The sequence below is a fragment of the Argentina silus genome, assembly GCF_951799395.1.
Source record: "Argentina silus genome assembly, chromosome: 6".
NCBI classification, from domain to species: domain Eukaryota; kingdom Metazoa; phylum Chordata; class Actinopteri; order Argentiniformes; family Argentinidae; genus Argentina; species Argentina silus.
The window spans coordinates 15,645,889-15,790,067 of record NC_139660.1 but is presented as its reverse complement, the minus strand read 5'-3'; the positions used below and the strand labels follow the sequence as shown (position 1 = coordinate 15,790,067).

Genomic DNA, 144,179 nt, shown 5'->3' with positions numbered 1-144,179 from the left:
TGTTTGTCTTTGAGTTTTATAGAGAAAATAAAACAAATAATTATTAGATAAAAGTTAGCATACTGTATGACTCATTGGAAACATCAATCGAGAACTTAAAGTTAGATGAGAGTTGAGTTTGGTTTGAAAGCATAACATTTCAGACACATTTAACCAGCTTATACATAACTTTGCTGCAGCAGTTTCCTACATAAACCACCCAAATATTTGTTTGCCTGTGGAATATTTGCATGTGTTGCCTGAGAGGGTATACTGTATGTCTCAATAGCCTCAGTATTATAGGTCAATATAGAACAACATTTTAAACAAGATTATGTGTAATGGCTTTCATTTGGAAAATAGATGATAACAAGAAAATAACATTTCAAATCCACACACTCAAGTACTATATATTAAATATACTGTAAATTCCTGTTTCAGTGCTGTTCTTTGACTACTTTGTACAATATACAGTATAATGCTATACTGTACTTGTTGTGAGCCATTTAATTTTATACCACTGTAACTTTGGGGCTTGAAAATTAATTGCAGCTTCTTTCGCCTCTTTAGTATCTGGTACGTTATGATGCATTGCAACTTTTGTTTCCATGGAGACTTAAAATTCCATGCTGAATGAAATGTTCAGCTTTGGTTTTGTGTTTTTCGAAAAATTTGAAAATACAAGGCAGTAACAATTTATTAACCAAAAACGACTGTTTCCCTCTAATCATCTCTAGAGTAAGTAACACTAATACATCCAGATGGGTGAACAGCTTAATTTAGACAGGCTTTTTTGGGAGCCCATCCCCAGATACATCATTGAGTTGTCAGTTACTGCAATCACAGTTTATGTGGTGAGTTTACTTTACAGAGGCAGCTGATGAGTAAATCAGTCTCGAGGGACAGAGTCCTCTGATAATGTAAAGGAGTGTTAATTCACTCCCGACTTCTCATTGGGCCTTCTGTATTTGTCCAGGAAGAGGCCCCATCCTGGAGTAATTTGACCTGGGCACCAGGGTCAGCACCTTGTCACAATTATCGTTGAGGTCCTTTAACTTCCTCTGTGCATAAGGACCTGATGTTTCCAGCTCTCCCTTCGTTCTGGGGCCTAAGACAAGTGTAAGGGGATGGGAAGCGTCCAGTTGGCAGTACCTTTATCACTCTATCACCACTGCCGCACCGTGTGGGAAGCCGGCCAGACATGCCTCTCGTAGGAGAGCGGATCCTGGGTCTCTGGCAGGGTCTAAGTAGGTCCTCACTACTCAGTCTAGCTCATTTGGCATCCGGACATGACCTGTCTGCCCGGCGGAGGGCTGAGGTAGAGGCCACAGACACAGGCTTAGCCGTAGCCATTAAACAATGCTAATTTCTGGGCGTCCATACTAAGATAGCAGGGCTAAACTGGCCTGTAACACCACAGACAGAGGTCCTGATGTGCCCTTAAAATAATCCTGCCATTGAAGCTATGTACCATTCTCATTATGTTTAGATGTGTTTTAAGACTCAAAACATCTGTCGATACTGGATATATTGTGTGGCCTTTTATGTGCTCAATAGAACTATTGTCATCCTGCCATTCTCACTTTTTCAACACTTTTCAACAACTATATGAACGGTGAGTGATTACAGGATTCAGTTACATGGGGAATCAAACGAGCTAATCTTTTTAAAGGTAAAAAATATCCAGAATATTCTGTATTAATTCACAATTAAAGCATAATTGAGCGATAACAAGAACAGAAAGGAGAGAGAATATTTACCTCTCTCTCTGTAATTCAGGACACAATCCATTCATTTCTGTCTCTATGGAACCGAAGCTGCATAAGACTTGGCTACTCTTATGACAAGTTTAGAACCTGTGCTGCTACATCTTAAACCAATATCTAGCTTATTAATAGAATTTATAGGCCACATAACCCCTTCTCAGAGATAGGCTCTCTAATTATGCTACATGGTGAATGATATTGCTCTATGTTATTAATGTCCCACAGTATTGCCAGGGACAACCAATAAATAATCCACTGTGGGTCCTGGCAAATGAAATGGGAATATTTCAAGCCTCTAAATGTACTGTCAGCATGTAAATACCCCTCTACACACGTGTCTGTGTTCTGTCACTTATCATTTGTTACAATTACAACAGATGGGTGTGATAGTGCACTACCTCCTTAGTCTGTTTCACCAAGACTAGATCAACAGCTGTTTTGCACTGCCTTGGGACACTGAATTGAAAAACACTGCATACTGTTAAGACTTGCAGCATATAAACAGTGTTATTATTCACACACTGTTTCTAATAAGCTCCTGGGGTCCTAGGCGTATCCTGTTTATTTACCTTGTGACACGTACTCTTGAATTGAGAGTAATGGACGAAGTGGTGGACAGAGTCATTTACAGCAGTGGTTGGAAATCTAGATGGTAGTTCAGTCCTATTTTCTCGCCATTGAATGGTTTGTAATGGAAAATCAAACATCATTATCAGTACATTGAACCATAAAAGACAAATATGTGTTACTGTTCACTCTCTGTTTTTCTCAGTATTGTATGCAGTCCCTGAGGAGGTGTTCAGTCTGGTTTCAGAGCAGCCATAAATCCCAAACTTGGCCCTTTATCATGGAGGCTGCTGCTGCCTCTGTCTGGAGAAGATTGACCATGGCTTAGGGGGAGGATAGAGTCCTATGACAGGCCCAGTGTGTGTAGAATAGACACCGAACTCTGATAAATTACCTGTTCCCATCTTCATCTCAAAGCACTTGCACTAACATACACCAACATAGGCAGGTAGGCTTCTGTTGCTCAACAGTGACCCATGTTTCAATATACTGCATTGAGAAGGCAGAGAGATCAAACGTCCACAGACTAATTTACACCTTTTGTGTGCCTATATTTGCTTGTTAAGATGAATGGCAGAAAATGTTTAAATGTATTTTTGATTACTTATCTTTTGATTAATTTCCCTGTTTTTACCCCTAGCAGTCAACACACGTAATAATGTACAAAGAAACATTTTGACAGTTTGATGTAAATATTATGTGTACCTCTAATTCCCATTTGACATTGGAAAAACACAATGTCATTTAAAATCATGTCAGAAAAAGGTTGTGTCAGTGGAAAAAGGTGACCCTAACCGTGCACTTCAATGGTTGCACATTGACAAATAAAGGGAAGCAAAATTGTCCTTCAAAGCCTGTTATTATTTGAGACAGCAATTGCAATGCATGGTATACAGTGCACAGAGCATGGGTTACATTTGCTGTACACTCCACTGCAAAATGAGACTAGTCAGGCCTTAATGTAACCAGCAAAAGCTGGATAAAAATCCATACAAACTCAATTATGAATCAATTTGAGTTTGTGTCAGACAGTCTGGTGCCAACAGAGTGGATTTTTTATTAACTTATGGTCTAGGAAGAATGAAACACTTTTCATTTATGTATTTTAGTGTGTTGCCTTGCCTTATGATTCTGGGGAAGGGTGTTCACACTTTATCTTGCAGGCTCTCAACTCATAGTAAAACAGTCAAGCTGAGTCAACTGAATGAGACATGCATTGGCAATGTGAAAGTCAGTTTTGTTATTTCTATTTCAATATTGTTGTTCTGTTTGTTCTCACATTCTCACTTTATCAAGCACAACTCAATCATTATGCGAGATAACTTGAAATGCAGAAAGGAGAGGGGAGAACACTCATTGGAATTATGTATTACAACAAATAGAGAAATTATCAAAAGAGTTATATATATACATATACATATAAGTAATCCGGTATTGCAGTAGCTGTGGTACATTCTTGCAAATGGAATTTTACCCTCCTGCCCGTCTGTGTGCTATTCTTCTAGTATATCAAACTAGGTCATAGACTTGAATATTCATGATCCTCTATGACAACTCCCTGCTATTCTATGTCAAGACCTATGTTAATTCTAAGATTCACAACTAAGTTTGAGTTCACTTGAAACCCTTAAACATCAGTGATAGCCTACCTTAGAGGCAGTTAACTTGGAGAGAGGAGAGACAGCTTGAAAAATGTAGCCACTAAAGATAAATCTTGTGGGGATAAATTGTTTATTTGAGTATTGAGAAATAGCTACTAGAATTCAAAACACATTACCTTAAGAATAGAGATCTGACCATCTTCTATCCAACTTTTATCCATGTTTTGACATACGGATAATCTGTTGGAGGCTTGCAATTCAAGAACTACTCTGATGGCTATTATAGATTTTTTTAAAGAGCCAGGTGGCCAGTAGGGAGTCCATAGTTTTCTGTTGTTTGTTGATTGATTGATCATGCCCTCATGTCTAAAGTCTTGATATTGTGTGAGTATCACTGAAAGCTACTGATGACAGGGGAGACAGATCAGCTGGTCTGTTGGACACAGGGCCCATCACCATTACAATATGCAACTCTATTGTCCATCAGAGCGCTATTATCTGTCAGTGGGCATTGTCATCTATGGACACACAAACAAAAAATACACACACATGCACACAGAGAGAGAGAGAGAGAGATTCATCTGCACACTGCAGCTTGCCACAAATCACAAACCTCTCAGTTTTGTATGAGGCATATATTACTAATAAATTGCCAATCAGAAATGACAACATTTTTTATAGGATCTCCTCTCACTGACTGAAGACCTATTATTTAACTGGGTCATAGGATACAGTAGTTATCAATTCTGTTTGGAGCAAGAAATGAAGACTACAGAACCCTCATCTTGAGAAATGCAACAGCACCCCTGATAGTAATTTACTACATTGCTGCCAAGAGAAGCTTCATTAATTGGAAATGGTGTGGAATACTTGGCATAGTCGCTTTCCAACGTGTTGACTGAAAGTGGGGCTTTTTGCAGCGAATCTGAGGGTGTGTTTAGTACAAAAACAGTGGGGAATAAAGCAAACTGAGCGAACACAGTGTGACACTGTCAGGTGTTCTGTTAGAACACCTTTAGAGAGAAAAAAGATCCTAGTTAGACATAGCTAGCTGTCATGAAATCTGCTGTCCTCTATCTTTTTTCACCCCTCATGTTTTGAGCTCCCTCTTGTTTCCGGTTTTCTTTTTTTCCTTTTTTTTTCTCTCAAAATTGCATCTGCAGTGTTGATGCATCGAAGATGCGTTGAAGATGATTATCCAGTGAGATTGGGCCTCTCCAGCAGTACATGCCCAGGGGAGCCTCATCACACCCGCTGTAATAGACTAGAACAAAAGGAGGAGAGCAGAAGAGAGGGAAGAATTCCACTGAGTTACAAGAAAGTACACAGTAAATACCACCAGCCCTCTCTCACACTGCAACAGCCCTCGACCTGTTTGACGCGATGATTCTGCCAAAATAGCTCGATCCAAATACTGCTCTGCCAGGGAGAGAGCTACGGCAACATATTGATCATAGTCTGCTCAAAGCTATCATTAATTCACACGGCTAGGCTTAATGAGAAGTTTTCCCTCACTTTTTTTTCTTCGTTTCTTTTCATTAGAGCTGCTGTTCTCCACAAAGTGTGACATGACAGGCTTTTCGATGCTGACCGACCCTGCCAGTTCCACCATTAAAAGATTTATCTCTCAAATGAGACCTGTGGTAAACATGCTAATCTGTTTGGCAGCACTCAAGGCGGAGGATGAATAAAACATTTGACAACACTAAGCTCCAAATCTTACTATCTCTTACTGGAGAAAGCTCTCCCCTCTCCCTCCAGGCTCTCCCTCATTGTTAATCCCACTGATCGTATTCTTCCAGCTCCTTACCAAGCTGCAGGGGTGTGGCCAGACTTTTGTCTCGGCTGACAGAGAGTTCATTATGTGATTGGCGAGAGGCTAATGCAATAACGCTCATCACGTGCTCCTGCAGCCGCCGGGGGCATTCACTTCTCTTCATCCTTGGTCTCCCATCTTATTTTCTAAAGAAGCCACCTCTCCACAGTGACAGGTCCCCTCTGAGGTATTCATCCACTTGTCTTGCAAAACCCCTTTTAATTGAAATTATCTAACGTCTGATAAAGACAGAGGAGCTTTGGAGTTGGAGTTGGAGTTGAAGAGGACGGTTTTTTTCATTCTCTCTCTCACTCTCTCTCTCTCTCTCCAGCAGCACATAACGTGGGTTTACAGTTGTCCAACAGAGCTCTTGTCTATTTGGTAATATACATACAGTAGGTGTTGTTATACATTGTGTGTGCATGCGTGCGTGCGTGTGTGCGCGTGTGTGCGTGTGTGTGCGCGTGTGTGTGTGTGTGTGTGTGTGTGTGTGTGTGTATGTGATACAGTAAGCTGTTTTATTTGTCATACACATCTCCGTGTGCCGATATGACATGTCCCCCATTGTGAGCTGTCAGGAGCCACCAGTTAACATGGCTAATGCAGCTTTTCTGTTTGACCAGCCAGCGTCACCAGCCTTGTGTATTTTCTAATCAAATAGCTTTGCAGGTATTCGTCCCCCCCTCAGGCGCTCTCTTCCCTAGCCGACTACTAATTCATCATTCAGCTCATTCAGCGCATGCCATGCTGAGGCAGACACATCGTAATTAGGTCAACCGAATCTGTTATTTAATTCTGTCGCAGTCACAACTTGAGGAGTCATTTCCCTCTCCTGCACCAGTGTCTTTTTCTTTCTGCAAAATGACAAGTTTTTCATGATTACCACACACACACAAGCCATCTCATGCAGAGGTTTGAATGGATTTGATAAAGTATTGAAGGCGCGGGACTCTCTTCATCAAATGTATCTATGTTTCATGCCATAATTCAAGTATTTTCTTTTCCTTGGCTCTTGCTGAAAGCAAGCATCTTTTTTGTTTTAGGCTTGTAACCCTTTGTAAACTACTATAATAGAGTGATGTTATCAAACCAAGGAGTTTGACAGTGCAGTGTATTCACCAATATACAAGCACACTAGGTTGGTTCAATATCTTCTCATTATACTTGCTGGATTTTTGAACGGGTTCCAAGTCAATGGGCCAAATTCAATATGAAAATGCAATCAGTATAAAACAATGTAAACAACCTCAACATGTCCTTTATTCTCAGGATGACATGAATACATACATTATAAAAATGTCTGTACATAGTGTACATGGAGTACAAAGGCCTAAGCGTCACAGTGCAGTACTTTAAACAAGGCACGTTTTGTACCTTGCAGTTACCTTAGTGACAAGGTGAGCTTTTGTTCCAAATTCAATAGGTGTGGAAATTCTGCAAATAAGCTGCAGACAATCCTTAGTTGTTAGAATATATCTGATGAACATTTAACATGCTGAAATGTACATCACTCATTTAGTCTCTTTGGGTCATGACACAAATGAATAATATTGTGGTTCGCTAATAATGAAGAGGCTGTTTTATCTCAACTTGAGGTATGAGCAAATTAAGCTGACACCAGCGTTGTGACTGAATAATTCATTTTTTGTTATTAGTATCTTCCATTTACATTAATTGGAGTGACTGTACCAGAAGTGTCTGTATAATAATCGTTACACTTAAAGCTATCAACTGGGAATAATTATAAAATATTTCCATTTTCATAGTTTTGATCTACTGTGTGTGTCTGTCCATCAATCTTTATTAATATCACAATGTGTTAAAAATTAAGGTTATGGCAGGTCATTATCAGATTAGTGAGTCAATGCATGGTTTGTGCAAACAGAAGTTACAGAGTGGTCACAACAAGAACCATTATGGTTGCTGCAACTGCTAGGAGAAACATTTGGGTTGGGAGAATGGGACCAAAAACAAGAACGGTGAGTAAAAAGTAAAAAGTAAAAAGTAGAAAGTAGAAAGTAAGAAGAGAATGGCATGCTGAGAAACTGTGTGGGCTCTGAAGGCTCAGCAGTACTGCAGCCCGTCTGAAGGTATAGGGCCCATAGCAGTCACCTGAGCCTGGGCTCTGTCTGAAACAGGAGTGGCTCGCTGACAACCCATCACTCAGAGGCTCTACTGGGCCTTTCAGCAGACGTCCCCCCCCACCCCACGCCAGCCCCTGACACACAGAGTAACCCCACAAAATGGGGGCAGCACACTGCATGTCAGCACTGTCATTAGGGTAATTGCTGATTATACACACAATCGCCAAACCACCGTCTATGCGACTTTTTCCACCGGTTTGAGAGATTTCCTTACACTTGTGATGGGAAGTTTGAATGAAAAGTAGTGTTCCAGTTATACTGTAGAATAACAGAATTTTTGCTTTCTTATGTTGTATAATGTTTCAAGGAATGCATAACTGATGTTGCTATATAGACACATTTTGCATTTTCTGAAGAGTGACATTTCAAAGATTTCTTAGTAGCAGATTGTTGTTTTTGTTCAATTCTTTTTCTGTTTTGTGATGTTTGAACCCTTCCCCCTTGCATGGATACACGCAGACACTGAAACATGCCAGCCCAGATGTCACAAGCATGGATGAAACTCAGAGCAAATGCTTTGGTTTTGAGGCCCGCTGATGGATAAGTGGACAATGTGTCACGGACAGGTAGTTGTGAAAAATCGCCCTTGTTATGCCTTTAGACAGTTGAGGTATCTGTGGAATTCAAAAGTGATTGAAGCTCCAGGGAGGCTGCCCACCATTTTGAGTGAAAGAACCCCCTCTGTGTTTTTTTTACAAGATGACCACATTCAAGCCACACTTTTACATTTGACATGTATCCTCAAAGAAGCAGATGTGCATATGCCTATTGTTACTAACATATTGCTAGTCTAGTCTAATCTAATGCAACACCTACATGAATAATCTTTGGACAAACAGGTAAATAATTATAATTAAATCATTAACAGTCATTAACCATTCTGTAATTAAAATGTAACATTTAAGATTCAAAATGTTACCTGCAAATTTGACAAAATTGTTTTCCTTCATCTAGCATAGGCTAATCACAGTCATGACTTGGACAGGATTTTGTCACTTAATGGTTTTGAATGAAGAGGTTCTATGGCTTATATTTCTTAAAAACACTGGTTTAATTACATAATTCAGATGCCAACTCTGTGACACTGATGAATATTTCAATTATTGTTGGGGACTAGAATCAGTTCTCCTTGTTAAAAATGCATGATTTTTCAACAGCCCTGTGATTGCCCTGTTAACCCATTCAAACAATGCCTCACCTTTGCAATTACACCCATCAGCAACATCATCATAAGAAACATTTTGATCTGATCATCTTCATTCCTGCAACGTTTCCATTTCTTTATCATCTTGATTTCAATTACAGTGTTGCCTTCAAATTAGTTATTTATGGCTGTTTGTGGACCTTGCCCGAGTGGGTCATGTCTGAATGGTTATATTGCCTACTGATTACTAAAAGCATAGACTACATACTAACCATACAACATCCTTTTTAGGCCATACTGTTTATCACAAATATATGTAGTAAGCGACAAATTTCAACATACTACATCTCATTTATACTGTCATCTGTCACTCAACCTTGTTGTTCATGGTAATTGGTTCAATTTCCCTACTGCCCACCTCTTTTACCTGCTCCATTGAATTGTGGGACCAAAATCGGCAAATCTAGTATGACATCCTGGCATTTTATACATACTCAGTTTCTGTACATTTTGCATACTGGAAAACTTTCTCATCTTGCATATTGAAAACGCCTACTAAAGGTTGCAGTATGAGCAGCATTCAGACACGGCCCTGGTCTTCTCTTTCTTCCTGTAGTGTCTGGAATGGTGCTGGTTGATTGTGGTTATAGTGATGGTGTCGGAGGTGTGATCTCTTCTCACAGGACCAGGTGATGATTTTATGCTTCCACACTCCCCAGGGAGACACGGGGCATGACCTCCAATCCATCCATATACGGCCTCATTCATTTCACTTTCATAATCGTCTGTAATGACCTCGCTCAAATAAAGGGAATGAGAGAGGTTTAAAACACTTGTTTGGCAAAGTGGAATCTTCTCTTCTGTACCAATTGGAGTCTCCAGTAGCACTGCAAGGGGAGATAAAGCAATTACAAGGGTCACAGAGGGAAGGGGTAACAATTATTTCCATATCCTCACATACACACTGGCACACACACAGTGACACACACACACACACACACACACACACACACACACACACACACACACACACACACACACACACACACACGCCTGGTGGCTGATGGACTGATGGCCTATGTATTGTAATATGTTTGGGGGCCTGTACTGGGATTAACAGCTCATTTCAGTGGCTGCATGCTTGGCCTTCACAGCCTCCCTGAGGAAGGAGGAGGGGGCAGCTGTGTGGTGGTGCTGTTTTGAGAAGGGGGGATTGCTTATCTTGAACAGAGGGGCAAATTTGAGATGGCCAACACCAGCTTAACCACAGAACTTAATTGAGACAGGGAAGCAGCTGACTCCCATCGTGTACAAAACGCCTGATCATATTCCTGTTAACTATGAAAGATTAAACACCCAATAACCATTAAAGCTGGAGACATTTGATTTATATACTCAATGATTTAGGTACAAGTTTCTGTTGTAGTATTTTCTGCCCCGTTATTCAATTTGACTCAACTCAAATCAAATCCTTTAGCTATCATCCATAACTATAGGGGACTCTGGAGTCTGGACTTTATTATGATGTGCTCCTAGCCACCCTACTTTTAATTACATGTTAGCTTGAGAAACCACTCGAGTCTGGCCCTGGTGATGAAATCCAGGTGGGCCTCATTATGAAAATGTGAGAAAGGTCTTGAATGACACAGGGCTATATGAAGACAGTGATAAGCAGTCATGACCTCACACTCCTTAGGAAAGAAATATACCCCACCACCGCTGACACCGATACGTAAATAAATATTTAAATGGCGGTTGGTTTTTCTGTCATCTGGAAACCAGGCTTCTCTGCTCTGGATATCCGAAGTGACAATGTGCGAAGGCTTTTGCCTCTGATATGATGACCTGCATATGTCACTCTTCTTCTTTTTTTAGTGTGTCTATTAAGAGAGTCTTAAACACATATTTGATTTGGATAATTGTTTCCCTCTACACATACATTTCAAACATCAAAGTCAAACTCTTAGAAAGAGTTCAGTGTAATTTCTCTGATGACCAATGTTGAGGTGCATCTAACTGACTAGACAGTGAAAAACAACTCCACCACATTATGGATGTGGAGCTCACATGTTTTGAGCCTTCGAGGTAATACGGTCATTGTTGCCAATGCACAGATGCCAGGTCCTCTGACTTTGTTATTCCAGGTTAATGTTTCAGTCCTGCTGGTGGGCCTGCTTCCGGAATCCTTAAACGTCAGCCATCAGCTCCAAAGCAAACAGACCCACTCCAGGAAGGAAAAGAAAAGGGAAACAGTGAACAAATCCAGGGTCCATTCCTCCAAGAAAACCTCTGACAGAGTAATACAGTATGACAAGGGAGGGGACTCACCCCGCAGTTATTTCCCAGGCGCACCCTGAGAGTTTAGCAAAAAAAAATGTAAAAGATCCTCACAATTGATGTTGCCGTTTGTAATTTTGCTGACAAGAAAACCTTTTACTGTGTTTTATTCATTATATTATGTTGGGCACCATGAACTGTAGTGGCATTTACATGAGAATTAGACTGGTGAGTCTGGGCTCCATCGCACAGTCAGCTGTCCCTATAATCCAATCTACTCCAATGGAGTTGGCATGGCAGTACCGAGGCCTCAGCAGCAGGGAACCCCTTTGTGGAGAGAGGAAGGGCTGTATGATTTTGAGCTCCAAACCATGCAGAGGTCACCAGCTTTACTTTCTTGGCTTCCTCTTGCTGTGACGACATGAGGTGTGTGGTAGGTGGCATTATCAAACAATGACACATGCAGCTGTGACACCCAATCACCCCTCTTCTGTGTGGAAATGGAGTCTAAACTGTGAATGACAATCTTTTTATTTTTTTTATTTTAAGTATATGACAAACAATTATTCATCTTTATTTCTCTCTCTCTCTCTCTCTTTTTCATAGATGACATCAAGATTATCAAGATACATTAAGACCGTTGCTTAAAATGTTTTCTTATAGCTTCTAAAATCTTCTAATAGCTACTGGTACATTTCAAATTATCACAATACACCTACATCACAATACACAAACAAAGAATAGACAAGATCCCATAAATATTTACAGAGCTCTTGCACACAAAGTTTAGATACAAATGCTTGTTCTCAGATACTCCACTGTGGTCCTCCCCCACTCCACAACAATATCTTCCGTTGGGGTTTTAGTGTTTGAATCCTGAAGAGAGCTGAGAAGAGTGTAGCTCTCATTGTCCCCGACACAACAGCTGTGACTTAATGAGTCCATTCCAGAGTGCTCACCCTTTGCCCATGTCTAAGCTGCCCACTGTTGTCTCCTCATTGACCACATGACCATTGTCGCCAAGATATTCACTAGGTCTTAATGGTAAGACACACAAGAATGCAAGCATCTCTGAGCCTTTGCCACCTCAGAGCAATGGTGGGAAAGCTCCAAATTGCAATTCCAACCAGCTTATGTTCAGTGCAACAAACTGGTGACCCTAGGGTTACTGGTTTCAGGAGTGTGTGTGTGTGTGTGTGTGTGTATGTATGTGTGTGCGTGCGTGCGTGCGCGCGCGTGTTCGCGTGTTCGCGTGTGCGTGCATGCGTGTGTGTGTGTTCGCGTGTGCGTGCGTGCGTGCGTGCGTGGGTGTCCAATTTTCTCCTTTTTTAATAATTAAATCAACAATATAAGGACAGTTGGGAATTCAAGTTGTTTTCTAAGAAATGATCAACATATAAAGATTTAATTGGATACGGGGGACAGCACTGTCAACAGTGTGTCCTGGCTTGTGCTGTATGTGGAGAAAAAGAAGGCACTTCAACTCACTAGTTATCACAAGGCATGCCTGTTACTTAGTAGCACTGCATGTATGGAGCTGAAAGGGAGGTAATATCTGATGAAGCACAAACTGGGGCCAGGCAAGCTAAATGTTGCCATAGCAATTGAGATGAAATGCTCAAGAAGTTGCTTAATTAAATTTGGCCCCTTAGTAGTTTTGACAGTCAGTAGGCTTGACAACAAAAGCAAGCCGTGATATTAAAAGTACATTATTAAAGGTTCCTTGTGGAAAAATCTTTGTGCATTCATTTTTTGCTCCTTTCCCTAAACAAAAGGTCTTTAGGGAGGCAATTTGAATGTGACATTTGAAAATAAGCTATGCATCTTTGAATAAATGATTCAGAAATGATGCAATGACCTCGGATTAGAGCGAAGCTGTACAATGGTGTTCCACTCAATTCTCAATCTGTTTTATTTTCTTTGTACTACACAGTTTAACCATGGGAGCTGCTGTCTGCATGAAGGATACAAGGCTGATCATCTTGAGCATTAAGTATGCAAGTTGATCCTTGGAGAGAAAAAGTGGTTTGAAGCTGCTATTATCTATAGAAAGGGGTGCCCTCTTCAGGAACAACTACACACACAAGAATCTAAATGCGAAAATAGAGTTATGTCAAGAGCTGAGGGATGACGCTTCAGAGTCTGGAATACGACGGAATATGCAACATCAATCTAAGCCCTTTAAGCCAGATTGTTTTATTTTGTTTGAAGGTATTTTATGGTGATATTCAATTATATCACAACCGGTTCAATTCAGTAGTTTGATTTATTTCTATGACCAGAATTGACTCTTCATCATTGATCTAAAGGCATGATATTTAGTAGACAAGTAGAGCAATAGTAGTAGCCCATTGTAAAACAATGATGCCTTTTGGCCATTACAAAACATATGATGTTAGTCAGCTTTATGTGACTTATAGTCCTGTACTGACTGGTGCGTAATATGGTGCATTTTACTGGACTTGTTATTTTCGCTTGCAGTTATACAGTATTCTGTTCCTGAATTGCTTCTTTCTGAAATGACAAAAAAGCAAACAATAGGGAAACACAAGCCTCAGAAGGCCATCGTTTAATCACTGTCACCGGTACAATTAAATGTATCTACAGTGGCATTTGGAAAAAAAGAAATCTGATGGTCAAAGGTCTGCAACTGAGACCTTTAATGTAAGTCAACTTTATGTACATTGTCCGTAGATTACATCAAGGCAAAATATTATGTTAAGTCAGTCAATCATATGTACTGTATACTGATTTCCATTTAATAGAATAGGCCTACAGCTGATACAATATATTAATACTTTATATGATCAATGATACTCTTTAAAGAGTGATTTGCACCTCAGTAACTCTCATGCATGTCCAAAATGACAGCGTAATTGTATGAATATAAAAGAGGATATTGAGAATTGAATTCCAGTCATGTGTCCAGCTCTATGCACGATCCGTACCTCAGGATGCATACCAGAGTAGGACACATGTCACTGTGTTTGACCGGGGCTATTAACCCAGTGTGATAAGGCCTGTTGAAAACCAGATGTGCTAATTTTCATGATAACCTCTACCCTCAGAGGTCAGGCCATGGATGTATTTCTCCTACTGATGCTGGTTGATGTGCCATGCAAAGTGAATGACATGATATTAGAGCACTTCCTTATCAGATTGAAAAGCTTACATTTTTCTGCCTGCGAGCAGTCAATTATTCTTCAGGTACACATAATGAGCAATGCAAGACTAGACACAATTTAATCAAAGCCTAGGCAGGACCATGTGCAAATGATTGTCAAAGTTAATCAAACATCCAAGTCTTAGTTTTACTATGACAAGCCTATCCTGTCATCTGAAATATGCATGGAATCCATCAGACATTGCAATTACTCCATTTGCTTTGGTCTGTAAAAAATGTTTTTCCATGTACTATTAATTTGACCTCTGCTTATTCAGCTTCTTCTATATATCACATTTATTGATTACATTACAAAGTAATATCCCTTGTTTTTGGTTAACATAACCTTAGAGCAGATTGTCTAGGTTAAACCATTCAACAACTAGTAAAATGTAACATTCATAGCATCACTTGCTTATTCCATTGACACTACTTTATTTTAGTGTTATAAATTGAGTTATTGTTTAACTATTGTTTGAGGGAGACCCGCATGCAGCTTGTACTGGTGTGAGAGCAGAGCTTGAGACAAGTTTTCTAAAGACAACAATATCAAATTTGCAATAGAATAGACAAAGCCAAGCAGAATGCTACAGTAGGTTAGCTACCATGCTGAAACCTAGAGGTCCTGCTCCCACAAAGCGAACTAGCTGTTATCAGAACCTCCTATATACCAGAAATCAACACATTTTTCCAGCCCACATTTATTTGACCAGTTAGACCTAACACCACTATACAATGTTGTTTATCGTAGCATGGGCGGACTACCAATGTTCTGCTTATACCAAATGGCATCTTCTATATCCAACACATGTGTTGTGAGTGATTTGCAGGCTAAAACCTGGTGGGTTGAATGAGTGGAACAAGATCTTAGAACAGTGTCACTGGGAATTAGAATAGATTACAGGGTTGTACAGTATAAGGTTGAATGAAGTGGCTCCCCGGGTATTGCACTCTGGGTATTGCAATATAAGACCATGGAATATTTTATAAATAAATATTCCCCTCTTTGAAACTCTATGTAAAGACTTGAATATACCAGAGGCAGGCATTATTGTTATCCACATTTGCATACTACAATAATTACGGATAATTACAAAGTATCACTTGAGAAACTGGGACAGAACAATCTAATTCATTGTCCTTAGAAATTAGAGTTACCCTTTCTTACTCATATTTTTTTCCCTCACATTCATCTGCTCCTCACCATGTCAAGAGGAACATAGAATAATCAACCGAACCATTTGATTGGATTGGAATGATTTAATTTAGGCTAATTTGGGTTGATAAACAGTTGAGTGTAACGATTGGGATGTGTGACATTCTGGTGTTCCAAAAATGTGAGTTATATATTGACAATATTTACATTATCTACTTGTGAATACAACTTGCTGAGCCACTGATTCCAGAGACCTAGTGTTCAGAACGCTCACCTCTAACAAGGTAATCAAAATCTTAGAAACACTGAGTTCAGGCACAAGAACACGTTCAGAGAAACCAACCGAGGAGCCCTGAGGGAGGCTATGAATTGTTGTCGAGTTAGAATAAGTTCAAGCAAGTAATACCAAGCATTCATTTTGTCGACTTTTTATGCATTGCTGAGCAGTCCCTGAATGTATTTAGAACAATAATGTTTTATGGAAATAAGCTATATGTATTTAAAACTTTTATAATTGCAGTCCTTTATAGCAGCACAAAGAAGTTATTTTTAAATTAGTAGAATTAATAGGAATACACAATTGGAGGGAGGAATGTGCGTTTACAATGATGAATGCTTAAGAAAGAATTATAGTTTTCTTCAATTAAAATGTCAGGCAATTATTCTAAAAGATTATTGACCTCTAAAGGGACTTGTGATGTCACATATTTTCTTCTCTCTCTCCTTGGTATAGTATTCATCTTAATTAGCAAGAACAATTGAAGGAGTTTTCCTCTCATACAAGAGTGTATTAACTTGGGCAGATTATCCTCTGTAGAGTGCACAAATACATTTGAATTTTATTATTGTCTGTTCAGGTAGGGGAGATTTAAACCGTTGTCTTCTTTATAGTGGCCTATTCTATTCTTCATCATTGTCAAATACAGTAGGCTTTTGAGTTTCTTGGGATTTTGCCACATTCTGGATAACATTTGATTGTTATTCTTTTCAGGTCAGTCATTCAAGGTTCAAGTATGCAAATGATGCTCTTATCTGTGGTGACATCTGACAATATTTCAGAAGAGGCTCTCTATGACTGACAGGGTCATGGTCTCCTCTATACTGTAGATGGTTTTACTGTACAGTATGTACTAAGGAAATAAAAATAATGAAAAATTGATCCTCGTACTATGTACAGTATTAACTCTAATCTCTAGTGAAAAAACGTGCAAGCAAACATGACTATTTTGAGCTTATTAAACATGCCTGGCTGCATTATGATGCATGACCAGTTCAAACTTGTTAATTCTGTGCAAAGCAGGAGCCAAATTGATATCTTGCATAAAACAATATTTCATATTAACCATTGAGTAAACCCATTGACATACTTTCCCAACAATGTTTACTTCTGTGGGCTAGGTATGCTGTTTGTGTCAGTCGCTGAAGCCTGCAAAATTTCTGAGGCCAATCATCCATCTTGAGAGAAATTGTGAGTAGATGTTTGGTCCTGTAGCTCTCCACCATGTCTATTGACTTTCAAGATGGCCTTGATAGCCTCCATGGTCTCACAAGACTGACTTTTTTTTTCTTCTTGCTGAACAACTACTGTAGGTATTTGATGGATAGGGTAGGGACATAACCAGTAATGTCTGGAATGATATGCCATCATTGTCGTTAGTCGGAAATATAATTATTTTGAGGCTCTTGAAATGTGAATTGGTGAAATTGCTTTGACAGAATGTACATTGTGCTTAACAAACGGCTTTGGTTAGAAATGCATATTCATAAAGCACACACATCTTGATGTTATCTGAAGCATTTCAAGGCAAAGTGGGACTTCAGTGGGTATAGGTATGCCACCTCTTTTGTTTATGAAACGTGTCCACATTTACACAAACCAGAGCACGGTGCTCCAAAGTGAAGCAAATTAGAACTGTTGGCCTCTGCTGAACCATATTACTGGCCACCATATATCATTTTTGATGGGTCACAAGTGAAGCACATCTGTTTCCACTTGGCAAAGTTTCCATACAAAACATTTTAATAGAGATTCTACACCTATGTCTATTGTTTTCAAATGTACCCCTCATCTGACACATCTGACTCCGTTTGAATGGTTGGGGTTGTTTTCTGATTGAGAGAAAGAGTTAAGTGGTTATTGGGTTTGTACAACAAAGTAGATGTGAAAAACAGTTTCAGAAACTCAGATTCTGTGTTTATGCCATGAAACATTTTGCTGGAATGATTTGTTTATGTAGCCAGGTCTTTTTGCAGTCAACTTATTTGACAGTTGTGCAAGCCAGAGCCCAATGTGTCCATGCTGGACCTTGGTTTTTAAAATTTGATCTCAAAGCACCTCTTGTGTTTGACTACTTTTTAATTGCTTCCTGTCTGCCGACTCAATTATAAGTACAGGGTTGTTGGGGAAAACTGGCAAAAGTAACATTTTGAAATGGCAGAATGATTAAATAACTGAAATATGAACCAAATGATGAGATCATTCATTGGGGCCTGATTTGATAATATTTTACTTGGTTTGTCAGCTCAGAGCATACACACGTCGATTCACATTTAGACGCTGGTCGGGTGTCTGAGCTGCTATTGTTTGGTCGGTATAATGAAAGGAGAAAGAAAAAACTCTGTATTGATTGAGAAAGGCTTAAGACAGTCTTTTTCTATTATCTGTTATTGATTTTGGATCAGGTGAATTGTGTGTGATATGTTGGTTTAAAAAACCCATCAGCATTCTGTTAGTGGTCATTTGCTTAGGATTATGTACAGTGCAGGGAGTTATTTAAAATCTAATTTATATCATGAAATTACTCATAACCAATAGATGATGGGGACAATACAATTAGATTAGTTTGAAACATAGGATTGTTTTTTGTGATATTTTTCATTACAGGGTTAGTAATGTAGATTCATAGGGAAGAACTCTTGCTGGCAACAGGGCATTGTGGCCCACCTGCTTCACTTACCAATGGACTGGAACACATGTTTAATGAAGACTATGACAGACACACTCAGTTGAACATATGGGCAAATATAGCGATCACCGCTGCCATGATGGGGGAGGATTTACCAGGGGAGTCAACACTGCACTCTACTCCACTCTAAATGAGTGCTGCGCATAGTTCACTAGCTGCAGTGTGAGGGCAGCTCCTCAAGGTGCACAAGAAGTGAGGTCAAAGCTCTAAGCTGCTGGGTTGCCCATGGCTACATAAATATTAACCAAGCCTCCACTGTGTTGAGAGGCCTTCTTTGATTGTGGATCTCCTCAGAGAGTTTGATATCCGTGGAGACTACAGCAGGCAGCTGACCGAATTGTGTTTGATGCAAATGAATGAATATATAGAGGGAGAGGATCTGTGTTGCGTTTGGTCAAGATGGATTACCAAAAGCTGGTGGTTTTTATGCAAACTTATGTTGAGGTGAGAAAAAACAAACCTGAAGCAAGTTTGTTAACTGTCCATAGCATAACACTTTGATCCTTTTTTGTTCCGAAGGTTGCCTTGGGTTTTTTTCTTTGTAGAAGTATGCACAGATGTGAAGAGAACATCCTTGGTGAAATTTTTGCTTCAAAGGATCATACATTACATACATTAATCTGGATGTATTAAGTTATTAAGTTGACTTCAGTTAAAATTACATCTTTATTGAATGTAGTGAATAATCAGGTAATGTGTATGTTAATGATGCTGTGAGGCACACAATCTCCATACAACCTCCACACAATCATTAGGCAACATCTAGTAGTCCATGACGAGACATTGACTTTTTGGGTTCAGCAGTCTTGTGACAGGTCATGTGTGCCTGAGATGTCAATCATGTGCAAATATTTTGGGAAAAAACCCGTAAGCATTGTTCCCAGAACAATTGAGGTTAAGAACAAGTCATTGAGGCACATGGAAAAATGGTGAGAAATCTTTGCTCCACGGTTGACTAAAGTTAATTTTTTAACTCCCTACCAACATCCATAAGCAATATGAAAAATAACACTTTACCAACATCATCACTAACAAACATTTAATTGTAACAGCCTTAGACAGGGCTTGGGTCCACATTTGGTACCTTTGGTTCTTTCACTCTGAAAATAAAATAAAAAGATCTTGCACTCTGATTTATTTTCCCTGTGCAAGCTGAGTCAAGAAACAAGAGCTGGGAAAAAGCTCTGCAACAATCTTAGGCTAGCGCTCCAAGCATGCACCATTTAAAACATTTCCGTCGAGGGAGTGATTATGTGCAACCAGAATGCCACTTGCAAGATATCATCAACTGTTTATCATAAACACAAATACCATGTCTGTATAACCTCAGTCACACAAGAGGCAATGAACAATAACCTTGCTACCACATACTCAAGGTAGGTGGTCCCACTCATAGAAATAGGATTCTATTTCTGTAGTCTCACTTTGATTAGTAGGCCTAACTAGTTTCATCTTGATAACATTGTAATTCACAAGGTTCAACCATGTCAATTATATAGTCCATTTGATAACATGTATGGTTTTCAATTAGTGTACAGTATATTCCGTGTCTTCTGAGGACAGAAAAGTGCATACAAAATGGTTGTTTTAGCCATTTTAGGTTGTCTTAATACAGAAACCACATGTGTTTTTACTTTCTTCAGTGCTTATACATCAACATATTCTCTCCGAAAATGAATGTCTGCTATTGGATGACCTTTATTACATCTGTTTTCTCTTTTTGTCCCTTAAAGATTGCTGTTTTATTATGTAAAATTATGCTTATGAAAACACAAGAATGCCCCTCTCATCCGTTCACCTTCACCTGGTGAATATGATTCAAATTCACATTTCCCCACAGCAGTTGAAAGGCAGATTTTATTGAAGCCAGGTGTCTACCAGCCTCGTGCCTGATAATGCTCCTAGACAGAATTCCTCAACCAGAACATTTTCCACAGCATCACTGAACGATGAGGTAAATTATAAAACGTTCACACTGAAGAGTATTGTATGGTTGTCAGTTTTTGTGTTGGTGTCCCACTGATCTTTGCCAAATTAAATTTATACAATTTACAATGAATAAATCAATTTGAGATAATAGTTTACAAAATCAAAAAAAAGCTAATTATATTATGTTATCATTGTGTTGACGATTACGACAAAGCAAATATTTCATGATTACCTTTTATTCCCTGATAGTTGAAATGTATAAATGTTTTTTTATAATGATTTTCATAAGCAAGATGTAATAAATCAAGCTCCTGTTATAATGCAATTCTCAGTATGACTGGGTTAAATTCTTTAGCCTTTGGGCAACTTTGCCCACTGCTTTACAGTAGTGGTTCAGCTTTCCCTCATCCACTAGTGCAAGGGCAATTCTGTTTTTTATTGAGGCCAGTTGGAGAAAAAAAGTCTGCCTTCACTTTTTTGCCCCTTCCTTTTTTATGCTTGGTAGTGTTACAGTAAGAATAAGTCCTCAGTCATTGGTTGGATAGGCTGGACTGCCTACTGTGAGAAGGATTGAGCCTCCCCTACCCCAAAAAGAAGGGAATGTCTCCTTTCAAATGGAGTGGAAAATGGCCAATACTGGCATATATTTATAGATAATCTACTTCACATTTGTGCTCTGTTCACTGTAATCTTCTTTGCGACAGCCCGGGCTAAAAAGCAGAGCTTTAGTCTTGCTGGACATGATAAAATGTTTATATGAATAGTTCATTTTGGACCTGGATCAGTGCAGACTCCAAATCCGTGTGCATGGTGATTCCATGTCAGGTTTTGACGGGAGCCCATTCACAGACAGCTCATTGCAGAAGGCAACCTTCTTCGACTCACTGCACTAGCTCTGCTATCTGGAAGCCCGCTCCGATGTTTCAGGCAAGTGTCTCAATACTGTGAGCGGGATCTTCTCCAAGCTCAAGCCGCTGAAACTTCGCACTCGCTTTGAACGTCATACTCCCATTCAGCGGAACTCAGTGAGGATTGACATCGAATGCGGAGAAGGGGTCTCCTTTTTTCTGCCCGGCACAGGTCATTGCCTGCTCTCTTTCCTCGCTGACTGACTCTCATCGGTCTCTCTACTCTGCTTATTGTTGCTCGGACTCCAGGCGAATAGAGTACCAGAGATTAAATGCTCAAGCAGAACTGTTGATGAGTTAAGACTGAGCAGCACCTTGCCATGGAAGAGTGTGCCCGGTCTAGGGGAATGTATGGGTTGAAAGAGGGACCTACCGCCTGATAAAAAACCCTATCTGTCCCAGATAAGTGGAGCATGCATCAGAACTGCAGAGCCTGTCTCTACGCTGCCTGCTGTGCTCTGAGCTGCAGAGGAGTTCCTATTACAAGACTGCCTACTTTCTACACTCTGCCATTGTCCAACTGATTTTTTCCCTGCCACTGAATTCATCTTATTTAACGTGACTGTTTTTTTTCCGAAAGGTAAGAACTGAATTAATACATTTGCATTTCTTAGTTTCATTTTCGCCCTTAGTTGTATTACTCCATACAAAATAGCCAAGGGTTTAATCTCTTGACAAGTTAAAGGGAGTGAACTTTATTTCCATGTTATTACAGAAGTAGTTTTGCCAAGTTCATAGATGTTTGTTTCATTCTCGCATATGGGGAAATATCAAGTCATTAATCATACATTACAGTTGTATATTTTACTTTCCCCAACCACAAACAAACCATCTGCAGGCTGTTTAAAATCACATTTTTATGAGAAACCAAAGAACAGTATTTTACCATGAATGACTTTAAAAGAACAGAACTAGTCTTGTTTGGAGTAATTAAAATGATTCAAGGGGTACCATGGTTAATTGAAAAATGGTTAATCAAAACACAACCAGATGTGGATTCATTTGGTCGGCTGCCGTCCCTCTCAGAGTTTCAGTACATGGAAACTATTAAAATGAGGGGGGCACATTTATATGAACCAAAACACGTAAAGGATAATTTAATTGGAATTGATTCCTTTGAAGTTGTAGGTGTGTGTTGGTTGCTGCTGTTTTAATGTATGGGTGCGTTGGTTGAATAGGACTGTTGCTGTGACTTAAGAATTAACTGTAGCTGTGATTCTTGAGATCAATGTCTTTTCTAACTGGGGCCATGGCTGTATTTCGTGAAGAGTAAAAATAGGCTTATAACGTAAAAGTAGGCTAGTAGTAGGCCTAGGCTATTTTGTATAAAACCGCAATACTTTAAAGAGACATGCACTTGGGCTATAAGACTTGCCGCGAAACTTAATTTTGAAATGTGAAATCATTTCACACAAAAAAAGCAAAACCACAATGTCTTTGTCAGTCTATTCTATCTTTCTAAACACAGTTGGGCACCGTGACAGTAAAATTAGATAATTTTACTGCACATACATTATTTACTAATACCAAAGCCGTCTTGTCAACCATGTGTTAAAGACCGGGTAAAAAGCTCATATGCGGAGCGGGACTCATACCCTGGCCAACCCGACGTCCTATCCTAACGGCCGGTGTGTGATGCAGTGGAACCGAAGAGGAATCTCAAATGATCGATCATTGTATAGGATAAATTTAGCCCAAGTCGTCCTCTTCCTCCACGAAACTACTAGCACATGATTCGCAATTCTCTCCTCTTTTGTGAGGCTCTGCGCCTGATGTGAAAGGCTGATGGAAATTCCTGACTGGATTAGGCTATCCTATCCATGAATGCGGGCAATCAGCATTTGTTTCTGTGTTCGGTCATCCACTCTTTGATATAAGGCTACTATGAGAAAATGAAGGCAACATAGGCCTACCAATTTGCATACAAATAAAGTTAATGCAGTCGTAATGATGATTAACATAAATTTGATAAACAAAAACTAAGAAGAGCAAAGCTTGCTTGCAAATGACCCAAGTGTAGCCTCTCCCATGATTCCCGTATAGGGTTAATACTAAACTTGCTTTTTTGATGCAATTAGATTACAGTAGGTCTAATAATACAAATACAATATCAGAACTCTGAGTTGTGAGCAGAGGGAGTGTGTGGGAACAAATGCAGTCTTGTTAGATTTTCTGAGCCACATGCTACTCTTCTTCTCCGGGCCCTTACATAAAGGGATTCCATTTCACATCTTTCTGCACAAAATATTTGAATTAATGCAAGTTCGAATTCCTACTGTTTGATGGAATAGATTAGCATATCAAAGTGGTCACAGCTCTTGCTCAATGGAGAGAACTCCAGCCTTGTGGGGGTGGGGGGAAGTGGGGGGTGGACTTCTACTTCTACCCCCTTCTTTGTATTTCTGTATGAAAACACTATCTCACTGCTCTTTGTTTGCATCTAAATTAGATTCTATTATATGTAGAGGAACATGTAAAAGTGTATTTCCTTGTTTCTCACTATAATTCAAACCTATACTGACTCAATGTAAGAATGTATGTACTCAATGTAAGAAATGTTATTTTGACATGATATTCTATCTTAGAGCATCTTATGCCACTTTTTGAGAATATTTTACTTCCATAGAATGGTTGTAGTGGAAAAAAGATTTTATGGATAAAGAAGGTATCTGCTCAAACCTTCAAAGCTTGCTGAAAACTAGTATAAAAAGCCCATTGGATACGTTTCAAGCCATTGCGAATCATAAAACCCATTGCTCTGGCCATTTCACTAGGTTTGTCAGTGACTGTTTTCTCATTTGTTGGTCTTTGACATCCTTTGAGCGCTATACACTCACGTTTCTTGAAGCCATCATGCCTTTATAAGCATGTTATTGTTTAATTCAAACCAACAGTAGCTTCTTTCAATACAGTCTTGTGTCAGAGGGAGTGCGTCCGGTTTCAAAGAACTGCAGCTGTTGTTGATCTGCTAGAGCCCGGATTGCCCCTCTGCTTCTGTGTTCATTTCCACTGTCAGATCAATAGCTCAGTGTAGTCCTATAGGGACGTAAAGGACACAACTGGTATAAATTATCAATGACACTAGATTCTACATTCTCACCAGTTTTCATTTTATGCAGTCATAGTATGTAGATCATATGATATAAATACAATTAATCATAAGCAGCTGTATTATTCATTGTACTACTTTGTTAAATATGTGTGATTGGTTTGATAAAGATTTTAGCAATTTATTCTGATGTGCTATAGCATCTCAATGAGATCATACCGATGCTTTTGTGTCTTCTCCTGTTGAAGCTACACAACCAAACCTGGTATACACACTGTGACTCTATTGAGGCAATAGGCTATTGATTTGTCTGATTGTATTGTTCTATGACTCCTGTGTACACACAGGCTACAATTTTAGATGTTTTTTGGAACTTACACTCAGAATATCCATAATCAGATTTTGGCTTTGTTTGAGAAGCGATTGGCTACTCAAAACATCAAGTGTGAATGTGCCGCTGTGTCTGTACAGATTCTGTCCAGATTCCCCTGAAGCTGTGGTCCTGTTATTCACAATGTAAAGACCACCCGCATGACACTGATCACGACTACCTGCAGTCACACAGTCTCAAAGTGTCCAACCGCAATTAGGCATGAGGAGCACTTCACCTGTGATGACGGGTTGCTATGCCAGCTGTCTTGTAAAAACAGTCTGAGAGAAAGGACTGAGGGTGTAAAGGGGGCATGAAGGTGTACTGGCGCTAGGGGATCAGAGAAAGAAAAGGCTTATGAATTTATTGGTGCTAGCAATTTGGTGTGTAAATTGTGGGTTTGTGTTCTCAGATACAATCATTTCTGTTGCTGTTCCTCCTATATGGAGCCATACTGTGCAGATAACTGCCCGTCATTAAAGAGAATAAACAAGGTTGTAAAAAAAGGCCACGGCAAATTTGATGTAATGCGCAGGTCTTTGGTGGGCCAAAATACCCCTTTTTATGACTGATTTTATTTTACGATTGGCAATCAGTAAAACACTATGAGCCAGGGTGTTCCCCTCCCTGCCATTTTCTGTAACATTTGGTTTCACTTGCCAAAGGCTTCTGATGCAGTGGGGGATTCTTTGCTCCCTGAAATGGCAGGTGAAACTTTCAGCTTGCCGTATTAATTTCCTACGGGGACATTACGAAGCAGGGACGGAGACGGTGAATAAGGAAGGGTCAATTCAGACTCTTGTGAAAGAAATGGCGAGGATATTTGCCAATGGCTCTCATATCGTTTCTCCACTGGTCAAGTGATACTGTAGCCCTCCGTTGCTTATCTATTTCATCTCTTTTTCATTAGTTTGCCCATTTAGAGCTCCTCTGAACAGGATTCTGAAAATGAAAACGGAAGTACAAAGTACAAAAGCCTGGCTGTAAAGCTTATGTGGCATAAAACTGCTCTAGTGCAAAACAAATTAGCCTGGTTACTGATTGTCGCAGAGATATATTTTACAGCATCATATTCCATACAGTGAGGGATCTGTGTTTTTTGAATAAGATATTGTAAGTAGTGTGTTATTATGTGTCAGCCATGAGACTGTTATATCTTCTTAATTAGAAATTAACTTAATTATTATTACAATTCATTAATTATAACACAATTATGATGATTATGATGGTGTGATTATTATTATTATTATTATTATGTATCCATATTATTGTTATTAGTATTCTATTAAGACTATTATTATTATTATTATTATACAACGCTTCGCTGTTGTTAAATATTTATTATTTATAGTTAATATTGCAATTTGCTTAAGAAGAGCAAATCAAGTAAATTAAAGTACATGATAAGGTACATTTAATTTTTTATCAAGACATAGAGTATGTCTCTGTCACTCTCCCTGTCTCTCTCTTTGTGACACACAAACACACACACACTCACACACGTACGCATGCACGCACACACGTACGCACGCGCGCACACACACACACACACACACACACACACACAGACACACCAATCTCACTTTTGGAGGTATGTGAACAGGACTTGTCTTATCTGTGCACAGCTGCAACAGTATTTGGGAAAAATATTAAATTTCTCTGTCACATAGGAGAACCTGGGAGGCTTTAAGTAAACACCAGTTATTGCGCCACTGCCATGGCAGCCGAGAGCGAGGCCTGGCTGGGAGAGAGGGGGATCTGCAGACGTCTGCCAGGGGAAGAGTCGTGTCTCTGCTGGATTATAGGAGAGCGCATCACATCCACACTTAAAAGCCCTTTTTCCAACAAGACAGGGCTGTTATTTAGGGATGGTGTGGGTAAACACGGGTGTGCAATATATTTCTTCCAGATAAGCTGTTGTCCTTGACAATTGTGACTCATTCCAAGTGATAAGAGAAAAGTTACGCTCACGCTTTTTTATTTTTTATTTTTTAAGTTCAACAATTCATGGAGGTATGCCAATATATACACATTGATATGCATGTGTTGAGGTATGAAACTGATATGTCTTAGTTGTTTTACAAGCATTCTTTGTTTGATTTCCTCCCTTTTGTTTCATGATTACTCATGCTTACAGATATGTCCTAACAAGACAGTGTTTGTCTTATGATATTTTTTTCAAATGAGCAAATCTATTTGCTATTGCTTGGGCAAATAGATTATGTTTATACTTCAAACCCTACAACGAAATCCCTCTTCACCTGTAATGAAACACATTTCTTAGTCATGATATAGCATTGGCTCTTAATCAGAGAAAACTGTATTACTCTATTAATCTTCCTCAGTGAATCATGCATGTCTTTTTTCATTTATCCAGGACTGCTTAAACCTGTGTGTGTGGTCTTGAAAACATATTTCTGTTTTCCTTGCGACAGACTCTGAAGTTTAGCCTCTATGTCTGCGCTCTCTGTGCGGAGATAAAGTCTTGGCAAATGATTTAACCACCCTTACACAGACTCATTCTAGTAATTGAACAAGCAGAGAGGTGCTTTACAGGAAACAATAGTCATATTGTCCCTGTATCTCGACTGCTCTGAGGATTGACACCGTCTGAGATTGGACTTTCAGACCACTGCTCAGTTCCTATGAATTGTGGACAAACAACAGGTTTGCTTTCTTGACACACCGAGCACTCTGCAAACACTGAGTCATTATTTCCTGGGCGCGATAATATAGAGGGTTTCACATGATTAGACATCAAGTTGGCGACAACCACCTGAGGGTGGAGTGCTGCCTATGGCGACACTCCGCTGATTTCTTTTGGAGGCGCACAGCAACCTTTTGCATACAAGATTGCATGTAATTACTGAGAAATGTGGTTCGACAAACAGAGGTTAGCAACAACACAAAATTCCATGCTAAGAGCCTTCATTACCCTAGACCTAGTAAATTAATTCTGATTTCTTCAATTAATGAGGTTACTTGAGAACAAATCTGTTTGGAAGTAAGAAACTGCTAACTTGATAATTTGATGGGATGCACTTTGATGATTTATGTCCCCTATATTTCTTAATATTTCATAATTCTTTGCTTGAAAAGGTGCTATATCTTGACAAAGCTGGGTGAGCGCTGAGTGTTTCACTAAGGGGTAGAACTGACCTTGTGTGATTAGAAGGGTTTATCTATTTCCTGTATCATACAGAGTACACTTTTAGACAGAGATGGCCCCAGGAAAGGCTCCTGACAAAGATGCATTATAGAGGGGCAGCCTATAAACCATAGCACTGAGTGGCTACATCTGTGATCCTCATCTTGACTACAGTGAAGGCTAGCAACAACACGGCAACTGTCACTGCCGCACCTGCTGCTGTCTCGGCAAGAGGCTCTCACTGTTAGTCATATAGCAGTATCAGTCTTCCCTTTTTGACAAGCAAAGAGAGATGGACTCTGCCTGGGTCACCTCAAGAGGAATTTCTGGGGAAAATGCTGGAAAACAGAGAACAAATGTCACTCCAAATAGAGATGTTAAAATCAAATTGCCCTTCGGGGGTAAGGTTTAATTCCATTGGTGCCTGACTGTAATGTCTCCCTCTACAGAACAGGGGTGAGTTTCCCGAAAGCTTCGTAGCGTTAAGTACTTCTTGAAGTCACTCTTATGAGCAGTTCAAGCAGGTTTCCCAAAACCCTTCGTAGCTCACGTAGTACTTAAATTATTTTGTGAATTCACGAGAGCTGCAGACCACTTGTGTAGCAGCCAAAGTGCGTCGTTTGGTGGAAAGTGCCCTCCCGCTTCACTTTACACATTGACAATACACCACAAACATAGTTTAAATCTTGCAGATTTCAAGAACTAGATATTGGCAAGCAAAGCAAAAACTGTTCTTAAACGTTTTTACATAAACATGGACGTCAGTGAATATCTTTATTTATGATGTATTTATTGTGCCTCAATGTCGACATAGGCAAACGTTTATTGTAAAACCTGGTCCAGTGTCAGTCTTTTTTATTGACCTCTTATACTTAGGTTGGAATTTGAGTAGAGAAAGCTGATCTGAGAGCAGCTCGTCTGGCCTATCGATTATACATTGATTGATACATATTCCTCTCCACTTCAAGATGAATTTCACAAATATGTGAGTTATGATCTGGTTTCGGAACACTCCCCAAACTACATTGCACGTTAGCCAAGTCCTTTGTGAAGTGGTTTGTGAAACTCAAAGATCCATCGTTGTTGGAAAGCTTACCCCAGAGCATTAATCACAGGCAGACAGTGAGAGTTTGGGATTGGTGAAAACTGACCTCCATTGGAGTGTACTCTACTGTTCTTCATCCGTACTATACTTCAGTAGTAAGCCATATTTGGTTAGGGTGTTTCACTGTTATACTCTTTACAGTACAGCCTGACAAAATGGAGCTTGCAACCTCTGCTAGCATTGAGCTTGAGAGATTCAGACAGCATGATTTAGTAATGATGTTCTAAACCCAATGTCATTTTACACCACCTCACATTAGCTAGCTAGTAATAACTGTTTTTGGCTTGTTGGGTAACAACAGAAATAAGCTGCCACTTCATCAATAAATGTTCCGCGAAACACTCTTAACAATAGTTAATATGATACTTAAGATTGTACTATTGTACGATACTTACTGATGATCTTAGGAAAATTCTGCTTTTGGGAAAATTCTGCTCCAGTGTGGTTTGACAGTGGAGAAGTGGTTCACCACGTCTACTATGCTGCCAGATCTGAATGCTAGTTAGGGTGTGAAAAGAAACACAGAGACACTGCGGGGCTGGAGTGAATGCAGATTGTGTGGGATTAACACTTGGGAAGATTGAGCGACAGTGGCCGTGGTGACTTCTCCTTAAAGCTTTGCTTGTACAGCTGCACGCGGCCTGGCAGTCACTGGTGCTTGCTCATAAAGGGCTATTCCGGGATTTGTATGCTTCTTGACTGTCAAACAGTTAAGTAATCAAGTCTTAAACATTTCATTTAAATGTTGCCAGTTATGATTGCAGAATATAGATATTGATATTGATTTGTTGATTGTATACAATGAATTGGAATAACTCATATTGACAGCCATTGCCTACATTATGTACCATTTTTCTTAGAATTTAGATAATAATAGGTCAATTTATTTTGCAAAAATGTAAAAAAAATAAATTAAAAAAAAAGCAAGCATGAGATGTCAGTGGTGAGAATATTATCACAATCACACAAACTACGACTACTTTAACCATTAGATAGACCTGTTTGCTTAACACAGCTATTCACCTCCCACCAGGCAGTTTTTAATTAAATATGGTGTGAGAATCATAACTCCTACTTCACACCTGGCATTATCATCTGAACTGAGCCACATGCCTGAGTTATTATGTGTTATTATCTAATGCCCTAAAAGACATGAGGAAACCAGGATTTGTGTTTGTTTAATTGGACTCCTCTCAGATACACCCACATTTGAAGCCATGGTTATGCAATTGTATATGACCGGAAAGAAAGAATCATGGAATGGATACGAAACTATAACATGAATGGGGCAGTCAAAGAATTGTATGTATGCCCACTGCTATGTATGCCCACTGCTCAAAGGATTTGTCATTGTTGAGTGAGTGAGTTGAGTCACAAGCACAATACATTTTATTCAAGAAATGTATTATCAGTAACAACAAGCAACATTAAATCCTTTTTTTGCTGTACCATTTGTAACAACTGGTGTAGGCTAAGCCATGCAATTGTGTAGTCAATGGAATTGGAAAAAGTGAAAAAGAGATAGACAAAAAAGGAGGGGGTTAGAGTGAGGAGGAGTGTATTTTTGTCCTTGCAGAGCTGCATTGGTCGCTCGTGGCATTTCCATCATTCATCACCTCATGCTGATTACTACTCAGTCTGGAGTGAGCTGACAGGATGCAGCTCCAGCACCCATTACCATCAGAAATAGGTCCAGCAGGCCCGGGGGCAGCCAAGGAGTCACAGCTCCAAAAGAGAGCCTGTTCAAAGCCTCTAAAAGTTGCTTTGTTGTGGCCTGATAACATCTAGCTGGTTTGGAGCAAGGTAGTTTTTTTGTTGCATTGCCTGAGAGATCCTCCTGTTGTTAACCTTGTATACTCAATTAGATGGTGGTGTGGTAACGTAGCCTCCAGAAACAGATGTATCCAACCATTAGCAATATTTTGAATACGACACAACACTTTAGTGCATTAGCCAAAAATGGGACAACGGGACTAGGTTGTGACACTTTTTTATGTTCCTCGATAGGCTGTCCTTCAAACAAGCATAACAAATTATACTTCAGAATTAGCTTTTCTGGCCAGTGCTAAGGTCACTATTCTACTGTATATAGCATGTACATGCATATACAGCTCGATAATCATATTCTCTGCTGATTTTGTAAAGAGAAATGTTTAATGAGGTACACAAATCAGCATGTTTCAAATCTGGAGCATGCTGTAGTAGGCTGAAACACAAATGCTAATTGACATCATGGATGTGCATCATGCTTACATTACCCTTGAAAAACAATATGGTACAGTTATATCATCTATCTAAGTACCAATAACTTATTGACTGTTCAGTGACTGTTCATTTGAGCATGGCCTGGCCTTTTTGCCATTTGTCTAGGTGTTATGTTTGGTCAAATATTATTTGTCCAGCTTTATGCATTTCTTTCATGCATAAAATTTCTACCACATAGAAGAAAAGAGATTTGTGGGCTATTTGGTCATAGCTGGAATCTGTAGGGGGCACTGGTCTCAACGGAGTATTGATAGACCTACTAAAAACATAGTTGTCATTAATTGATTATAGTTGTCTCAATTGATTATATTTTTTTTATAGAAACATCATGTCATTTGTTGAAATTGTTCAGGTCATACGAAGTAAAAAAGTGAAGTATAGTGCAGCATGCTAACAAAGACAAGATTCATGTCCAGGCTTGTTTTTGTCTTTAGAGGGGAAATCTAAGGTTGGGTCTATTTAAGCAATTACCTTTGCTTAAGCCACATTAGTTCTACAATTAGATAATCTTCCATCGCAGTGGCGTAGTACATTATGTTGCTCTGAATGCTTTGTCGTGTCAAGAAACATTTAAGTAGATATCTCACCGAGAGGCTGTTGTCTTTCGAGGAGATTTCTGCCACTAACAAGAGCCATTGTCAAGGTATTACCTTGTCACTCACCATGTGGCTCTCTTATCACACTCACTCCATATTCATATGGAGCCTCATACTCCTATTATTATTTCGTGTAACTTACAGCTGCAGCAGCAATTACACTTCAGTGGATTACCTGTGCAGAGATACAGAGATGTAAATCTTTACCTCACACTGGCTCTGCATACCAGTTGAAAGGTATAACCCAGACAGAAATTCTTTATCAGTATAGTTATAACACAGAATTGGTCATCCTTTCAGGGTTTGTTTGGGGGATTTGAATTTCTTTGGTATTCAAAAAAGGAGGGCTTATATGACAGAGAGATAATTTCTCAGTGAATATTTCATCTCAATTCCCTGACAGTTTGCTGTATCATCCTCTGTGTCTTTGGATTTGCAGACTTTGGTCCAGTTACTCTGAATCGTTTGTTTTCCCTCCTTTTGTTATCACAAAAAAGCAAACACATCTTAAACATACCCAAGGTGCAGAGGCAGTGATTGCTGTATCTGGTGTCCTGCTGTGGGTGGTGGAGAACGATAACATGTGCCAGTAAGCCATTTACATTCTAATCATTTTTTATCACACCAAGACTGATTCTTAGAAAGATTCATGGTCTATTGAAGGGATGGAGCGTCCTTTGAAAATACATATTTTTGCACGACTGACGTCGTGTTCTTCAACAAAAGGAATTGAAAATCAGATGCTAACACTTAATAAATATCTTCTAAATTTCATGGATGCTGCTGTTTAATATTGTAAGATGCAATATGTATCATTTTTCCTTATACCACGGCTTTGTTCAATACTCAGTTGTGATTGGTCAAGAGGGACTTGATTATTTTAGTGGCATAATGTATTGTATTTCATTCAAGTTCCATTCATGCTGAGAGTAAAAAAAAAAACGGGCAGGTTATCTAATAAAAAAACGAACAGAATGCAATGTTTGTTTAATGACAAATCTCACTGAAGATGGCAGTGCTTCAACGATTCCGACATTTTATGACTTCCTCTTTGAGTATCCAGTCTACAGTAGGCAGACAACAGACACAAAACTGGGCTCCACTGACTTAAAGTTATGCAGATACTAGGTGTGCTCAATGAGCCAATCCCAAGATGTTTGCATCACAATCCTTTGTATAACACTGGTGATGTTATGCTAATGACCATGTAACAACACAGACGAAAACTCAGGCCGAAAGCTTCCCTCTGTATCACTATCCAATGCAGAGGGCAATGATCAGTGAGACTGAAATTGATTGAACTGGTCTTAAAAGAGAATATAAATAAAATTACTATATAGCCGCACAACCAAACCAATACAGAACAAATGCATTCAATCAGTTTCATCATACTCTTGAATTGTTTTCCTTTCGTTATTTGATGCTGCTACTCTCTCTTATAATTGTTTTTTGGGGAGAAAACATGCTTTGTGTTATGGTGCATTGGAGCATGCAAACCATTCATTTGCAAGCAACAGCTAAATGGGCTTTTAGGTTTGTCTGTGTCTTTGAAAAAAGGTCAATATACCTTCATCAGGTTTAACAAGCTGCATTACCTGTCAGTAGTGAGTTGAGATTTATGGCTGACAACTGATTGCTCTCTGGAAAGACACCCACTTCTTTTGTCTCGGCTTCCTGACAAGAAGCAGTGCTATACCTTGTTTGGGTTGCAGTGACATACATTACTTCCCTTGTTACACAAAGATATTCATGCCATCTTTTGAGATTGAAAATAGATGCTACAGCAGCATCAAAATATAGAGATTGGTTGAAGTCAGTCAGCAGAGTAATGACAGCCCAGATCTGGCCAACATCTGTTTTCTACCGGCATCCCGATGTGGCCCAGGTGCTGGGCCAAAAGTGGGCCAGCTCTGTCTGCCGTTCATGAGCTTCATATTTGCCATGAAAAGGCCAGACCTTGGCTGGCAAGTGGATTTTGCCCGGGTACAACTGTTCCACGGGCTTAGGTACAGCCACCAGAGCCAGTCCACAAAGAACAAAGTTGTACCTGGGCCACATCAATGTTCTGGCCAAGGTTTGGCCTATTTGTGGCAAACTTGTCATTTAAGGGAATGCAAACAGTGAGAACTAAGAAGGGCATAAAACAGTGATACAACACACTCACCACACAAGATACAGAGACTCAGGTCAAATACAGGCTGTGCTGAGTATTTATTTAACTTCGGGCAGATCAAAAACTTTAACAAATTCCATTCTAGTCGGGTTAACTACAGTTTCACTGAAGAACATTTAAGATAATTATAAGACCTTTGAAAAGTGAAGAGAAAATGAGTAATAACAAGAACACTTCACTATCCAGCAACACAGCATTGTACATCAAACCAAATGCATAAGCAGCTTGGCCTTCGGCCTCCTGCCAAATAACTCCCACCAAATTACACTGAGGCTATAGCTTACATACTGCCTTAAAGAGTGGAGGGGCATCAGGTGTGTTGTGTCTTAATTGGCCACACCTGAGTCTAAGTGTCTCCTGAGTGTCTCCTATAAATTGAGGATCTGTCAAGTGTTCAGGAGTTTTTTATTTATTTATTTATTTTGTGTGTGTGTCAGAGGAAGCTGGCTGATGTTCTACCAGTTTGTTTGCTTATCCAATTTGTTCAGAAATAAGTATGTATAGGTTGTGTTGTAACAGTCTAGTCATTTCTTAAAATCTTAGTCTGGGACACAGATGGTCTGTGTGATGCAGTCTAGACTCATCTCAAGTTGATTGGCTCAGATCTTGTCAGTTTGCTTTAGAATGTAGAATTCTGGTATCACTTAAACAGAGGAGGTCATGAAATCTGAGAATATAGAAGACAGAATACTCCTAACTGAAACATTTTCAGTTTGTCAGTTTGTTGGTCTCTTTTTTTATTACCTGACCACACTGACAGAGAAAAAGTCCAGATTTCTTTAGATGGTCTGTATGTTTCATCTCATTTGGTTTTGATGAGTGTCAGTGTGCTATAGTCAAACTCTTCAAAACCAGATGAGATAAGTAGATTTCACCAAATGGTCTGTGTATTTCTAAACTCACCAACCATTTATGGAAATCTACTCTCATCTTGACTGGTTTTGCCTAGTTTGATTGTGGCAAACTGCTAAAGTCTGCATAAAACTGACTAACTGCACCTTTCAGTTATGAATCTCAGATTTTATCACTTCTGTGTGCCCACACAGGTTCCATAGTATGGCCCAGACTTTATTGTGCACAAAATATGGCAAGCCTAATTTGTTGGGCATTTCTTAGCAAATCCAAAAGTGACAAAGCAGCTAGAGTCATTTATTTGGGCTACGTACCTCAAGCCAGAGTTAACCAAGCAAACTTCCCATTCTCACCCAGTACTGATCCCCACACATTCAGACCTACACTGGCCTATTAACAATCAGAACTTATTAAAGCCATACACCACATACCGTACCATTACCAGTTGGAACTTTGCCATAACCAAAGTTCCAACTGTCACCTAGTACTTGTCCACCCCGCTCAGACCAAAGATGGCCCAGTAACTACAGGAACGTATCAGGGCTGCATTTCTCATACCAGAGCTGGCTCATAGCAAATTGCCAACTCTCATCCAGGGCTCGGCCACCCACATTCGGACCAGGTCTGGCTCATATACTGCACTGGCACTGAGCCATATGTGCCACCAAAAGACCAGATCTGGTCCACAATTGTCTGCTGACTGGGAAGCATGCCATGTCAGCTCCAGTCCTGGCTCAATGTGTTTGTGTTCTTGCTGTAGTATAAGGGAAAGGTCCTTGCACTGCTTTCTATTTTAGTAAGGGCTGAGATTATGTGGTGTCCTTTATTTTGGTTTTGTTTGTCCTTCCTCTGAGCCATATAAAGGTTAAAAGCCTCAATTAGGTTGTCTGCCAGGACAAGAAAACTGGAGTATAATGTCACATCTAAAGAATTAGCACATTTCTCAAAACTCTCATTTCTAATTTTGACTCCACACTGACCTGAAATATTGCACCAATGAATATTGCTTTACAAGTTGCCAGTGTACATGAGTCTCCACCTTTGCACTAATTTCATAAAATAATTTTATAGAACATCATATTCCAAGACAGCCTTTTTCCTTTTGTCTTTTAGTGGTGAGATGTGCCCGGTTGTTGATAAATTGGCTGGTAACTGACTTGCTCCACCTCCATTTTAGATGTGGCTTTTACAAGTAATCTTCTCTGTTACCTTTTTCATGTTTTGTGTTGCCACCCACTGTCTTAAAAATTAATCATCCTGTTGAATAATGCCTAATGATCATAGTGAATTATTGATAGCCTGGTCCTTAATAGAGGGACAGAGCAGGCTTTTTAACCATTCCGCTCCTCATTTTCCTCCTGCTATGCAGAAAGAGAGATTACAAAGCTGCTCACTGGTGTGGTAAAGGTACAACACCTTCATTGGCATAGAGTAAAATAAAGCATTCTGAACCAAGGACAATTATTTACTTTTTTATCAACTCCTCCTCTAGAAAGGACTCTTGTACTGTGTTCTGTGCACTTGTTCTTTGTTGTAGCTGAGACTTAATGTTAAAACAAGTCAACAAGCTCAGACAGACTTATGGCTATTTGCCATGGCCTACTTGACCTCAGCAGTGTGGCGGCTGGTGCTGTTCATTTGCCATTAGTTTTTTTTTTTAATGAGTATGTCCTTATTTCTATTACAGCATATTGGATGACTGCATTCATATTCCATTCACCCAATTCAATGTAACATTGATAGGTTTAGGTTATTACATACCCAGCGCGGGCATGATACTAGAATTTGCCCACCCTATGTCCATCTTGCGGTTGCTACAACCGAGCCTACACATGAAAGTTTATAACGCAGATGCACAAGAGGAGGGATAGATTGGAGTTATCAAGGTGACAGTGACACATTAAAAACTGCCTTGCACACCCTTGCCTGGATAAAGCTGATCTGATCACTCGCACACACAATTCACTTTCATAGCAGCCACATACATCATCATCACTTTCTTGTTGTATAATTCTTTCTCTCATCCACGTGCTCTTCTCCTCTCACCTTTTCCCTTTGCCTGGGAACTTCAGTGCACAACAGCTGCCTGTGACCAGGTGCAAAAACGTCTCCAAGCCAAACCTTCATACCATACATGCTACAATAACTGCTACACTGCATACACCGTTGTCACCATATTAACAATAGTTAAACAACTGAGAACTAACATGTGTAACTTACAATTCCAATCCATGTTTACAATCACGGAAAGCAAAGCAACAGCAAGCAGTTACATCGGTGGGCCCAGGTGGCAATAAATTAATAAAACCGAAAGCTTTACATTACAATGTAAATGTAAATGTATTAGCTAAGTAAGTGAAAGGTAAACTAAGAAGAACAACCAAATATAATTAAATAATATTACAAAAATAGCTAGCTCTCTCTCTCGCTCTTGTTCTGCTCTTTCTCCTTAATTTTTGAAGACATTTATTTATTTTTCTCTGTCCCAATATCTCTCTTTCTGTCTCTCTCTCTCTCCAGAATTTTGGCTAGCCTATGATTTTGATTGGATGGTCAGGACGTGAGGTTACCATATTTGGTCTGAGGACAATCCTCGGAAGCTGCTCATTTTACAGCAAAAATGCAAATTGAAAAAATTAAAACACATTGAATGGAGCTTAACAGGGCAGCGAGGAGAGTTTCAAAATCCAGTCTCCTCTATTCCCATTCAACCTGCAGGTACCATGTTCAACCATTTGGGACCAGTGTTGAGAGTACTTCTATCTGAGCCGATTGTATGTATGTGTGTGTGTGTGTGTGTGGGTGGGTGGGTGGATGGCTGGGTGGGTCTGTGTGTGTGTGTGTGTGTGGGTGTGTGAGTGCATTTTGTGTAGCAGAATTGAGCAGATGTACATTTTTTATTTTTACACATTTATTTCTCAAAATTAAAATGAGAGCCATCCTCCTCTTCCTCAACGGACCAGCCTCCACCGGACTTCAGAGAGTCTGGTTGAAGTTTGATGTCAGCATGGTTGAACTCGACAATATTGACCCGACACCCAATGTTTTTTTGTGCCATGTGCCTGTCTTGGTGTTGTCCACGACACTGTATTCTATATTTTTTTAATCATTGCAACAGTGATGCACTCTGGTGAAATTGAGAAGATGAGCTTTGGAGAACCTGTCTGGGCCAACTGCCGAGCTTCGTTTGTGATCCCTGATTTGTTATGACTAATTTAGGCACAGCATGGCACAATGGATCATACAACAAATGCTTCTTTTTGCTCATGAAATGCTCTTTGAGACAAAATTCTGCAAAAATATAGGACTAGAGATACCATGTGGCTTGTCTCCCGCCGTGCACAATTTTCTAGTTTTGTATTCAGTGCACTATCTGTCCATTTCAAGGAGAAATGTATAGTGTCAAGGACTTGATTGGCAGGTACTATCACTATGAGATGCCTATATAATGGTGGGCCTCACATTTTTAACCTTCTTATTTATCTTGCTGTATTAATGTCAGCCTATTAATTCCTGGGCTGAGAACCATTTGGCAAAGACACCATTTAACAGCTATGGCAGAATAATTCTTATCTCTTTGCACCTAAAAGGAATAGTTTTTTGCTATCAGTAAATGGAAATGACATTTTCAAATTTAATTCCAGATAATCCACTTCACTTCCACTAAAACATCAAAATTACCACCTAACAATATATGAAACCTGTATTAAAACTTTGTTACTGTCACAAATCATTTTGCTATAATCCACATGGAGAGAGAGGAATAGGTATCTTTCAGAACTAATAGGATTTCTGTTACTAAAAAGATTATGGGGTTATAGATTTTATATATAGCCAGGGGAAAGGCTAAACAACACAAATCACCTGATGATGCAGCCTAAACATATCTTCTCATTCTCAAATACAAACAAAAATAACATTTGAACCAGGGGCAATATGAACAACTGGTTTAATTTAGAATCAGCATGTATACATAATGTTGTTCATAATGTTGTTCATAATGTGGCTCAAGATATATTGCTACAGTATATGTGCTAAATGTACTGCTTTTGCATTTTTGTCAGTCCTGTTTTATGTTGATTTATGTGAATTGAATTCTTGATTATGCTATGCCAGACTTATTTTTGTATGAGACATTTTTCTTCTCCCTCAACTCTGTATTCATGACCTAATGTATCAGATTTTAGGCCATGATTGTTTTATTTAGTAGCCATATGTCCTTACCAATGGGGAATGCTCTAATCGATTAATTGAATGGCCAGTAAAAATGATTTATGGGGAGAACACTAAGAGCAATGAGTGTAACATGCCCACCATAACAGTCCATAGTTCTGTATGGTTCTCTATGGTTGAGGCTTAAGAGGAACAACAATATTCAATTATTCACTCCTTGCTCCATTTTTACAGAGCCCTAATATGTTGATATGTACTCTCTGAAATTGCCATGTCCATGTATTCTGAGATGATCAAGTGCAGTTTATTAATGACAGAAAATGGTAGAGGCATACCTCGCCCATTTCTAGGCTGTGGATTAGTGTGTAATACCATGTGACTCTGCAGGATTGAAAAGTCATAATAGACATCGAATTTAATTTTGTCCCTGTAAGACCTCTCTGTCTGTAATAGGCTTGAAATAAATGAAATGCATCATGCATGGCATGAATTGTTAGCTAATGATTATTACTGTACTGGAGAAATGTACACACAACATTATATAAGCGTTTAGCCATCTGTTTTGGAGTTAGATATTCCAAAAATAGTGACCCATTTCACAACTGTTACTTTTCAGAAAAAAATATAACTTTTTAGTTGTGTTCAGTTTCACAACCATCTCCCCAGAATAGAAATGCTGTCGTGGTGCACACTATGTTTTTGACCTGGTATTTCACCGTCTGAGCCCTAGCAGGGTCAGGGGCTGTGTTCAGGGCAAAAGCATTGGCACAGTGTTTCGTTGTGGTGTCAGTCATCCTCCTTGTTTCTACCCTGCTCCGTGCTGCTCTCAATCATTTCAACCACAGAGGGGTCAGTGGTGGATTTCGCTCCCCCATATCTGACTCAGTGGGACTCCAGTGTCATCCGATCACTGACCCAATCTCTCCCCACTGGAGTGAGAATTTTCAGATTTACGCTTGCAAATTGTACATCTTCAGCAGTGTCAAAGAAGAAACGCAATCTCTTTTAGGAATATATTTCCTCAACAGCCCTGGTAGAGTACTATGTGACTAAGCTTTAGATCCCAAGGTATTTCAGGCCCTTAAAGATTATTTTTCAAAGTGAGTGAGAGACACAGATATAAGAAGTGTTTGGACAAATGCACATATATTCTGAATATATGTTTGAATTTTTTGTTCAAAAACCAAATGGAAACCAAATCTATTCCCATTCAACATGTGCTGGTTTGTTGGTTGGTGATTTACATTTTGATGAATCAATGGTTGCCTCTTTTTTTCTTTTTTTTTCTTTTTTTTACATCCTTGTGATGTTGCGTGACAATTAAACATCCCAACTCTTTCTTAAAGTTTGTTGAAAGCCTGGGGGCTAATTCAGGGGTCAAGCAAGACTTGCAAGCTGTCAATCTTTTATTGTAACTCTAGCCCCCCCCCTCTCAGTTTCTTTATCCTGTGTCCTCTCCATTCTTCCAGACCTCATTTCGTAGAATAGCCAACTCTTCTTCTATTCTCCTGTGGCCCTCTCAACAGCTTGAGTGGGACAACTGAGTGCTTTGTCCAAAAAACTCTTTCACATCTGCCTCTTGTTTTCAGCCCCCTGCATTCAAATTTCAAACTGTCTTTTTCAGACCCCCCCCCCCACACACACACTTTAATAGTTCCCTTCATCCCAATTGTGCTTTGTAATAGGAAGACCGAATGGACTCAAGAATTCACAATTTTGTCACTCTAATGTCAATTTTATTATGATTTGATTATCGATTTGATTATGCTTTCTGCTGGAAACAGCAAATAAATCAAGTGCACATATGTTTAAAGCCTCTGGGTCCACACCCCTGTGGCTTCTCCATTTCTCAGAGTACTTAAACATCTGTCTGTATTAGCTTCATATTTAGCCAAAATAATGTGGTGCCTGTTGGCATTTAGCAATCTGTGCTTAACATTCACACTACATTGACTCTTTCATACATCTTGCGAATTAGAAGGTGCGATGAATGATGATACCCAAGAACTCTCAACTGGTTTCTCCCATGTTAGACACGTTTTTGATCAAACCCCAGTCAAGGGGTTGTTTAAGAAAACAGTCAGGATATGATCACCGGTGGTTTTTGCAAAGGCTGGGAGAGAGAAAAGAGATCTCCAGCAGAGAAGGGAGACCTCAGCTCATTTAATGAGGAGAATGGCAGTCAGGCAGACTCCCCCGGTCTGCGCCTTTGGTGTCTCAGCATGTTAAACACTCACAGCATGATACAAAGATATTAAAGTATAGGACTGTTATCATCGATTTACAGAACACCCATTTCCATGTATTAGGGATCTGCTATTTCACTTATTTATTTATTTTCTATGTGGGGGGGGGGGGCCTGCTGCCTCTGAGGCAAAGCTGTTGAAAGCATTCTGTCTTTGTCCACACAGCCTTACTCAGGAAGTCTGTGGTAGCTACATGCCCGAGCTAAACGAAGAATGACATTCACATTGATACAGTACAACTGTCTCACGGAAAGGAAGAACTTTTTGTTCTTAGTTCCAAGTGACTCATTGTTCTCTGTTGCATTTGTCAAAACGGTTTAACTTGTGTACAAACTACAGTATATAACTGTTTATTATGTAGCCTATGGTGCCTCTAATTTTTCAGGATTAGAATACAACTGTTTTTAGCTCTCTCCTGTTGGATTTTCATTATCAATAAGAGAGGGTACCAGGTTCCTAGTATAAGGCTCTTCCGATTTAGATTTTGTACAGCATTGATTATGCTAGAAAAGGCCCTTGCTCTTCATCAGGTGTTTGTGGTCTCCCAAGGTCAACCCAATTCCCAATTTAAGTTCGGATTTAGGCCTTTACTTTGATCTTAACAATGGGCAAAGTACAGTATATCCCATTGACTGATACTGTAAATCCGATTGATGCCGCATGCAATGATGCCTAAGACAATGAGGATAGGTTTAGTAAGAAGAGGATAGGCCTATGCACCTCAACCATGGCATTACAGTAGTGTACTAGTGCGGCTGACTTTTTATAGAAACCAAATGCACTCATTCTCATTATGCTCCTGTTAACTTGTTTTAAATGTCTCTAAAATTAGAGGTCTCAGGTGAGGCATAATGTCATTCCAAATGAGTTTATTATGACAGACTTAATTATAACTTTGTCAGCTAATGTGCATGCGCTGCGTGTTTTCACTCTGATGAATTACAGCTTTGTCTGAGAATGCAGACAAGGAAGAGATCTGTGACTCATCCGAACTTTCATGAGACAAAAAAACTAAACAAAAAAACCAAACAATACAGGAAGAGATCCAGCTGCAGTCTGGATGAATTCATTAAAATAGGGCTTCATCACCACAACTGCCTTATCTACAGTGTTTTGTTTTTCTCCTCTACAGCTGACAAGGAGCTGCTGCAACATGTGCATACAGTTTCTAGAACAGCGTTAAGCTTCAGGGCAGTGTTGCATGCAGCGAAGAATAAGACTAGGGTTGTTTTCTACTCCTTTAAAGGCAGAAAAAAACAACAGTTTCTAATGGGCTCCTGTGTGCCTCGTTACCAGAGTGACGGTGTCTCCCTGGGTGGATCCGCTAATGGTTCACGGGAGGAGAGAATGGGCACAGCTAGTCAGTGTAAACATGCAGACAAAGGGGAGCCGTTAGGAGTGTGAAACGCATGGCTGGGCTCCCAGGTAGGCATTGGGTTTCACCAGCCAGCCCTCCACCACGCCAGCCACTTGTGCACTGTGTGTCCATGACAGGGGGCTATTTTCCTTTGTGGCAATAAGAAAGAAAACCAAACAACCAAACGGCCGTATGAGAATGACAGGTATGGATGGAGTGAGGGTGTAGGTGGGAGGAGGAGCTATGTAAGATAACTTGGTTTGTGTTCACTCACAACAGTGTTGACACCATTTGCTTGCTTGTTTGTTTGTTTATATGTGTAGGTGTGAGGGAGATAACTGTGTGAGCACTGCTGGCTGACTCTCGGTCATGTAGAGGTGGAGGCGGGCCCTATCTGTGTAACAGCTACGGCACGCCCCCATGGAATGGTCAGCAGCACTTAGCTTCCATTAAGGGATTTCCCTGTTCAGGATTATTGACCTTCTGGCTTTTTAACTGGCTTGTGTGGATTTGTAGCATTTCATAGTTTGGAGTTTTGGACATTTTGCAATGGAGGAGAACAAAAACACACAAGCATCGTCAAAAATGCTGTGTTGAGGGGGAACAAGATGTTAAATGGTATTCTTTTGTGAGATAGGGGGGATAGGGAAACCACTGGATACCTCTTGAACATGAGATATGAATGTCTCCCTTCCTTTGCTTTGCAGGTGAGAGGATCAACGATGAACATCTTTGACAGCTGTTGGCCTGGACTTTTGTAACCACAGTCACCGCTACCTAACATGCAGAGACCATCCACACAAGGCACTATGGCATGCTCTTTGTGGAAACTATCAACCTTCTGCTGTCTTATCATTGCACTGGCCCAAATACAGTCTTCAGAGGGTAAGTACACATGACTCTCTCCCCTCATGATAACTCATAGTATCATAATATTGAAACCTTTTGTACTCAGCAAACAACCTACATTTTCTTTGTGACAAATAGATGAGGATTGTGTCAAAGGCTAGATTAATTGTCAAAGTTAGCATTAAGGCTACTTAATGAATGGTCACTTTAGCCAGTACTGCTCCTCTGATGGCATGTAGTACTTGTGAATAATACTGCTCTGAGAACAGTGGCCTCGGAGGATGGGGGATAATCTTGAGTGGTTTCATTAGTTGGTAAATTGTGATTCGTTTGAGATTTTCTGCTTCAAAGCGTCAGTTGTCCCTGGTGGCATCAAAGCGGGATACATGTTTAATTTCCTCACACAGACTCTGTTTGGTGGCATGCCATGCATACTGCGGATACATCTTACCCCATCTTACCCTGCATGTCAAAAGCTTGAGTCTGCTTTAATCACAGCAAAAATATAGCTTTGACTAATCCACTATAGAATGCCTCACAATGGGCATAGTTCTAAACTGTCTCATAAATTGCATTTATACACACAGTCATGTTGTTTTATAATGACAGGAATCAGATTCAGGCTTTATACCAAACATGGTATATTTTCATTCAGAAAAAATACATATTTTCAGAATTTACATATGCATGATACCCAGTCCTCTGCATCTCATGATTTCGTAGGTCCTACGATGCTGAGGCGCATCCTTAGTCTCTACTGTGAGGTACTGTGTTGACTGTTGTCTGGTGTAGCCTGTGGGCTGAAAGGGATTTACGAGTGACCAAGGTTAACGCTGACGGTAATCATTTGTCCTATATGCCTGAACTGAGAGATATCGTTCTCAAAATGAGCCTGAGGCAAAGACAGTGGTCTTCGTTTTTAGGCCTGTGTTTATAAATAGCACCTTTTCATGTGTCACTCCATTTCTCATTCACCTTTAGCTCTCTCTCTCTCTCTCTCTCTCTCTCTCTCTCTTTCTCTCTCTCTTTCTCTCTCTCTCTCAAGCCTCTCTCCTCCTCACTGTCCCATTGTAACCACAGGGATCAGCCTAGCAACAGTTCATTATAAACAATATCCCCAAGTAAACATGGTTCATTAAACTGCATCCTGCCGTAATATCCTTTTAATGCATTTTTATAATTGAATTAAATGGGATACTGTCATGCTATAAATGGACTAGAAGTTTTAGCTTTTCAAGAGATTAAAAAAAAAAAAAAGAAAAAGATTGATGGCTGTAGGGTTTTTCTCCTTTCTTACGTCTCTCGGAAATTCACATCTCATCTTCCACATTTGGGCAGATGCATGTCTACAGATGTTGTATTCATCTTTCATCATTCATCATGTTCTTCATCTGTATGCACAAGCTCTCCTCCCCTACAATACCTTTCCCACTCTTTATTATCTTCTGCTAGTACACCCCCATGGAATGTCCCATAATTGCTTGAATATGTACTCTGTTTCTAGTAACCATGTCAGTGACGATATGTCCTTTTATTGATTTGCATTATTGCTTTAACAAAGCTAAATGTGGCCTACTGATCTTTTGCCCGGAGAGCTCCTCAACCAACCATGTGGAATCAACCACTGCTTTATGATATCACTTATATCCCTTTATGTAACATAATGTCATCCCCTTAAGAAATAGATTAAATTCATGAAGCTATAGCCATTCATATGCCCAAAGCTTTCTTGATTTTGTGTCTTGCTGCATTTTCATGACCAAGAGACAGTGGTCATGTTGGATAAATAGCTGCTCTCATCCTTCATAATGCATTAGATGTGACACAATGATTTTGTTAAGTAACCTACACTAAGACATATGTTTGGAATTTCATATTTTATATCTGGATATTGTATTCAATAATCCTTTGCATTGAGCTAGTTAGAGATACTGTATAACATCAGTCCATCCCTGTGGAGTGGTCTCTTTTGAAGCTTTATACTTCACATGGATATTAGCTGTCTACAAGTATGACCAAATTGAGAGTATGTTAACTGTGAGAAATGGTTTGATTTCCTTACAACACATAATTGAATTAGCTTATACACAATCAACACCAAACCTGTGGTACAGTAGTTGATGGCTGGGATTTGCCAGTATTAGTAGAGGTATAACACTTCCCACTAGCTCCCTCTGCATCTTCAGAAAGCCCTCTCTGTATATGTAAGCAGAGAGACAGAATTAGAAAGGAATGCTAAGACATGGTGTCAGAGATAGGGTAGGCAAAGTTTGCTATGTGTCATCCAAGGTGACAGGGAAACATTTTATGAAAAGAGAAGTGTGGCTGTGTGCAATATTTCACTGACAACTATGCCTAATATATCTACCATCGATTGCAACTGGTGTAACAGAACAATGTTCCCTCTCAAATCAGGGACATTAGATTGTTTGTATTTGTTTCCATGTAAAGGCACTGGAACGCATAGGTTCTGCTGCTGAGGGTCGTGTATCGGTTAGACTTCTGATGTTAAGGTTACATGAAGAGCATGCCGGGATATGAAAGCAGTTTCCAACTCTTTCAGTGGCAGAACTTGTGGGGACAAGTCTGACACACTGAGAAATCATGTTCCCTCCCCATACTGAAACCAGGGTATTGTTTCTTCTCAAAAGCTTGAAATGTTTGAAGTACTTGAGATTTCTCAAGGGTAACGCAGAAGGGCTGCTCTAAATGTCCTCTTTTGTATCCTTAAGAAAAATAAAAAATGTTCAGTTTGTTCTGCAATAGCTAAATGGAGTGAAATACATGAGCACCTTTACTGAAATGTAATTATTGGAGAAATTCATAAAGCCTGACCCATAGCAGAACTGTGAACAGAATCATTTACAAAGTAATCATTAGAAATGATTAATGTATCATAGGTAGTTTGGTAAAGCGAATGCTCTAATAAATGAGTAGTAATTAATAAGGCCAAGAGGTTGATTCCTTTGTCCCGAGCGTCTTCAGTAAACAGCTTCTGTTGGTTTCGCCTCCTGCCCCCTCCTTGATGATACCCTGGTGTGCGGCAGACTGTGGAATCTGACTTCCCACGGAGCGGGGCCGGCGTGGGACCTGTGTACCAAGACCTACCCTGCTGCTGGGCCTCTTTCATCGTGGGCCAGCCCTCGCAGATAAGGAGATAAGATAACAATGGCACCCGAGAGCAAGCAGTGGCTAGGTGTGACTGCAACCCCCTGGTCTCCACCCTGCTGAGCACTTTAAATCCTCATTAGGATTTTCAGCAAAGGAAGGAGGGATTTAATGGATTAAGGCTTTGTCACAGCTGGCTCCAGGTTGGTGTTTGTCATGCAAGAGCATGGCAGGGGCTGTGACATCCAAACATCCCCCCCCCCCCCACACACACACACACACACCCAACCCCACTGTTGGAGTCCTTCCTGACTAAATGTCAGTCAAGGCAGTTGAAGAATGTGAAATAAACCTAAATACAGGAAACCCATTATTATTATTAGCCTACTGCCCTTGCCCAGGGGTTTATCGTAATTTTAGTGGCCCATGTGAGGTTCCTCCAGTTTGGTCTGCTGCATCAGCATTCCTCTTAATGGTTATTTATACAGGGATAACCTTGAGAAGCATCATTAGTTTTCTGTTTGCTGTCACCGTCCATAACTCATCCTGAGATCTCCCCCGTCACACTGATTTGGCAGCACAGACGAAGGATACAATGCCTTTTTAAACTGCAGTCACACTCCGATTTGTCAATGGAACAGTTGCAGAGAGGAGGGTTGGTCAACAGTAATGTATGTGCGTATTTATCTTCCCATTTCTTAGTTCTTACTTCTTTCAGAGTTCCTGACCCATGCATTTTGTTCTATAAACCGAGGCAAAGGGCTTTTCTTCAGGGAGTTTAAGGCAGTTGTTTAATTAAGTCATAACAACTCGCGGGCCTCAGGAAAACACAGCAACAGTATTGTGTTCCTTGACGTGTTTTTCAACCTTTAACATAGCTCTTAATTAGGTTTCAACTTCGCCTCACACAGCAGTGCAGCATGTCAGCGCTTCAGAATGAATGTCTTCTCCTTCTAACATTACACACTGATATCAGTGGATAAGAGCAACTCACATGGTCCCTGGGGTGTCTCTCTGGGTGGGAAACTCAGCACCTAGATTAGTCATCTACCAGCATCCTATCTGTCTTCTTCTTCCCACTTTCTTGCTTTGTCTCGTTTTGTTCTTGTCTAGGCTGAATGATGTGGGTCTCTAACAAGTATATCCCAAATAATCAGCACAACATGGTGCGATAGCTGCAGACTCCACTGTCTGAATACCAAAGGGGGACAAACAGATATGACTTATCAATCTCTTGTGCAGCGGCGTATATCCAGACAGCAATTATTCACAGAACATTTGTTGTTTCGAGTTTTTGTTGGTTGACTCTAATCTGGCCATAACAGACATGGCTAGCCGAATGCGGGTTCTCTGTGAAAGAGATCCTAGATGTCACACGGAGATAGGTCAGCAATGAAAAGCTGCATTCATGATTTTGTTTGCTTGTTTGTTATGTTGATCTCTCTTTTGTGATTTTCACTACAACAACAACTACAAAAGTGAGTTCTCAAATCACCTACAGGCCTTCCCTTTGAAGATTAAGCATATGCAGTTCCATAGTATATCTAGCTAATGTATATATCCAACTCCTCCTTTCTGGGAGTGTAGAAACACAACTTGTTTATCAGACGTGCATCGTTTGGAGATGTCTGAACCTGTGTAAGAGGCATCAAGGTCCACAGACGGGAGTCTTCATGCAAGGACTGCTGATGAACTGTTGTCTGCCAGGGGCGGATGAGGGAGATGTTTTTGATTATCCAACATAGATGCGATTTCAAACAGGAACTAGCATGTCCTTGACGGGGCCAGACATATGAACTAGGTAATGGGGTCAGAGGGTAAACGTGGAGCGGTTTCCTTTTTGCTCGCTACCGTAATATTGTGGAATTTTAAGGTGATTAGGCTGTACAGGATTAGGGTCACACAGGCTGCAATATTCATTTCATGTGACTCATGTAAGCTTGAGCGTTTTCCTCTCAATTAGAGGAACACGTAAAGTGCTTATGACATCCCATGGATAAATGAGTAGTTGCCGCTGGAGTGGTCCAACATTAGTACAGTTGGCAACAAAAGTGTGCGATATTTTGTGAATGTTGAGTTCTGGGTTGCTAAATTGTACACATAATTCCTTTTCCTGTTGATTGATTTCAACCCCTCTAAACCTTACCTTCCTAATTGTCAGTGACTAGTGTGAAGAATGGGGGATCGGTCTTGCCTAGCAGTCTTGCTTGTGTGTGAAGTGTTATTTGTGAAAATGTCAACTGATGGCCATGATATTTTTTACATCAGTTGAAATACATATAAACATTGACATTGTGCCAGTGTTCAAAGGTATGTAATCATTGCTTTTGATAGTGTTCCTGTAGTTGAAAGGCATGTGTATTGAAGCAGAAAAATGCACAGATTTATGAATATAACCCACAGCACGTAATGAAAACCCAGAGAAGTGACTCAGTACGGTAAAATCACTAACATAACGGTCAGAATTCCTGCTAAGAGTTCTTTACAACATATTGAAAAGCCTAAAAGCAGAAATAAACATATAATTTTTTGTGGAATCAAATACACACAAACTGCAATAGAGTAACCAATAGTGGCATCATTTCAAAGATCAATTTCTCTTCAAGAGAAAAATGCTTGATATTCCTCCTTGCCCTTAGTGGAGTCCCCTCTGTCCTCTCGCTTTCAGTCCTGATTTAAAGCGGCCATAAATCCTAAAGAGGGTCCTGTAAACCAGAGGCGGTGAGTGTATTCTCATAAATATAAAGGATTTAGGAGCAGTACTCACCACATTGGTGATATTTTTGCAAACTCATATTTACCCTTTTGTTCATCTGTTGTTTCCCAACGTACATCCCACAGCTTACCTACTTTATGAATTGAATTTGTGATCCGTTATTCAGTTAAGTTGTCAACTTGTCAGCACTGTTTTTTGTCATTTGGAATCGAAAGCTCATCAAGACCTAATTTACTTCCTGGCAAGCATAATACACACCAGCCTAGCCCTTGATGTATCAGGGAATCATTATGACCTCACCCTGTGTCAGACATTGACCCTTCTTAGTCATTGACCTCTGAGTGCCTCTGTGTGTCAAGGGCTTGAGTAGATAGGCATGGGCCTCTGCACTTTGGCATGGTCTGAAGTAAATGATGGCTGAGCAAACAATCATTAAAGAGTATATGCCATGGATTACCCTGTGGGAACCCATTACCAATCAATATCAAAGGAATAAGTCATTTCAAATCAATCCCCTTTAGTATGTCAACCAGCTTTTATTATATTGACTTGTCACAGCTGGAGCACTAAGCTCTGTTAATTGTTGCCTCATAACCTAATTTCCACGCAACATTTTTTCTGAATTTCTGAAATTATTTTTTAAGTAGCTAACAAGCAATAATTAAGGCCGATAAGCATGAGAGACATCTGATAAACTATTACATGGGACCATCAAAGTCCTCCTGCTGTGTCTGTGTGAGTACTAGAAACAGAGGGAAGACTGACAATAGTAGGAGGCAGCCTAAGTCCATGGACTTGATTCAAAGAGGTTAATCCAGTTTTGAATTTTCGAATCGAAAACCTGTTGCAGGGACCCTTTTTAAAGTAATAACAATTAGTATGTGGAAGAAGGTCAACATTATTGCCCTGTGTGATATATTTCAACCAATGTATGTTGTTGGTTCCTAGTTGTTATTATTATGTCCTAGTTATTAAACTTAATTCTGCTTTAAACTGCAAGTGAGGCTTTGGTTTGTTCCGAAATGCATGTGTTACCATGTGCTCATTAAATTGGTCCATTGAAAAAAAAAGAAACTATATATTTTATCCCCATGGTATCAGAGGTGTGTTTTATAAGTCTCAGAGCTTGTGCATAACCTTGAACAAGCCGCACTAGAAAAACAAAAGGCCTACGAGGCCAAAGCATCACTCTGAATAAAACGCATTGTGTCACATAACAATGGACCAAATCTAGGAGCCGTTCCACCTAAGCTTTAGCCTGAATACGAGTGCATAAAGAATGCAGACAGAGCAGAGGTGTCATCGGGCATGACTACCCTGTCGGTCGGGGGGAATTTAAATGCCAGGTGGGTGTCAGTTGAAGCGCAGTCTGAATAATGTGGCATAAATGTATACACATGAGAGCATTCCAAGTACTCTGTACGAAGCGGGAAACGGCATTGTGGGTTCTGTGTGGAAGTACATGTGGAAACACAAACAGAGCATAAGGATCCTTCTCATTTGCGTGAGCTGCCATTGTTGACCCATGGGGGAATGCTTCCTTATTGAATCGAGGAGCATAAAACGGTTCGTTGAAGCAGAGAGAGAAATCTGCTGCCCCATGTCTTCTACTCTTTTTTTGTCAGTTGGTGTGGAAGAAATTATGTAGAACAAGCAGAAGCAAACCAAGTCAGAATGAAAGTCATATATAAGCTGATTAGTCTTTCATATGACATATTTTGTAGGTTGGTAATGTTTTTGTTATGGAAATTAGACTGTTGATGAGTTGATAATTCCTTACATATATCAATGATAAGACTAACAAATGCTGTCCAAAGGTCTTGTTGTAATACAAAACTGCCACACCTCAAAGCAGGGACATCCCAGTACTCCAGAAGGAATGATTTCTCCAGTGCTAAGTGCCTACTTCTCTGGTGGTTATTTTCAGGATAGAAAAAAAAAATCATTGACTGTCTGATGGTCATCACAGCCATTTCATTACATGAGGATGTCCTTGCATTTTTTGTGACCTGAAAAAGTCCCTCCCCAGGGCTATCCGATATTAGACTGCGGGATGACATTGCTCTTGTGTGAACGCAGTCAGACGACATGTGCAGATGATGTGTAGTCAATAATGCATTGCAAAAAAGGAATTTATGACCTTGATAAGCCTCATAGTGCTTAATTAAGCTTAAAGGTTGATTTACATACAAGACAGTGGAATCTGATGAGGTTAAATATCCCCATGGTGCAGTACAGTTTCATTTTAAATGTGTGGAGTGTTTGAAGATCATCTGGGAGATCATCTACATGATCCTATCGTCCTATTGTCACCCTCGCTGTTCCTTCTTATTATCCTATTGTTGTTGCTATCATGATAAAATAATAATAATGATTAATATGAATTATTAATAATACTGACATTAACAATAATAAGCTGATAAGTAAAACTATGAGGATATGACGGCCTGCAAACTGTCAGAGGGAATAACAGATAATATAACAGTTCATCTTCATCAGGCCTGTAGACTATTATTCTGGCAATATCAAGCAAATTATTCATAATCCCAGTTGTCCATTTGCAAAGGATAGCCCTCAGTTAGGCTCTCATAGTCTACAATAGCGTAGATTCAAAGTGATATCCAACACAACAAAAGAGAGAAGAGAGGGCGATCTCATCCTGATGGAGGGATAATTAGTATGTCTTCCACTACAGTTTCTGAAATAAATGTTCTTGTATGAAACAAACACTCTCTAAATGTATTTAATTCCCTCTTGCTAGCAAGCTACTCTGCTACTAGCATAGAAATTCCTACAATGTACCTGTTAGCATAATCGCTAATCATTGCTAGCTATCTTGTAGTTAAAGCGCTGTATCTGGCAACAAACAAGAGTCAAGTCTTTTTCCACTTGCTTTGAAAGCTGCTGTTTCATGTACCAAACCGGCATGCCTCGCTTCCTTTTAGGCAAAAGCGCACTTAGAGGACACAAGCTCATTTTTAACAACTCAAGACACTGCCTGCTGACGATCTTAAAAAAACATCTAAAGGGCGGAGCTTGTAGGTTCTTACAAGAAACGTGTTGCTCATGCAGTCAGTGTAATTTCTGAATTTCAGTTGTATACTATAACACCCCCTTTGGCCCAAATCAGTGTAATTGTGTAAATGCCAGATCTCTATGGGAAGAAACATCATTCACCCAAGTTTTGTCAAAATTGTCCCAGTGTTGTCTGAGCTATTGTGTGTGACATACGAACATACTGTACAAACGGACATAGACACATCCATAGTCCACTCCCCGATTTCATCGTGTGGAGCAGTAAAGGACATATGCCTCATGAGCCATATTCCAAAAGACCTCCACACTCTGCAGTTGACTTGCAGAATGTCTTTGTGGGTCTCCTAAAAATGAAATGCCGAATGTCAGCATAGTAGGCTACAAATCACTTTTGGGAAAGGGGAAAAAAGATGGCTGAGGAGGCGATTATTTACTTCAGAAACGCAGCTTTAAATGGCCCAAAAATCAAAGCAAAGGAATCTCAGTCGGCAATAGATCCGGACCATCATCGGTGATCCCGAATGTAATCGCCCAATCTCCCATCCTTAGTACAGACATCACAAAAAACATGTTGGAGCTGAAATAAGACAGTGTGGTTTTGCTTTCGATTGCCTTTGTATGCATGCTGCAATATATTTTGCCCTTACACTTAACAGTAATACTTAGCAAAGCTATACTCCCTTTGTAAGCCAAACTATGCAAATTCTGTATAGAGGGGTACAAGCACACATATGTCCCTGTGTGGACTTGTGTATTTATCTACAAGTGGGCGGGAGAGGGGGGAGGGGAGGGCAGCAATTTAAAGACTCACTGACAGGGTACATTTCTGTTTAAAGGGTCTCACCTGAGCACCAAAGGGAAGAACCAGCGGGAGAGGTTTTTATGATATCTATCCTGAGATAAATGACAAGATATTTTTCAGAGTCATGTACCTATATCAAAGATGCTTCTGATAGCCCTCCTGCTGTTGCTATGGAGGGGAAAAGATGTAAATGAACTGGAGCAGAGTGGATGGTGGTGAATACAAATGAGGCTGAGATCTTGATACCCTGGCACTGCTCTCTGTGTGCCTCGTAGAATAACGCTGTGCACAGAGACAGCCAGCGTTCAGAGGCCACTTTTTAGTACAATACGTATTGTTATGAGGGATTTCACTATTTTCCACAAAGAAAATTATCTTTCTTCCCAAAATGTTTGCATACTTATGAGTATCAAAATGTTTGGTCTGCACAGCAGATAAACATACTGCTAAATTCTGATAGTCTAGCTTTAGACAGATGTGATCCAATCTTTTGGTAAAAACCTTTTTCCACCAAGGAAGATTACTTGGTTTCACAGAGCATCACTGAAATGTATAGTAAAATGTTGATATGTCAGTACATCCCTTACAATTCAGTCTTAACGTCTGTTTTCAAATACTATTAGGTGCCACAGCTGTTACAGACAAAATTACAGAGAAGCAAAATCTCAGCTCAAGTGAATGTCTTTCCATATTAGCCAGGCCCAGGACAGCATATACTTTTAACAAGTCAACATCTCTACCAAATGCATGCAAGGTTGGTTTCTCTATCCTACATTAAGCCAATTGCCAGAGCAAAAAGCACTTTCAATTGAGATTTTCTCTTAAACATGCTGTGTTTTTAGATTACAAAAGTAGGCTTAATCTGGGTCTGAAAAAACGTCTGGTATACCATTGTGCAACTGTTCTAGAGACATTGTTGTGAAATCAACCTTGTTGTTTGAGAAATTCAAATGGTTGTAATGATATGTGTGCACAATAAATATGGACAGCAAGAGTGCAATATTTACCAATTACTACTCCAAGGCTGCACTATGCATTGTGCTCTGCTGTTCAGCTAGTACATCCAGCTCAGAAATATGCAATATTTTCCCTCTCTTCCTCCCCGGTGTGAACCTGACTTCTTAAGAATACATGCTGTTGTAAAGGATATCTGCGGATTATAGAATCAGCACTGTGGGAAGGAACTTGACTTAAAGGTTTTCTTTTCCTCAACTGACTTCCACTGCCTGTGCTGTAGGGGCAGGGGGAGGGGTCTTGGGAGGGGGGTGGGGGTGGGGGACTTGGAGGACTCAAGCTGAGTTTCCTGTGGCTCCAAGCTAATGCTATAGACCACACTCTTCTTTGGCCCCCAAATCCCCCCAGCAAGCGACCATGTCAGGCATGGGTGTGGAATAAAGGCAGCCCTAGCAGAGATGCTAGCCCATTTACAAGCAGCTGTTAAACCGTTGTCAGAACAAAGGAAAATCAAAGGGCTGTATTAACAGTAGATGACAAGCATCAGGAGCGTCCTTGTCACCCTTCTCATTCCCTCTGAACAGAAAAATTATCTGGTTTCACATCAAAATAATCTGGAGACCTCTTTTGTGCTCAGGCCACAAAGGGCACGGTATGAGAGGTTGAATGGACCTTTTCATCAGGTTCGCCTTGCCGCTGGACCACTCTGGAAACTCATCAAGTTACCCAGTTTAATTTTGATATGAAAGCCATTTACTGTATGGCCCAGAAAAAACAGCAACACATTTTTTGTACAGTCTGCAATATCAGTAGTTGATGATAGTGGAATTGTTTGTCAACAATTCATCTTTGAAAGATTTAAGTTAGTTTTCCAGCATCGCCATATTCCATATCATCCATATTCTCAGTGATTCCTCCATTTAGCGTGTGTGCAGCTACAGTATGGCCAATGTCTGTTTGCTAATAGTTATGTCCCCCTAGCATTCTGGTATTGAGGAGGATTACACATGGCTGGTGATGATCCTAATGACTCCCTGTTTGTGTGAATGAGGAGACATTTTGTTCATTACCTCCGCTTCAGTGACACTGATATCCCGACAGATGGTCACTTTCCAATTGATTTAGCTCATAGGAGAAAAAAAGGAAATAACTCAATAATTATAGCACCAGAGAGACGGTGTGTAATATGTCCCCTACATATTAAATTTTTTTGCATTCCACAACTGCAGCTCATGTATTGGCTCAATGTCACACAAAAGGTTAAGCATGAGAAGTAAATGTCATCATGGGAATCTTTAAACAGAGGCATTCCAAAGGCGCAATATGGGCTGTAACCCATGGAAACAGAGGTCCCGAGCACCAATCAAAAACAATTAGCAACATGTCAGTGATAATAACCATACATGACCAACATGTGTTAAATGCAAGTGATCCCTAAAAAAGTGTGACATTTTCCAATTTTTGCAGTTCATTAGCAGGTGAAACTAAAAAAGTTGTCTTTCCCCAATGCTTCCATGCTAATCTGTAATCAGGGGTTCACAATTGGTATATGTTCAGTGTTATTTACCAGAGCTTACGAGTTGATTACAATCTGTAGACAGAGAGGCCCTGCTGAATGCAGACCATTGTGCTGCAACGTGGGCCCTGCTCACTCTTGAGTTCAATGCTGGCTACATAGATCCCTGGGAGGAATTGAAAAGCTACTCTCAGAGTGACTGACCAGAATGCCTGATAAGGTGCAGTGTCAACAAGGCTCTGGGCAATTATGGCACTGGTGGACTGGTTGCCATGGACACAGGATTGAGCATACCTTGTAATATATTATTTACTACCCCTGATCCTTGCTCCCATCATTTAATTAGAAAGGGAGGCACATCTTTGAAATCCCCTCACCTTTGCATCCTTGGTTGATATGCACCATTCTTTTTTACGAAGTGCACTTTTTTGGAATTGTGTACAGGTGCAGACACATTATCACAGCATGATGGTGTGTTGGGGTGTATATAAGAGGTTTGCACCTTTTGCGGATTAAACTGAAGTGAGAGACATGAGTGGTGAAAAACGGCCTATTAAATGTGCCTGATCACATAAAGAACACACATGAAATGCATGCAGCTGCCTAGCTCTGTTTATCCAAGTGTATCAATGCTTTGTGTTCAATGAGGAGCTCAGGAACATGTTTGCTCCCTTTTGTTTGGCCCTAAAACACCTCTCCATGTCACAAAGCACTGTATTAGAAAGGCCCCTGAAACACAATATAGCTACAAGTGCTCTCCGAGACCCTAAAATGCTGTTGAGATCCATAGATGTGTTTCATGACACAATCACAAAATAAATAAACAGAAACATGGAAGTAGTGGTGGGGGAAAATATAGGTACATTTCAGTATTGTGATATTATTATTCACGATTCTGACTCTTGAGTATCGATTTATTTTTTTAAATGTATTTTTTTTAAAACATTTGTTTGTTTTGCTTTGTTTTGTTTCCACACCTCCACCCTCCTCCGTAAGACAACTTTATTATTTATCTTACAGGTTGTGGTTATTTAAAACGAAAAAAATGTTGTACACATATTGGAGTGTATTCAATCACAATTGATTATTACTGATTTGTGCCTCGTACCTAACTTAGATATTTTATTACATTAAATTCCATTTTCCTCATTAAATATGTTCTCTTTCCTTTACTGAATTTTGTCCTTAGATGTAGTCCTATAATTACATTGATTCCCATCATCAAATGAAAACAATTTTTATTTATGGCAATATTTAATCTCAATATATTGGAGTATCGATACTTAGAGAATCGCAATACATAGGGAATCACAATATGTATTAAATCACGATCCCTGGCAATTCCCAGTCTTACACAGAAGAATACTATATGGCTTGCAGCCTATCAACATTTGAACGATATGTGTGGATACAGTTTAGACAGTTTACATCCTCTAACTGTTGACAATAAGATTTTTTTTTTGCTGAATTATTAAGCTATTAGCTCCATGAGCAAAATAATGATTACTTCTCTCTCTTTTTGATGATGCAATTATTATGTGAATAAATAGGGGGAGATCCCACGTGGAGAGCCACCCTCTGCCCAGGACGGAAGACCGGAGCAGGGCGACGCCTGCGATTGGCCTGGTGTTGAGACTGGGCCGAAGCCTGCTGGAGGGCGGTGCGCACCTGCTTGCAGGTGCGAAGACAGTGGCTGACGTGGGCCTGAACGGATGGGACCTCCGTCTCCTTCTCCTGTTCCGGGAATGGCACTGAAAGGGAGACATCCCGGTGGAGGAGCAGAGGAGGGTGTTGTGCACGTATTCCGCCCACGCCAGCTGTTGACTCCATGAGGCGGGGTTGCTGGAGGCGTAGCACCTCAGTATCCCCTCCAGATCCTGGTTGACCCGCTCCGTCTGGCCATTCGACTAGGGGTGGAAGCCGGAAGACAGGCTGACGGAGGCGCAGAGGCAGGTGGCGAATGCCTTCCAGAACATGGAGGCGAACTGAGGGCCATGATTGGAAACCATGTCCTGGGGGAGGCCGTGGACCTGAAAGACATTCCACCAGCTTAGCAGTCTCCGGGGCCGATGGGAGTTTTGGGAGGGGGACAAAGTAAAATTAGAAAAATGGTCCACAATGACCAGAATGGTCGTGAATCCATCCGATGGGGGGAGGGCAGAGATGAAATCCAGAGAGATGTGGGGCCAGGGGCGCTTGGGAATGGGTAGGGGCCGGAGAAGCCCAGCAGAGAGTTGGCGCGCGAGGGTTCTGCGCGCACACCGTGCAGACGGCCACAAAGGCTTGTGTGTCCGTCTCCGCTGTGGGCCACCAGAATCTCCTCCTGAGAAATTCCAGGGTCTTGGTGGCACTGGGGTTGGCTGGTGAGGGCCGATGCATGTGCCCACTGGAGCAGCTGCGGCCGTGCGGCCTTGGGAAAGTATTGCCTATCCGGCGGTCCCCCGCCGGAGTTGGGTTCGTGCCTCAGGGCTGCTCTCACCACCACCGGTGCCGAGGTGAAGCACCACTTGAGGTCAGCGAAAGCGTCTTCCGCTTGCGGGGATCAGGAGAAGGGAAAAGGGATGTTTCCGGTGAGGGCTGTAAGGGGGTGGCAAGAGTACTAAAATTCTGGATGAAACGTCTATAGAAATTCGCAAACCCCAGAAAGCATTCCACCTGTTTCACCAGCACCTGACCTTGACGGGGTCCATCTAGAGGTGTACCTGGGAAACAATGAAACCCAGGAAGGCGACGGTGTCAATGTGGTACTCGCACTTCTCCGCCTTGACAAAGAGACGATGTGCCAGGAAGTGCTGGAGGACTAACCGAACGTGCTGCTCGTGTTGGGCAATGTCCTGGGAAAAGATGAGGATGTCGTCCAAGTAAACAAAGACACAGTGATTGAGCAGGTCATGGAGCATGTCATTAACCAGCGACTGGAACATCGCAGGCGCGTTCGAGAGACCGACATGACCAGGTATTCATAGTGCCCGTTCGGTGTGTTGAAGGCGGTCTTCCACTCATCCCCCTGCCTGACACGGACAAGATGGTAGGCCCCCGAGTCAATTAATGCCCGAATGTGACGGGTGTGTTGGGCCCACCAAGGGAAAAAATGTTCACCTGTCTCCTGGGTCGAAGGGTGAATGTCGACTCGCTAGCACCCCTCCCCACTGCATGGGCTTCCCCGCACACAGTTCGTCCGAGGGCTGGCGGATGGGCTCTGGGCTAGGTATATAATGGAGAGGCGCGCCGAGAGTCGACCTCCTCTCATGTATCCACTCACAACGACGGTTGTCCACTCGTACGTCAGGCCGACGAGGGCGTCCAATGACTCAGGCAATTCCCTGAGGGCGAGCTCGTCCTTGATGTCCTCAGACAGTCCCTGAGCGTACAGGACGACCAGAGCGTTCTTCTCCCATCCGGTCTCTGTACGGAATGTATGGAAGCCGACTGAGTTGTCTGCCACGGGCTGGCTCCCTTGGCGGTAGGCAGTGAGACGTCTCCCCGCCTCGTGCCTCGAAACCTCGAAACAAAATAATCTTTACTTAATGAAGTGCAGACAAAACAGGATACAAACTTAAGCTCGAAACAACAGTACTTGTATACTCAATAGCTTACGTTCTCGAAGTGACCAACAAACGGTGAACATACGGTGAAGACGTAGACGGAAGACGTAGACAATTACACACAGGTGCAGGTGATAAGTCTGTGATTGAGGCGGCACAGTGGACGGCCGGACGGAGACACCTAGGGACCGCACTGGGGAGTGCGACCCCCATCTGTAACACTGTATGAAAGGGAGGAATAAGTCTTATTGGAAAAGGCACAAAAGTCATTTGTTACAGCACTAGCTTCTTTGGTGTGGAAAGAAAATTGGTTCATGCCATTGCGGTATTTCCAATTAACTTTCCCTGCTTTCCCAATGAAACTCTCTGGAGAGGAGAGGCATTGCCGCTCATACTTATCATAGACTAAATCAACATTTTTTGTTTATGTTAAGGAGGGTCACAAACCCAATAATGACCGTTTCTCAATTCCAGAAAATGATTTTGCAATTCTACTTTTCATCATCTAAATATATTTCGTGATGACGTTTTCTGTGAGTCGTTAGGGTAGTGAATAGAACTGACTAGTACTGAATTTAAAGACGGTGATGATGACTCAAATTTGTTGGTCTGAAATTGGCTTGCAGGCCTGTCCTTTGTTTCCCCCCTTCCATGTGTTGACTTGTCAGTGTCTCTCACCCCTTGTCCTGAAAGATCATCCAACGCTAGGTTGAGAGAGTAGTTCAGCCTGGGGCCTAATCAATTGAGAGGCTGTTGGACTTTGTTTATGAACAGCCTTTGACTTTATGATGTATGAACTCAGCCAAACATTTTTTCCACAAGTCTCTGTTTTATGTCCAGGGATTTGGACAAGAAAATAACTGTACATTGTATACCACTGTTATCCATCCAAGCAATGGAAAACCAGCAATGATTCTTTGCTGTTAAGTGAATATGTTTTTCCTTTATTATGTCTCTCTGGTTTCTGTTTCCCTACTCAAATAGAATGAATTGAATCAGGTCTAAATCATAAAACCAGAAGCTGAGTTTTAGAGGCGCTGCAGAGTGATTTAAGTGATTTAACAGTGTTCTTGGGACAAAGCATGGGTGGTTTGGCATCACATAGGAGACCAAGCTTGGAGGGCTTGCGCAAGGCCCAAGAACCAGATCTGTTCCAGCCGCAAAGTGGGGCAATGCAAAGCCGATGTACTGTATCCCATTCAGATGTACAAGACTGGAACCCAATTGATCCATATGAAGTCTGTGTGACCTCTCTATTGAGTAAAACAGGAATGTAGTCCAATCTAGGCCACTGGAAAAAAATGTGTATGAACGCTGTTAAAGCGATCAACAATGGGCCCTTTGCACAGTAATATGGTATATTTGTTTCTATTTTGGGATTATTGCTCCTTTTCAGTATTTGCGCTGACATGCTATTGCTAATTGGATAACTTTGTATGATGGCAGGTCTTGGCAGTACCAGCTAAAGCAAAAGTCCTTAATTTAATTACCTGATCAAACTCATTAGACAACTCAATTTTATCATGTCAGGGTGAACAGTAATCCTTCATTACCTGTGTTGCACATAACACAGTTTCCGTGTTGCACATAACACAGTTTCCGTGTTTTCAATTTGAAAATATGCAATTCTTTTGGAACCATTGTTGCTGCTCACTTACAGTTTAAATCATGTGTGCATCACTTGCAATAGTGCACAGCGAAAGGAGCTTTCGAAATGTTTTAGATATGCCATACACAAGCTCAATCGAAAGCAGGCTTTTCCAATGACATACCCTGCAACAGAAAAGCAATAGCCAGATGTCTTTATTATATATTGACTATTCTCAAGGGTTGTGTGTATATAAACATTTTAATTTGGCAAAGATTGATGTATTACACAAGTTCTCTTAGTTATTACGTAGTGTGTGACTGACTTATGATGGAGCTATGTTGGAATGCATTGACATAAACATTAGATGTCAAATCGTGTTCCTGGCATGCCATGTTTTCATTTTTTTTTCACTTCAGGTTTTTCTCGGGAGCCAACAGCCCTGATGAATTGTGGTTCACCTAAAGCATTATATTTTTCTACCGTAGAAAAAAAAATGAAGTGAACACTTTGAAGTATGATTCAGACTTGAATGATTTTCCCTTTTCATGTCTAGTGGACACTTGAGAAAATTTGATGTCAAAAAGACCAGTAGCAAAAACATGTCTCTCCCATGTGTTCTGATTCTTTCAAACAAACACTGATACAACGATTACAGGCTAAGACACTATCCTAATCCTACTCCATAGCAATACAGCCATGGTTGACTCTCCAATCAACCTGTCTTAATGTTAAGCACTGAACGCATTACCAATACCACTTGATTTGTACATACAGTAAGGCATCAGGCAATTTGAACTGACATTTATCTTCCTTAACAAAATTCCTTGATAGCATTTGTAGTGAGGGGAACAATGTGGAAAGCTAATTCTGTGTAACAACAGTAGTGCAGCATTAAATCAGACAAAGGTAATCTTATTGGTTGTTATTAATTGGTGAAGCATTCAATGGACGAAAACAATCTAGCCTCAAGGCAGATTTACCAGAGTAAAGTAATCACTTTGAGTAGACTGTTCCTACCTCGGAAGGTATAGACAAACAATGTCACTCATGACTGGCAAAGGCTCTGGGTAATTATCAAAAATAGCACGAAAGGACCAGCCGAAGTGCCAATCTTACCAAACAAATGTGAGTGTATGAAAAGGAATAATGCCGTTTTTTTTCAAGCCACCAGACTGTGAACAGAGACTCATTAGGAAGGCAGACTTCTGTAAACACAGACGACCTCAGCTTCAACAAAGATCCAGGGTTGCAGCCAACAACATTATTATTTACAAGGGCATAGGGTGGCAGAGTGCTCCTCAGTAGAGCAAATGCCAGATGCCGTGCCTCTACTCTAAATTGTCATCATTGTACACAGTGAAACTGTGGTTGTGAGTATTGCAGAGTTTATATTAATTCCACTGAGTGATGTACTTATTATGATTAAGGTTCGTTTTATATATATATATATGTGTATATATATATATATATATATATCCCAATCTATCGAATATTTCATATTTCTTTGCGAGAGGAAAGTTGTCCTTACAAAATCATTTATTGAGAGAGAAAACGAGGAAAAATAGTTCACTAAGCACAGCTATTTGACAGTGTTCACATTTGCAGAGCACAAAGCCACAATATTGATTTCCCCCCACCGCCCCCAACACACATACACCCCCTGCCCCAGTCTCCCACCAGTCCTCCCTTCGATTGTCAGCCCTGTAACATTGATTAAATTACACTTCATAGAATAGAAAAAGGATTGCAAATAAACCACGAGATTCCAATGATAGTGTGTTATTGAAATGCATTTCAATACTGAAATATTTTCCAATGAGAACACATTTGCAGCTGTTTCAATGGTGTTGTGAAAACAAATTGATACAGAAGTCTTTCTCATGGTATCAGGTTAAGATCATTGAGTGATACAGTGTATCTCAAAGATTTGGGTTTTGATTGTGGCTTCACCCTCTCCTTATTGGAGAGTCAGTCATTCAACTGGTTCATGGACATACTATGGGGATATATAATTGTGGATAAAGAGAATGAAGAAAACTCAATAGCCTTCTTTGGAGTGTTTATATTAAATATATCTAATTGTATCAGTGCTGAATAAGCCTTGCTGAAGTCTGTCAGCAGGGAGATGAGAAGTTAAATAAAGCTGTGTAAATCATACTTCACACAGGATACAATTGAGTATTGTACAGGGTAGGTGTACAAGGTTGGTGTATATTGAAGTGCTTTAGTGGTTGATGCCATGCACCCCTCTCATCATTGCCAAGCACGTATTCTAGTTTGTAGACATTTTCCAGTCTACAGCCTTCGGAAATCATGTCCAGCGTGTATTTTCCCTTCTTCCCTCTCCTCCACATGGTCTTTGTCAGAGCGGCTACATTTCTCTCTTTGATTTTCTATTGTACTGATAGAAGACTCCTCTTCTCCCCCAGGGTTTAGCCGAGCTGCCCTGCCATTCGGCTTAGTGAGGAGGGAGCTGTCTTGTGAGGGTTATCCTATCGACCTGCGCTGTCCAGGAAGTGATGTCATCATGATTGAAAGTGCCAACTATGGGCGAACAGATGACAAGATCTGTGATGCCGACCCCTTCCAGATGGAGAACATCAACTGCTACCTCCCAGATGCCTACAAGATCATGTCTCAAAGGTAAACAACATGACATGGCCTATTGTGTTCTTCTACACCTGTTGTCTTTCACTGTGTAATCCACTATGATATGGCCAAATGGATTGTGGAACCTTTTCAGAATCACTGATGTTGTTATTCAGTTGGCAGTAATATTATTTCAGGCAAATGACCTTGTTTACCCAGACATTACCGAACTACATTTGCTTAAAATTAAGAGATTTCTCCTCTCCTTTAGGGTTAGGGTTCCTTTTGCCAAATTAAGGTCAGACATCTTAGCACGAATGACCACTGGATGTGCCACTTCTCCTAGTTGCCCCCTGTCTTAGAGCACACTATAGCAGGGTCCATCAGATTTAGTAATTGTTAGGAATTATTGGGTTCAGGTTTGATGTCCACAGTCAAAAGATGAGATCCAATTGTGATGTCTTTCAATAATTTAATACAATGTGCAGAAGGGAGAGATACAGCATTTTGCAAAGCAGGGAGGATCTCTTGAAGAGCACAATTCCAGTCAGTCCTCAGTTTGAAGCTAAAATACAAGCAGTGGAAAAGTGGCAGAGACAGCAAATCTAATGACCTCGCTTAGCCCCCCCTCTTGCGTTCTGTCTTATCACATGGGCAGCAGGTGCCCACTCCGAGGTTAAGGTGTTTACCATGCTGAGTACAGGAATGGCCCCAGCAGCTTGGCCTTAGAAAGAACAAATCCTTCTGTGGACCTTCTATTACCAGAGAGACAAAGGCCGAGCATCCTGTAGCTGACAGTCTGACAACTGTAATACCAATGCATCATGTGACTTGTTCATCAACCAGAAAAACTATTACCATCACAATACACAGATTTTCCAAAATTCTATATTTCTTAGTAATAACAGATCTCTCTAAATGAATAAAACACTGTGTGAATGGTTAAATGGAAGTGCGTACACGCACATGCATGCACACACGCACGCACTCGCACACACCAGTAGGGAACCAGTAGCAATGCTGTATTTCTTTACATTAGGTCTTGTCACACAGGGTCGCCTTGAGCCAAAGTGCATAGGATAGGATGACGTACGAGCGTCACAGCCAAAGATATTGGATCATATAAGGCTGTCAGCAACTCTGGCTATTTGTCTTGGGAAATAAGAAATAATGAAATAAAACAGCATAGCTGTTGTATTCAGGGGGGTTATTGTCAAGCCGTATTTGATGAAGTCAGATAGCTGACTCATACTCTCTTTCCTGAGAGGCCGTGGACATAGTGCCCTGTGTTTTTGACCCTCGGTATCTCCTCCTTTGTTTCAAGGTTGAATATATTGGCCTCCATTAACAAATCCACAGACAACCTTTGGTTGCTTTCATCTATCTATTATTTTCTATTCCCAATATAAATGAGGCTCATGTGTTGTATAAGCCTGTATTAGCCCTATCATGACAGTCAAGGAATTCAAACTAATTTTTAACATTTACATTACATTACATTTATGGCATTTAGCAGAGGCCTTTATCCAAAGCGACGTACAACGATACATTAGTTTAAGTAAGTGAATCATCTATCCAACAGTCATCATAAGGCAAAATAATCAATGCTCACACCAGGGGCCATTGGCAGTCGTAATGCCAGTAGGCTATTTTATTATTATTTTTTTAAATATATTTTATTAGCAGGAGAGAACTTGTTCAGGGGGTAGCAGGGGAGAAGATATACTCTCTAACTATATTCATGATGGTCCAGCTACTAACTTGAGATAACTTATTTTTGCAAATCTTCCATACGCATCCATGCATGATTTATGTGAAAGCCAAACATGTGCATTTCAAATTATGGTTGACCCAGTATGTTTTTATCTAGTTTTTACATAATGAAACCATATTGTTTGCCTAACTAATCAATGCATCAAAGCTAAGCAATAAATAGTGTCTTACATTAGAAACAACCCGAGTTTGCACCCAAGATCACATATGAAGTTAATTAGATACTATTTCTGTGTATTTATAGAAATAGACTGAATTGGGAAAGAAAGTCTGATGCCTTAGATGCCAAAATCAATTATCTTCAAAACACATAATGAACTTCCCAGGGTATTGGAATGCAAAGTTTGTAATATAGCCAGGAGGTCTGATTCCTCTACAAGTCAAAACTGGGTCCTGTGCTCTGCCCTTTTTCTGAGTTTAAACGAGCTAAAGTATTCCATATGTGGGCCAACTGCATACTGCAGGATAGGAAAAAAATAATGATATACAGAATTCTCTCTCTTATAATGACTCCACCATGCATTTAGGAATAGACAATTGTTTCTATGATGGTTTCTGCCTTCTAATCGGAGACAAGAAAGCACATAGTCTAAATGCACACTCGTGGAAAACTGAACAACATCATGAACGGCTATGGTCCAGAAGAGTAGAGAATTACATAGAGGCGCCAATGAGTTTGATAGATCTTGTTGGCACTAGAAGTTGTTTTTATATCTGGTTGGCTTATTATATGAGCACAATTATTCTATGTAAATAGCCCTAAGACTGCTGTGGCTCAATTAGAATGTTCAGCTGCAAGCAATTAGTCGGCTCAAGTGGGTGATAATCTGTACAGGAATTTTTCATGGGGACCCCTCCCAGACAGATGTGAAACTGCATTGGTGTACAGTTTTTAATAATCATGTCATTGATAGAAATACTACTACTACTGCTACTACTACTACTACAACTACTACTACTACTACTACTACTACAACTACTACTGCTACTGTTACTGCTACAACTACTACTACTGCTACTGCTACTGCTACTGCTACTGCTACTGCTACTGCTACTACTGCTACTACTACTACTACTACTACTACTACTGCTACTAATGATTATGAGGATAATGAATAATGGTCAATATTTGACTGGCATGCCTAGATTAATCAGAAATTACCATGCATGGATAAAAAATTAAGACATGACCCAAATGTAATGATCTCTTCTTGACTAATGAGGTTCATTGTAAATATTCAATAGCCAGGTCATCGACCGCTGTAACATAACATGGCCTACTCCAGCCTGGTCTGTGGATCATGTGTTTTAGAAGAACATATCAATAACAAGAATGATCAATGTAGATGGGTCTCTAATTAGAACAGGGGCATTCATTGAGGAGATAGAAGTCAGTGAGTATTTGGGATGATTATTATTATTCCAAAAGCCAGGTCACTATACAACTATGAAAATAGTCATTTGAGTTCACCACCAGTATTTCAGTGATTATAGTTTTTGAGTATGTTCTTATTTAAGATTTTCTTAGAGAAAATACGATAAGGGGCAAAAGTAGAAATGTCCATCAGGTCGTGACCATTTAATAATGCTCTGTGCTTACACTATTTATATCAGTGACAGACGTGCTTGCAGGGTTCTCTAAGGACCTCCATCTTACGCCTGACAGCACACAGCCTTGTACTTCCCTGCTGTACATATCATGTTAGTATTTATTTAAAGCACCCCAGATTAAGATTCCATATGTCCAGATACATTGGGGCTTCCAAAACCAGTAGTGGATTTCAGTTCACTAGTGTATCTTATCTATATTTTCAATTAGAACAATAATTACAATTATACAACACATAAAGAATAACAAGCAAATACTGATATTGTTGTGTTCTGAGATATTACTTAATAAATTAAGTTGTGAATACAAATGACCAGATACGTACGTATACTGTACAGTGTGTTCTCTCTAAATTCAGTTGCGTCTGTATGACTATATCATGGCTGTTGGATGAATTGATTATCGGAGGGGAGTGTTGCTAATGAGGCATTTTGCATTCCCCATTAAAGCCACAATGACAGTTTGACTACAATATGCTCCCTTTGCAACACAACACTGTGTCACTGATTTAGGTAAAGCTAGAAGAACTGTTCAGACGATATGTCCTCCTGACTTGAAAGGAACTAACCCTTCTTTAGTTGCTTTGGCTGCACTCATAGAAACACACCAGAAACATGAGCATGTGACAGTAATTACAGTTCATAGGATGTTTAGCCCCGGATATTTGGTTGAACGTGGTTGAAAGCGGTTGTTGAATGCTAACAGTTAATTTTTAACCACCAATTTCCAGAAACCTTGTTAGACCACCCCTTGGAAAAGTTGTCTAGATGTACCGGCATTGTGGATATGTAGGGAGGGGGGTATTTGTTTAATTTGCTACCCTTTGGACTGTTTTGTATGGTGGTGGAAATGATAAAATTTTTCAATGGGCTCCACTATCAGCAGGACACCCACGAGAGTGGGATGTCTGCCTTGATAATTGTGCCATGAACCTCATCAGCATTTCAGATGAAATGGAGCTAGACGGGTCACTCTGAGTTTAACAGACTCTAATTCGATTGAAATTCAAAGTGGGAGTTCTAAGAAGTAAATTGTCCTATTTTGTGTGGCACTCTACTCAGTCACGTTGGCTCTCTCTTCTACTTCACAATGAGGATTGTTTTTGGTCCCATTTATCAATACACAGTTTGTTTATGAATTTCATTGGGTCTGATTGGGTCTTGTGAAAGCTAAAAAGCAGCAATAGATGCTAAACTAAGAGTAAGCATTGAAACAAAAACACACTCTAGCATGAGGAAAGCTAGTATGTTATGATGTATTACTGTAATCTCTCTATGCGGAACATTTTTCTTACTCCAAGTAATTTATTATTCAATTATCTCTTTGTCCAATTATTCCTTTGACATGCTTTATGATCTAAATGTGAAAGGTTAAATTGCAAGTGAGTACATGGTATCACAAGTGCTATCAGTTACACCTTGTTGGCATCTTATCAGACACTTCCTGCTGTCAGCCAAGTGCTAATTTCAAAATGAGATTTGCATCAAATCCTTGCAGCATCCTATGACACTCTAATTGTGGCTGTCCCAAAAGGTCAGGAATGTGATGGGATTAATTTTGGAATACCTAACTGTGGTTAAAAAAACAGTATGTGGGAAAAAAGGATGTGAAAGAAGAGGGTAGTTGCACCCCCTACTCTGGATTAACTCGATTGGAGTCCATACAAGTGTTCACAATGACACCATACAAATGTCTCTCTATAAGCTAGTATACCTATGCAATAAATAGTTTGACGATAACACCAAATTAGAGTTGCAATGGCGTATGTAATATTGATACATACTGTACATATGTAATGTAATCAGTTTTTACCTGTAAACAATACAACTGCACTATTAAAAACATATTTTATATTTCTTTATCAGATAGGGAATTTTAAGACCAAGCCTACGGGTTAGGATTGGAATATCTATAAATAACACTCTTTCTCACAAATTAAGGGTGTAGAGAGGAGTCATTAAGGCTTTCTCAATTGGTCTCAAGAGATGCCCACTGTAACACAAATGAGACAAACTCAAAGTCACACAATCCCATAGATCAGGGCCCTTTACTCCCTACTTGTAAAATTAGGGTAATATATCTGAATGTCCCATCAACACATACAGTATGGTAACCTTGAGACACAGAATATTTGTGAATATTTTATTTTTTTAATACATTTTCTCCATGTTAAATGCATTTGCATGATAAATACAGACAGGTCTATGTCTTATTAGGGACCATGAATTTTCTTTGTAGTGTTGTTTTAGTTCCATACAATTCTCCATTCTTTACAATTCTGCAATCTTTAAGTTAGAGCTGTAATTCATATTACTTTAGCATGATATGCTTATGCATGAAAATAAATTTTGCATCATTAAAGTGACCAAATAAAATACGGAAAATGCTTCCCACTGCAGATCCATGAAATACTGTACATCACCCAAGAGAGCCAAGCGCCATATTATGGGCACAGCATGAGGTGTGTGTTTTAATTCCAGAGCTGTAATTCTACAAACAAATATGCTGATCTTCTCATCTGTTATCACACATGAAGGTCGTTAATAAAGTAAAATCCCTTATGAGACACCTCTCTGGACCCCCCCCTCTCTCTCTCTCTCTCGCTCTCTCTCTCTCTCTATGTCTCTCTCTGGTTGCTACTGCCTGTGACCATTGGGAATATACAGCTGGTGTTTTGTTTCATGACACTGTTTAAATTGGTTTTTACACTGAGCTATAACTGCTTTTACTAATGCCAAAAGCAAAACAAATTACATTTTTTCTTTTGACAAAGTAAACATTCGCTCCTTGCATGTATTTGAAGAAAATAGAGTAGTGAATTATATGAATTGTCATAGATGCTGACTGGGAAGAAAAAAAAAGAAAGAGGACATGAGAGAGATTAATTGCCTTCAGGCCTGGTCAGGAAAAAACCTAATGGCTAATTCAGCTCCCCACTGTTATCATGATTTAGTGGGCTTTTCATTTTAACACAGGGCTGTTTGTTCAAGTCAGGGAATTTTGCTCTGCAGAACATTTTAAACTCTTTACTTGTAGTTGTAGAAAGGTTCAATGCTTTTGTATTAAAAATGGAGAGAACAATTCAGAGGCCATGTTACTGCTACTGTATTATACTAAGGTAGTCTAAGGTAACCATTTCTACTCAGTGAAAACATGATAACCATTAGCATGATTATGCTAATAGCACTTAATAACAGAGCAATGATGTAATTTCAGGGAAGGCATAGGAGTAAAAAACGTACAACCCCCCCCCCCCCCCTCCCCCCAACAACTTACCAAACAAACGGAAATACATTTTCAATGATCTATTGTAAATGTGGGCACTGGTTTGTGACAAGAGAAACAAATGTTATCTCTAGTCCCTGCTAAATCAGCAGAACAGGGTTATTGATTCAGGACCATGCACTGCAGATAGAATGCAAAGTTTCCCAGCAAGATAGTATTGATGTCATTATCATGATTCTTGTGTAGCAAGGGGTGGTCACCTGCAATTCCCAGGACCCCCAACACACTTCTGCTTCAATTAAAATGTGTGTAACGTAAATGTGAAAGGTCATTGTCCAGAAAATAGGAGAGAAAAAAGACACTGGGGTGTTCTTTCTTTCTTGCCGACCCAAAGGGTAATGCTGTACAACTACAGAAATAAAATGTTGTCGGCAAGTTCATGTGGAACAGAGCTATTTTGGTTTTTTTATTGGGTATGTGTATTATTGAATCAATTCAGATTAAAGATTTCTGATTGTAATTTTGATTACAAGGTGTTATTGAGAAAAACACGTGTATGGCCACACATTGCACACAAGCAACAGTGTTAACAGTGTCACATAGTGCTACAAAAGAGATAATACCCAAGCCTAGAATCAAGTTGACCTTGGCATTATATTGTTGAGAAACTGAATAATATTGGTACATGGTATATTAATAGACCATTCTCTTTGAAGAATACAATTATAATATTTCATTGTCGCCTATATAAAGTGTGTGTTGGTGGTTTGAATGGAGGACATTTTGTGATTAGTCGTTCATTCGTCTTCATGCCACTGTTCTATCTGCATATTTTACAATTCTCTGCCTCTCTTTTCATTACATTTGAGCTATTGTCAACTCATTGAACAATGTGTTTTTTTTTTTGCTTATTGTTATTGATTATTGGAACAATAACGAGATACAATTGCACTGCTGTGGTAAAGATTTGTACTAAATGTCTGCTCTCTTGGTTTCCTCTAGGTGCAACAACCGAACCCAGTGCATAGTGATCACAGGTTCTGACGTCTTCCCTGACCCCTGCCCAGGAACTTACAAATACCTGGAGGTCCAGTATGAGTGTGTTCCCTACAGTAAGTGTGAAGCTTCCAACATCAATCTAAAATCTTTCTCCCCTCTCTCTCTCTTTCTTTCACTACTGTGTTGTATTTCATTGGTCCCCTCAATGGACCATGCTGAAGCAGGTAATGAATAAGAGGAGGATAGTGGAGGTCTCTAACCTATTCCACCTTTACACATAATCAAAGCAGAGTTTTGTTTTCATCACATAGATGCAACTCACTGTAACTAACTCTTAGGAATCATATCAGAGACAAATACCACCAATGCTAATACCAATGGCTCAATGCACATTCTGAACAACATGTGTTGAAATATGTCAAAATATGTTTTATTAGGTAACACAGAATGGCTCCAATTAGATAATGCAAAGAGGTGATACATCATACAAAATAATAGTATTAACATTTGTCTGTCCCATGCATGCTAAAATATTAATTGTAATCCATCTCTAAAGCAATCTTTAGGTAGCCCTTTGTATGAACACAGTGTCTTCTAAACTCTGTTGTCAGTTTGCAATTTGGAAATTAATATCCTTCGCTAACCTTTACTAACCAATTGTTAAACTAATTGCAGGGATTTTAAATTGCATAGAACTTGAATGATTGCCGCACACGTGATTAATAGATACAGTAACTAATCATTACCCACCTCTAGAAATGGCTTACTAATGTTTTTGAGCTGTTCATTGGTGGCTAAGCTCAGTCTTATATCCCATGATATTATTTTTGTACAATCTTATAAAGGTAGCATTACATCTTTATAACTTTATTCATATGCTACCAAATGTTTCTCCCCAAGCTGTTCTCCTTGAGTGTTCAATCTGAATATCTGAGTGAACATCATTAAAGAGTGAACCTCATTACAAGTTTAAGGTTGACCTCTTCAAGGCTTTGAGGACGTGCAATTAGTAATTAATTATGCAATGATGAGTATTAAGGATTAAACTAACTGAGAAGAGAAGAGCCAAATTTATTATTTTTGAGCTGAAAGTCGTTTCATTCATTTTCAAGGGGTGGCTCTCCTTGTCTCAAATGTATAGATACTATTGATCCATCTCTTGCTGTTTAACCTCAGACCTTAATGATAGGATTAGCCCCATGGTACTGTAGACACCCTGGCATTCGCTGCATACTTACACCCACGGTTTTATTTGGCACTGGCCCCTTTTTGCTACATGGAAGCATTCACACCTCCTGAACATGTTTAAAGGTTTTTTTTTAATATACCTGGCTATGTTAATTTTTTATAAAAACTTGCCAAGCAGTCCCTCCCTACACTTTTGGTGGTCCGTAGCATGCATGTATGTAGTCCCATCTTTTTGCTTCTCAATTTCCGTAAGGTCCATGCCTGCCAAGAGTAGGACCGAGAACACAGAATGTGTCGTATCGCAACTGCCCTGGTAAGTTATTAGTGTTCCCCCAGTCCAGCCCTCCCCTCCACTCCCAAGCCCAGCTAGCCTGTTGTAGACCGTGATCCTTGGGGCAGTGCCGTGTTTTGTTTTATTTTCCCCCACCAACCCCTTGTCTTTCCCCACACAGACACAAACAAACTATCAGTGACCAGCGACTCTGCTCAAGTTAGACTTTTCTGAAGTATCAAATGCAACCTAATCCACTTTCCAGGATGGAATATTTAGCTACAGCCAGGCTGTTGTTGAAAATTGCCTGCACAGGGTAAGATTTATGAAGCCTCTGCAACAGTGCAAAGGTATAACCACCTTTCCCCAGGGGAATAGATCATATGGTGTTTATAAAGATAATGATTTTAAAACATTGCACTGGTTCAAAAGCTTAATGAATTTATCTCTTGGATTTGTATGGGACATGAGCCTAAGAAAGTGTTTTCAAGTCAGCATATTAATCCTTCATTAAACAAATCAACAACTGCGATGAGACAGCTATGCAGAAAGTAAGCACCTCCATTCTAGACCCAGCCAAGGCCTTGTAGCCTCTCTATGGAATGTAACTGACAGTCATATCAAAATGAAACAAACATTTTATTTTATCTTTACCACTGGCTTGATGTAATGTGCTGTGTAATTTATTCATTGCTCTTGTCCAAGCCTTCAAATCAAACTGGCTATCTTGATCTGTCACTTTCAAAGTAGCCTATGTACAACCTATATTTCTTATTGTTATCATCTACCTGGTGCTTTGCCTCTGTTCTAATTTGGTTAATGTCAAGAGCTGTCCTCATTAGGCCCATTATCTCTGTGTTCAGGCAGTGGATGGAAATGTGGCCTTCACCTGGCGTCCAGTAGCCCTCTGAATTGGCTGCATTAATTGTCTTGAAACAGAGCGACATAAAAGTGAAGGAGTGTCTTCATTAAGCTCATTCTTTGCATACTGTATCGAAATGGTGAGACAAAGATCCGCCACGGCTGTTGCTATGCCGCATTATAAAAATCCAGAGACATGTAAACGTATGCTAACTGGCTTCCAAAGCAATCAGACCTCATTTTGTTTAATGTCATCGCCTGCTATCTTGGCTACCCTCCTGATGCCACAATACATAAAAGGCCATATTTATTTTGTATTCAGGCCAAGTAAATAATGCTTTGGTTAATGTTCAATTGCATTTAAAACCAATTAAGAAAACTTAACTTTTTCTGTTTGCTACTGTACTGTATCTCATTAGTAATCTAGTTTGTTTTGTCCCATTATGTTATTTAGAGTTTACATTATTTTACCAATTGAATTTCTGCCCTATGCTGGAGAACATTGATGGAGTCTGTATGGTAGACAGCAGACATCTGAGGCTAGGGAGTGCAGCCAATGCACCAGTCTAGTCACTCCTAAAAGTACATTACATGCTATTCAGAGGAGCCTTAGATTCCAGGAAATGCAGAAGCTTTGTTGTTTGTTGGGGTTAAAATAGAGTAAGGATTACATCAAGAACAGCATAACTATTATTGATAGGTGCATATCCTCAAATAGTCCACAAACAAACAGGGACTTCTCCACCACTGTAGTTTTAATGTGTGTAATGTCTGGTGGTAATAGTTGTGGGGATTTGGGGGAGGGGGGAGTCTGTCTTGTTTGAATGCTGCTCTTTCAAATGTTATTCACTCTCTTCTTCCCTTGTGCAATCTGCAGGAAACCTCCTTGGCTCCCTGACTCATTATGTTCATCCTCTGACCAGTTTCTGATCACTCTTACTTTTCCACTAATGTCTACTCAGGTCTTCCATTTGGTCCCTTTCTCCTTTCCAGAATTTCTCTCTTTCTTTTTTCTGGCTGGCTGTGTATGGGAACTCTGCTGTCTGTTAATTTGGTTTACTTCTCTGCTTTTGATTTCATAGGTAGACAGACTGCTGCTTGTTCTCTAACCATCCCGTGGCAGTTGAATCGCTTGTTTCTGCAGAGTGGATTTCATACTTCTGATCTGTTTCTCTTACTTTCTCTTCCTCTTTTCACTGTCTTCGTAGACACTTGAGAGGGGCATATTTTGCTAGAAATATATGTGTTGTTTGCAATTTTTTCAAGCTGCTGGCATTTCTAAACATCTCTCTATTACAATGGTATTCTGTGTAATGAAGTTGACAGGCTCTTTTGCTCTTGATATTGATTCATTTTGCTGCTTGTCATACTTTCTCATTGCAGGCCTTAGATTAAGCGTAGATGAATCAACATTGTGTTTGACTTTCCTCAAACTTTCCTCAGACTCATGAACTGGCTAATCAGGCTTTCAAGGGTACAGTACAATTCTGAGGATTTTATACTAGAGACTACTCCACAGTGAGTCAATCCAACAGTTACAAGGGTCTATTATCTAAACCTCATATAGTGCATTGTTTACACTGGAACTTAATGCATGTTAGATGTCAAAGCACTTTTTGTATGTGTAAACCGCTTGAGCGAGCCTTCTTTTGTAACTATAAACAGACTACTTTTCATTTATTAAAATAGATTATTGACTTCCTCTATGTGGAGTGGGAAAATAAATAACAATAAATAATAAATAAATTGGTTAATTAGTCAGTGTATGGCTGTTGTTTTTTTTGCATCCGTGTTGCCTACAGTCATTGCCAGCAGGTGCTGCACTATAAGTTCGTATTAAGTGCAAAAATATTAAATCACCAATGCATAGGGACCTTAGAGCCTTCATGAAACAGGTATAGAAGTTGTATCACTAAAATCTCATTCTGTAAACCTGCGCTCTTAGAAGAAAGGGTTCTTCATTTGTCCCTGTGAAGAACCCTTTTGGGTTCTATGTTGAACTCTTTTGGGTTACATGTTGAACCCTTTCCACAGAGGCTTCTAAAGTAGAACCCTTTTGGGTTCCATTGAGAACCCTCTGTGAAAAGGGTTCTACGTGTAACCCAAAAGGGTTCTACACCTAGCCCAAAAGGGTTCTTCAAAGGGTTCCCCTACAGGGACAAAAGAAGAACCCTTTTAGAACCCTTTTTTCTAAGTGTACAGAATCATGGCTGGGTAACACTTTACATTAAAAAGTTGCCTTTATTAAAGGTGTATATGTAGTGTATTGACTGATAATTATGTGTTTATAGGTAAGTAATTATAAACAGTTAAAACTCATTGGTTCAAATGATTTAGTAGGTTGGTACATGAGAAATAGTGAGCTTGTGTGTGGCTACACTGGTACTGATGATTTGTTAATGAATTAACACACGCTTATAACGTATACTCAACTTATAGACCCTTTATAAAGGCAACCTGTAAAATGTTACCCATGACTGGTATATTGCATCTGAGTATTACAGCCTGTCATTGATTACTATTATTATATGATTTACCTTAGACCTATGTTGGTTTATTGATATTAAGTCTACAAATATTTTTGTTCAAAGCTTGTCAAACCATATGTGAGTGTTGTGTATGGTGTGTTTGTGTTGTATACGTACTCATCAGATTGTTTTTCAAAGAACAACGTACTGACTCTTTTATGTGACATTGATGTAAATTAATAGTTAAGGAAATATTTGGACATGCATAGATTAAATTAAATATCTTTGCTGTTATCTTAAACTTGAGTTAGGCTTGGTTTATAGTCTGTTCCTCATCAAAAATCACAGAGATGTCATGTATATTTTTGTACAGCATCAAGTCAATGGTATTTGTTAAACATATACTGTATATGTAAAAAAACAACACTTGCAAGCACTGGATCAGCCTAGATTAGAGATTGTATGCTTTTACTGGTTCTCTCCCAACACAAATATACGAAATCATGTTCTGAGTGCATAAAAAAAAACAGTTCAACAGAATTGAGCAAGGAAATGCAATTAGCTGGGTAGCTTGGTACTTAATTCAAGACAATCAAACTTTGATTTATCATTATTGGCAAATTAGTACAGTTTAAAATATCTAAATCGAAATTAGATATTAAAATATCGAAATCTATACATTTCTACAACATTTGCCTTTACAGGGAATGGAACAAGAAGTGATACGAAATGTAAGTCTTGCATTTACAGTATATTCAATACTTTAAATTCTGAAATGTAGCCTAGAGTTGACCTGAGTATAAATGGAATTTGAAGCCAATAAAAACTCAGTTCCAAAGGTTATCGACAGACTTGCTATAAACCAAGCTTAACACATGGTCATGATTCCATACATTGTCCATTGGGTCAACTTTTCCTGTCCTAACATGAATCCTTCCCTTGAGATAGGGGATTGCCTGCTGTGTATGCTCTTTTATCTCCTGTCTCTCTTTCATTTCCGAAAATAGGTCTTCCCGTCTTTGTCCATGTCTCATTACATGTAACTGCATATGTTACCATAGAGATGACACGTAATTCATATTAATCTCTTTTTTTCCTTGCACCCCTTTCATTCTCTCTTCCAACGCTTAAAATAGAAGTGGAGCAAAAAGGTAAATAACTGACACAATCCAAACCATAGCTCCTTGTTTTGTGGCATATGGTTGTAAACCTTCCTACCCCCACTATGGTGTCCGAACCCTTAGCAGGCAGTACCTACAAAACGTCCCTGTAGTTGTAAAGGTCAGTAAACTGCAACGAGGGGAGTTAGACTGATTTTAAAAGAGATGATATAGCTAGCACACTAGAGACTAATGTATAAGTGGGGGCACTTTGGCTGGAGTTCATAGCGGTTCTCTTCCTGTACCCCTGAATTGGCTGGAGTCCATAGGATTTTTCTCCCCGTAACCCTGGGTGCTTTTGCAATCTCATATTGCCTGGCTTCCAACCCCCTCTCCATAGCATGCCATGGTAACAGTGTTTTTGGCCCTTTTTAAATCTATTGCTTCTACAGTCTTTTCTCTCTTAGCCCCTCTCTCCCCCCTCCCCCTATATCCTCCTACCTTGCCACTTGCTGCTCTTTTCTCCGTTGATTGTTATGCCTATGCTTAGAGCAACAACACAAACACCTCAGGAGACCCTCACTTAAATTTATTTAAACTTTAATGGTTGTGACATTTGCACCACTTCGTAACAGCAAGCCTCTCAGGTATATATGGCAGAGAGGTGGTGTAAGTGACAAACATCTCAAAGAACACACATTTGCAGACCTGCTGACTCCTGCTCTTGTAACCTCCCGTCTGTCGCCAAGTGACTTTAGTTTGGCTGCTTTTTGTTTACAGGACGTATAATTGTTTTTGATTTTTGTTCTGTTCTTATTATCCCCTCATTTGTTTTCTATTCCCCAACAGTAGATGTCTAAGAGGCAAGGCTTCTTTTGTTTCAGACAATTACGTTATTACTTCATATATTATACATTATGCTTAACAACTTTCCTATTCCTTTTTTTCTTTCTATGCACAAAACCAAACTCCCCATACTGCTTGTGAATATTGGCTATAGCTGTAGTCGTCTTTCAGCCACTTTCAATGTGTGTTTGTCCCCACTCTTCCTGGACAACCCGTAAAACAAAATGGAGAAAATAGAGATATCTTAAAATTGTCTGTTGCTATTTTAGGGCATTTGGTTTGGATGTGTTAACTTAAATCTGTTTCTTATTCTACTCTTCCCCCATCACTAGTTTTTGTTTGTCCTGGGACTCTGAAAGCTGTTGGCGATCCTTCCTTTCTCTTTGAAGCGGAGCAGCAAGCCGGATCATGGTGCAAAGACCCACTACAGGCCGGCGACAAAATCTACTTCATGCCCTGGACTCCTTACCGGACAGACACTCTCATTGAGTACTCTTCCCTCGACGACTTCCAAAACGCCCGGCAAACCATCACATACAAGCTCCCCCACAGGGTGGACGGGACAGGATTCGTGGTGTACGACGGGGCTGTCTTTTTCAACAAGGAGAGGACCCGCAACATTGTAAAGTTTGATCTACGGACCAGAATCAAAAGTGGTGAGGCCATCATCAATAACGCCAACTATCACGACACGTCGCCCTACAAGTGGGGTGGGAAAACTGACATAGACCTGGCTGTGGATGAGAACGGCCTCTGGGTGATCTATGCCACTGAACAGAACAATGGCATGATGGTTATCAGCCAGTTGAACCCTTACACCCTGCGCTTCGAGGCCACCTGGGAGACGACTTACGACAAGCGATCTGCTTCCAATGCCTTCATGATCTGTGGAGTACTCTATGTAGTGAGGTCCACATATGAAGATAACGAGAGCGAAGTCAGCAAAAGCCTGATAGATTACATTTACAATACCAAACAGAACCGCGGAGAGTTCGTGGATATCCACTTTCCCAATCAGTACCAGTATATTGCAGCTGTGGATTACAATCCCAGAGATAACCAGCTGTATGTGTGGAATAATTTTTACATTCTGAGATACAATCTGGAGTTCGGACCACCTGATCCCGCTCACGGTAAGCAGCCACTCAGCTCTTCTTTTGCACACAATAGACTACTGGTAAATTGCATTTTATACATTGTGATTTTAGCTGCTGTTAAGTGTGCCGGTATTCCTTTGGTATTCCTGTGTGTCAAGTGTCACGGTAGACAGATTTTTAATTTAGAATCTAATATACTGTATGTTAGATATGTTACGGAAGCTTTGGTGTATATGACACTTCTCGGGGTGAAGTAGTCGAGCTCAGCAGTAAACAACATCACAAACCCAGTTACCATATCATAAGGGATCAGTATCAGGGGATTTCTGGACGTTTACAGAGCAGGCGTTCCCGGCATCCCGAGTGAAAAGACACATGGGAGCTCAACTACCAGCTCCTCTCCCAGAGATAGAAGAGATGTAACCTCACCACTTGAATCGTACCTGTCTGGACAGGCACAAAGATCATTCCCAGTGGTGCAGAACATGTGGATCCCCACTGGCCTTTCAAAAAAACAGTTCACACTCAGAGGGGTAGTGTGAAACACGGTGTGTCTTATAGAAGATGAGCAGGCAGGCACACACAGGGAAAAGGGATCAACCACTGGGGTCATGTCAGTCGAGCATGTTTTTAATTTAGCTGTCAAAAGCTGAAATGAGGCCCCAGATAGTCTTTACATTGAGAATATAATAACTGTAATTATCCTAATCCCTCCTCACCCTGAGCTCTTTCTGTAAATCCACGTACTACTCCATACAGTCTCACCATGAGCATAGAGGTCAAGCAACTTTCCACAGATTACCAGCTCAATATTTCTTAGTGTATTTGCTAGTCCATTTTTGTATTGATAGGGCCGGTGCAGCTAAATTGGGTTCAGCCAGTGGAACAAGAACACTACAGTATAACCCAGACAGGCTTTAGTGTAACAAAATAACTTATGCTAAGTTTAGTAGTAGACCTCAGGGGAAAATTAGTATGCAGAGGGTGCACTGGGTAGAACTGGAGTAATCAAGGAGAGGAAGATGAAAATTCACAGGTTTCCTTTTTTCTGTCCATGTGCAACTTCTTTGACGTTTCTCTCTTGCCAATGTAAAAAGTATTAGGGGATTGTGATTAAATATTTGCTGCATTAGAAGTAAATGGCAGTTTCAAGATACATTGTGGAAATGGGCCTCTTTTCCAATTTTCTACATGGCAAATAGTTTGTCATTAACAGATACTCAAATACAAAGAGGTGATAATCAGCTCAAATACAGCCAGTGTATTACATTTATGTTGACTGACAGCTTTCGTAATAGCAGTAGCAAAACATACCTGTCACCTCATTAAATCTAAGTAGTGTTAAGATGTTTTACTGTACTTAGTTATACAGCAGTAAACAGCCAGACATTGTACTCAAATCCATATGGCTTCAATACCGTTGTTTTTATATTCCCGGAATAGGTTGTAACACACTCAATTGATTTACTCAGCACATTGATTGCCAATATAGAAATTAAAGCACTTAAAAGGTGCTCCCTGAAATAAGACTGGGTTCCTTCCTGTCAGACACATGTCTGAGAAACATCATTATTCCCTCCCACATTCCTAGGCCTATACTGACGACTAACTTTAAGAAGAGGCAAGAATGCTCTCTTGGTCTGACAAACGAGACACACTGTGGTCTGCATGCTGCTGAGTAATCTGGTTTGAGTTGCAGCAGGTGGGTGTGGGGAGATTGGCCTATGATCATCAGAATGTCTATACACTTGACTTGTCCTCACACACGGCTGATGTTGACATAAACAATGACACTTTGGGTTGCTGTCACAGAGGCCTTTTCTATGATATCATCTTGGATGTTTCAGTGTGGGCGGTAGTTGCTTCACTTTGTATTGAAATATCCCAATATAATGTAATGGCTCTAATACATTTATAAAATAGTTATTACTGTGTAGTACACTGTATGTGTATGTAAGTTATGTAACAAACATAAAAACAGTAGATCTTGATAACTTACGTTAATGTTATGGATTTACACTAGTGTTATAATCATGTTGCGCTCTACTGTGTGACCTTTGGGGTAAATAGACGATGACACAACTCTTTCCGTCACTGCTATCTCTCAAATCCTGAAGTTACAACATGAATATGTTAGATTTCTGGTAGACAGGTGGGTCCTTGTCAAGTGCAAATGTTGTTCTTATCCATGCAAGAGGACCTTGTAGGATTAAGAGGGAATACACTGGTTTGATTAAGAGGGAATGGACTTGGTTGAGTTCAACAAGCAGTGACTGGAAAACTGGAAGTTAAATGGGTCAGTCAGTCCCTTTTTCATGACCAATAGGACAGTTGTGTCTCTCACAAAAGCTGTAATCCACTCTGTTACACATGGCTCTATGCTTTCTTTTTGCTTTTACAACAAAGCTCATAAAAAGATATGTCCTTCCATCACATCTTGTGTAGTGAGATGATTAAATTGATTTAAATAAGACGTTACCCCTGGAAGACTCATTAAGCATCGATTTATATGGGCTATTCATGCATGCATATCTTGAATATTGTCCCAAACCTCTGAGTAAGCTTTTAAAAAGCGGCTTTTTGACTCAGAGATGCACAAACCTCCTCCATCTACCACTTCAATGGGACACAGGTGAGCTGGGTAAACTCTTTATCTATCCCGAGTCGTGAAATTATATCGTGGAGCTTTCATAAAAAAAGGCCCAGAACAGCAGTTAACTCCCACACAACTCACAAGCGCCTTTTTGAATTGTTTAGATGCCAATACATTTGCATACAATTTCATCTGTGTGGCCTCAAATTATACATTTGCAACTTGCGCTCTTAAAGCACAGAATGACCCAATTTATCGAAAATTATAACATGCACCATGCTGGCAGTGACACAACTTGCCAATTAGCTTACCAGTCTCGGTATGTGGTGAAAACATTAGCCTGCTTCTGCTTTATGATAGTACTGTGCTGCACAGTACAGGAATACTCAGTTGTAGAGGTTGTTCTGTTCAAAACATTAACAAATGCCCAGGAGAGTTCACCCCTATTTCCAGGTGAATTCAGTTTCCAATAACCTCCTTTAAGCATATTATCTCTGCTGCCATCTAAATGTTAGACATTCTATGTAAAGCACAGCACCCAAGCCCCCCCCCCACTACATAATGTACCCTCCTGTTAGGCAGGGGCACAGATCAAGGTGCACAGGGAAAATGTTAGTGATAGCCACTGTTTGTTTTGACAACAACAACCCCATGAGCTGGGCATCCGAGTGGACACAACGTGAAAGGGAGAGCGTATTGATGTGGAAAATGACAGTTTTTATGGCCCTTCCCTCTCCCTCTCCCTCTCGCTCTCCTTTGTGGACGCATGTCCGTGGGCCCTGTCTGTCTCTCTTACTGCGGCAGCTGATAGTGAGGTCTATTGTTCTCCTTAGTCAACAGTCCCCATGTCCCTCTAGATGAGCACTGTGCCATCCTTGTCTGGCAGAGATATATGTGTCTACTGGCCCCTGATCAGGGTCGACTTAAGAAGCCCGTACATGCCCGGAGGCTGTGGTTCATACTGCAGTTCCTCTTCAGACCCAGATCCGCGCCAGCGTCATTCCTTACTGCCTGTCTCCCCTGTATTAGCAATAAAGGAATTAATTACCTCCGCAATCTGCACTGATGATAGGAGGAACATGCTAATTCAATGACAGATCCTCAGCTCCCTGTGCGGTGTGTAGAACTAGCTCAAAGGCTTTCTCCCTGTTCTGGATTCTGTTCACTACTCCTCTGAGTATCCTAGCTTTTATGTTATTTTTAAGTTATGCAGTCATGTAATTCATGCCTTCAGTACATGATATCGTAGTGGTCTCAATCGCTGATAGGTTGGGTGAATTTATTTATTTATTTGTTTTTTAAATATAGAGATGTCCCAGGTTGAAGATGTATGGTTCTGTACAGGCCACTTCTGATATTAAAAGGATATATGCTCTTCAGATTTTTACTGCACCTCAGTAATATTGCCCACCTTGTAAGTTGTCTAGCAATTTGCTCATACTTCCAAATATCCAAAATGATGATGGTCTTTCATTGGTTTCGGGGGAGGGTGCTTTTACAGTTCGGGTCACATTGGAATTGACCTCTTCTGTGTCATCTAGTCTAAACAGAGTGCTGCAAATATGGTCTCTGCTGACAGCGTATGTGGGCAACCCTCAGTCTTGGGTTATGTTTCAGAATGTTACAGAGAGTTGTTTTACATAACATCAGAATTACTGTTACTCTAAGGTATGTCCAATGGGATCAGCAGTCTCTTGTTTGATTATTGTTTGAAATAAGGCACATTTGAAGAATTATTACTAAGGCGTCACAACAGTCCCCTAACAGTTCTCTTGCTGCCTTTGAGGAGATTTGTTTCACACTTCTGGTGTGTGTGTGTGTGTGTGTGTGTGTGTGTGTGTGTGTGTGTGTGTGTGCGTGTGCGTGTGCGTGTGCGTGTGCGTGTGCGTGTGTGAATTCTCTGAAATAGACACCCTGTCTGCATGGCTTCAAATATAGGCTAGATCAGCGCACTCAGAGTTAATGCTTGAAATGTGAAGCACGTACAGTAGAGAAAGCTCACAGAAAAAAGCAGACTCTAGTCTGGCAGCTGCTGTGTCTGCTCTCTGTACTTTAGTGTGTGTGCCATTTGAGACAGCCCTACATAACAAGTAAACCAGCTATTAGGTTTTGTACGCTTGGACATGGACATGGACATAGATACAAGGACATCACTGTCTGTCTGTCATTTTTGTTTTGTTGATGCCTCTGAAGCAAACCATGTTAAGTTATTTTCTTTTCTCTGTTCTTTGAATTTCTACATACACAGTGTAAGACAAATGTTCAAATTGTCCATGTGCATTATTGTTTTGAGAGAAGGATATTGGAATTTATTGGCAGAGAATTCACTACAACAATCAGCAAATATCATTTCCAGATGGATTTTTCATTGAAAGCAAAGGGAAATTGCTGAATACATAGGATGAAGTCAAATGTACACATGTAAGCAAAAATGCTACACATATTATTGTGGCAAGGATTTGCTCTGAGGTAATTATTCCCATATGTTTTATTGTAGCTTGCATAAAAGCCAAAGTTCAATAAAGCCAAACAAGGGTTAAGTCTAAAAAAATTAGTTTTGAAAGCAGATGTCTTATTCGTTTATTTTCCCTGATTGCTTTTTTTGGCCCCTTTACAAAGGCTGAACCTTTTTGATGGTGAAACAGGGTTTTTAATTGTTTGAGCTGCTATTGACTTCTTCTGTTCGCTATTACTCTTCCATTAGTAGGTGATTACCACCTGGGACCCATATTTCACCACTGATAACACACATGTTTAAATTATTTCTTTTCTTTAACGCAAGGCAGGCAATCACCGAGGGGATCTTTTCTGCAGCTTTATTTTACATGATCATATTCTTCAGACAAAGGCAAGCAGCAGGAGAAATGAAATAAAAACAACTATTTTGCTTCTTATGCGCAAATTATCTGAAACATTGGTCTTCCAGTCAACCCCCTTCCCTCGGTTTTTCCTTTTCTTTTTTTTTCTGTCAAGATAAACAGCCTCTGATAACGTGTATGAAACATTACTCTCGTGAACAACCATGCGGTGCACATCGTAAGTGCGGCCATTAAGCATAATATAAAAGACACACTCGCTGTCAGTTTTCATTTTTCACTCCGCCATGACTGGTGAGGCCTAGCAAAGTCCAATCTCGGCTCGGTGCGGCGCTGACAACACCAGACAGCTCCTCCCCCCCACCTCTTCTTCCTGCGCTCCCTCTCCCCTGGATTGTCTCATTAGCCCTTTTCGGACTGGACTAGTGGTACAGGGGGCGTCAGTTATGTAGTTATTACATCCGTTATTATATCCGTTTTTTTCAGAGGATAATTCGCATTGGATAAGTTTTACCCAACAAACCCCTGTAATTCATGTTTTTTTTCATCCAGAATTGACACTTAATGGCAGCCTGGATGTTACTTGAGAAATATGAGTTAAGATGTTTCAATTTGGGACAGAAATAAATGTCAGGTCGAGAAAGTGTGAATTATGTTAACTTCAATATAAGCATTTGTATAATTCGGTAGACATTTTTTGCAGTGTTCATTTTATTGATGCAACGTCCTTGGACAAACTTTAATTTAGAACAAATAATATCTTCATGGACACTTGATCAAATTATGTCAGACATGAAATATATGGGCAGGACCTTGTTTTCAGTGTCAATTGTGAAGATCTGTTAACTTTTGTTTTTTCACTCTGCATATCACTGACAAAAAAAGTAATTTCCCATGAAACACAAAGACGTCGATTCGCATTTGATTCGTTTTACCTGACGTTATTTTTACATGCCAAAAAAAGGAGGTAAACAAGGCTGGAGTTATTACTAACTGCAGCCACGCGCAGTCTGTAAAAATGACTGACATAGCGGATTCACACAGGACTAAAATTGGGGAGATGCTCTGGTAATTACATTACCTTGCCTCCTCATGTAAAACGAATCCCATCCAAATACCCCAGTAGTAAAAACACTGCTATGGAAACATGTTGTTTCAGGGAAAACTGTGTGGGCGTCAATCATATGAAGAGGTTATGTCTGTTTTGACTATTCTCACTACTTTGAAGGATATCTACCTTATAATTGTAGTCCATAAGAGCTAATTGAAGGTCCCCTCTTGGGTTGAGTACCAGACAGACATATTAATTGAGGCTCCTCTCTGGTTCAGCCAGCCTGAGAGAGATTGTTCCTGTTGTAATCAAAAGAAAATTGCACAGGAGGGTATCTGAGGATATCAGACAAATGTTAGCAGAATATGCGCAGCACATTAAAAAATGTATTCCATCTGCATATATAACCCCACAGAGGCTACATAGTCAATGATAACCATCTCTGTACTGTACTATAAAGCAGCAATAAGGGTGTCCATTTTAATACCTGTCGTGTTAATTCCTCCCAGTTTTCATTGGATTAAACGGAGCCTCAGCATCAAGGTAATGAGATTATGGATCTGTTAGGATTAAAGACCAACACACTGTGTAAACTTGAATAGCACTTAAACCGAGAGGTTAAAAGTGCATTGTGTGTATCCCATTTCATTAGCCTACGTTTTTACAAATGCATTTTTATATAACGACAATTCAGTGGGATAGTTTACAACAGAAAATGAAAATGCAAAACTCACAAATACCATTATTAAGAGCCTTTACACACTTAACAACCCATCCCATGTTTAGACATTTCTTATGACTTCCATATTGAGAACAATAATGTTGAATTAACACTGCAGAGTAACAGCTCAGCCCTCTGCAATAAGGATATTGCCTCAGCAAATTCAATTCCTCTTTTTTTTCGTGCCCCAGAAGCAATCCTGTGTTCCTCTGAGAAAAAATGACTGAGGTGAGGATCAACAAAAGTGGAGGCGTGAACATACAAGAAGAGATACCTTCTAATTTGAAAGCTATAGAGAAGAAACAATGCTATAATGTTAGCCTAGCCTGGTTTAATTGCTCTTGTTTTACCGATAACCAATTCAGCAGGTTTTTAGTAAGGAATAGACTTAAAAAATAACTTTCAGCATAACTAGGGAAAGGAGTTACCACACTACAGCAAGCCAATAAAAGGAGCCTGCTGAATAGGGGTGTGGACATGATACAGTAGTCAGCTGGCATGCTCAAGGAATGTGCTTGAGTTACAGTGGATGCTCCTTGATGTATTGGTTGGGAAACCCCTTATCTTAAATCATTCTATACAGCAAGGATTCATGTTGTTGTCATTTCCTTTCATTCATCTGACAAGAGGATACTTTACATCATAATCTGTCATAGTTTGGATTCTGGAAATGTGCAGTCTGTCACTAAATTTCCATATTTTCTTGCCCGACTATCCCAATATGTTTTACAGATTATCTTGATGTCATTTTGAAGCAGACAAACGAGTAAACTTGCATTATTTGGGTAGGTGCACATGACCAATAGTAAGTGAAAGGACCTATTTGTTTTGTGTTTCTGTTGCTTTCAAGTCCTCTCAGCTCAGTAGCCATGAAGAAAATGGCCAGGCTATAGCACAGGAACCTATTGCAGTGGGGAAACAGACAGAATTGAGACAGCCAGCTAAATGGTGGTGCTAAAAGGACGCTAAGCACTGGTTGTCTCTCAACCACCATGACAGGCATTACCATGCAGTCGAGAATTTTAGCGTGTTGAGTAAAGGGATACAGGAAAGGGGAGGGGGGTGGCTTGGTGAAAACAACCGATTCTATCATCCCTCAGCTCAGTGTCAAAACATTCAGTCAGCTGCAAACGCCTCCATGTCACGATGCAGGTCTCTAACCCAGGAAGCATACATACAGCACTGCAGCCAAGGCAGACTCCCGCCGGGAGAGAGCACATTGAGTTGTCTCCACTGGTCAATGGAGACTAATTCGCCGCAGGTAGCAGCCAACCTCAAAGGCAGATTCCTTCAGCCTGGCTGTGCTGATGTCTCACATCCACACCATGGGGCTATCACGGGGGCGCTGCCAGACATAAACTATTTCCATCATCCAGTCCCATTATCCAATGGAAGCAATAGATATGGTGGTGGTGAAGTGATGTGATGGTGATGTCTGTTTCCTCTCTCCCTGGCAAGACGGAGCGGTCTCCTTATCGTCTAGTCTGACTTTACTCTGACTGTCAATGTTCTCAGCAGTTGCTTTAGTTGTTTACTTCAAATTCCCTATTTTTATGGACAAATTCATTGGGACAATTAAAGTCCTCAAATGTGATTAAATTCTATGCACATATGTAGTCACTTTGATTGATATCGAATTTTAAATTCTCCTGCTAAATACTCTGCCCATTTCACAGGACAGTATCTGGAGGTGAGAAACAGATGTATATCTAACAAATGTGTCCATCAACATTTCACCAGATGAAACGCTCTTTATGTTCCACTCATATGGAATGTAAATACAATGCAACTCATATACTGTGTAGCAAGAAAAATGTCTTCACATAGACCGAGTTTTCCCTCTGTGGTTCATGTTAAATGTAACAGTGCAGTGTTTTCTCTGTTCTCCTGACTGAAATGTATTGTTTTTGCCCTAGGCATTGCATGAGTTACCACATACCTGCTTTATCAGAATGTGGAGAGCAGGGAGAAAACTGCCACAAAATATATGTCCATATATGTTCAACATAAAAATTACACAAACAACCTTCATGTTTCTTGGGTGAAATTTAATCAGTGGTGTCTCAAAATCTCTCAGGCAACAATGACTGCCAGGCTGGAAGGTGTTACTATAATTATTGTCTTGTTCGCCGCTGCAGACTGAGTGCCTTGAATAAGACATAGTCCAGGGAAAGCAAATCTATTTGCACAAAGGACTTGGCTGCTGTGCATCCACCATTGTATAGTCTTGGAAAACAGGTGTGTTTTGAGAGTGAGAGAAAAGGCTTGTGTGTGATCTAACGTTACACAACGGTATCATTTTGTCTCACAGCTCCTCCTCTCTCAGAAGCGACCATGGTGCCGGGAACCCTCCGAACGACCACAACCACCACAACAACCACCACGTCGCACCGGGGCATGGCCAACACCACCACCACAACAGGGCCCAAGGAGGGCAACAGGGGAGGGCCAAAGCTGCCTCAAGAGGTTCCTCAGACCACGTCCCCGCCCCCTCTGGAATCATTCCCCCTGCCAGAGCGCTTCTGTGAGAGCACGGAGAGGAGGGACATAATGTGGCCTCAGACCCAGAGGGGCATGTTAGTGGAGAGACCTTGCCCCAAGGGAACCCGAGGTAAGCAGCCTGTTTACCTCCCAGGGCTCCTGCTACTGTTTTCAGGATGATGCCTGCCTGGAGTGCATGTGTTTGTGCTATTGTCTATTATCTGACAATCATTTATTAATAAAGGACTTTGGCTCTGGGATATATAGGGAATCAGCTGGAGATTCTTTAAATGTTACTGTTAAGTTAATAATTCACTGCATTCTTTTAGGTCAAAACATTATTTAACAATCCGCAGTGGATGTTTTGAAAGGAACAGGCTCAGCTGTTTCCCCAGGCTTGCTCGAAGAAGCTTATTGAATTGTGTGGGAAATCAAGTTATCATTCAGGCTTCATTAAATGCAGGGTAATTGGGACGGAAGGAAAGTCTTATTATTAGGCTACTTAATTTGTTACAAAACTGGCACTGGGCTATTCTTAGCGTTTGCACTAAATTCTCACCTTTAGGTTTACAGACCAATTGTATACCCAAATATGCTTTTGCTGTTTAGGTAGCATCAACATTGTACCCACAAGCCAATAGCCTGTCACTGTGTATGTTTTTGTATAAGCCTATCACACCCTGAGAATATGAGGTGTAAGCTTTGAACTAATCTAAACTCCTTCTCCTGACAGGCACAGCCTCCTTTTCGTGTGTACTTGCCACTGGGGCTTGGCACCCAAAGGGCCCAGATCTCAGCAACTGCACGTCCCACTGGGTCAACCAAGTCGCCCAGAAGGTCTGTGTGTGCTACTCTATACCTTTGTGTTTTGATCTATGTGCTGTACATGTACTTACAGTACTCCCTTGACTAATCCACATGCACTATCTATGTTGATTGTATGCCTTTATCCCTGATAAATCTTGAATCTTACTTTCATCTTGAACCATTTGTAGTAGCCATGGGTCACCAGTAGAATGCCCTGCTATTTAGCAGATAAGTGACTCAGTTATTTGGTCACTTAAGCACAACAGATAACCCCTCACCATGTGTAACCTTGTGTGAACTTCCAGCAAATACATACACCTCTGTTGTTATAGAGTGCCCCAAGGCATTATGAACTTATTATGAACTTGTATTAGTTATCCATCTCCTCAGTCTGACATCACTAAGGTTACTCTAGTATATCCTCACATCATATCAGGCCTTGAGAAGAAACAGCCTCAGATTTTAGAGTCATGTTCCCCTATAGCCAAGTTGAGATGACCCTCTCTCTCTCTCTCTCTCTCTCTCTTTCTCTATCCCTCCAGATTCGTAGTGGCGAGAACGCTGCTAACCTCGCCAATGAGCTGGCCAAACACACCAAAGGCCCCATCTTTGCAGGCGACGTGAGCTCCTCGGTGCGACTGATGGAGCAGCTGGTTGACATCCTGGATGCTCAGCTGCAGGAGCTGAGACCTAGTGAGAAGGACTCGGCCGGGCGCAGCTTCAACAAGGTAAACTGATTCTCTGCCCTACAAAATAGCCGCGTCTTGAGTCTTCATTTCTTATCATGTCGACTGTGCTTCATGGAGATACTGGTGTTTTTTGGTGTTTTCTTTTACCCAAATATTCTCTCTGGATCTGATTCAGTGTATCATGGATGTTAGCAGGAGAAATGGGTTTCCTTTCATTTACTGAAATGTACATGGTTATTTAAATTTCACTTATTTTTCCTCATATTACAGTATGTCTTGTCCCTCTGTCCCTTTATTCTTGATGTGCTACAAAAAAGAACAAACCAATTATAATATATAAGATGTATGTTCACATTATATTTGTACATGTGAAGTAATTGCTGTAATTGGCTCTGCCAAGGCTTGTTCTGTGAAGCCACAGGCATCTTTGAGAGAAAATACGGCACGACATGAGAGTGCTTTTGTTCTGGAACCTGCACGTAGTGTAGTCGACAGCACAGGAGAAAGCCAGCTGAAGAGTGGGGAGTGATCAGAACAGTCAGTCGGACAGAACAATTAAAGCCTTGAACACTTGTGCTCAAGCTCCTAAATTTGCTAATTGTGTGTTTCTTTCTTTGATCTTTTTTTTTTTTTTTTTGAACGAATGAAAAAAGCTTCAAAAACGAGAAAGGACATGCAGGGCATACATGAAGGTATCTGAGCTATGCTACTGTACCACTCCGCTTCTCCGCACATCCTGCCCTCTCCCCTCCCCTGCTCAGCAGCATGTTCGTCTGTATTGTCATGTAGCCTATCCCGTCCTCTCTGTGCTTCCTGCATTTTTGAGTAATTGCCTTACCCACAGTCATAAACCTGCCAAAAGTGCAATCTTAAGTAGCAGGGAAATCATTTGCAATTACTAATGAATCTTCTTTTCACAAATATTGTTTTTTGCTCCTTATGTTTACAGGATTTATTGTTTTGTTAATTCGCGTTTTCTATCCAATGTTTTCTTTGTTTAAGATCATACATGTCTGGATACATAAGTCAACAATTTTTAAACATAGAATCTGCGCATACCTCAATAGGGGTCATCGTCAGTGTAAAGATAGCTTTTGTTGAGTTGGAGCAATTACTTTTTTTGTCGTAAGCACTGATTCAGAAAGACTGCATTACACTGCAGACTCAAGGATAGTTGCCGTGAAACCATGTCTCACCTGTGATTTATTCAAACCTTTGTCTTCCCGTCCAAACTCCTGACATTTAATTGCGTAATTCATGACAGTTCATTCATCAGGACACAGATTTTCATTTGTGTCATAAATTAGAGGCACAAATCTGGATGTCTGGGTGACTAATAAGGCTAGCAGGGGCAAACCAATTTGTGTCCCTTCTCCATTTAATGCTTCCAGCCCCTGCCTGTTCTAGGTATTATGGCCATATCCTCAACCCATTAAGGACTTCTCAGTGTCCTCCACCTGCCTCCAAAGTCAAGCTCTCTCCCATCCAGATAGCTCCTCTGGGAGGGTGTTAAAATGGATCAGGCTAATTAGCCCTTAGACAGCTATGCTCTTGTGAAAAAGAATGTTTCTACATTTTGTCCCAAATGTCGCATCATCAGTTCACGTGTTTATGTTCCCCCTCCCAATGCATTGCATGTTTCTGTGGCACGCAGGTCTTTTTTTTGGGTGGGGTGGTGGTGGTGAGGAGGTCGATGAGGATGACAATATTTATGCCACTAATGACACTATGAGTTGGACACTGAGATACTCACAAGAGTGCTGAGCCAGCAGTATTTGACATCCAGTACTGTATATTTGATGTGAAGGCGCATTAGCCAGGGCCACATCATTGACTACCTGATTAGTCTGATTGATTTGATTATTTTCTGAGGAAATTCCAGTGTTGTCTGATCGGAGCCCTGCAGATACTTCATCTACTGCCTGTCCAGTACTGGCAAGCAGGTTAAACATCTTGGAATTATCAATTATAATGTTAGAATGTTATCGTATGTTATCTAGTGTACACTCAGAAGCAAGATAAGATCTGATGATATGTATTTTGGTTCACTTTTATTAGTGGGCATCTAAATCTCCTCAGTTTGAGTGTAACATTCAATTACCTGCTTGAATGCACAGCAAATCTCACAAAATGTTACACCATTTAGATAAACAGGAAATGCTTACGTGTAGCACTTGCTTAGCATTTACAGTAACCAAAAACAGTTTGTTTCATTATCAGACATAGGATATTATTTCAATGGGCTGCCTCATCATCATGAATTGTCAGAGCTATCCTATGTCATTTTCTTCTGTTTTACTTTGTGTTTTATTTTCATGGCAGTCAGTTTCTTGAGCTGTTACAACCTGGAATGTTTTCAAAAATACTTACACTTTACTCTTTTTTCATGATGGATACAGGCCATTGTAGACACAGTTGACAACCTTCTGAGACCAGAGGCTTTGAAATCTTGGCGAGATATGAACACCACAGAACAGACCCATGCTGCTACCATGTTACTGGATACCCTGGAGGAAGGAGCATTTGTCCTTGCTGACAATCTCATGGAGCCAGCTATTGTCAAAGTACCCGCTGATAATATAAGTAAGTAATTGAATTTCCAGTAAACAAATAATACGTATCCTCAATGATTCCAGATCAATCAGTAGCCTTGATACTAAGAAAGAGAATGAGTCTGTTGTATCAGGGAGCGTTCTTTTCACAAAAACCTTGGGGGGAAAAAGCGAATACAGGATATTAGGTTTAACGACTCTCTCTCTCTGCCAAAGTGATGAATTTCAGACAATTACATATACTAGATTCTCAGATTGGGAGGACATGGTTTATGAATGTGCATGTGTAGTTCATGTAATCCTACACAATAATGTGAACATTAGTCGCAGCGGAGTCTTATAAAAGTACAAACAGTGTTTAGATTATGTCTACTCCTCTCTCCAAGCTCTCAACACATAAGAGGAAAGGAATGTAACATGTTTCATTCAAACACAAACACAAACTCCTTTGTGTTTTCAAATTCTCCTTCATCTTGAAAATCCTTGTGCTTTCAAGATGAAGACATAACTGTGACAATTTGAGACATAACTGTCTCAAATATGGATATAAAGATCACCTTGATTCTGACACTTTAACTCAACGGCACATTATTGCAGAAATTCACAGTAACAATGTCTACAGTGTCAGCAGTCCCATACACCCCCACAGTATTGCTTGACTTAGGAATGTAAGCAAGGAGTCCTTGACATAAACATATTCTATTATCTTTTTTATTGCACTCTTGTCAAACTCAAACACACTCTAACAATGTGTATCTAACTCCCTATCTCCATGTCTTTCTCTCTCTCTCTCTCTCTCTCTCTTTCTCTCTCTCTCTCTCTCTCTCTTTCTCTCTCTTTCTCTCTCTCTCTCTCTCTCTCTCTCTCTCTCTCTCTCTCTCTCTCTCTCTCTTTTATCATCTGGCCTGGCCAATCCCAGTCCTGGATGTTTATGTTCTAAGTACAGATGGCCAGGTGCAGGATTTCAAATTTCCACAGACCAGCAAGGGTGGTATCTCTATCCAGCTGTCCTCCAATACTGTCAAGCTCAACAGTCGGAATGGTAAGCCCCCAGATGCACCGTTCTCAGTTCATTTAAAAAAAAAAAAAAGGGGGGGGGTTGATTTTTGTTCCCCTTCCTGTGTCTATGAAAAGGTGAAGAGTCTGTCAAACCGGTCTGCCAATGCAGCTTGTCAAAACTGACAATACAGTGTGATTACTCTGCGGGACTGTTGGATAGGAGCACCACTAAGGATTTGATCTCTATAACCCATTCGCTATGATATTTGCTGGAAAACTGACAAGCCTCACTTAAAAAAAAAATTGTTCCTTTTGTTCCTGTCGAGCCCACAGTTCAGCCCTTCCTTTTCTCCCACATTTACTGGTATTTTTTTTCATTTTAAAAGACAACGTTTTTAGTCCCTTACCTCCTTTGTTTTCCTTTCCCCCAGGCGTTGCCAAGCTGGTGTTTGTCCTGTACAAAAACCTCGGCCAGTTTCTCAGCACTGAGAATGCCACCTTCAAAATGGCCAATGATGCTTACGGACGGAATGTGTCCGTAAATACGGACATCATCGCCGCCTCCATCAACAAAGAGTCCAGTCGTGTGTTTATCACAGACCCTGTGATTTTCACCTTGGAACATATTGATGTAAGTCTTCCTGCTAAATGTATGGAGAGGTCATAAAACCACCAGGAGAGAACAGCCAGACAGACAGAAATCCTCCATTTGAATTGTAAATGCCTGGCTAGGTCACCCGCGAGTTTATTTAAGTCATTGAACATAAAATTAAATGTCTTTTAAGAACCTAAGTGAATTCTTAATGGAAACTAATTCTTTAATCAACATTAGGATATAAATGATGCCATTCTATTTTATATGGGGGGGAAATTAACTCCTAGATTAGCCATACAATGTAGGATGAAATTACTGGAGCACCAATTATCTTCTGTCTTTTAACGTTGTCAAGAGAGAGATCCCAGAGGGCTAGGCATGATTCCCCTTCTTTATCAAAGAAATTGTGCAATTCCAAAGACATGCTATCAAACAATTATGCTACCCTTTAAGGCCTCGTATAACCAATGATGGCTCGGTAGATTTAGCAAGCATGCCCCAAATGTGATACAATGCATGAATTGCACTGATTGACATGCAGAAGCATCTCATCCATATCAGTGTGTTGAATAGTTTGTATGTGGTGTGGGGGTGGGGGGGGAAACAGCTATGTCCCATTTTGGACAGTCAATTATTTTGACACTTAACCATATCTCTATTGATCCTCAGACTGAGCACTACTTCAACTCCAATTGCTCCTTCTGGAATTATTCAGAGAGGAGCATGATGGGGTACTGGTCCACACAAGGCTGCAAACTCCTGGACTCCAATAAAACACACACCATCTGCTCCTGCAGTCACCTCACCAATTTTGCAGTCCTCATGGCACATCGGGAAATCTCTGTGAGTAGCTCCTCTATTATGTTGTTTTTTATGTCGCCTAAATCAGTAGATTGGAAGAGTTATTTAGTATTAGTTCACATTTCAGCCATTCTACACTTGCATCTAATGCACCTTCATTTTACTGTACTTTGAAGTGGAGTACATTCATAAGGATCAGTGATACTTTGGCTTAGCCTTGCTTTCCTAAAATTTTTTATTGACAGGCAGGCAAATTAATGTGCACTATCCATTATCCCCTCAGGGCAAAGACGGAGTGCATGAGTTACTCTTAACTGTCATCACCCGGGTAGGGATTGTGGTCTCCCTGGTCTGCCTGGCCATCTCCATCTTCACCTTCTGCTTCTTCCGCGGCCTGCAGAGTGATCGAAACACTATCCACAAGAACCTTTGCATCAATCTCTTCATCGCCGAGTTGATATTTCTCATTGGGATTGATATGACAGAACCCAGGGTAAGTACGCCCAGAGATTGTACCCATTGGCTTGTTTTTATGCATTTCTTTCTTTGTCTCTTCACCAAAAACAAAAAGCCCTTTCATGTGAAATTGATGAGACTTTAAAGATAGTTTCTAACCTTCAGTGCTTGTCCCCATCTCGACATGAGGTGGACAGCACCATTAATACGGATTACAGAGCGGTGTCTTGCTGTTGACTTTCTCTTTTTTGTCGCTTAAAGCTATTGCTCAAAATGTTCTCAAACATTTTGTACCCTTGTATTTCTTGATTTCCCTCAAAATACTGTTATGTATAGATGTACTTCACCACTCTCTTTATGAGGGATGGCCTTTGTGTTGTTCACTGAAAGTTCCTCCTCCACACTGTCAGTATTCACCATAAAACCCAAGGCTCAATAAAAGTATAACTAAGTCTGTCGCCTTCCTCTTACAATGCAACTGTCACTTAAACAGCCATAGCTGCAAGGTTGAACCCAAGCTTTTAGCGACCCATTAGTGGACTGACTGAATATGTGTTTCTTATACTGTTTAAGGCCCATTCATTGGTTTCCTTGAAATGCATTATATTTTAGAAATACTTTAATTACATGAAATACTCTTTTTATTAGGATTTGAAATAAAAGCCAATTGCTTTAATGTTGTCATTCAGTTACATCCTCTCAACTTCTGCTTTGATCTGCTTTGTATGCCAACTTCAGCAGGTCTTTGATACTTTGATTAATTGAAACTATTCATCTGTCTATCACAGATCGGCTGTTCTATTATTGCTGGGATTTTGCATTTCTTCTTCCTGGCCTCTTTCTCCTGGATGTGTCTTGAAGGTGTTCAGTTGTACCTCATGCTGGTCGAAGTGTTTGAGAGTGAATACTCAAGGAAAAAGTACTACTACGTATCTGGATACCTCCTCCCAGCCATAGTAGTGGGCGTCTCTGCTGCTATTGACTACAGGAGCTATGGGACAAAGAAAGCGTGAGTGAAATTGTTTAGATGCTTAATTTACTGAAAGGCTTTGTGTGTACAGTATGCTTATGTTTGGTGCCAGAATGCAGCAAAATTAGTAGTGGTGGGCACCAATATTGTGTATGTGAGCACACTTTAATATGTATCTGTCGTTAACTTAGGCCTATTGCATATACGTGTCTAACAATTATGTTGATTGCTTTACTAATTTGATTATGTTTTAAGTGAGTGAAAGCTAACAGACAAGCGATTCAGGCAGTAGTAGAATACAGGCTATTTTGTCCTTTATTCTGGTGCTTGCAGCTGCCGCTATTTACAGCTCTTCTTCATCAAAGCTTTACCAACCAAGATATGAATATTGCATCCCAAGAATTCAACTAATATCGATATGAACTTTCCATATCAGTGCCCATCACAAATAATGAGGCAGCTAAATATGATATATTACCTTCATGTCTGTCATTGCATTATCTGCACCTGTGAAAGTACACACTTGAACATATGAGATCATCTTCCCAGGGTAGCTGTTAAATTTTTTATGTCATTTAAAAGCGTCTGACAGACTCAACACTGTGGTTTCAGGGGGGCATAGCTGCATTAATGCCTTTCTGTTCAAAGACCCTCCTGCGACCTCTTGTTTGTAAATGCTCTCTTAAAGAGAGGAGTGCTGTCCGGGAAAAGCCTTTTACATAGATTAATGGTAGTATTTTAGCTAAGCCTCAGTCTGGAGACAAGGCTGCAGCAGGGTCCTCCTTTTCCTGTGTGTGACTGTGTGAGTACTATGTTATACTTGTGAGACAGAAAATTAAAGTTAAGTTGATTATTGACCTAAAATTAACTTCCATGTGTCAGAAGGGCAAGGCATCGTTTGTACTCACAATTCATTTCCTAGTATTAATATTTTGCTTGAGGAGGCTGAGGATGGAATTGATTTTGTTGTTATTTCTTAATACTGTATGTTGTTCTTTTCCGGACCACTAATATATATATATATTTTCTTCCATCATAGTTGCTGGCTAAGAGTGGACAATCACTTCATATGGAGCTTCATAGGACCTGTCACCTTTATCATCATGGTAAGTTCCTGAGAATACAAACGGAGTGAGAGGGGGAGAGAGAAATAGAGAGCGAGTGCAAGTTTTCTCCCATTTTCTCCCAGATTCTTCTCAATGATTACTAGCCATTTTCTCTGCCAAGGACAGATTTTGAGACATCCAACAATTCCTACGTGACAAGGGTTAGGGTTGAGTGGTGTGTTTTTTTATTTCTAACAATGTCCTACTTGAAGCTCACCAATTTTTGCTTAAATCTGTTCCCGGGGAATGAGTCAATTTCAAGTGCAACGGCTTTGAGTTATAGTTTTTGTCTGCAATAATAAAGACACAAAATCCTGTGTGTCATGTAATGCTCCCCTATGTTACATCATTCCAGTACATTAGATGAAGTCTAGGAACTCATGTTATGTATTTGTTATACAATGGTAGTGGCCTGTATATGTGTCCTCCTGTAGAAACTAGCAGATGACTGTGTCAGAGAGTGGAAGCAAAGGCACCTCTCTGTTTGGTCAAGGACCGCAGAGGTGAAGGACATATAGCGTATTATATTGACATATGTGCTGTTCAAGCGTGCAATTATTTACTGGTCGTGACATTATTATCTCCGGTTCCATCAGCGAGCACTCAGAGGGAAGAGGCCTGGGGGAGTGTTACTCCCCTCTTGAAAAAATATGAAATAGCAGGTGGCTTTGGTCCGACAGGCCCTCAGAGCCTTTTCTACTATCTATTGCTTTGTCTGTTTCACACCAGCGGATGAGTAACCGCTCCAAACTGTCTCAGTGCAGAGGGAGGAAGAGCAATATTTGCTCAGCAGCACTGTGTTCATTACCCAGCTTAATGGTTAGTAAGCCTACCGACACAGTGACCTCCCTCGACAGTACATAGAGGTAGGCTAGGCTCCTTGCTGGGTCGTATCGTATTACAATAGCTGACCTGCAAGGTTTCATAGCGCATCAAATCATTCCCCTTTCAGTGAAGAAATAGAATAGGAAACACTTATAATTGGGAATATGTTCAAATTTCCTCCAGCTCAGCAAATGCTCCTGCAGCCATGTAAGATATTCTGTCCTCTAAATTGGACCCTTATTGTTTTTATATTGTAGTGTTGGGTCGCACAAATATTTGCATGAAAAATGTGTTGGCTGTTGAGACGATGATCCAAATCCCATTCCCAGCGACCTGCGTTATAAAAGCGCGACCCTGACGGAACTGATATATTGTTGGAGCGTTACTATAAGACAGGAATGAGGATTTGCAGTTGTAGCTGAGGCATTGCGAGGCTGCCTCTCTGTTTGCAACAATTGACAAGAAAAGATAAAGCACATTGGTAGGGGGTCTCAGGGGAATGTGTGGGAGCAAGGTTCTCTCCACAAGCTGTGACTCTGGCTCCTCGACAAATTAGCTTTGTCCTTGTCAATGAGAGAGAGAAAAGGAAAGAGAGAGATATAAAGTGTGTGGTTGTGTGTGTTTCCGTGTGTGTTTCCGTGTGTGTGTGTGTGTGTGTGTGTGTGTGTGTGTGTGTGTGTGTGTGTGTGTGTGTGTGTGTTTGTCTTTGTTTTTGTTTGTGTGAAACAGAGAGAGGGGGGGAGGGAGAAAGAGAAAAAAGACAGGACAGACGAGAACACATTCAATCTTCACATTCAGCAACTGCAGCCCCTGCTCCTGTCTGAAAACCTCCACGCTCCTGCTGTGTAACTTTTGGTTTGACCTGAGGTGGTCATGTTCAAAGAAAAGCACTCAAAATGTTTGTTTTTTTTCCCTCCTCCACTAGCCCCCCCCCCCCACGTTTTCTCTGCCGTCTTAAAGTCAGGCTGAAGTGAGGCTTGAGGAAGGCACTTTGAGCCCCCTGTTTCTCAGGCAGAGGTTGCCCTGTCTCCGGGCACAGAGGGTATTAGCTCCATGAAAAAAGAACATGGAAGTAATGAGTGGTGGGGAGGAACCATTAGTATGCCTGAGATGCTTTAACGCAAGCCTGGATCATGACACGTCGCGAGCAGTTCCTATCATCCGGACAGCTCCATCTGCACCTTTAATATTTCATCCGGTTCACCCGGAGTTTAGTGTGTGCACACACTTCGCTCGGCAAAAAGCTTTCTCCTCTGTCCCACTGTGGCAAGGTGCTTCTGCATGGCTAGCGGTGATGACTCAGAGGGAGAGAGAGAGAGAGAGAGAGAGAGAGAGAGAGAGAGCTAGCTGGCAGGCTTGCTCTCTCACAAGGTAACCAGGGGTCCCTGGGGGAGGGCCCAGGAAGCGTGTCGGTAGGGGTGGGAACATGTGCTGTGGAGCTAGGTTACTTTAAAGTACTGTGTCCCTCTCCTCTGTCTCATTGGATCCATGTCACCACTCCCGGCTGTGTGAAAGGCGTTTTCAAAGCGTCCTCCCAGCCAAGCTCCGACTCATGCAGAAGCGATAGAAACGACTTAGCTGATGGCGACGAAGCAAAACGCAGCATCATCTGACTTCATGATATGAAGGAGCTCGGCCATTTATCTTCTTTTTTTTCTTTGTCTCTCTCTCCTCTCCTCTCTTTTTTTACTGGGGTTATTGTGTGCGGTTCCATCTGTTGATTGGCTGGAGGAGGACAAATATTGATTAACTGTTGTGTGTGTGTGTGTGTGTGTGTGTGTGTGTGTGTGTGTGTGTGTGTGTGTGTGTGTGTGTGTGTGTGTGTGTGTGTGTGTGTGAGTGAATGGCCAGGTGCAATATGAATCTCAAAAGGACTTCCATGTATCTCATTCCTTCCTTCATATTGGTGTTTTTTCCATGTGTTCTTGGCAAGAGAGCTTTCGGATATTCAGAGGATAAACTGAGACTATCGAAAAGCTTTGTTCATGGGGTAACTGAGAAAATGAGTTGAAATGAAAAGTTCTCCCCGTACCAGAGGTTCTCTTTTTCAGAACGTTTTTTGTTTGTGTATTTCTATGCTTTATTTGCAGTATTGATACTTTATCCCACTGGCTTTATACATTTGGGCCCCAATCAATTGCAGATAGAGGTAAATCACACTGCGGGTACACACATACATGTAATGTTTATATTCTATCACCCCATGGTCTATTTCTTTCCTAGACATTGTCATTGGATACTTATGCAAGAGCCCACCTGTCCTTAAACCACAGTGTAAACAGTCTCTGTGAACCCCCAGTGTGTTGTCCTTTATCTGCAATCGATTGATTTGATAGTTTGATAGAGTAAATTATTTGGAAGCTGCCCCCAGTTGGCCAAACCAGCCTTTGTGTCTCTAAATCATGGTATTGATTTTTAAGGGCCCGAATAAATGCTGGGAGAAACAGCACACCGTATACTGTCTGAACTTGATATGCACCACTTGCTCTCTTAGGACTTAATGTGGTATTAAAACAAGGAAGTGAATGTGATGTGAATCTCTCTTTCTCCCTCTCCCCCTGCACTGGAATTGGGAAAATACACTGCATTTCATGTAGCATTTTATAGCTATGTTATAATATTTTATAGTGTGCATAAAATTATATGCATTTGTTTTATACAACAACATGAGCTCCAATTTCCCCTCTTTTTTTCTGACTATAGCTGTGTTTTTTTTTCTTGCACTGCGATGGATTTTAATGCATTTTCAAGCTCTTATTGATATAGAATGACACTAAATTTGGCGCCAGTCTGCTTGTCTGAGTCTTGCAGGACGATAGATGTCTATTGCATTAGGCCGTGGATGAGAGAAAGCTTCGGCGGCACTCCCCTTTTAATAGTTATAGACAAATTAACAGTTTTTTCTCCCTCTCTCCTATATCTTTGCCATTCATCTTCATGCATTAACAAGGCCATTACTCTGTGTGTTGACAGCTCAATCTCATCTTTCTGGTCATCACCATGTACAAAATGGTGAAGCACTCCACTACCCTGAAACCCGACTCCAGCCGGTTGGAGAATATCAAGTAAGTAAAGCTTCCCAGTAACTCACATGCTCATACTTATTGTCAATATAGTTGTTAATGTGTCTTCATGCCCCTACAAACAATTTTTATAAGGCGTAGCTTTTGTAGCTTTCTTCTCGTGAGGCAGAGGTAATGTTTTTGACGTGATAACATTTAGGAGAAAAATGCATTATTTTCCTTCTCTTTCAAGTCAAATTCACTCCCTGACTACACCCTTGTCCACGGCATTACCGTATCTGCCTCCCCTCTGGTAGAAATTTAAATTGTCCAGACAGAGCATTTACCAGAGGAATTCAAATTGACTCCAGAGAGATCATATTTTACACAGGGGCTGGTGTGGTTTTGAATGGGAATTATGGCATGACAGTCCCGTAATGATGACAACATTGACTTTGTGAGTGGTCTTTAGTCTTTGTTGTGTTCCTCTGTGCCGATGACCACAGGATTGTGTTGGCATGGCACAAAAACAGTCAGTCAGTCTCTGACTCAACTATGCGCTCTTAGGCCCTTCAGGGTGGGGCATATGCAAGCGCTACCATGTGTTTCTTATGGAACAACAAACATCTTTTTTTAATGGTTCCAGCCCTAGAGTCTCAGAAAAGAAGAACCCCACCACCACCTCCCCCACCCCACCCTCTAACGACTTTGGGTTTCTTGTTCGCCTCAGCATTTCCTATGTGTTTTGGTTTGGGGAAACTTAAATGTTTTCCATAGGCCTGATTGTTTGCCATTATTTTATGAAAAAAATATTTATTGCTGGAAATCAGGGAGTAGATTCCAGGGCCTCTTTTAGTGGGTTGTTTTAAAGAGTGTCATTTTCAATACCATGACTGCAGAGTACCAATTCACACCATGACATTATGTACTGTAAGTGTTCCCTCCCACTCTGTGTAGGAACGCGGATGTGTCTATTCTTAACACTGTTTGTTATTACCCATTTCTTCTAAGATTATGTGTTTTCACCATTACGGTATAGTGGTAAAACAACTCCCAGGAACATTGTTCAACATGTATATTTACGTTGAACAATGTTATATTTAACATTGTTATATTTAACAACCACCACCTGGAACATTTACACACCATTGTTGCTCAATGAATTGTGATGCTGTGTGTTTGGCAATGTAATATGTTCCAATTTAATGGATAAACAACAAAACCTAAAATGTTTTCTCAAAGCCCAGTTTGCAAATGTGAGAGAGTTAAAAGTAGTATGTTATTTTATGTTGTCTTGTTGGTCTTATGTTGTCTTCACCAGTCCTCACAGACTTTGGTTGTCAACCATAGATGGGGGAAAGGAAATCAGCAGCTGGTGTCACTAGTGTCATTGCATGATGCATGTAAAAGCTAATCTGCAGCGTCTCCTTTCTCTTCCTGTTGCGTTTCTTCTATTCTCTTCTTTTCTCTTTTCTTCTCTTCTCTCCTCTCTGTCCTGTCATCCACACCAGTAATTATCGTGTTTGTGACGGCTACTATAATACCGATTTGCCTGGGTAAGCTTTCACCATACATTCCCAATTTGTCTTCATCGCAGAATGCACATTGCATAGGCTAAATACAAATTCAACCGCATATACCTGATTTGACTGAATGGTTTACACATGTTGTAACATAATCAACAGCCCAAACACATTCTCTCTCTCTCTCTCTCTCTCTCTCTCTATTGCTGTTAGCCTCTTAATTTCCCTCCACTCGTAAATTTCAAGATCAAAGTTGAGAATCTCTGACTTAAAATGCCAACTAACCTACGCTGTGATGCGGCTGATCTAATTTGTGTTTCTCTCTCCTCCGCTTATCATGCTCTCTAGCTATGAAGATAATAAACCATTTATCAAGTAAGGACATTAGCCCCAGAACTCTGAATCTTGTTCTTCAGCCTGTAGTTTACCTTCCTCACCATTCTTCCTTCTTCCTGCTCTCCCTCTCCCTCTCTCTTTCTCTCTTTCTTGTCGGGTCTCTCTCCAACCTCTCAGCTCAGAGGCTCCTGATTTTCCCTCCTGATTGTTCACATCCTCCATGTCCATTGTGTCTCTATCCAGTTTGCTGTTGTGTGTCTGACATCCAACCTTTGACCTGTAACAGTGAAGCTCAGCTCTGTATGACCTTCACACACCAGGCTTGGGTTTCCTTCCATCTCTAACTCTCTCTCTTCAGCTCGGTAGCTGTCCAGTTGTCAGGTATCCTCAAAATAAATAAATATATCGTATAGACCCCAAACGTGACCTTAAATCATCTTCCTTTTTTTGGACATGCTGCCCCCGAAAGTCATCCAATGTTGACCTGATGGTGTGGCATGCAAAATGTTTCTCACTCACTTATAGCAAATAAAATGGCAGAAAACTACAAGAAATGCCGTCATTATCAGCGAGCCTGATTTCCTCTTTAGCAGATACAGTATGATCCCAAATGATCAGGACCTGTAGTCAAGCTTGGTGTGTCATGAGTCTCGTATGGTTGTTTGAGAGTTTTCAGTGTGTTTGGTTTTTCTTCTGCCGTTGTGGGTGTCTACCGTCATGGTTTAGATAGCACTGCGTTATCATTAGTCCGTTGGAACAATGAATCCCATTCACGCTGGGTTTCATGTGTTGTTGTGTTTTTGTGTTACCTCCTTAGGTCCTGGGTCCTGGGTGCGTTTGCACTGCTGTGTCTTCTGGGCCTGACTTGGTCCTTTGGTTTGTTCTTCATCAATGAGTCCTCTGTGGTGATGGCATACCTCTTCACAATATTCAACACCTTCCAAGGAATGTTTATCTTCATCTTCCACTGCCTTCTCCAGAAAAAAGTATGTTTGCTGTCTTCCCTTTTTACACAAATGTCTTGATTTCCTTGATATTTTAAACCAATCACTTTTTGAATGTTTGAGCATAAAGAATAGCCCTTTGTACCAGTATATTTGTATTAATTAAATATACACCAATATAAAGTGACACAGCAAGTGTAGGCATAACATTACCTATTTGGAGGGCAGTTACTCTACGTCATGTCAACAATTACCACTAAACCTCACAACTATTTTCTTATGCAGGTCCGTAAAGAGTATAGCAAGAGCTTCCGCCACACGTACTGCTGTGGTGGCTTGCCCACGGAGAACTCTCACAGCTCAGCAAAAACCTCAACCACGAGGACAAGTGCACGCTACTCCTCGGGCACACAGGTAGGCCAGGTGGTCTAACAAACTGACTGGGAATCATCAGTATGTCAGGGATGTTAGAGTTGCACACACAGTTTAACACAGGGTAGCATCTATATTAGTTATGTCATGGGACTCTTGAATGCTGAGTTCACTGAGACATGTAACAAGCAATGTATACCAAATTCCCTACAATGTTACAGTTGAACATAGATTGTAAAGATACACTGAAGATAATGGCCAATGCATACATTATGTACCAGAAACACATACTGTACTCAATGGTTAGATAGAATGATGTACTGTATAAAGGGTATTCATATTGTAAATTAAACACACATTTACAGGACAATCTACTGTATTGCATGAGTACCTTTTTCTGTTCTGCCCCTCAGCACCTGCTTTGATCTTTTTTCTCACTAACGCCACGTGCATGGAAACTATTACTGCACTATTTAAAAGCTTTGCAAGCACATTTTACAGAAATCTAAAACTGGAATATCAATTTATGTTTATTCCAGATTTTTTCAAGAGCACTAGTACACCTTTTTTGTTTATTCTTGGATAGACAATGCTGCAACCAGTGTCATTGTGACAGTAAGCCATCCCCATCACAAGACATTCCCGTAGAACTTCTAAACCTATGGAACACTCCCATTCCATAAACTATTTCCGGCAGGATTTTTTTTATTTTTTTAAAGTAGTCACTTAAAACCTGTGTTAATAAGGGCTACAGTAGACGTGGCACTAGCCATGCTGTAGAGTAGTTTGAGCAAGGCGGTACGTACTGTAGCGGACATAATGAAAGTTGATGTCAAAGGTGAGTGGGCTTCTTTAAGTCCTAATAACTGTCCCTTGTTAATCTGACAGAGCCGTATCAGGAGAATGTGGAATGACACCGTAAGAAAGCAATCTGAGTCCTCCTTTATCTCAGGTGACATCAACAGTACCTCCACCCTTAACCAAGGTCAGTCACACACCTCATCTCTCTTCACACACACTCTCACACACACCATTCTCAAGACAGAGAGACATCCTCAAGTACCAATGATTTTTATACAGAGAAAAATGGCACTGTCCTCGAAATTTCTGTGAATGATTTGCCCCGCACTAAAGGATAGCAAAGCTAGCATCCCTGTCCTGCCAACTAGGGATTACAGAAATCCGTAGTCAAATACTTTGTGCGCAGTAACGTTGAACACGAATTGGGGCACCAACTGTACTGTTTGTACTAAGTGCCGGCCATCCAAAGTTCATTGCTCAATCCCATAAAAAAAGAAAGAGGAAATGCCAAAAACTCAAAGCAAAGTTTCTTTTTTTATTTTATTTTTTTTAAATCTTGTGTGCTTGACACGCAGAGGCCCAATAATTGGTTGGCATATAAGGTGACCTCTGCTATTTCAGGGTATAAAAAAAACAAAAAAAACTTTGTCATTTATTATTTAGCTCCAGCACAAATATGATGATGAGAAGATGATGTTAAACTCTAGGTGACCCTGAGTGCTTAGTGTGTTGTTCAGCTTCGCTGCTCCGGCTCGCTCTAAAATGGCTTTCCAAGCATGCAAGGAAAGAGGTTACACTGAGGTAGTCTGACTTCACCCCTCCCAACTCCCCGCCTGCCTTCTCTCTCTGCTCTTCAGTTTCCATCAAGTAAAATGTTATGATATTCATCATATTCATCTTAGGTTGTCTAGCCGATACGTCAATAAGTATTTCAATTTTTTTTTTCTTTTTTTTTTTCGATAAGCTGTTTTTCATATGGTAGATGTTATCTGTAAAGGTCAGGTATCGATCACTCTTCAGTGTAGTACCCTAGCTAGTTACCCTAGAGTATACTAAGGATGGCTCTCTCTCCAGAAAGCACTCCTTGTCATTAAAACACCCTCTGAGAATTCCCTACAAAACAGATGGCGTTTTACACAGCGTATAAATGGAACAGGAAATGCCCAAGCTTTAAATTATAATGTTGACAGTGGAAATGTTAGAATCAGGGTGAATCTAAGCATTCAAAGAAAGTGTCCGGCATAGCAAATATGTGTTGATAATCCAGATGAAGTTGTCCTTATTGTTAAGTAAAAAAAGCATTCTAAAATAAAAACCATTTGAAAATGCAAAGGAAGACAAGGTGAAATAAGAGTAGAGATGACAGGAAGCAATAATGAGCACAGCGGGGCCAAATTGTAACTGTACTGTACCTCAGGTCTGCTGGTGTGTATCTTTACCTCTCTTGCCTAACAACAAAAACATGAAAAAGCTGACTTCTAAATTGTATTTGAGAGTATGGTGTTGCTGTGCTTCTCATTTGCATAATAGATGAATGCAAATTGTCAGGAGTAGAATTGGAGGAGGCAAGCAAGAACTGAGCTGAAAGTGCCTTTTTTAGAAGTAACTTTTTTCGGTTTTCTGTTTTCCTCAGTAATCATATCCTTAGCTTGCTTCCACAACATGTCTACACACTCTGCTCAAGTTGTATCCAGAGATGGTTACAGATAATATCACATCCTCATTAAAGATGTAAAAGTCAATATTTACTATGAAAACAAAGGGCCGATGTTAGATCTTCATATATTGTTCCATAAATCACCTCTAACACACCTCTGTACCGATGCCAAAAAAACTGATCTCTCTTCTTCTGTCTTACTACTCCAGGAATGACGGGCAATTATCTACTAACAAACCCTCTTCTTCGACCACAAGGCACTAACAACCCTTATAACACCTTGCTCGCTGAAACAGTCGTATGTAACAACACCCCCACGGCTCCAGTGTTTAACTCTCCAGGTGTGCTTACTTAACACTTCACCTACAGTCCTCTTTCTCTCTCTTCATTTTCTTCCTTTGCTTGTTTTTTCTTTTCTAGCCAATTTACTGTGGCCTTATCAAGAGCAGAACATGAGTGTTTGCCAGCTTCCCCTGATGGTAGAAAATAACGTGATGTAAAAAAAAAAAAGTAGAGTGTATGTGCTAAGCTTGTTTGTCACTTATTAAGATGTATCCGCTCTGGTTTCAGATTTCATTATTCCAAACTCTTATGTTGAATGGGACACAATGATTCTTCGGGGGGAAAAAATACTCCATGTTCTGCCTTGAGATACTGTAAACAATGACATGGCCTCTGAACTGTACTCCAAATTGCATGATTATTGAGATTACAAACCTGTCTTTGTATTTTTTTATGCTATTTATTTATTTTGCGTTGTTAAAGGGAGCTTTCCCCTAAAAGCGTGTTTGTTTGATAGAATTCAAACAAAATATTCAGTTTACACTAGAATATGTGTGTATTAAATTTGATGCACCAAAGTTTAGTTTTTGATGAATGAAATTCCATTATTCATGACATGATGCACATAAATGAAAAGATCAATAACAGACCTGACAATCACACTGGATTTCCATAGTCTTTGACAGCCAAGGCAAAAGATATTAAGAAATGCTCACAAGATATTGAATTTGTTTGTTAGTCCAGTATTTCAAAGTTGTGTTATGGAGTATGATGATTTAATACAATTATTTTTTAGGAAATGAAATGACATATTTTTTTGTCATGTTTTTGCTTTTCCCTTATGCTCCCTTCTAGTGACCTACAGAGAGACAAGTATGGGAGTAAAACTTAACTTTGCCTATCAAATGTAAATTTATTTCAGCATGCGTATTAAAAACAACCAAACCCTGGCACTATCAATGGTTTACTTCAGGTCATTGACATACTATACTCAGTGGGCAAGGGGTTCACAAAATATCAACCAAATTCTATCTCCAAAATTAGAATATAATCCTCTCCGATTTGATTTATTTTGTTTTCCATCGAGTGCATCTGAGAGGAAAGATGACTTGTGATACCTCAGATACTCCGCTTCTCTCTCTCTCTCCCTTATGAGTAGTGTGTGACTTGCTGAAATTAACTACCTCTTTGTTACCTGGTGGCAAAGAATATTTATGAGGGAACTGAGAGGAGAGGTCTTTATTCATAAATGGCCGTTCCCCTGTGGCATTCTGCAGTCCCAGTGTCCAGTTGCATTCCCCTCACATCTGTCCCCAAGTCTCCAGACGTCACCTGTCTGGGGGAAAAATTGTCTCTTAGCAATGCACAAACAAATTGTATGGACGTCATGGCAGCAGCTGTTTTAATTTTTTTGTTCATTCTCATCCTCTCTCCTTTCTTGTCATTTCTCTCCTCTCATCTCCGATAAGCTCTATGATGTCTGTTTTACATGTCTTTGTGTCTGCGAACATTTTTTACTAGTCGGCCCTTATCTGAACAACAGCATGTCACCATAAAATACACATTCCTCTTAATCTCTACATCCTATCTGTGGCAAGAATTTATCCTAATTTTCCATTTCTCACTGTGCCAAAGTCCTGTTAGACATACCATATCTACACCTCTCTCTCTTTCTTCCATTCCACCACTAATATTTATTCTATCGCTCCTGATTTTCATGACCCTGTGCTAACAGAAATTCCTAACATGTCTGCATCTGACCTCAACGGCTGTGTTCTTTCTTGGGCTGTTCTTGTAGTGACCGGGGGTACACTGGGAACTGTCACTGTGACGGATGCCAACCGCAGGGCTGCAGGCTAACTCTGACCTTTGCCAGCCTTTGGGCAGAGACTTGCCAGAGAGAAAATATGCAGAAAACAAAAACACGCTCAGACCCACTCAATTAAACAAATACAGCCAAAAATAAATAACAAAAATTGGTGGCATTTATACGAATTGAAAAAAAAGAAGCTTTGATTGCTTGTTCATTTCATTTGCTGAACCCTTGCTCTTACTAAGTTGCAAAGTTTTTATTTTGTTCCTTTCAGTGATTCTTCATCATGTTACAATAAATCATTTTACTTTCTTTTGTACATCAGCTACTCTTAGGCCAGATAGCCTGAGCAGACAGACATGATGTGAGTTGTCCAAAGTGAGTCTTTTCCACCTGCTGTCTGTGGTGATGTCGGATGGTGCTTGTGGGCCCCCCTGTAGTGAGAAAGATGGCTGTCCCGTGTTGACCATGACTCTCTTATCTGTATATGTTCATATTTTCCCATTCCTTTTTTTCCCCTCGACACATCCAACAATGAGTTGCTAGAAACTCCTGTCGATGTTGTAGCTTGCCCGTTTGTGGCTACATACCTGTACATTTTACCTCTGACTTCTGTGTTTGTGATGTTCATGGTTTTACGTTTTTTAATGTTGTTTGGGATCACCTTCAACGCTTTGTCACTACAGTGACAGAGTCAAAGGCAGAATATTTAGTTAATTGGAAAGGCTTTTAAGGGAGTAATATGTTATTCCATAAATGAGAAAGTAAAATTATTGTGCATTGTGTATATGAATGCATAAACATTCTCTCCAAGGATTGTGCCTAAGTAGTGGCAGAGAATAGTTGATTTTCAGTCTTTTTCCAAATTACCGCCAGCATCCTGAACAGCATTAAACCACTTTTCTCATTTTAATTTTTTTCATTATTATTGGGGCAGTGGTTGTGACTAATGTAAATCCCCTCACGTGTTTTCTCCTTCCAGGACACTCACTGAACAATGCCAGGGATACAAGTGCAATGGATACTCTACCGCTAAATGGTAACTTTAACAATAGCTATTCGCTTCGCAACGGGGACTACGGTGACAGTGTGCAGGTGGTGGACTGCGGCCTCAGCCTGGACGATGCGGCCTTTGAGAAAATGATAATCTCCGAGCTGGTGCACAACAACTTGAGGGCCTGCAACAAGACCCACCAGCACCAGCAGCACCAGCACCACCACGCGGAGCGGGCTCCGCCCAAGGTGGTAGCCGTGGGCGGGTCCAGCAGCGAAGATGATGCCATCGTGGCCGACGCCTCATCTTTGGTGCATGTGGGCGACGCGGCGGTGGGCCTGGAGCTGCACCACCGGGAGCTGGAGGCGCCACTCATCCCCCAGCGGACTCACTCGCTTCTCTACCAGCCCCAGAAGAGAGTGAAGACCGAGGGCGTGGAGAGCTACGTCAGCCAGCTAACGGCCGACCCCGATGACAGCCTGCAGTCCCCCAACAGAGACTCTTTGTACACTAGTATGCCTAACCTGAGGGACTCTCCTTACCCTGAGAGCAGCCCCGATGTAGAGGAGGAGGAGGACCTTTCCCCCTCCAAGAGGAGTGAAAACGAGGACGTTTACTACAAGAGCATGCCCAACTTAGGAGATGGACACCAGCTCCAAGCTTACTACCAGATAAGTCGAGGGAACAGTGATGGTTACATTATTCCTATTACTAAAGAGGGCAGCTGTATCCCTGAAGGAGATGTACGGGAAGGACAGATGCAGTTAGTGACAAGCCTTTAAAATGTATTTAAATCATCTTCCCCGCCGCAGTCCCTAGACCTCTTGGAGGATACATTCTGAGAGAAGCCGGAGACGTTTTTTCTGAGAGCCTGGCAGCCCCACCACACACACACACACACACACACACACACACACACACACACACACACACACACATACTACACACGCACACACACACACACGCACACACACACGCACATACTACACACGCACATACTACACACACACACACACACACACACACACACACACACACACACACATACTACACACGTGCGTACACACACACACACACACACATGCTACACACGCACATACTACACACACACACACACACGCACATACTACACACGCACACACACACACACACACACACACACACACACACATACTACACACACACACACACACACACACACGCACATACTACACACGCACATACTACACACACACACACACACACACACACGCACATACTACACACGCATATACTACACACACACACACACACATTAGCCTCCTCCCCCACCTCTACACCCCCCATCTTCACAGACCAACAGACTTTAGTGCACAGCGATGGCAATGCAAACGCCACTCAGTTTCGCTGTGGAGTTTTAAACAGACTGTATATAAAATGCAGAGTGAAAATTTCAATTTAAGAGACAAACCAATTATGTATTTAAATGCGCTGCTGCTGTTATAGAATAATAACTGAAAAATATATATAAAAACAGAAAAAAAAAATTACTGGCTACTCCAGCTCAGCAGTTTTCCGGTCAAAAGTTGTACATACACTCCCACCATCCTTGTCAAAGCCTGTTTTGTATTATATACAAAATGAAGCTCTGGGACCAGGATATGGACTTGTTTGTTTGGCGATGTTCCTGATCAGACTGTTAAATTAGGAATATAAGGTCCTGGATCCTAGAGTTGTTCCCATCACAGTGAAGTTTGGATTGTATAACCACTAGCAATCAAGCCCCTGGCCTTATATTTTCTCAATTGTACATTGAACTGTTGTCAAGGAAAATGGCAAAAATATATATTTTGTTGTATTGCTAGTGTAAAATAAAAATTCATGGAAACCGTAAATATAAAGAAACCTTTTAATTGAAGATTTAATGTTTGAAGAGACTATTGTGTAAAAGTTGCACATATGTTATAAAATGTGTTTATTGTTCTTACACATCCTTCATTGTAGTATGTTTGAACAAAAAAGCTAATGAAAACAAAATGAGTCGACAATGAACTAGGTTAATGCATACTCACTTTTTCCACTTGTGAACAGTGTTTTTGCTTACTGAATTCATATATCTTGTCAATTAAAATGAGTTGATTTGATATTGCCAAAGTGGCATCATTTGAGTGCAGTGGGAATACAACAGTACTCTATTCTAGACGGTCATGCCATGCACTTTTCTTTTCTTTTTTGCGTGAATCCGATTGAAATAATCCAATCCATTCAACAATCATGATAGAGAAATGGGCAACAGCCACTTAAGACCAACTTCTGACAATAAAGTTTCTATCCATTATAAATGTATTTCTTCCGCCTGGGTTTGGACATTTATTTATTGAAATATTTCCAAAAAAATGATACATGGGAAAATGTGTGACTATTTTCCAGCACTGGTATACATAGTTCATCTTTTTATGTAAACATGTTATTAAGGGGCTCATCACTAAAGACTGATGTAAAGTTCAACACTTGTTTAACAAATAAATAAATGTGAGATTTTTTGTCAAATGCCAGTTGCTTTATTAATGTTTTGTGTTTTTGTACGATTAGAGACTAGGTTTGATTATTTTGCTATGGACAAAAGACACTTTTGACTCAGGTTATAAGTAAGTCCCAAGCACCTTGGAAGGTAATCAGTGACATTTTCAGGGGGATTTGTTTGCTTTTGTTTTCTATCAGAACATTTCAGATTAGTAAGCTCATTTCACCTGATGTGTTAGAGAAGCCAAATCTTTCCATGTGATTCAATGATAAGAAACTCAGGTAGGAAAATTACATTGTAAATGTTCCTCTGTGTGGTTGTAACACTCCAATAAAGGCTCGAAAATGACACCGGTTCGTAGCATTGTCCGCTTAGTATATTTTTACGCACTGCTCCACCATTAAATTAAAACCTGTTATAAAATACTCTAACTCTCATAAGGTGCCTTTAATATGCCAGTGGAAATATGTGTGTGAGGCTTACAAGGGTCACTGTTACAGTAAGAGGCATTGGGAGAAATAGTATAGAATAATAGGATTAATAGAATAGTTAATACAGTATGTCTATTTATGACACACAGTTGCACCAATTAATGTCTACTCCTGCTGAGGACTGAAGTCAGTCCTTGGCTTCTGCCTCAGGTACTGCTAATTCACGAACCATTCTAATAGGGCACCAGTTGAAGCAGGATAACAGCTCATGGCAGGGAGGCTGGAAATTGCACTTTTACTGTGCTATTTGCCATTGAAGGAAATTATTCAGAATCCTGTGCTGCAAAGATGTTCTCACTTTCAGAGGAAGCTTGCGTCACGCCGTGTGGGCTGTGTGTTGATTTTAGTTTTCATACGATTGAGTGGGGAACACTTTTGTGCAATTATCAGAGGCACCATTTCTGATCTTAGAATGACCATGTTTGCCAGGGAAGCTCAGACATCTGAAATTACAACTTTTCATCGTCCCTATTTGGTTTGACTGGACAGCTCAATTCAATTGTGCCAACAGACTTTGACAATGGTAATGTAGGATGTTCTGAAACGACTTAATAGACATTTGAAACATGTCTTCTGTCCAGCTTGCTTATGTATTGACAGTGGTATTATTCCAATCTCTGTGTATCTTGAATGAACAGCAACCTCCCTATCAAGTGATTATTTCACATGATAGTAAACATTAAACTAGTGCAGATTGTCTTTTCTTTCAATGTCAAAATCACCCCCTGGAAGCTTGTGTTACTGTCTTCAGAATATATTATCCATCCGGTAATTAATTTAAACTGTTCAAATGAAAATACAGCCAGTGTCACACTCACAGTACATCTGTAAAAAAAAATCCACTATGTGTTAGATGGAATCAACACCAATGTTCATTAATCAAACAGAAACTCGCACCCAAAGACCCAAAGAAGGCCCAACTACAGTCGCTGTGTTTAGAAAACATACATACAGCTAAACGAAAGTCTACCCTCTCCTAACCTCCTGCCGTAGTTTGTTTACCTGATATGGCGCCCTGAAGCAAAGACAAGCTTGGCTGGTAAGCAGGTTTATTTTCATTATTAAGGGGCAATATGATCCAGGATTAGCTATCGGTCTGAAACAGGGAGACTAGGCTCAGCCCCCCTAGCCTTGTGTGTGGTCTTACTGCCTTCCAAGAGCCTCCATAACTCCCACTCCAGCACTGGGGAGGCTCACTCTTTGTCAAACATTGATTTAAAAGTAGGCCAGGAGCCGAGGGGCGCTCAGCTCTGTTGATCCCATAGAGGACAGCATGGTCTCTGGGAACAGAGTCAGACACAAAGGCAGAAGAATGGAATACTGTCAGTGGAAAGAGGAGAAATCGGTTGTGATTGATGGGTTGACTTTTGAAAGGAGAGCCACACTGTCATCTGATTATTGTAGACAGTGTGATTGTCAGGTTTGGACTGTTATTGATGATCATACTTGTATTGACAAGTCATGATGTTATCGCAGATACTGTACATTTTGTTTGGAAAAATGTGCAATTTCTATTGATGAATCAAGAGAGGGATATTATCATTGTGTAGCAGTAGAAAGGTTTTCTCCAGATCACAAAATATACTGAAGCGCTGCCAAATGTGTTTGTTCTAAAAAAATAACAGGCATTGCAAAAGGCCTGCTGGGATTTTGTGACAAATATCTGATTTTTGTAAACATTCAATCGCATTTGATCATCTATGTAGGATCAACAATTTGCATGTTGTTGTATGAGGTTCCTGAGCACGGAGGGAATTATCATCTATCCCATGTTGTGTTCATAGAATTGGGAATATGATTTTGCCCGTACTGTAAAACATCTGTGATCTAAAAAATACAACCCATAACTACAGTATGAGCATTATCTCCCTCCAAATTGCCATTGGTTGAACATTGAGAGAGCCAACAGAATTAAATGAAAAACAAACTTTTAAAATGTCAATACACAAACATCTTATGTGCTATAAATGTGTACTAAAGAAAGGGCCAATTATGAGTGCAATAATGCAGCGTTTCCCACCCGCTGTGCCGCGGCACACTAGTGCTGTGAGAGATCGTTGGGTGTGCCGTGAGAAATTATCCAATTTCACTTTTTTTTAATTAACATTTATTAATAATTATCTGCAAATAATATGCCATTGTCAAGTGTCTGTGCTGTAATATAGTGACTGGCAGAGTAATGTAATATTCGTCCGGGTGGCAGCAGGTAGCTAATTGCCTCGTTCCTTCTTAGAGACAAGAGAATTAGTGACGCATGCGACAGGTCGTGGTGACAGTGATGGAGAAGTTTTTAAAAAGGAAAAATGCAAACTCCGAACTGGGCCCTGGACAAGATTCTGACCCAGGTAAAGGCCCTAGTATGAGTGGTGGTAAAAAGAAAGCAAAGACGGTGAGCTTGAGGCAATACAGCGAAAGCTATCTTTCGTTCGGATTTACTTTCACCGGGGATGAGACGACACCGACTCCATTATGCTTGGTGTGTGGCGAGAAGCTGTCCAACAGCGCCATGGTGCCAAGCAAGTTTAAACGCCATCTCCAAACGAAACACCCGTCGCTTCAAAACAAGCCGATGGACTATTTTGTTCGCCTGCGTGAAAACACAGAGAAACAGGCAACTTTTATGAGGAAAAACCACAAAGGTAAATGAGAAAGCCCTCAAAGCTAGTTACCTAGTTGCTGAACTCGTAGCTAAATCAAAAAAGTCCCACTCTGTGGCAGAGACATTAATACTACCTGCCTGCAAAGCCATTGTCAACGAGATGCTCGGCCCTGACGCGGTTAAAGACATAGCTAAAGTCCCGCTCTCAGATAACACAATTGCCAGGCGTATTGATGACATGTCTACAGACATCGAAAGTCATGTTTTGGGAAAGATACGCATCAGTAGGAAATTTGCGTTGCAACTTGATGAGTCTACGGATATTATTGTATCAGGCTACAGAGTGTCATTTTGTAACATTTTTGGTTGGTGGTGTGCCGCAAGATTCTTTCAATGTAAAAAATGTGCCGTGGCTAAAAAAAGGTTGAAAAACACTGCACTAATGTTACCCAGCTTGGGTAACAGCAAAATATTACTAACTATCGTAGTACTTTAATGCATCAACTTGGTGAGATCACACGGTTTCCAAGCCTTTATATAAGCTTGGATCTGTGATATTCAGCTGTTCTAAGGTGGGTTGCTGGCAGTCACACGTTAAAGGTTCATGAAGTGTGGGAGGAGTGAGTTCTGATGATGTGCACAGTGAGGTGGGCTTGACCTGAGAAGGTGAGTAAGTCTGCATACAGCATGTGGACTGAGAGGAGGCAGGTAGCTGTCAAACTTAAAGAGAGTTTTTTTATATATACGGTACAGATTCAGTGTAGGTCTGTGGAGACTGGTGGAGGTAGAAATCGGAGTATGGGCTTATTGCAATGCATGGAATGGAATGAGGAACGGGCATGGAATGGAATCCAACTATTTCTACCTCCACCAGCCTCCACTGGTGTAGGTACACTTTGTAACATACTAGAGTTCTTCTAGTACTGACTGTAGTTTCACATTGTCCAGTATACAGTCTGATTTTCATCCTACATGTATTGCTTTATATTACAAAGTTAGCTCCATTGTGTTCACAAATGCTTGAAAATGTTGTACATAGTACATATAGTACATGATAGTTGCAGTTTACCTGTCTATGTAATTACATTGTAAATGCATATGTTTTAGAAGTTTTGTGATGGTGACCTGCTAAGTTCAGCTTCTTGGAGTTGGTGAAGGAGTATTAACATGCTGTTGCAACACCCTGTATTAACCTCACATGCTGTACTGTGCCAGACACGGCTGCTGTCAATTTGGTAGATGAAGGCGATTCATGGAAAAAAAAGCCTCATGAGTCATAAACCCCAACTCACAGTGCAAAGTAACTTTCAAACTTTTTAAGTTAAAGGAAAACCTTTAACTATACAGCCCTTTTCTTCTCTGCGCTCTTTTGTCCTTTCCCAACTTCAAATATATGGATTTGTGGCCTGTTGGAGACTTAGATCCGGTCCCGTTGAGGTGAAAAACCCAATTAACCTGCAGCTCCAGCTGCCTGTCCGATAATCCCCTCCCATAATTATGAAATTACCAGATGCAGGATTTCAAATGAAAAGGATGAGAGCGACTTTCCTTCAGCAACACGTGGAGATGAAATAATGCAAGCAAGCCAGCTCCACGCAGACCTGATATTTACCATTTTCCATTTTGCTCAGGGGAGAGCAGGTAATTCATATGGCCGCGGTCAGAGGTGAAAGGTGTCAACCCCTTGTGACCATTAGAGTCAGAAATGTCACAGCACACAGAGAGGACATGGTTTTTTAAAGGTTGTCTTGTGGGATAGCAATGGGTGGTGGGGAAACATATTATTGTTTTTTTGCTGAGGGGAAATGGCAGAATTTTCTAACCTTCATTTCTGTGTTTGATAGAATGAGCCTCTGAAGTGACATATTAGTATTTACCACGAATAATGTACTGGATGAGTAATTCATTGACACTTGACATACTGTACAACACGATATGATTCCTTATTTACATCGGCCTACTTTGAGAAGAAAATGAGAAATCATGCACTCCTCTTTTAGCCTGAATACAGATACAGCACCTCTTGTGGAATTAGTCAAATTAATCATTCCCAACAAACAGGAACGCTAAAGATTTAATCCAGGTGTTCAGGTCTGTCTCTGTGGAGCGTGTGCATCATCATCGAACCTAACATTCAATTGAAAACTCATTGCCACTTGCTGTAGGGAAGCCTCAGGCAACAACCAGTGGATCTCCTGCAGTACACAAGCCCCTGAAAGGCTACCCCGCACACAAATAGTCCTGTATACAGTATAGAGATACTGGCCAGCTAATAATTATAGCTGCAGCACTGTCTCATCTCATTTGCATAACTATCCATTTCAGCTCTAGTTATACTTTTAGACAATGATTATTGTCGATTGGTTCGAATTCATGTGACCTTTAAAAGTAAGGATTACTTACATCAATATCACATACTGTTATCAGTGTCACTCTGTAATGAGCACTCCTCAACAGTACCCTTTGTGTGACGGATTTCTTAGTGCATCCCCACATAACAAATTAAACTTACAGCACAGAAAGAGAGACGAAGACAAAGAAACCATGGAAAGAAAACCGTATTCAATGTATAGGGCTCTATTTTAACGGTGTAAAAACCAGCCTTAGCGCAAACGCGGGCGGGGGCGGTGGCACTAGGGGGTGTGTCTGAAAATGTGTGCTATTTAAAAGGCCAGAACTTTTCAGCGCAAATGGTGGCACTTTATCTGCTTATTGTCGTAGATACGCCTCTTTTACCGCTACTTTACCCACCTGACTGCAGACGACACAGCGCTCCACCACTGTTACCGGCAACACAAATTGCCCAAACGCCTGCTTTTGGACGTTTTAGGCCGGCCGGATATACAGTCCATAGAGGTGTTCTGTTCAGTATTTCAATGTTTCTGACTGATAGTACTGGATGGGCTAAAGTTCCTCACCTCAGCATCATAAAAATCCAACCTTTGGTCGGGCCATCGAATAGTTCATTACTCTTCACTGAAGGCCACTCTCCGACCTAAAAGATGCATTTGATAATCTCTTTGGGTTTGTGTTTCTCTCTGTACATTCTATCCATGTTTTAGCCTAATAAAAGAGAATGTTTCATAATTTGTTTAATATTTAAACCCTGCTGGTGTGCACTAGGAATACAACATAATTTATTAGCACCTCATCGACTTTGTAAAGCTTGTTTTGTGCTCCACAGGAATGTAACATTGTTATGTTGAACAGCCTCACTTCATCACCTCATCACATAATATGTTGTGCTAAATGTAAATGATGACATGAAATGTTTAATTTCTTATTAATTAATATATTATTTTCAATTGAAATAAATTAAGGCATTAAATGTCTGTTTCATATACCAAAAAATAGCAAGCACTACTGACCATACAGTAGTCATTCTACGTGCCAAAATGATCCTCAGTGGGATAAAGATATGATCCATAAAACAGACTTACCACTACTTAATGAATTGGTTGAGGAAAACCAGGTTGTAACCTTGAGTATACTGTAGGTGTGTATTGCAACTGAATATTGATTTCAAGTTTCCTTGCTGATGGCGAGGGTGCAAGTCGACGGAGAAAACATGATATAAAATATATTATAAATGTCTCTGATGTATTGTAGTCGGCTCATGAAGATTCAAGAAGGGGCGGTACGGAGAAACCTTATCATGCTAATCCAGGACAAGTGGTCCCATAGGGTCCCAGGGACTGGAAAAGGGGAAGATAGCACTCATTTCTTAGAAAGTTTGTGCAGATTATCTTTTTACATCGGTTCTCTTGCCATTGCTCTTGTGTTGTCATTGTATTATTACTGTATATAGCTGCTATACCTCTGTCTTACTCAAACATTAGCGTTAGAAACGCAGAATAACACAATGCTGTGTGTACAGATAATTTTGGATTGTGTATTGGAATGCATCAACAGGTGATTAGGATTTAGAATGAGTCACCTTGCAAATGAAAATGTAATTTTAAATCAGGTCAGTTATTGTATTCATCTCTTTGTCGTCTGGTTCACATGCAGAGATGTAATTAAATGAGGCAGACGTAAAGGAATAAAAGATAAACCTATCTGAGATTGGTAAGATCGAGGAATTCATCCTTTATAATTTAATGTCTTCCGAACTCAGGGTCAGTTTCAATATAACATGAGTGAAGTGTGGTGAGATCTAATCTAATTTCAGTTTATGAGAATAAGAATACATTTCAAGAAATCAATTTCAGTTTTTGATGTATATCAACACGTAGCTTCACTCAAAGCTAGCATAACCAGCACCACCATTGGGTGCCACAGCTGCTCTTCCTGTGTTCAGGGTAACAAAGGCAATGTTCACATAACAGTAACAATGATACAGTGTTTATATAATTATATAATGCATAATGATATTATAAGTTATAGAAATACATTGCATGTCAAAGTTTTGACAAAATACACATACTGTAATTCCCCTCCACAGCTTGAGAAGATATGTTGTTAGAACCTACATACTAAACAAATTGAATGCTTAACCAAGAAGAAGTCAGGTGATTAGATGCTTAAATGTGTCACATTTGCAGAAAGAGTTGATAAGTTGATAGAAAAACATCATAAAAAGTCATAAACTCTATCTATCAAATGTTTTGGGAAATACTGATAAAACATTGAATGAAACTAATTAGATGCATTTGAATGATTTACAAACAACTTCTTTATTTTGGAACTGAAAAGTTTCTGTGCAAACACTGTAGTAGGCTACTAACCTTCTATTTGCCATGCCGTCTTAAATAAATGTAATGTAAAAGTAATGAGTCCAACAAAAAGGATGAATTAATTATATCTTTACCAAATGATGTAAATGAAGTGCCACAACGTTGTGGTGACAACGTTTCAGAAGAACAAAAATGGTTACATAGTCATATTTATGCAAATATAAGATACATGCAATGGTCACTTTGGGCCTTGCATGTCCTTAAATAACACTGAAGTGCACATTTTCTGCAGAGGTCCACGAGGTAACGATATGCTAACGATATGCTTCAAAACTTTTCGAAGTCATCTCAGATGGCGGGGGGTACGTCCGTATCCGTGTGCCTGTCTGTCCGCCTGTCTTCTTGCTGTTGTTCAGAAATTACGATATTTGCATATTTCCACGCGATTGGATCAGACACGACTCTAGAGGCGGGTTTACTTCCACACTCTGAGAACGAGAGACACTTTCCGGCGCTGGGAAACGCTGCCCGCTACCATTGACTTTGGTATCACCAAGACCGGTACTGTTCGGTATTGAGCCTTTGCTCGCTCCGGATCCGGACCGGAGTCCGCTTATTAAGCACCCCTGCTCTATGTTAATACAGCTGGGCAAATTGCTTACAGCTTATTTGTGATCATCTTGCCATTGCCTCCCTGTATAATGAGTGGTTCCTATTATTATTATGTTCCAGTGTAGCTTGGAAATAGACTTTTAATTTGAATGTATTTCAATAATGCTCCGCTGAGTGTAATGGATTAAGGTGGCACCGGCAGTCTGATTGGTTTGTTTCACCCTTATATACACCACATGATCCTAGTCGGTTGCAGATTTCCTGAGTTAGATAGCATGTCAATGACCAGACTGGGGCTTGACTTTGCAATTCAATGTGTACAATGCTGTTATTATGGAAACTCACATTCCCTGTCTGTCTAGCGGGCCTTACAATACATCCTCACAACACATGCACTCTTCCGTGCCATTAAAGTAGAGCCAGGGGGATCCCGACAGATGTTGAATGGCTGTTTTGTCTTTAGTACATTACATGTTTTTAGCTTGAAGGTGATATCATGTGGAAGCCACATTAGGACTCTCTTTGTTGTTATAGCTTACAGCTGTTGGTCGCAGATCAATTCATGAAATTAGATATGCAGTAGATATTCAGACTCCACTGTACTGTAGGTGGCCACAACCAGACCATATGCATTCTGTTCGGAAATTTCTCCATTCATGCAGGTCAAGCAGCACTAGTTGGGCTCAAGCAAATCATTAAGCAACTCACACAGCTGTATCTTTCATTGTGGTTTCAGTGTGGTTCCTGTAATATAGATTTTAGTGTCACAGTATGTTTTGCCATGTAGAGATTTGTGCTGAAGTAGAGGTGACCTGCCTCCACATTTGTATTCCTTGTCCTGCTACCTGCAGGGCCTGTCTTTATGTGCACAATGTGCCAATAGCTGGCAGGACATTAGCCATAGAGAATCACAAGTGGTGCTTATAGGCCATGGTGGTAGTAGTATCAGCATGTGTCATCTCTAAGAGACGTGTCAATTTAAAGTGTGCCACATGCAACGTGTTGAGCCTTGAGCAGTGCTCCCTGCATTAATTTCCTGTTCAGGAGTTCAAAGTGTTTGTCACCCGGTGTCAGTCATATCACAGACGCTCTCCATGCCGCTGTGGGACTCCTTTGAGGGGGCAGGAAACGTGTTTTTTTCCTGAACCGTACACTGTGTCTTTTGGTCGATGGTGCAAAAGGTCCTCCAGGGTCAGGGCAACTGACCCGGGGCGGATACTGCTACTGCTGTTTGCTGCTAATGGAATGCTCAGTCAGTGGATTTCCTGCCTGCAACAGACCCTGAACATTCCCTAAGGAAGAGGGAGAGAGTCAGAGAATATGAAAGGTAGGAGGGATGGAGAGAGGGAGGGAACAAAGAGATGCATGGAGGGAGAGAACAGTCAAGTTAAACAGAGTTTCTTTATCTGTGTCTGGACTCTCTCCTGATCAATAGTGAATCATTGTGTGAAGAACCATGGTCAGTGAGCATGTACACTATGTGGTGTTAAACACAAAGGTCCCCTTTATTGAAGCTGCATTGTGGATTAACTTGATTCTGTGTACATATTTGATTAGCAGCAATAATCAACAGTTGAGAAGCTAATCTGAGTAATAAGCGAGATGATTATTCAACAGTGAAAAGCAGAAGCTCTTCAGCAAGAGCTGCTGAAAATGATAATTTAGATAGCATACCTTGGTTTTAGTAGATTCAAAAGAAAGATATGGATGCCTAATATTAACATTGCTACTCAGTTGACATTCAAACTGATTCCACACATCTGTCTCCTGCTTATACCCTGAAGCACTTCATATGTGCCTGTTAAGACTCATGTTGTCTCCCCTGGCACATACTCCTGACACACATGCACAAACCAATTAACAATTCTTTTAAACCTGTAGGTTCCATGAAGTGGCTTTATCAAAGTGATACTGGGTTATCGGTAACCTCGTCCCCAGGCTATTGTGCACAGCACATATAAGCCTTGAATAACAACGACTCAAACCTGGCCTTAGTGGGAGTGATTTTACTGAGTAGAATAAAGTATTTGTTATTATTTGATTTCAGCGAATCACACGGCTGCGAAGTGTACTGTAGCTCCGAATCAGAAACATGTGGTGTACAAGCACTGGGGGGGAAGTGCTGTGGGAGAAGATTGATGCAATGTAAAGGCAATGGCTATCCGTCATCCGTTTTCGACAATCTTTCTATTGGCTTAATGAAGGCCAAGTCCAACAGACCTTTTGCGCATGTGGGTGGAAGTGTCTGGGAATGAGACTAGGTTATCTGCATCAACAAAAATCCATCTGCTACTCAAAAAATATTGATATTGAGTATTGGTCTTTTTAATGACAATGATTCATGAAACCAACAACACCTCTCAATGCTACATTCTGTTTGATGATGGGAATGATAATAGAAATGTGTAATTTTGCACATCAGGTAATTGTTCTCATGAATATATATTGGTTTGTTAGATTTGCAACAATCTCAGATTTTCACCTTTGCATCTAATCAACACCCTCAGGAGCAACTCATCGTTGTTAAGCTACAGCCCAGTAGAATTGCTGACACATCCCTTCATGGTCATATCCCTTTCTGTAGGCTACAAAAATATACTCCCCAGGATAATCCTAGTATATTTGTAGATACATGTTGCATGCCTAGAGTTTAAAAGTGAATACACTGACATTCTCACTGTGTTATAGTGGGGTTCTTTGACAACTTGGACTACGCAGATGATGGTTATAAATCCTCCTCATGGGATTGCAATGTTTGATGTCTGGAGATAATTTGTAATTGAGGTCGTATACTTGGTGTTTAATCCCCCTGGCTTTTCAGTGACATGTACATGGGACCAAGAGTCTAGAATTTAACTGAGCAGCTGCTTAAAGTCAATCTGGAGACATCATTACATCACTTTAAAAGTTGACAACAGCCACATTACAACTGCATCCCCAAGCCAGACACTTGCTTGTCGTAAAAATGTTTGCCTGTGAAAGAATTAGAAGGGATTAGAATTAATCTTGTAACAGCGTGAGCAGGTGGCAGGGTGCTCCCATAACTAAAATTCCCTAAGAAGAAAAAAAAAACGGCCAGTGAAAATAGATTTGTAATGGGCATTTGAGAAAAAACGTGTTCTGTTCCCTGTGCCGATGAGTGTGGCACATTTGGACTTGAAAATGACGTTGGCACAGCATTAGTGTACAGTAGGAAAATACATACTTAAACCACTGTATGTGCTCCTTTGAAAATCAAAGGTTGTTTGTAATATGTATATTGTTTGCATGTTTGGGGTTGTCAAGTAACTCAACTATGAGATTTACAGTATAGTCTGTATCAACGTCATGAAGTCTTGACTATCATACAAATGAGAGCAATTTGGAATCAGTTGAGATGATTAAGCTTTATGTGAAATGGTGCTAACCCAGTCCTAAAGGCATTCAATAAAGTGTCAATTAATAATGAAATTAGATATGAACTGGTGATGGTTCCCTAGTGCTCATTCTCTTCACCCAGATGGCTCCTCCACGTAACATTTAAAGGGTCTTATCTCCTTAATGTAATTCACATAATTCACTGTAACACAAGGTGGTTTGTAGTTTCTTGAGTAAAAGGCAATGACATCTCAAAAACCTCAGGCTCTGTATTTTACAGCCACTTAATACATATGAAAAGTAGGACCCCCTTTTCTAATTAATCAGAATCTTCTCTTCACCACAAGCTCCTCACAGCAGGCCTCGCCCAAGATGGGGCTGCAGGGCTTTCTCACATTGCCACAGGATATATGATCGATGGCAAGGCTGACTAATTCATTTGCCTTCTCCCCACCAGGGTTCAGGGTGTGAAACCAGCCCCTGTCATCCAGAAGAGGATTCTCAGAGCCGACCGCGCAACTCAAAGTGCAAGTCACAGAGAGAGAGAGATGAGCTGGGAGGATCAGGTCACCAGGAACCCGCAGAGCTGCAGGAGGGGAGAGCAGAGGAGGGGAGATGGGCTCAGATGGAAATGGAGTGTCATTGTGCTTCACCTTCATTAGCCGCCACACATCCCCATCCAACTCAGTTAGTTAAGAACTAACTTGGCTGGCTTGCATAATAGGAAAGGACTGTAGTGGCAGAAAAGGGGTCACACCAGTCTGGGGATGGTGTAACTATAATAGACGCATGTTCATTTACTACTGTATAATGCTGAGTCGGCTCAACCAAAGCCACAATGATTACGCCAGGTGTTGGCTATCTTAAACCGAATGGTCTGTATGGTGAGGATTAAAATGAGTTTATTTAATTTTCCGGTATTAATACGATATAAGAATGCTGTCTGTTTTATTACTGCCGGGGCTAGTGTACAGCAATCTTCAGCCCAATCGTAAACTGTGTGAGTTTTTCAGGACATTATTTTCAAGATGAGGATCATAATTCCGGAAGTTCAGACTTAACCCTCTTTATCTTGCATGACAACGCTTGAGAAAAACTTTAATGATGAGCTAATAAATAGGATCCTCTGCTTTTCCCTTCTTTTTTTTTTTGTTTACGATGGACCGTTTTTATATAGGAGCAGATGTTGTTTTGCATGTCATTTGTATTATAGAATGGGAAACTTCTCTCCAAGGTTGAAAACATTGACAGGGGTGTGATTTATATTCTCTGCAAATAATTTGCAAAACTTTCACTCTCCGTTCGAGATAGAATGATATAAATTTCCTCATTTAACAACTCCCCTGGGAGTGTTGGGATTAAAATTCTCTTAACACAATCGCTGTAGGCTAAAGACATGGTTGGCTGCTCTGGGTCTGTCTGAGCATTGTCATTAGGAACACAGTTAACTTTATAAAACAGGGCTTTCTGGGAGTTGAGTTACATCTCTCAAGGTTATATAAATAAAGTAAACTGCTTTAACCACGTCATGAATCAGTATGTGGGAAGTGTATTTCAATCTAGTGCGACCATTCTTGTATGGACTGACACACAGAAAGGCTTTTGAATGCACTTGTCCCCACATTGTCATAAGTGTTCTCCTTCATCGCCATTGGTGTGTAAACAAACCACTTGATGCTACCACAGTATAGTACTGTATATTTGTATTTGGAATGCAGAAAACGATGTTCAACTTGGTTATTTTTGGATATATCAAGCACAGTACTGTACCTCTTTGTACCCAACTGTGTACTACAGTAGATTAATCATCTGATGATAATTTGAGTAATCAGGGCAGTGGTTAATCAGATTATTTAAAAAGCCTCTGGACAATTGTCTTATTGAACATGTTACAGTGGATTACAATGTAAAGTAGTTCAAGTTCTGGAGGGCTTAAATATTCTCCAGTCTGAGCCCATAACCCTCCTATTAGGTTTCAAGTCTGTTAACTCCAACATTAAATGACTGTAACATTTCGTACTGCTCCCAATTCACTCTCATAGACGTTTTAGTGAGAGCAAAAAGGGTTGAAATCTGATCCGTTTTTTTATTTTGAGCAGAATATCAGTGCATCGACTTGAGGGTTATGTCAATTGTATGCTTTTTTATTCTATTTTTTGGGGGGAATTCATTGATACAGCAGTGCCAGTCTCCTCTGAGGCGTGCCCTAGATGAAACAAAGCATACACCTCAAGTGGTCTCAAAGGGACTGGGGTATTTGACTGGCTCAAGAAAGATTGACAAGTGAGCATTATTTTTCACTGGAAAAGTGGCAGGGGGTCCCTTATGCAGTGTGAAGGCATGTGAAGGGGTTGCTCTTTTTTTACACCTCTGCAGTGCTACTCAAGCAGGCCTCTGAGCATTTAAATGATCAGAATTCCACAACATGACTGTCTGCCCTGTGCTGTCAAAATTTGGACGGATACGTTTCAGCAAGTGAGAGAGGTAGACATGTACACACACACTTGCCCACGAGTCCAGAGTCACTTCTCAGACGGGCAAATGCCTCTTAGCGTATCCGGCGCTGCGCCGAGCTGAAATGTGAAAGATCTGCTCCTCCATGGAGACGCAGTCAGTCATGAAGCTGTCCAGAACCAGCCGCTATCTGTCGAGTGAGTGACTGGAGGGCAAAAGGCCATAGACTTTGCTTTAACTTTCACTCAGTTTCTTCATAAGACTTCTTTGGATCCTGAGTAATATGAATGCCCTTTTACATTATTCGACATATAACCCGCAAACGTTGCAGTTATGACCAATAGCGAAAGGTTTGGATTTAAATCAACCACTTGTCACTACTGTGCCTATGTGGAAGTGTTTAGGACCAAACCACAACCACTAGACTCCATCCTAATCTGGTATTCATATTCATTCATTCGTATAAACGGATACCATTTGGATATTAGTGATCACAGATGTCAGTGTCAACACAGACTGATTACAAGTGATAAGAACATAAATAACCCACAGGCACTCATTGTTAATGATAACACTATAACATCCCTCAGGGATCCCTCAATTTCTGAAGGCATGATTTACCAAGCCTGAGTCTGCCTGCTGGTGCTGAGGGGATATGACTCCTCCCCTTCTACTGTTGAGCTCTTTGAATGCAACTTGTGTATGTTACTTACTGTAACACACAGAGTACAAAGGAGCTGATTGAGGAGTTGAAATTTCAAGATTTCAAGATTTTCAAGATTCAAGATTCTTTATTTGTCACGTGCATACAAGTATACAGTGAAATACAAAAGTGACAGTGCCACAGAGTAGTGCAACAATAAGTTTTAAAATAAAATAAAATAAAATAAAAAGAATAAAAAATAAAAATAAATAGAATATAAACAGCAGTATAAACAGCAGTGAAGCAATGTACACAATGGAATGGCTATATACAATGGCAATGACAGGTTAACAGTACAGTTAATTACAGTGAAAGATGAGTCTGCAATGGATGTGTGTGCGTATGTGCTATGATGTCAGTGAGTGTGTGAGTGTCTTGAGGGGGGCACTGGTGGGGTCATCGTTGATGACCCTGATGGCATGGGGGAAGAAACTCAGTCTTAGCCTCTCCGTTCTTGCTGCATGACAGCGAAGGCGTTTGCCTGACCGCAGCAGCTGGAACAGTCCGTTTTTCGGGTGGTGAGGGTCCTTCATTATCCTGCAGGCTCTGGTCCTACACCTCCTGGTGTACAGGACATGGAGAGAGGGGGTTGGAGCTCCCATGGTATTTTCTGCAAGGCGTACCACCCTTTGCAGAGCTCGCCTGTCCTGGGCCGTGCTGTTACCGTACCAGACAGTGATGTTACCAGCCAGGATGCTCTCCAGCTCCAGAGCTGTGAAATATAGCCCTACGAAATGTAACATGAAATTCACACAGGTAAAACAAACCTCAGGTCAGATGACATTCAATTCAATCACATTGCGAAAACATCATTTAGGTCAAGTCTATCATCAAATCTCTGTATCCATAATAACCTGGGTCACACTTGGCAAAATAGTCTAAGGTGCTAATCTTTCAAATTATTCAGTTTCAAGTTGCTTGGAAGACCACAGTATCTCAACCTAACTTCAAATCGACATCTATTGAAATGTGACAGAATAAACAAATTCTGTGAGGCGCCTTGCGTTGCAAGCTGCTGACTTCTCTCACACATTTAATACAGCCTTTTCAGTCTCACTTCAAAATGGCAGCATCTGCCTGCTCACATAAATCAGGCTCAACAGAAATCGGTTCTGAAAAGTACACAAACTCATTGAGACTACAGAAGATTCTGCCAAGCCTTAACAGCCTGGGAATGCCATTGTTTTTGTTTTTTTATCAAACAGAGGCCATCTCTGTCATTCAACCCTGTTTGTTTTATGAAATCCGCTGTAAAGTTGTAATCTTGCATACATTGCCTTTCTCATTTATTTGAACGCTGATTTTTATTTTTATTTTTCAGATGTTATGTTATGTTAAAACATACCAAAATTATTGAGAGAACAGTAATTTCAGAGTGTATCCCTTGGGAACATTTACATACTCAAACAGATCATCACAGTTAACAGAATTGCTCTACAGTGCTTCTCTCAACAATCAATTTCAGGACAACAATTGAAATGCCTGACTACCATTGGGAACTGCCTGCTAATGCTCACTGATGCTTGAGAGGACCACTGTAATATATGAAGGACTCTTCAAACTTCAATCAGTACCCACTTCAACCATTAATGAAAATATTGTCTATGCATATATATCTATATCTATATCTATATACATTTACACTGCAAAGTATAAGTCCTCCATTATTTATGGTTGAAGCTGTGGTGAAGAAATGATGTACTCTCAATGATATGTGTTGTGTCCTGTCCAAACTTGTGACAAAGCTTGAACTTCCCTATCACCTGTTCAGGATGTTTGGAAATTGCTGTATGACTGTGAATTTAATTCACCATGTCTAAATAGACTTGCAACATTTGCTGGTCAGCAGAACATGTGTCTGCTTAAAGCACAGAGGTGTCAGAGGCCTCTCTCCCATCACTCACTTCCAAACAGACTGGAAAAAATTGACATATTGGTCACAAACAGTTTAATCTGCTGGGAAATCCAATATCCCCATGATATCTTGTTGAATAAGCTGTTTCAGTGTGTGCTTGTAATTCTAAAAAGACCTCTGAGTCTCGAACAGGAAATATGAGTATTCTGATGGCCATGATGATATAAAGCATTGATGTTATTTGAACAGGTTCTTACTGCAGGATGAGGACCAATGACCTCAAATATACAGTATGTTGTCGATAGTCAAAGTTTGTAAAATTCTGAATTGCCCATCACTTATGCAATATTTTGAGGATACACTGTATTAATTGAGTTATGAGCTTGAGGACACTAACCATTGGTTGAATAGAAACAGAGATATTCTGTATGTGGATTTACCATGAATCACTGCCTATTAGGAGACATATACTAATTTAAAAGAAATAAACCACAAAACATGAATGCATCTTTTTGAACACACAAGAATAATGTGTTACCATATGCAGACTTCTGCTTGTCTGAGGTTGCAGATCCATCCCCATTTCTTTGGCAGTATTGAGGGTAGGGAACAGCTGTAGACTCCCCATGCCTCGCAAACAGAGTACCAGTGGGAAAAATATGTATAAACAAGACGAATACTTCACTCCTGGCAGGCAAAATGTCCTTCACAGCACTAAATCAAAGATACCCTACATGGGAAACAAGGTCTATTGCAGCTAATCTCCAAATTCCCAGACAAATAGATAAAGCACGGGACAGTGGCATACACAAAGGGGCACTCCTGCTTTTGAATAAAAACAGTTCAGACAGTAGAGATGAGAATGTAATTGCCTTTTCTACTTAACAAGAGGTCAAAGGTAATTCAGGGTCAAATTCATAGTGTAAAAAAAGTCTATTAGGTTGTTGAGTTCAATGAGAAAACAATGTATAAAAAAACGTTCTATACAGAGACCTTACTTTATATGAAGCACACAACACAATACATTTCCTTTGTTAGAAAAGATCAAAGCTCAGACACTAATTAGTATTCTTGTATACCTTTCATAGATGAAAAGCATTATGAGTTTGTATTATCCATGTCTTATATGCTGGATAGACTTGAAAGTATAGTACAGTGTACTCTGAGTACAACATGTTATTTTGGGGAATTTTGTAATGAAGAAGCTGTTCAAGAGGTCAAAAAGAGGACTGTTTGAATATTGTAGTTTACTTTATCTCATACCTTCAGTATTCACTGTATGCTTGTGTTTTGGAGGGGCTTGTTCTTCTGTTGTTTGGTATCATGAAGGTCCATAAATAGTAGTGTTTAATATTGCTGTATAACATGATAGAGATCATACTGTATCTCCTTCTCAGAGTTATTTGGCTACATATGCACTTCGGTTGAGAACTTATAAAGGGCTCCTGAAATTACAATCAAGCATCCCTCTGACTTAACATATAACCAGCTTGCATGAGAAGTTATGAATACTAATTAGTCAACATCTGTGTGGGAAAAAAGCTGATCTGTGTATGTCAGCACTTTTGTCGTGTCATGATATTGTATTGATGTGGCTCCATGGTTCTTTCTGAATGCGTGCTATGTCAAAGTCTTATTTCCATGTCCTGCCGCCACTTATACTGAAGGCGAACACAGGGCGGCATGTGTTGATGATTGTCAGCAGTGGCCATTTATCATGTGTCAAGCTTTGTCCTCTGAGGAGGTAAATACACCCAGTGAATTATGATTGTTTTAGTCTGGCGGAGGAATCCCAGATGACAGCCAGCAGAAGGCGATGACAAAATCGTTTATAAGGAAATGGTTTATCATTGTTGTATAAACATTGTCCGTTGTGCATAAAATTGCGCAAAGTGCCAAAAGGAGCAGTGCAGACCAATGACTCTGATGCTAAAATCGAAACACTGAAGACAATTGAAGAGCTGGGTTGGAGGGGACGATTTATTGGTATTTTAAGAGATGGCAAATAAAGTAACTGTAAACTGTATGACCATACTGTATGCTTGTCTCTCATTTATAATTGTTCCCTTACTGTTCCCTAATTGTTCCCTTACTATCCATGAGTATGTGAGTGTCTGTGTATCCATCGTATAGACACTTGGGGCTCTATTTTCAGTCAGCGCAAAACAGACGCAACTCTAAATGCAGGCATATTGGCAATTTGTGTAGGCGGTAAAAGGTGAAAATACCACTGCGCTGCAGCGCTGTCTCACCTGCCCTCACATGGGTAGAGTATAGATAAGTAGAAGTGTGTTAATGATAATAAGCAGGTCAAGTGCCATCCTGTGCGCTGAAAAGTCTGGCCTTGAAAATAGCACTAATATTTCAGACACACTCCCGAAGCGCCAGCACCACCACCGAGAGAGCCCCGGCATTTACGATAAGACTTTAATTTTAAATAAGATACGTTTTTTTTAGGCTGTTCAAATATAGCCCCTAATTAGTGTGTGAGTGAGATTTCGGTATGTATTAGAGTCACAAAGAGTCATTTTTCCAGTGTTCATGAAAAAGGAGGGATCTATTAACACAAATGTACTCCTAATTTTTCAAGTTAGCTTAAGTTTTTAATGCAAATGGAATTATTTCCATGAAATATGAAACATTTTACAAAGCACCTTATTCATGCTTTCCATCACGCATATGAAAGTACACTGAAATTATTTAGTATTTTTTTACATTATTGAAGTATTTATAGAAGATAAAACTACTTTTTAGAATGTATTCACTCTTTAATTTTATCAACATCACACAATATCCATATCTACCCATATCAGCTTGGGAAGTAATTATTTCCAGTCAAAACCTTGGGAAGTTGAGATTTGAACAATGGTTGATTCTTTCTCCCTGAGAAAGCATTAAGCAACATTCCAAGTCCAGGGTCTCTGAGTTGTTTTGCCAGATGGACTGCCTGTGGAAATTCAACAGGGGGCAACAAGGGCAGTTAGACACCTTGCCAGTGAAGTGGGTCAGTCATTAGCACATTTGACCCCTCTCTTCCTGACTGCCAGGGGAGTGCGGGTGCCGCATTTCTCTAAGTGCCGCAGGCAATCCCAGCAGGCATCCAAACATATGGAGAAATGTATGCTCATGAAAGCAATAAGTTGCAAAGATGGCAAGAGGCTTAGAAAGCACTTAATGGTGCAGAAGAGTGGAATGACGCAGCAGTTTAAGAGTTTCGGATATGAAATCAATAAGATGTTGATGAAGGGCAGGGATCTGCCACCGCTGTGTTTAATGGTGGTTTGCAAACTCATAAAGACAGCTCTGACTCAAGCGGGACCCCTTAGCCTGTTGGCAAGAGCAAATATATCCATTGCCTCTTGCTATGCTAAAAAATATGCTCACCGTTTGACATCAAAGTATGCCATATTGAGGGGTGTTCATGATTCACCTCACAGTACAGTGCCATTTCCAGATAAAAAGTTCTTCAAAATGACAAGACCTTGATTGCTCATCCTGATCTCCCATTAGGCTGTGGTTCAAAATATCTGGGCTTGTGTCCAGTCACTGAAAATAATGCCTCGCTCCTCCAGTCACAGAACACTGATTGGCCCTGTGTGAGATGCTTTTTGCTCAGGGGATAGAGTACAATGAAAGTCTTCCATTTCCATCCCGACTCTAATCCCTATTAACGTGTTGAAAATGGTTGCACACATTGTCAAAGTCTTAAAATTATATGAAGGGATCATTAATGACGAGGGAAGTTAATCAAGAAGTGACCCATAAACGTTGAGATATAAGAAGGAGTGTCTGGCACAGCACAACTGCAACTAGTGTACTCAGGCGTTCTGTGTAACTGCTTTATATTCCATTTGGAGAATATGATTCCACTCATGCATTAAGGAATATCTTGTTACAATTGTTATTGAAGTGTCTCCACCGAGAGTTGCAACTGCCTAAATTGAAAATTAAAAATAATTTTCTCTAATGGAATCCATTATACTGTCAAATATGTCAGTTTTTTTTTGTTTTTTTTTAATTTCTTCTTCATTTGAGGAATGTTTCATTAGTTTTGCAGAGTGCCAAGGCATACCTTCAACTCTTACAGACCATTTCACTCAATTTGATACAGTTTCTAATTCTTTTTCCTCCATTATATACTAACACGCAAAGTCTACTGGAAAATGTTGTTGTTGTCATGTCTCATGCATGCATCTCACAGCTATCACTGTTTGGGCCTTCTGGGGCAATCTGGGATTGGTACATCCATTTTGGGATTTTTAAATGAATGATATATAGCCATTGATTCTTGTAGATTATAATTTATAAACGCCACATGAGCTTAGTCAACTGTCAACAATGTATTCTAAACAAAGACTGTATTGCTTCAAAACATAGAATTTAAATTTTGATCTCATGGATGGTCAATCTTTGTATCCATAGCTCCATCTATGAAACTGAGAGTGGTTACATTTCTCCAGCCCCATCCCTCAGCTGTTTAACAAAAAAGTGTTGGGGAGACTGCTTTGTTGTTGTTTGAATCCCAGAGGGGTATACTATGAAGCTAGCTAAGGGAGTTAATAAGCTAACTTTAACAAGGTAAACCAAATTTAGCTCCAACTCGGGATAACCCATGTCACAAAGGTGGTTCACCCTTTAGTCAGCTAGATTTCTATAGCAACTTATGCTGAAGCTCTAACCTGCTCCGTGGCAGGCTAACTGCACATTATCCTGAATGTGTGACCTATGCCACATGCCCAAAATCATTCCGCCTCTCGCAAATGATTGCATCATTTAATTAATTGCCATATCAGAGCTTATTGCACAAAAGACAACAGATGAAAATAGATTTATCAAATATTAACATGTGTAACAACATCATCAACATTATCGCTGATACATGTAGGTTGAAGGTTGAACATGAAAAGTTGAATCAATAAAAAGTTTCTTACGGCATGAAGGAAACGTCTTGACGGTTAATTCAAGCTGGATTCAACTTTATTAGCTGACATTCATTGATAATGTGTGATAATGTATTGTCACAATAAAAATGTGGCATGGACTGCTTTCTGCATTGCATCAATGTTCGACGTTTGAATCAGGATACACATTTGTGACATTGAAGAAGCCTGAACCTTAACGATAACTCATGCCTGCTTACTTGACTAACTGGATAATCCTGAATATGTAAAGCTGGATTCCTAGTATAGCCCTAATATTGCCACTTTAAAGATGCAACATTTTGTAAGATGTTTGATGAATACAAATATCATGGATAGAAAATGCAGAGGGGATAGAATACTGAATTGAATTTAAGGAAATCAGGTCGTAAATTATAGGCCATACACTCACCGAGCACTATTAGGAACACTATACTAATACTGGGTAGGGCCTCCCTTTGCTCTCAAAACAGCCTCAATTCTTCGTGGCATTGATTCCACAAGATGTTGGAAACATTCCTTTGAGATTCTGGTCCATGATGACATGATTGCATCATGCAATTCCTGCAGATTTTTCAGGTGCACTTTCAAGCTGTGAATCTCCCGTTCTACCACATCCCAAAGGTGTTCTATTGGATTCAGATCCAGTGACTGGGAAGGCCACTGAAGAACACTGAACTCATTGTCATCTTCATGAAACCAGTTTGAGACAACTTTTGCTTTGTGACATGGTGCATTATCATCCTGGAAGTAGCCATTAGAAGATTGGTAAATTGTGGCCATGAAGGGATGCACATGGTCAGCAACAGTACTCAAATAGGCTGTGGCATTCAAGCGATGATTGATTGGTATTAATGGGTCCAAAGTGTGCCAAGAAAACATTCCCCACACCATTACACCACCTCCACCATGAGAAGGTGTACAGGTGTTCCTAATAAAAGTGCTCAGCGAGTGTATCTCTTGGTTGTATGTTGGTGTATATGTGTCCTGGGGCCTGTTTTTGTGATTCTGGCACCATTTCTTCTCTCTCTAATTGTTAGCCTTCTAGCGGTAATGATATCAGTGGACAAAATGACGTAAGATAAACAGATTGCCTGCTACGCTCAGTCTGATTTCCATATCAGCACGTTAGGGTTGTGTGGCGTGGCCTTTGGGTGTGATGATGCCATGTTTATTTACAGAGAATTTTTTTTTTTTCCTGATGAGATTGAATTTGAAATGTATCATAAGGGCCAAGTGAGAGAAGTTGGGAATTTGTGGATGCTCATTTTGTAATCAAAGTTTGTTGATGAATCTCTTCTCTGTGAACATTGGATTCCCCTAGCAAACCTCACTGTGATTAAGAGGAGTCTACAAATCCTCTTGGAGCCTTTCAACTTTAAGTTTCAGAATGATCAAGAGAAACATTTCTTCTTTCTCTATAGTTTCTTAGTATTTTACCAAAGTTACTGAATGTTCTTCTGATGGCGGACTCATGTAATCATTATTGAATTTATTGCATGGTCAAGAGTGGTGGATGAAACTGCAAAATTCAAAACCCTGACTCTGTGACATACATAGAATGATCATGCAGAAACATTGCCCTCTGTGATTTCAATTATTTTTTCCTTTGTGTAGCTTTATGACAAGTACTGTCCCAGTGGTGTCGGAGATAAAGTGGGTAACATACAAACAGACAGAAGGACCTTGTGAGGGGAATCTTGGGAGTTGTAGGAAGTGACTCAAATGGGCAATTTGGAATATCAGGACTGCAGGGGTGTCAAACTCGTTTTGTGTCGCGGGCAGCATTGGACTAAATGCAACCTCACGTGGGCTGGAAAAATACTCAACCTATACTCAACCTATACTCAACCTATACTCAATGCCTCATTTCCACAGACCTCAATATTACAGTGTTATAGTAACCTACTCACTCAGATGAATGCCTTATTGTCAAGATGGGTTCATCTGTGGGCATCTGAATGTTGCAACTAAAAATATAATAATTTTTTAGTTTTTTGTTAATAAAATAATTAACAAGTGTACAGTAAACATCTTGTATTTGGAGACTGGGTTACAAATCGATTCGATTACAGGATAGAATTCCTCTTTAACTCTCCACGTGGGCCTTTAGATGATTGACATACATTTTGAACTGTGCAGCCTTTGCCAAACGTCCAAAATCCCTGCCTTTGAGATATATAATGCTGTAATTTTAATGTAGATTGCATCTAAGTATAGACTGGAAACTGATTTAATTTGTTCAACAAATAGAATACATATGTTTTTAGTATGAGGCCAGAGAACTCCATTGATATTGCTTGAATGAAATCCCATTGCCTGAACTTCCTCCAATAACAGGACAGAAAGTAATACATCTCATATAAACTATATGGTATAATTGTAGTGAATTGCATAGTATATGCCGAGAGAACACTGTAATAAATTGAAAAGCAAAGACGCTAGTGCTCATTAAAGCTGAAAACACAGACATCTCTTTCACATGAACATGAGGCGTTGTACTGAAACTTGTATTTCTCGTTGAAATTGACACATAAAAAATAATATGTGTTCCGTAGATTGAATCAGCCATTCCGCCAAACCTCAAACGTTCAGTGTCTTAATCAGCCATGGTCTTGTCGATGAAAGCTAGCAGTTCTGGTTAGAAGATTGCCATCAAAGTTGTAGGGCCATCTGGCTGGTGGCACTCCTCTCAGAGTGGGTGATCTCACCACAAGGCCTGGGACACTGCCAACGCCTCTCAGGGGAGGCCGGAATGAGCAGCACACCAAACGCAGGCAGGATTTATGGGGAAGAACTCAGGGAGCCTGGTCAAATTGTAGAAGAAAAAAAAGGAGGCAGCAACAATATCCATTTATGAAGAGGTAGTGTGCCGCTGAAGCTGAGCATCGTTGGAAAGGGTCAAAGCTCAGTTGCAAGTGTTCCTAGCTGGGTAAATACGTTTAGACAAAATGACCTATCAGATCATCTACGCTACTGAGTGAAGTTCATGTCTATATGGTTGTGTTCAAGACTCACTAAAGTCACCAACCAAAGCCTATGTGTTTTTAGGTTTCAAAACTGGAAATAATGGTAAAACACACAGTATATAGTGTGTATTATTCAAATAGAAAACACAAGGACAGACAAACGGTTTCAGACACTCATACACTCAACTGACAAAGAACATAAGCTGCCACATTGCACTGATCCAGAGGTTGGTTCTCATACTTTTCTTTTCTTTTGATATTTGTCCAACAAAACATGAAAATTGGAACACTTCGGGTATCAGTTATTACAGAAAGTTGACTGAAATCTGGTCGGACCACAGACTGCTTGCCCGTTTCTATTTCCTGTTTTCCTTCAGCCAGGCAACTAATCTCAGACATTCAAGCAACCAGTGTCATTGTCCACAATACTTCTCACAATCCTGTTTCACCTGGCAATATTTCCACAGCAGGTTGCCAGGTTGCCATTGCCAATGCATGTTTCTGATGATAAGATTAAATGAATCATGTTGTCATTATCTACATGCCAATACAAATTAGATGAAATTCTCAGAAAAAGGTTAGAAGATTTATAACCTTAGCAAAAAAATCTGTACTGATCAAGTTAGATATCTGGATACTGCTGTTGTGTAGTATGTCCTGTTCATGAAATGTAGACCTTCTATTTTTCTCAACACTTTTTAAGAAAATGTTAAACGCGCCGTGCATGGAATTACTGTTGATGTGCATAAGATCATTCTCATTGTATAACATAAATACTCCAGACTTAGAAGAATGTGAGATACATGGGACTCCATGGGACATAAATCCCACTGAGATGACTAATGACCACCGCCATTATTAAAGCCAAGCAGAATTGTCCTTCTCGGTTCAACTGTGTGTTGCAGTCCTTTATTTATAAAAGCAAGAGTGCACACTTTGGTAAACAAGTTCAGCAGAGCAATGAAGATTGATTGTCTCCATCACCCAAATTCATTAATCTTTTATACATTTATTTAAGTATTCTCTGTGAATCAAGGTGCGTCATTAGCTTTTGTAGTAAAAGGTGTCTCCATCCAAATATCAAATGCTGGATTGCTCAAAGGTTTGCCGAGCAAATCTAATTTCTAGTCCACAAATGGGACAGATCTGTTTCCAAGCTATATTTAAGCCCTTTGTCAGTACTGAAATCTGTGAAAGTATGCAGTGGAATGAACGTGAATTCTTTTTTACCAGGAAAAAACGATTAAAATGTTTGGTCTTACATGAGTGAAATAGACAAAGATATTCCTTTCCCAAGTTAACCGCCATTGGAGACTTGCCGATCTTGGCTCAGAATAAAATAGAAAACATTGAACCAACCATGTTTCCAGATGTTAAATACAGTAAGAGAAAATGTCTGGCTGTGACATTATGCATAGTGTAAAGGAGATTATCATTGAAGTTACAGTACAGTAGTCTTGCTGGTGGTGGGCCATTTTGACTGTCTTGGTAAATTGACTCATAAAAAGATCCAACCAAGTAAAAATACCTTGCCAATCCTCATTGGGCTGAATGGAGATCAATGAAATCAAGAACAATTGATGAATCATTGTACAAATACAATGAACAAATCCTAAAGCAATGTCCTCTCTCTATTCTTTCTTTGTGACTTTTGGGGTATGAGGAGGCTTAATCTGATTTTGGGGTATGAGGAGCTTTGCACAATTTCAGGGGATTATTCCATTTTGTTTAACACAAGGGTTTACTTTGGCTTAGGTGGGAATTAATAAAGCACATTTATCTGATACCAGGTTACCATTTTCTTTCCTGTTATTCGAGACACTTGTTTGATTGGATAGTGTCGTGTGTGTCCATTACAACATGTTATTCACATGGTTTCTGACATTTACATGGCTTTTTATCAAATTACCCTCCCCTTTATTGTCACTATCGCTCCACTTAGAGTAATTCATGGTATTTTGGGCCACCTTGGTTGGTGGACTGCATTGCTCAGCTTTGAGGGAGAATTACTGCCATTTCTGTGATCATTCCCAGCATACCCACCACCCCCCATTCTGCTCACAACCCAATTTGGAAGTGCATTTAAAACAGATAATGGCCTTTAGCTACTCAGCCAGGAAGTTCTGCAAGCCTTGTTTGACAGAGGATCTAATAGTGCAGAGTCGGTTTACAGAGTAGAAATATGGCATCTAGATTACAGGAACATCTATGACAGATGTTCCTTTTTGCTCACATCTGTATGATGTAACATCAGGCATCTTGTTTATGAAAACAGATGCACCGTGCCTCCCGCAGTAAAACAAAATGGAGTGTGAGGAAACGGACTAGGGATATGCCAACTTGTAAATATGGGTATAATGTTACTGTTCATGTCATCATGGCTTTGAGCGGGCCAGACTTATGTTTTTCTCTTCTATCAAACATAGAATTAGTTTAACAGGGCAATGGAATGTTCATGTACTCTCAGACTTTTGGTTGCTAACTCCAATTGCTAAAACAGACAAAACATGCTCTCCCCTTAGATAGCTCTAATAACACAAAGTAAAGCCTTTTTTATGTCATGTCAACAATAAAATGGATATTGAAACATGAGATGCTTCATTACTTTGGGGAATGAAGACCCACAATGATGTTTTGGTTATTAATATAATAGAAGAAAGCACATACTAAATTATACAGTATGGCTCTGGTCCTTACATAAGCATGAAAATAGCTTGTCTTTTGGTACTTTTTCATCTTCTATCTGTTTTTTAGGCTTTTTCTCAGTGCAAAAGAAGACATTGGCTACAGCTGAAATGTCTTGCTATTTTGTGGCCAGCGGCATTGCTGCCACTGTCCTGGCAGCTAAATGGCATATATTATATTATATATCAATGAACAAACATTGAAGGGGAGGTTGAGAGGGGGCTCTGTGGCATCGGCCAGTGTGAGAGCTACCATTGGGTCTGCTTGTGCAGTGTACATTGCAATAAGACAGCGTGACGTGGGGAAAAAATTAACAGTGTCTGCATGGCCTAATGGGTTAATCATTGAAACAATCCAATTTGACCCTCCATTTTTAGTTTTCATGCTTCTCAAATACTGACATCATCACCTGCAGTTTTGCGATGTCCGTCAGGTACGGTTCATAAAAAATTCAAAATGTTCCCAGGCAATTGATGCCTGAGGCTCCCAAGGTTTATCTGTGTAACAATTTGATAATACTGGTCACACTGCATTGTGTGTCCTTGAGAAAAAACAAGGGCAGTACGTTCAATTCCCACTGTCTATATCCGCAATGCAGACATTTTTAAGAAACAGCTAAAGTTGATTTGAGTGACAAGGTTGACAAATCTCAGAGTCTATTGAATATTTCTTTAGAGACACAAGGAGAAACATTGTTCAGGGTAACCAAAGATAAAGTGGTAACAACGAAACACCAATGGAGGTACCGTTTTGAATAATACAGTTGTCTGACATACAGTATGCAGAAATGATTCATGCTACAATTTTGCCAAGCAGTGAAATGTTATTGGTATATAAAATTGTAACACAGATGCATAATCTTTAATAGTCTCTCCACCGCAGCTTACTGATTGTGCTCATCCTCATAAAATGATTACACCATTAAACCTTCCACTGCCACCCACTTCTGATCAAGGTAACCAATGGCTTGCTGTACCTACGTGGTAAGCTGCTTATGGACATGCAGTAATCTATTTACCAATCATAAACTGGATTAATCCCAACCAAGGTATGCACAAGGGGAAGACATGGTAGTGCTTGGTAAAGATGGGCCTCAACAATAGTACCCTGTACTGTATGTAAACACATTTCTGTGGGGAAACAAATACGTTTTAAGGTTTAGATTGTTGATGAATCAAAGGTAAAGAAAAGAAAATATTGACCATAAATACATGTTTGGTGTGTGTGCGTGTCTGTGTGCGTTTATGCATGCGTGCATGAGTGCCTGCCTGCCAGTGTGCCTGTAAATCTACAGTATGGGCGGCTGCTCATCAGAAATATTGAGTAAGTTGAAAAGTTACTTTTCAAAACTAGTGGATGGGATGTGTGAAGTTACAGTTACAGCAGGCCTTATCTATTTATCTATCTCTCTGCCTAGAGTGTTCTGCAAAAAGATCGATCAGGCTGAGAGCAATTTTGAGGGTTGATCACTTCACGTTCACTGGAGCCATGCTTTAAATCAATGAGTTTGATGTTGGTCCAGTTGCTCGGAGGAATTGATTGGTGAGGGGGTAATTGGTCTCATTTGACACACCGTAGCCAGTTACTCTGATAACTTGATTGAGGAACTTCAGAACATGAGTGTACTGTATCATGTGCACTCTTTTCCTAGAAAACACAATCTTCCACTTGATTGGAGGACACATGCTTGCCTCTGTATTTGATAGGCTAAAACACTGTTTCTTCTTGTCCCACAAATGTTGTACTAAAAGTGTGATGAAGCCTTCTTATATTTTATTACACGTCAAGTACAGCGGGATTACTCTTTTTTTTTTTAATGGGATTGAGACAAACTCTAAGGGAGTCAAGATGTTGTCCTTTGTTTTAATTTTCAAATGAAGTGTAATGGTTTTATTAAGGAGGGTCAGTGAGTTAAATAGCGGGTTATAAGAGGCCAGAATAATTATGGGAAAGGCTAAGGATGGACTAATGTGAAGTTGGACCTTTTTCAGGAAAATTGTCTGTGACATCAACAGCGCCAAAGATCATTCCGCTGCATTGCTCACTTCTCTAAGTCAAAGCAAATAGTGGAATGCCAAGGTGGATTATGTGTGAAAGGGTTCAGATGCAATTAACCTTCTATGGCAATATTAGCTTCACTGTAGAGAGGATAAACATAACAACTCAGAAACATTACGAAAAGTGGAAAGCAGTTGCTAAAAAAACAAAACAAATTGAATTTGATGTCAAATTAATTGCCAAGGTAGTATGTATGCAAAAGCATAACATGGTTGTTTCAACATATATTTTTTAAGCCAAACAATAAAATGTGCTTTTTGTGCTAATTGATGATTTAGGAGGTGTCACAAGGCTGTGTACATCTTATGTGGCTGTGGGGGCTCTCTAACAGTAAATTACAACATTACAAGCTCACTATTTATGTTACTGTACGTGGATGAGGTAAACACATTTGTTTTGACAGATCATACTGTGTAGAATCAGTGTACATAATGTCCTAATAGCATTATACAATAGCTGCATGTTACATGAACATGTTTCATGTTCAGTATGTAGTTCTGCCTGTTTCCATAGTTGCAGAGCTATATTGTATATGTTTTAGAGTACACACAAGATGAAACAATATAAACTCTGTATAATGCTCAGAGATTCAAAACATATTATTTGGTTTGAATGCAGTGAAAGGTTGCACAATTGTGTTCAGATGAGGGTAAAGAAATAAAAAAATAAATAAAAAAAAAGGAAATAAGCCACAGAAGATGTATTTGCCTTGGTCTGTGCAGGAGTCATCTTCGGCTGTCTGTTTTGTGCATTAAGTACAAATTTTGCATCAGCTTGGTAATTTGCTTAGTAATTCCCTCAGTCCTCAGGCAAAGAATGTTTGTGCTTGCGTATCCATCTCTCGAACTCATTCTCGGTGCACATATTCAGCTAATTAAACAAAGCACACTATTTGATTAAAGAAGTTAATTGTGGCAGTCAGTGTTTGTGATCATTAGGATAACCCCTAAGATTCCTGAGAACACGACTGTGATGGATGTTTCTAGTTCAGGCCCAACATAAAGTAGTAAGCTACAATACCACTGTCCCAGCGCAAGAGGATAACAATTCCATTGTGACAAAGAGACATCCAGATAGAATCCGGTTAATCTGGGATGAAATGACACACCCAACCCGGTAATGCCACTTTGCAGAGATCAGCGTAATAAACAACATATGAATGCAGTGATAACCTACCTTGGGTTTCATTGCCCTCTTCAGGACTTTAAGATAGGATAAGCATTAGGGGAAGAGAAGGGGATTAGTGGACCTTCAAGTCTGGGCCTCATTAATGGGGTTTACAAATGGCTTATGGTAGCGGACATGTACTGTAAGAGCAAGGGAGAGGTTTAATTTACACCGGAAAAACCACCCCACTTTCCAGCCATAAGCTGAGATGAAGCCCAGAGTCAGTTCCACACTTCTGATTTTGCCTAATTTTCACGGAGGCTCTTTTGATGAGGATAAATTGAAGAGCGAAAAGTAAGGGGACAGAACGGACGAACAAATCCTCTCAAAATGTGAGCTGTGTCATTTACGAAGGCGGCTCAATGGCCGTATGAGTTTTGTTATGTCTTTTTTAATGGGCTTGTTTTAAACAACCGTCTCAGCCACCATAAGCATAGCCCATCTTATTTTAATCAAAATTCATTGGAAATGTAATGTTGACAATAAGCCTTTGTCTTTCAGGTTAACAGTTTGGTGATGAACTGTTAATTAGGTTTCCATAGACTGTGATACAAAACTAAATGTATCTATTCAGTATGGTAGAACTTGAAATCATTTAAGATTTATTTTATCAACACCATGATGTTGATAAACAATCCCCTCTGTTACTGGTCATGAAGAAAATGTTCAAGGACTTCACATTATTACACTGTACTATCAGCAATGCTTGATGCACTGTCAACATGAAGTTGAAAAGCACAAACAATAAATGCACAAACAATTTTCAACCAATATTTTATAACAGATTGACCTTGTGCATTGAACAAGTCAGAGGAATTTAAGTAACTATTCTCAACCACACGACATTATTAGATCCACAGAGTTCCGTTCCAGACCACCTGACTGGGGTTTTATTGTAAGATTTAAGTGTGACTGGGTTAGGGGAAGGCAGAAAAGGGAAAACCTGATTAAAGAGTCTGACTTGTTACGTAATTACATGTAGCTTCCAAGAGAAGCCCACAGTTGTAGAGATGTAGAGCAGCTGGCCCGAGGTTGTGTAATTGCTTGTTCCA

General features: G+C 40.2%; 1 protein-coding gene across 6 annotated transcripts; it reads left to right on the top strand.

Moving 5' to 3' along the window:
- The first annotated feature begins 43,504 nt into the window (after positions 1-43,504).
- adgrl2a (adhesion G protein-coupled receptor L2a) lies at positions 43,505-112,608 on the top strand. 6 transcript variants are annotated; one of them, XM_083672453.1, is made up of 22 exons: positions 43,505-43,635; positions 63,297-63,510; positions 71,066-71,175; positions 78,129-78,929; positions 88,386-88,685; positions 89,289-89,392; positions 89,905-90,090; positions 90,705-90,743; positions 92,451-92,634; positions 93,523-93,645; positions 94,034-94,233; positions 94,867-95,040; positions 95,282-95,491; positions 96,243-96,463; positions 97,464-97,530; positions 101,329-101,420; positions 104,034-104,202; positions 104,446-104,574; positions 105,421-105,517; positions 107,200-107,331; positions 108,128-108,145; positions 110,023-112,608. In XM_083672453.1, exons 1-22 carry the CDS (start codon positions 43,533-43,535, stop codon positions 110,859-110,861), a joined length of 4,512 nt encoding a protein of 1,503 aa, XP_083528579.1. In that variant the 5' UTR covers positions 43,505-43,532; the 3' UTR covers positions 110,862-112,608. The 6 variants fall into 6 exon arrangements, with proteins under 6 accessions (XP_083528579.1, XP_083528576.1, XP_083528574.1 ...); XM_083672450.1 differs by lacking the exons at positions 107,200-107,331; positions 108,128-108,145 and adding an exon at positions 109,411-109,463 and having other exon boundaries at positions 110,068-110,175; XM_083672448.1 differs by lacking the exons at positions 107,200-107,331; positions 108,128-108,145 and having other exon boundaries at positions 110,068-112,608.
- The last annotated feature ends 31,571 nt before the right edge of the window (positions 112,609-144,179 follow it).

Bases quoted from the DNA above. Each gene is read 5' to 3' on its own strand.
- adgrl2a (XM_083672453.1), top strand. From the start codon at position 43,533: ATGCAGAGACCATCCACACAAGGCACTATGGCATGCTCTTTGTGGAAA. The intron at 88,686-89,288 runs GTAAGCAGCCTG...TTCTCCTGACAG, and splicing joins TTGCCCCAAGGGAACCCGAG to GCACAGCCTCCTTTTCGTGT. The intron at 90,744-92,450 runs GTATCTGAGCTA...TGATGGATACAG, and splicing joins CATGCAGGGCATACATGAAG to GCCATTGTAGACACAGTTGA.